We start from the raw sequence: 143,294 nt of genomic DNA on the forward strand, positions 1-143,294 counted from the left end.
GACTGGAATTTGAATGTCAGCACCCAGGTAAGAAACTGGTTATCTAGCACACTTCTGTAAACTCAGCTCTGGGAGAGCGAAACAGCATTGCTGGGAGTTGCTGGATTTCACCCTAGCCAATAAAGCACGAGCATTCAGATGCTACCTAGCACCTTCCTTTAGGCATCTGTGCACAAATAAATATCTAAAGCCAAAAACACCAAGTTTTAACTATTCCCTATCTTTAAAACATGCTTCTTTGTGGGCATCTTAGTATTGGTTTTCCTGTCTGGCAATTAGTTTTTAAAGTCAGCTTACAAAGTAAGGTGTTTCCTTGTTTGTTTTTAAAGATTTATTTATTGTGTATACAGTATTCTGTCTGCACATATGCTTGCAGGCCTGAAGAGGGCGCCAGATCTCATTACAGATGGCTGTGAGCCACTGCGTGGTTGCTGGGAATTGAACTCAGGACCTCTGGAAGAGCAGCCAGTGAGTGCTCTTAGCCACTGAGCTATCTCCAGCCCCAAGGGGTTTCTTTATAGCATTTTCATACCTTCTTGTTGGTGCTCTCCCCACTTCTGCTGGTTCCCGGTATGACTTTTCTACATTAGAAATGAAGTGGCTACTCTTTAAACTCCTCCCTGTCTTAACTGCTTATTTCAGAAGGGAAACCAGAAACTAGGTACACCCTAAAACCTCAATGTTTAGCATCAAACATTAACTGAAGATGATAGTAGCATAAAATACAAGCAATGTTAACATATAACAAATATTATGAAAATACAATTTGAAGCTAGGATAGGGCACATGCCTATCATTCTAGCACTCAGGAAGCAGCACTAGAAATGTCATGAGTTGAAGCCAGCCTGAGCTATGTAGCAAAAGCTTGTCACAAAGTAAAAAACTTACACCATGTGCAATAAAAATGTACTTGTTAAGTATTTTCTGTAAGATTACCATGGTGCTGAAATACATCAAGAAGTTAAAGTGATGAGAAATTATTTAGTATTCATTTCTAATGAAGTAGAGTAAAATAAACTGCTTTATACAGAACCATGTAAGGGAAAGCCTGGTGTATAGAATGTACTTCAGTAAACAAGTGTTAACATCAAAAAACAGGTGTAAAGGGCTGGAGAGATGGCCCAGCAGTGATGAGCACATAGAGCTTACAAACCCCAGTTCAATTCCCAGCACCCATAAGCAGCTCATAACTGTTACTTCAGTTCCAGGGGATCTGGTCCATGGGCACCAGGTAGGCATGTAGTTCACACATCCATGCACGCCAACCACCCATTCAAAACAACATTTTTTAATTGACCTATGCTATATTTATTGATAGCATGGAGTATAAAATTAAATATCCTAAATTTTCTATAAGAAAAAAATACAAATAACATGGGCCTAACAATACTAGCCCATTGTGGAATAATCTTTTTGTACACTGAAGATGTGTCACTATGATGGGTTTAGTAAAGAGCTGAATGGCCAATAGCTAGACAGGAGAGGATAGGTGGGATCTCCAGGGAGAGACGAAGAGGAGGAATCTAGGTGGTGATTTTGCCAACAGACTGGAATGTGCCTTATTGAGAAAAGGTAAATCCATGTGGCAGAATGTAGATTAATAGAAGCAGGTTAACTGGAGTTCTAAGAGCTAGTTGGGGAAACGCCCAAGCTAAGATCAAGCTTTCATAATTAATATGTCTCCATATCATTATTTGCAGGCTGGCAATCTTAAGACTAAAAAGCAAAATGAATCTGATTCCAATAAAAAGAAACCTCTGGGTGGCAAGTGGATAGCCTGTCTGAGAATTAAACTGGTCCAAACTGGAATAGGAAACCAGAACTCCAGGGGAAGAGCACCAGAAAGCCAAAGTGCAAACACCATAAACTATAGTGTGGTTTTGAGCAGTAACTGAAAAACAGTTCTAAGGAGTTGAGGTGAATCAGACAGGACGGGAAACCATTGCTTTTCACCATAAGCCTTGAAAGACAATAGATCCAATGAAAAATATATCCTATATGCATGTTCCTTTGCTATTAGTAATCTGTCTTTCTTGGTTTTTTGGGGGGGGCAGGTCTCACTAGGTACCACTGGCTGTCCTTGAACTTGGTATGTAGATCAAACTTCACTGGAACTCACAAAGCTCAGCCTGCCTCTGCTACCTGAGTGCTTATTAAAGGTGTATACTACCACACATAAGATTTAGTTTATTACTATATTCTTCAGTAGCTGATCTCTATATAAGTACCAAAGGGGGGAAAATATAAGCCACAGAAAAATTCTAAAGCCAATGTGAGGGCACATGTCTTCCTTTAGATCTACCATTTGGGAGACAAGGGCAGACATATCTGAGTTTATGGCTGGCCAACTTGGTCTACATAATGAGTTCCAGGCAAGCCAGGGATACATAGACCCTGTCTCAACAACAACAGAATACTAACTCAAAACAACACTAGTAATGCTAATTTTCTTTGATTCTCAAAGGAATCAGTTTATTATGTACTTTATTGACAAACATTTTAATAGAAATTTTTTTCTACTAAAGAAAAATTATGGGTGGGTGAGGTGGCTCCATGGGTAACCCTGCTTGGCACAAAGCTTTACAAACTGAACTAACTCAGTACCAGGCACCCCACACAACGAGAGGAGAAAAATGACTCCACAAGTTTCTGTCCTTTGACCACAAACACACACACACCTAAATAAAGTGTTGGAGAGACAGCTCAGTAGTTAAGAGCACTGGATGCTCTTTCAGAGGACCCAAGTTCAATTCTCAACAAGAACAGGGTGGCTCACAACCATCTGGAGCTCTAGTTCTGGAAGCTCTGACGCCCTCTTCTGGCCTCCTCGGCACCAAGCCCACATGTGGAGCACAGACATACATGTAAGCAAACACCCATGCACACAAAAACTGAAAAATAAAAATGTGATTAAGAAATTTTTAAATTGTTTCCATCCTTGACACTCTGGTGCTATGAACAGTGGGCACTAGCAGTGCAGCTAAAGCTCTAAAAGTTAAACTTGATGGCTTTTCATGAACACTGGAGAGACAAAGCAACAGAAATGAAATGGAAGCCAGGCGTTGGTGGTGCATGCCTGTAAGCACTCTGGAGGGAGGTGGATCTCTGTGAGTTCAAGGACAGCCTGGTCTACAGAGAAAGTTCAAGGACAGCCTCCAAAGCCACGGAGAAACTCTGCCTCGAAAAAACAAAAGAAATGAAGTGGAATCATAAGAAACTACAAGGAGTGCCTTATAGACACAGTTAAACTATTTTCCAATTTCCAGTTCTGTTTACTGATACACCATTTACTATAGCTAAGATACAAAACCAGCCTGGGTGCCCCTTTTTTAGAAGAATGAATAATGATACATAGAAACACACGATCAAGTTTTATTCAGCCATAAAGAAAAATGAAATTGGTTCATTTGCAAAAAATGGAGAAAACTGAAGATCATGTTAGGTGAAATAATTCATGTTCAGGGCCAGGCAGTGGTGACTCACACCATTAATCCCAGCACCCAGGGGGCAGAGGTAGGTAGATCTCTTGAGTTCAAGGCCAGCCTGGTCTACAGAGCAAGTTCAAGGACAGCCAGGGCTACACAGAGAAACCCTGTCTTAAAATAAAATAAATGAAAGACAAATATTGCATGTTTTCTCCCATCTTCACAATCTAGATTACATATATTTATATGAATTATAATTTTACACTTACATGTGATGGGAGAGGTCTAAAGGAACAAAAAAGGTTAATGAGTGGAAAGAAAAACACATTCTTTCTCATATGTGGAACCTAGATTTAACAGTATACACATATGACAGCCTAGTCTATAGAGCGAGTTCCAGAACAGCCAGAGCTAGACAGAGAAACCCTGTCTCAAAAAAGAAACAAAAAGGTACTAATGCTTTTAAAAGGAAAAACACCTTCCAGTTATACAGACATCTCAGCATACACAGACTGGAAAAGGGCTGCCTCTTCCCTCCAGTCATCTTCTTAGCCCTTGCGGTCTCCTTGGAATCAGGTGGAGTTAGCGCTGCCGTCAGTGTCCTTTACTGCCATCTCCGGTTCTCTGTCTGCATTCTCTTATCCATCTTAATGAAACGTGCTCTGGTTAAATCCTCAGTTTCACCTGGGCAGTCCTTCAAATGTGCAATTAGCATTCGGGCAGGTGATTGCTGTAGTCCTCAGCTGCTCCGTCTGTCTGCAGGCCTCTGAATTGGCCTTTGTGAAGGCTGGGGTGCCAGCGAGGCTTGTTTTCTGTTTGCTCCTGTGGCAGCTGCCACTTGTCTGTCTTTATTATTTATCAAGAGAGAGCGAGTGTGAGTGCTTGTGCATCAGATGCGGAGAATGCACTCCAGGCAGGGGCCTTCTGAGGCCGAGCTGCTGGGGGCCATGAGGGCTTGCAGCGTATGCCTTCCACTCTGCATCCAGTCTCGGTGTTGAATATAGCATTGCTTAGTTTTGCAGCCAGTATGTGGGTGGCTGGAGCGGGTAAGGGGGAGGGGTGGACTAGTTTTCTAGTACCAAATCCTTATTTTGTAATTTCCACATTCCAGCTCCCAGGCCCTTTCCTTTTCTGAGACAGGGTCTGTTATATAACCCAGGCTGGCCTTGAACTGCTAATCCTCCTGCCTGGACAGACCAAGTGCTGCTTACCGAAGTTTTTTGATTAACCCATCAAGGACTACATTGTTTCACGCTTTAAGAAGGAAGTATTGAAAATTACATACAGCCGGTGGTGGTGGTGCACACACTTAATCCGAGCACTATGAAGCAGAGGCTGATAGGTCTCTGTGAGTTTGAGGCCAGCGTGGTCTACAAGAGCTAGTTACAGGACAGCCAGGGCTACACAAAGAAGCCCTGTCTCAAAAAACCAAGAAAAGAAAGAAAGAAAGAGAATCACAACACACATATTCAACTTCTGATATTAATGGTCAAATGAGCTGTCCCACACTGACATGTGGGACCATATATTTCAAATCAAACACACTAAATATTTAACCGCAAGCGCAACCATACATAAGCAGAGAGTAAGTCACGATGGAAATACAAGTGAATATGCAAAGAAAGGGCCCTGATGGGTAAACAACTCATTAACTGCCACTGCCTGCGAAGCACGTTGGGAGGCTTCTGCTGTGCATTCCTGTAATTTTGCAATTTTTTAAAAGATTTATTATGTGTACAGTGTTCAGCCTGCATGTATTTCTGCAGGCCAGAGGGCACCAGACTTCATTAAAATGGTTGTGAACCACCATGTGGTTGCTGGGAATTGAACTCAGAACGTCTGGGAAAGCGGGCAGTGCTCTTAACCCCTGAGCCATCTCTGCAGCCCTAATTTTACAATGTTTTTAAGAGCAAATATTATACATGTGAACAGAAAAATCTCCAATGACTTTTTACAAACTTCCAACAAGAGAACACTTCCACTCATCTGTCTGCTGCTATGGCCTAGGGACACAAAAGGAAGCATTCCTGTCCCCCTTCCTGTCCTTCTCTCCCATTCATCTTTGCAGGGAGTGAAGGAGGAGATCCGGCAGGTATAATTTTCTGTAACCTGCGCCTTTTAAGCTCCAATTTTTTCTCAGCTCTTGTCTGCCAGGGATGGCTACAATTGTAACATCCTTACATTTGACATTGCTCAATGGAGTTTATAACTTAGTCCTTTGCCATGGATGGTCTAGGGACCATGTGAGTCTCGGCTTTCCAGTGACATTAAGAAGAAACACATTATACCTCTGCATAGGGTGGGCACTTGTGTGTTTAGTGATCAATAACTAAATTTTCCTAGAAACTCTCCCCCTACTATAAATGGAAATTTTATTCCTCCAAAAATATATAAGCAAGTTCTACTTTCCCAGGAATTAGCAGTTGGGGAATATAGCAGATTTTAATTGTTCACACTTTTATTTAGAGCTCACTGGACAAATGCATAGGTTTTGTTTTTTTTTTTTTGCCTGTTTGTTTGAGACAGGATCTCAGGTAGCCCATGTTGCAGGAGATTTGTTGGTGTTGTTGCTCCAAGACTGCCAATGGAGTGGACCATGGAGTTTTCTGGCTGACCCAGAGGAAGACAGAGGGACACAGAGGAATACGGAAGAGCTTAAAAGATGAGCAGTCGCCGGGCATTGGTGGCGCACACCTTTAATCCCAGCACTCAGGAGGCAGAGGCAGATGGATCTCTGTGAGTTCGAGGCCAGCCTGGTCTACAAAGCGAGTTCCAGGACAGCCTCCAAGACAATGCAGAGAAACCCTGTCTCGAAAAACCAAAAAAAAAAAAAAAAAAAAAAAAAAAGATGAGCGGTCTTTTCCATCTGGGAAGGTGGAGAAGAGGGGCAGGTGATCATTTCTCTATCACTCCATGGATCTATCAGGGTTATTTCCTATTATTTGACTCCCGGGTTTAATTTTTTAATAAAACAATAAAAAAAAGCTGCAATAATCCCAGGCTGACCTGGAACTTGCTATGTAGCAGAGATGGCCTTGAATTTCAGAGCCTTCTGTCATGCTGAGATTACAGACCTGAACGAACCAAAATGACTGGTTTTATGAACCCAGAGCTTCTTGCTTGCCAGGCAAGCACTCCAGCATCCGAGCTACATCCCTAGCTCTAGCAAATGCACAGCTCTGTTTAAATCTAAACAGCCTCAAGAGATGGGGAGGGCTAAGAAAGCCTTGCCTCTTGTGTGCTGCTGTGGCTCCACAGGCCACTCTGCCAAGGCAGACGGTATTGTTAGAAAATGCTGATACACTCACCATTTGTAATTTCCCAGACGGTACTGTTAGAAAATGCTGATACACTCACCATTTGTAATTTCCCATATTTTCAGGCTGAAGTTTTAAACCACTATGAAGGGAACACTGTTCTTGGCATGCCTGGCAACAACTCCTTTGGGACAGTGTTTCAGTTAAATTACTGGTCCCCTTCCCCTAAAGAATGCTCAAGAAGTTGAGCGCTGGTGGTGCGTGCCTTGAATCCCAGCATTTGAGAGACAGAGGCAGGTGGATCTCTGGCAGTATGAGGCCAGCCTGGTCTACGGAACTACTTTCAGGACAGCCAGGGCTATACAGAGAAACCCTGACTCAAAAAAACAAAAACAAAAACAAAAAACAAAATAAATACGTAATTAAAAATAAAAAAAGAATGCTTAAGAGGAGGCAGCAAGATATCTGCTCACCTCCTGTCTATAAATGTCTAGATTCAGAAACTCTCTGAATTCCACAAGGTCGCTCAATAGGCTCAGGGGACTTCATTTGCATAGGAATTCTAGGACTGAGACTGTAGTGTAAAAGATGAGGAGGGCAATTATATCCCTACAACTCCTTTCCTCGCTCCTCCGGGCACCCCGTATTGGTCCTGCAGGACAAACACAAATAACAAAGAGAAACCCACTTCACAACTGACGGCCTCACACATGGCAGTGCTTTCTTTATGAGAATTTACCTAGTTTCTCTAAATGTACTTCTAGATGATTCAGTAACATATATATACATGATTATCTCAAATAGCCGGTGGAGGACGCATTACACTCTGCCAACAAGTTTGTTTAGAAGTGCGCCCCAGAGACCACCTGCCCAAACATATAATTGTTCAATGCTGAACAAGGGGTCCAGCCCGCACTAAGAGGTCCCCGTAATGCACACAGAGTATGTTTATACAGCACTCCCTGGCTGATGGAAAGAAATGCTCATTTGGCTTAAAACATGTAAATAAATACAGCATTTCTTCATCCTAAAATTGGACAAATTAAAGGGTAGGATTGGAAATGTTCTTCCCAAGCCACAGAGTGAAAGGTTAAGAAATTAACCTGAAATCAAATCATAAGTCAAGTTCAGGGGGAAATTCAGAGGGCAAAACTGTAAAACCGGGTCAGGAAGAGAGAATGAAGACCACTAGGTTTAGACAACAAGCCCCAGGAAGCTATGCGGGTCCCTAGCCACAGGTTTCCCCCAGTGGACCAGGGAACCAACTTTGAACCCAGTAGTAGTCCACACTGCATTAGTCCAGTTAGCTTCACAATGTGCCCATATGTGACAAATGTTTCTATAAATCTTATTCTAGCTGACTTTCTATCGCTGTTACAAGCATTAGGTCCAAAAGCAACTTGGATCAGAAAAGGTGGACTTCAGCTTACAGTTGTAGTCCATCATGAGGATAAGTCAGGTAAGGAACTCAGGGGCAGGAACCTGGAGGCAGGAACTGAAGCAGGGGTCATGGAGAAGTGCTGCTTACTGGCTTGCTCCCCCTGGCTTGCTCAACCTGCTTCCTTATAGCACCCAGGACCACCAGCCCAGGGGTATCAACCACCCTCCGTGAGCTGGGCCATCCCACATCAATCGCTAATCAAGAAAACGTCCCCACAGACTTGCCTACAGATAGTTTGAGGGAGGCGCTTTCTCAACTGAGAGTCCTCTTCCTAGGCAACTCCAGTTCGAGTCTAGTTAACAAAATTCCAAACAGGATTCATTCCTTTGCTCCTGTGCTGATTTGAATGAGTAATGTCCCTCATAGGCTTGAGTACCTGAACACTTGGTTCCCAGTTGGCAGTGTCGGGGAGGTTTAGGTGATACAGCCTTGCTGGAGGAAGTCCTAGGGCTTTGAGATTATATAGCCTGCTCCCAGCTCTCTCTCTCTCCACTAGGCTGAACATGTGAGCACTCATCTTCCTGCTCTCCACACCATGCCTGCTTGCTAGCTGGCTTCCCCATGATGACGGACTCTAAACCCAAATAAACTCTTCCTTCTGTAGGTTGCCTTGGTTGTGAGGTTTTATTTATTTATTTATTTAGTTAGTTAGTTTTTCTAGACAGGGTTTCTCTGTGGCTTTGGAGGCTGTCCTGGAACTCACTCTTGTAGACCAGGCTGCTCTGGAACTCACAGAGATATACCTGCCTCTGCTTCCCAAGTGCTGGGATCAAAGGCATGCGCCACCACCACATGGCAGTTGTGGGGTTTTATAACAGCAACAGAAACATTACTAATTACTAATACAGGCCCTTTTTATAGTCTAGCATCTAAAAAATATCTTCATTATGGGTGATTCTAGAAAATATGTAAAATTCTACTTTGTGCCTTTCAAAGATTTACTTTATGTCTCACAATCCCTAGTGTATTGAAAACTTAATATTACACAAACCAGTATAATTGAAATTTATCACAAATTACACACAACTTTAGAAAAAACTTGTGTGGCATAAATCTTTTTATGTATTATTTATAATTTTTTTTTCTTTCTTGGTTTTTCGAGACAGGGTTTCTCTGTGTGGCTTTGTGGACCAGGCTGGCCTCAAACTCAGAGATCTGCCTGCTTCTCCCTTCCCAGTGCTGGGATTAAAGATGTGTGCCCACAATGCCCAGCAAGTCTTTAGTGTGTGTTTGTGTGTGTATTTGTGCATGTGTGAATACATGCCAGAGATTGTCATATGTCTTCTTATGTCTGTTTCCGAGGGCCCTTATCCAACCTGGAGCTCATCACTTTGCTAGACTGGGTGCTCAGCAAATTCTAGGAATCTGCAACTACCTACCCCAGTTAAAGAGACTAATGAAAAAGCCCTTTTTCAAGATCATGGTAAAAGAGATATGCAGATGGCCCAGTAGTTAAGATTGCTGCTCTCCTAGAGGACCTAAGTTGGTCTCTAAGTACACACATCAGGTAGCTCCAGGGAATGCCATGCTCTCTTCTGATATCTTTGGGGGGGGGGAGGGACGGACACGACATGGAGGGGACGACGGATGGACACACACACACACACACACACACACACACACACACACACACACACGGAAAAACAAAACAAATCAATAAAATAATCATTTGAATACCAGAGAGTGGGCTAGGGAAATGGCTCAGTGGATAGAGAGCTTGCTGTAGAAGCATGAGGACCAGAGTTTGGTGAAACATAAAGGCTTGGTGTGGAGGTAGCAGGAAGCAGGGATGGAGATAGGCAGGTCCGGGGGCTTGCTGACCAGCCCATATAACCAAAACAGTAAGCTCTGAGTTCACAACCTCTAGCCTTTATACATGCATACACAGGTGCAGGCAGATGTTGTAAAAAAGGTTATCCTTTATTTCCTGAAATATGGTTTTGAAAGTATCTTCAACTTTGTATTTAAGAATCCCAAGCATGAACAATACAGAGAACCCCTGTCTCGTAAAACCAAAAAAAAAAAAAAAAGAAGAAGAATCCCAAGCATGGTGGCACAAGTCTGTGATCCCAGCACTCACTAGACTGAGTCAGCTGTCCCATCTGAAGCCAGCCTGAGCTACATGATCAGATCCTGTCTAAAATATCAATATCTGGGGATACGGCTCAATGATAAGAGCACTTGCCTAGCATATATAAAGCCAGGCACCATCAAAATATTTAAAATATATAAATAATGGGGGTGGGGGCTGGAGAGAAGGCTCAGCAGTGAAGAGCCCTGGTTATTTTTTCAGAGAACCTGGGTTTGATTCCCGGTACCAACACGGTGGCTCACAACCTCCACAGGCACCAGGCACAGCACCATTACACAAATATACATTCAGGAAAAAAACATTCTTATACATAAAACAAAAATATATGAACAGGCTGGTGTTGGTGGCGCATACCTTTAATCCCAGCACTCGGGAGGCAGAGGCAGGTGGATCTCTGTGAGTTCAAGGCCAGCCTGGTCTACAGAGCTAGTTCCAGGCCAGCCTCCAAAACAATACAGAGAGACTCTAACTCGAAAAAAGGCAAAAAAAAAAAAAAAAAAGAATAATGATCTAAATTAAAATCAAGGCTTGGAGACAAGTTGCCTACTTAAAGTGCCTGTGTTCAAGTGAAGACTTGAGTTTGGATCCAAGGCATCCATGCAAAAGAGCTGGGCAACATCATGATCATCTATGTATAACCTATCAGTGGTGGGGCAGCGGATGCCCAGAAGTCTCCAGGCAGCCAGTCTGGCTGAATAATGAGCTCCAGGTTTGATAAGAGACCTTGTCACAAAAGATAAGGTAGAGAGTGATAGAAAGCCATGCAACATTAACCTTTGTCCTATGTTCACACATGCACATATATGCACACACACCCATCCACACAATATTTGACTTGTTAGTACTTATTTAAATAAAAGCATTCTGATACTTTGAAAGCCACCACCATCAAATGTTAAAATGACAAGAGACCTTGGATGTCAGTGGTTTAGTTGGTCAGTAGGCAAACACCACATAAGCTGATGATTTGGGTCAGTTAGGAAAATGTGGGATGAGAGAGACCACACCAAAGCCCAATGAATGAACAAGTTTACCCAAATTCCCTTATATTTCATCTCTAGATACCCACTGTCCCTGACATATTTTTCCCCTCTGTGGCAAGATCTCATGTATCTGTCCTTGAACTTGACAAGTAGCTAAGAACGATCTTGAACTTTATAGGTTACTCTTTGACAATCTCATCCATCCTTCCACACAAACAACATACCTTGATCATATCTACTCCAACTTCCTGACCAGTGACTTCTGACCTTCCTGTCTCTACCTCCCTAGTGTTGGGACTGAGGCACGCACACTATGACCAGTTTATGTGGTGTTCTGGGGATCGAACCCCGTGCAGACTGAGCTATATCTCTACCCTCTATAGGACTTCCTCGGTAGGATTGTACCACAGATCATGCATTTGTTTTCCAAGGGCTGGCTGAGCTACACGGCATGACTACATCTTCTATTTCAGATGTTTGAAGCTGGGCTTTACATCTTCTGAAGCTTCCCTGGGATTCTGGGTTTCTTCTGCACACTTCCCAACTCAGTGCCCAGCTGTCAGGCTCCTGTGCTGCCCTCAGGTGGGGTTGCAGTTACACAGAGGACAGACACACCACATTCAGAAACCCTCTCCCTAGAAATAATCAGAGTTTGTAAGTAAAGAAGCTTGGAGGAACCTACAAGAATACATCTCCCTAATAATGGTGGAAGGTGTGATGTATGCTGTGGGGAGAAGAGTCATCAGCATCTTAGCTGTGAACGCTGTAGGCTATAATAATACCAGTGGTGCAATAATGTCATGAATGTTATGGGAGCAACCAGTCCTTTTCGAATTGGATTTAAGGCCCAATCCACACTCGTGTATGGTACTTTTTTTGGGGGGGGGGGGGTTGAGACAGGGTTTCTCTGTGGCTTTGGAGGCTGTCCTGGAACTCACTTTGTAGACCAGGCTGGCCTCGAACTCACAGAGATCCGCCTGCCTCTGCCTCCTGAGTGCTGGGATTAAAGGCGTGCGTCACCAATGCCCGGCTTCATGTATGGTACTTTTAACTAGGCCAAGCATCCACAGCTGTGTAGGTCATAGACTTTAGGGGAGAATACACTATTCTACTAAGTAGACATAGTATTAAACTGCATCCTAAGTTCTTATCTTTTTTTTTTCTCTCTCTCTCTCTGTGCAGCCTTGGTTGTCTTGGAACTCATGCTATAGACCAGGTTGACCTCAAACTCAGAGATCCGACTGCCTCTGCCTCCCAAGTGCTAGGATTAAAGGTGTGAGCCACCAATGCCCAGCTCAAAGTTCTTATCTTATACACATATTAGTGCATTTCTTTTTAAAGATTTATTTATTAAGTATACAGTGTTCTGTCTGCATGTATGCTGCACACCAGAAGAGGGCAGCAGATGTCATTATAGATGGTTGTGAGCTATCATGTGGTTGCTGGGAACTGAACTCAGGTCCTCTGGAAGAGCAGTATTCTTAACCTCTGAGCCATCTCTCCAGCCCATATTAGTGCATTTCTTAACCTTCATGAGAGAAGTCTTTTTTTTTCTTTCAGTAGATGGAGATTAATATAGACTTAACAACTGGTCAACATGAAACAGTAGACTGTGCTCATCCCTAAATGTGACACATATGTTAGATTCTCTTACTCCTAGATTTAGGGAATCGTCTCATAAGAGGGGAGCTATGGAAGGATTATAAGAGCCAGAGGTATCGGGTGACTGCTGTGAGGTGGCATTTTGTTTTTGACCTAGCAGGGCCAACGCACACATGAATTCATAGTGGCTATGACTACATAGGCAAGACCTAGCCAGTCAATATCACAAAGTGGATCCCTAGCTGAGGGTTGGCAATTGATGGCCACTGTGGGAGGGGCTGTTTTCTTCAGGGTTTCTGGCCCGATAGGAGACCTGTGCTCCAGTAGACGGCCCTACATTCCTGTGCTTGCCGGCAGGATTAAGTGGACTCAGTGGGTTAAAATAAAAAGTTGGGAGGGGAAGTATAGGGAGAGATGCGGCAGGCTTAGAAGAGATGGATGAGGCTTGTGGGAGGCGACGGGAGTGGATTCCACCAAACATACCACATGCTTGTAAGAGATCCTCAAATGAAAAGAACGAGCTTGGACTAAGCGTTCTCAGATTTGAGGTTTGTGATGAGTAGACAGGGGAAAACTAAGAGCAGGTGACTTCACTTAAAGGTAAGGTCTGGACTGAGGGACCTTGGTGTACTGCCTGGAGGAAGGCCTTGTGCTTTCCTCCATAGAATTGTCTAACTTTTCATTGAGTCTGTGAGCTCCTTTCTGTTTTTGTTTGTCTTGTTTTGTTTTGTTCTGTCTTCAGGCAGGGTCTCTCTTTTATGCAGCACCACATGTCCTGGAACTCACTATGTAGACTAGAGATCCTCTGGACTCTGCCTCCCGAATACTGGGATTAAATGCATACACCACCATGCCGGTTCAGCATAAGGAGTCTTAAAAATCAATGTGAAGACATCCACACATTCACAAACAATCCTTATAGATCGTGACTACATTCAAAGTTCAGAAACTGCTACACCCACAGTTTGGGCTCCTTCACCACACACACCTTGGGGCATCATGTTCGGTGCTGAGCACTGGAGCCTACCAAGATGAGTAACACCTGATCCATGACCGACTGGACTCCGCACCAGAACAACGGCAGATGGTAAAAATGGGCAACAGTATCATCGAAGGTACACCAGCTGTCTCGCTTGACTCATACTTGGCTTTCCATGGGGTTCATTTGTGAGCTGTGCATACTGACAGGGTCATCCTGTAAATGTCTAAAGGAACACCACCAGTTAATACTGCCAAGCAGGAAGTGTAATCTGGAAAGAGAAATCCCCTGAGTTTGCCCACTGGGGCACGCAAGGTGTCGTAGCTATTCTTTTCTGGAGGCTCTGCTGCGTAATTTAGGCTCTAACATAGCAAAGGGCAGCTGCTCAGTTTGAACCAAATTCTACCTTTCAACTAACTGCCGGGAAATAATTTGTAACAGAGTGCTATGTTGCATACCAAACTGTGTTCTTTTTCCTGCCCAACTTCATGTTTCCATGCACCAAAATGTTGGTGCTAAAAACTCTGGAGGCCACACTTACCTGACAGTTTTCTCCATCCCAGAGGGCGCAGAGCAAGAGCTACGGGGCCGTGACAAGCGGGAGCGAGCTGGCCGCAGGTGGAGCTGCTGTCCGGGCCACCAGGGCCACTCATTAAACCCCGGGCTCCCAGAGTCAACCTCACGCGCACGCGCACTCGCTGCCGGCTGCAGCGGCATCTCTGGCCTTGAGGAGCACCGCTACCCCAGTGGGCGGAGCTGCGGGGGGGGGTCTCCTGGACACGTGACCGGAGCCAACATGGCGGCGCCCATCGGCGTCCACCTGCTCGTCCGAAGAGGTAAGCGATCGGAAGCCGAGCGCTCCGGGGCCGCGCTCCCAGAGATGAGTCCGCGCGTGGACGCGGTACGCACGTGCGTACGTTCAGTCAGACCCACGCACACGACACACCTGGCACGCTGCAGAAACACAGTCACACGTTCGTCCACTCCTTTCCTGAGCCGAGTCGCTGTGTGGTTAGTCCTGGAGATTTGCGGGTCGTTGCCTACAGTTTTCTAACCCCATTTTACTAGTGTTAAAGACACCATATTCCGACGACGCCTGTGAAATGCGCCTGGTCCCTCGGTTTAGAGCTGTTACGTTGGCACGTCTTTTTGAGAAACTTGTACAATGTGGCTTAAGAGAGCTAACGATGCCTGAGTCATTCCAAACAGGTGCGTTTGCGGTGAATCATTGTTGAATTAGTATAGGTTCTGATTCTATGCTGGGAAGAACTCAGGAACTGGTTCAAGGACGAGGAAAAAGGAGCACCAACAACTTGAGGGACTATTTAAGTGCCAGGCACATAGGGATGGTTTTAGGAGGTAAATATTTTCGTAGTGATAACCCAGCACTTTTATTACATGCTTGCCAAAACATCTCACCAGTTCACACACCTCTTGTGTGAAATCAGGTACTGACACCTTGTGTATATAGGTGTATCTAAGGGTATGTTATAAAAAAGGGGGGATTGATGTTGGCATGGAATGGTATCCTCAAAATATATTATTTGGAAAAAGCAAGTTGCAGGACAATTTATTTTTAAAATTACATATATTTGCTTGTCTGTTTATTGTGTATGTGTGTGCTCAAGCAGGTGCCATGGTGTGCATGGAAGGTTGTAGGAGAACTTTGGGGCGTTCTCTTTCCATCATCTGGGTTCCAGAGAGTGAACTCAGGCTTGATGGAAAGAGCCTCTACCCATTGAGCCATCGCGCCAGTCCAGTTTAGCATAAAACAACCCGGTTTTGTGAAGCCAGTTACCCATATATTTGCGTGTACACGTGTATCTAAGCTCATAATGCATACAGAGAATGGCATATAGTCACAGTTTTGTGAAATAAAATATGAAATGCCATATTCTTAAGAGAATTCAAAATTTGTGAAAATGTACAGTGTCTAACATATCTTATGGCAAAGATGAGTCAATCATTATATGTACAGAGTGTGGCTTGAATGATCTTTTACATTTGTTTACAACTTGTTCTGGAGAAGAATAGATTTTCTTCCTTTTAGCCTTTGAATGCTCTTGATATGAGAAATTCCAAACACATGGGAGAAGAGACAGCTGAACAGTGAACTCTGCATATGCATCATCTACTCACAAACTGTAGTTACGTTTGCCTTCCCAAAACTGTGTTATTTTAAAGTTTGTCCTAGGTATGTATCAATTTATTTGCAGATTCTTGTCACTGTGTATCTCTGAAAGATGAGCCTAGGGGCTGGGAGTGTAGCTTAGTGGCTAAGCTCTTGAATAACACCCCTAAGGCCCTGGTTTGGGGTTCCAGCCCCAGCACCACAAGAGGGACAAAAAACACCGAAATCTCATTCAGCCTCATGTATATTGTCCTTATTTCTAGAATGCCAATTGTTTTAAGACAGTCTCTTGTAAGCTGTGCGTTGGTAGCGCACGCCTTTAATCCCAGCACTTGGGAGGCAGAGGCAGGTGGATCTCTGTGAGTTTGAGGCCAGCCTGGTCTACAAGAGCTAGTTCCAGGACAGCCTCCAAAGCCACAGAGAAACCCTGTCTCGAAAAACCAAAAAAAAAAAAAAAAAAACAGTCTCTTGTAGTCCAAGGTGTCCTTGAACTCCTGTGTAATAAGTTTTCTTTACCACAATAATAGGTTTCTCCACCGAAACGGTAAGCCAGATAAAGTTGAATTAAAAGGTAAAGGATCAGGCTTATTCGGAGCAAAGCAACTCCTGGGTGACTCCTCCAGACTCCAGAGATTGAGCCGGGGGAGGGGCAGAAAAAAAAATCACATGGCCCATCTAAAGGAGGGAGCTTAAATTGTTATGCCAAGTTTGCGAGACCCGAAATAGACCACCAGGGAGCCAACTCTCCGATGCAAAAGCAAAAGTTTTTTTAAAAAATAGTTTATGAGTTAACTTTATTAATGCAGGTCTTCCGTCCATCCATCTGACACAGGGGTAGAGCAAGAAGGACTGAGGGGCAGGGAATTTATTGGTGTGGGGCAAGGGGAATGTCTGGGGTCAGAAACAGTCTCAGGACTGGTGCACTTCTGGGCTTGGGCGACCTGTCCTGTGTTGATTGGTCAACTGGTTGCTCCTCCCAGAGTGGTTGCTATAGTCTGTATGCCATTGTTACCCAGAGCCCTTACAGCACATGCAGAGTCCTCCAGCTAACTTCTGATTGGTTCCTTGCCACACTGAGCGTATCTGACCTCCTAGTGACTAGGAGGTTGGGCAAGGTCAGGAAGCTGAGCACATGTTGCTGAGTCAGAGGCCTACATCTTGCTGGGTCTTTTCTGCCCCCCTGTCATGGCTACTAAAGCAGGGGCTGAGGTGAGGGTCTGGTCCCTTCAAAATATCCTGTAAGCATGGGTGATGATGATGTGTCCTCCACAAGCTGGGTTTCTGCTCACTTATAACACTTAGGCAGGGATTGGGCAGCTAGCAGCTTCAAGGGAGGAACCACCACAACCAGGAACACAGAACTAGAACTTTTTCTGAGAGGATGGGGTTTGGAGAGACAGAAGTGGGGCTTTCTCAGCTGGAAACTCAAGCTGAACGTCATGTACTGAGATTAGAGGTGTGAACCATAGTAGTGGGCATTTCCCCGTATTTCTCTGTTCAGATTTCCCAGCCATTCATTCAATTAACTCCATCCTTTAAGTACTTGAACATACTTTTGTAACAACTGTCCTAACAAGTGTCTTTTAGGTAGGATGGCCTTGAATTTCTGGTCTTCCTGCCTTCTCCAAAGAGTTGAGATTACAAACATGTACCACCACACCCAGTAAACATAACAACATATAAAAGAAGATTTAGTTTTTATTATTTATGTGCATGTGAGTTCCTGCATGAATTTATGTGTACCGCATATGTGCAGGTCCTTGAGGAGGCCAGAGAGTCAGATCCCGTGGAACTGGAGTTATAGGCAGTCATGAGCCACAGGATTATGGGAACCCAACTGGTGAGAGCAGTAAGTGCTCTTAATTACCAAGCCATCTCCCCAGCCCATAACAGCTATTTTAATCACAGTCTATTAGCAGCTACTGTTGCTTCTCCTCCTCCTCCTCCTCCTCCTCCTTCTTCTAAGATTTTATTTATTATGAATACAACATCAGAAGAGGGTACCAGATATCTTTACAGATGGTTGTGAGCCACCATGTGGTTGCTGGGAATTGAACTCAGGACCTCTGGAAGAGCAAGCAGTCAGTGCTCTTACCTCTGAGCCATCTTGCCAGCCCCTTCCCCTTCCCCTTCCCCTTCCCCTTCCCCTTCTTCTTCTTCCCCTTCCCCTTCTTCTTCTTCCCCTTCTTCTTCTTCCCCTTCTTCTTCTTCTTCTTCTTCTTCTTCTTCTTCTTCTTCTTCTTCTTCTTCTTCTTCTTCTTCTTCTTCTTCTTCTTCTTCTTCTCCTCCTCCTCCTCTTCTTCCTCCTTCTTCTCCTTTTCTTCTTTTTTTTTGGTTTTTCGAGACAGGGTTTCTCTGTGGCTTTGGAGGCTGTCCTGGAACTAGCTCTTGTAAACCCTTTTCTTCTTCTTTGTCATCATCATCACTTACATTTTCCTGATTTATATCTCATGTAATATTTATTTTTTAAATGTATTTATTTTTTATATTGGTGTTTTGCGATGGGTGTCCGGTCCCCTGAATCTGTAGTTACAGTTGTGAACTGGGAATTGAACCCAGGTCCTCTGGAAGATCAGTCACTGCTCTTAACCACTGAGCCATCTCTTCATTCCCCTCATGTAATATTTAATTGTATGTATCACACAATGGCTATATTTTTTTTTCTTCTTGATTTTTTGAGACAGGGTTTCTCTGTATAACAGCCCTAGCTATCCTAGAACTCACTATGTAGACCAGGCTGGCCTCGAGCTCACAGAGCTCAGACTGCCTCTACCTCCCAAGTGTTGGGATTAAAGGTGTGTGCCACCACACTGGGTCACAATGGATATCTTGTAGAGATTATATTTGTTTTCTTTAAAAAATGTTGAGTGTTAGACCATAATTTGGTTCTGCCAGGCTTGGTGTTTATTCTTTGTTAGAACAGATACTTTTGGGTTTTGCTCTTATTAGGGGAAATACAAGGAGCCTTACTCCAAAGTAGAATTCAGTAAAGGCCAGATAGGATCTTAGACTTTTGTGAGCAATACTATCTGTTATAATTTCTCAGCTCTGCCAGGTGCAAGTGAGCATAGTGATGTTTCAATAAAACTTTATTTACAAAGACAGGCAACCAGTTAGATGGAATTTGTCTACTCTTACTCTGGTAACAGGAGTAATTCTTAACTCCAAAGTCATAGACTTTCTGGGGTCTCAGTCGAATACTGTTGGTGTTGGGGAGGCTTTGTGAGGTTTGCCCAAGGAAGTGTGTTGGCTTTGGACTTAAACTGGGGCTCCTACTTTTACTAGCACTGCAAACTCTGAACTTGGTTCAATTCTCAGCTAGCAGCAGCTTAGTCTTAATAGCCTGTGGAATGCCCTGCCTCTTTTCCAGCTTCTTTTGAAGCAAAACCTCTATTCTCTGACTTAGCCAAGCATTCAGATGGTGCATTGATGGGGGAAGTCCTTCTGTGTATATGTTGTCTTATTGGTTGATAAATAAAGCACTGTTGGCCAATAGGGAAGCAAGATAGGTGGGACTATGAATCGAGGAGGATTCTGGGAAATGTAGTCAAGAATGGAGGGTAGCCATGTGATCCTGGGAAGAGAGAACGCATGAGACTGCATCCTTGGTAAGATAAGACCTTATAAAAATATATATTAATAATTGGGTTAATAATTAAGTCAGAGCTAGCTATTAAGAAACCATAGCAAACGGCCAACAGCTTCATAATTAATATAGTATCTCGTGTGTTATTTAGGGGCTCAGACAGCAGCGGGACCCAGGCAACTAGCGGGAAAGAATACACGTTACAGTGCATGGCCTCATTTCCCAATGCCACATTTGGGAAGGTTTTGCAGAGCAGAAATCTGGGGAGTGATTAATTTGTTTTCTCTTAAGGCTCACTGCCCTCTGCATTACTTTGCTATGTAATGCAAACAACTGGTTGGTCCACATGCTTTCCTGGTTGCTTAATACAGAAGGAATTCTTATAGAAGTTACTCTACCATAAATAGAAGAAGGTTTGTTTTGATTTTAGACAGGATCTCATGTATTCTAGACTAATGGAGAACTCAATATGGTTTATTTGGCTTATGCTTCCATATCACTGTTCATCATTAAAAGAAGTCAGGACAGGAATTCAAACAGGGCAGGAACCTGGAGGCAAGAGCTGATGTAGAGGCCGTGGAGGAGTGCTGCTTACTGGCTTGCTCCTCATGGCTTGCTCAGCCTGTTTCCTTATAGAACTCAGGACCACCAGCCCAGAGGTGTCCCCACCCACAATGAGCTGGGCCCTCTCCAATCAATCACTAAGAATATGCCCACCAGGCATTGGTGGTACACACCTTCATTCCCAGCACTCGGGAGGCAGAGGCAAGCGGATCTCTGTGAGTTTGAGACCAAGCCTGGTCTACAAGAGCTAGTTTCAGGACAGCCTCCAAAGCCACAGAGAAACCCGGTCTCGAAAATAAAAACAAAACAAAACAAGAATATGCCCAACATTCTTGCTGTAATAAGCCTGACCTTATGGGGGCATTTTCTCAGCTGGGGCCCCCACCTGTCAGATGAGGTAGCATGTGTCAAGTTGACACAGAACTAACCAGCACAACCACTTGCATCACAAATCGTGTCACTTTGTATCACAGCTGACACCCCACCTTTACCAGATTCCCAGAACTGAGCTAGAACGTAAAATTTATTCACGAGAACAATCCATTGTGAAAAGCAAGGCAGCAGTATTAACACTGAGCACATCCTAAGTAGTTTGCGGATTGATGATGTCATTAAGCCATGGTGCTAAACAATATCCATTAAGCTGCAGGATTCCAGGGCTTACTAACACCAGTAAGGGGTTGGGTCTACTGCTTACTGAACATTTTCACTTAATATACATGTCAAAAATCAATATGTCAATAAAATGATATATTTTCATATATATGTGTATATATATTTATATATATATAATTTTTTTAAAAACTCAACATGCTTACATCTCCAAAATTGGATTTGTAGTAAGGACTCTTCCCTTCCCCCCCATTCTTACCTTAGTTATTGGTCACTTTTGTTTTTATTGTTTGGTTTCTCAAGCGGGGTCTTGCTTTATAAAGTAGGCTAGGCTGGCTTCCTGAGTGCTGAGATTATTATACCCATGTGCTACCATGCCCAGCCTAGTTGATGGCAATTTTTTAAAAAGCAGCACATTTGACATACAGTTCGCATAACCATTCAGGTCATTTATTTAAAGTATACAGTGGGACTTTTTACAAATGCTGTTTATGTGAGATTTACATGTACATGGATATGTGCGTGGGGGTGTGCTTACCTGTGTGAACCTGTGGAGGCCAGAGGTTGACACTGGGAGTCTTCCTTTATTATTCCCCCACTTTTTTTTTTTTTAAAGACAGGGTCTCACTGTATAGCTCTGACTGGCCTGGGCCTTTCTATATAGACCAGGCTAGCCTAGAACTCAGAGAGATGTCTGCTTCAGCTTCCCAAGTGCTGAGACTAAAGGTGTGGGCCACCACACCTGGTTCCACCTTATTTTTTGGAGACAGAGTCTCTCACTGATCATGGAGCTCTCTTTGAAAATCCTCCTGTTTCTGCCTGCCCACTCTACTTCCTACCCCTCCCCTGAGATTCCAGGCATATACTGTAGAGCTCAACTTTTTTACATGGTTACTAGGATCAAGTTCATACACTCATATTTGGACAACAAGCACAACCTTTAATCACCCTTCCTTCCTTCCTTCCTTCCTTCCTTCCTTCCTTCCTTCCTTTCTTTCTTTGTTCCTTCTTCAGTGTTTAGTCCGTTAAGAAATCCATTTAAGAAATCTTGTTCGGCCAAGGGTTTGGTGGTACATGCCTTTAATCTCAGCACTGGGAAGCACTGGGAAGGCAGAGGCAGGTGGATCTCTGAGTTTGAGGCCAGCCTGGTCTACAGAGTGAGGTCCAGGACAGCCAGGGCTACACAGAGAAACCCTGTCTCAAAAAAACAGGAGGGAGGGAGGGAGGGAGGGAGGGAGGGAGGGAGGGAGGGACCTGGCATTAAGATATACCCAGACTAGCACTAGGGAGACAGAGGCAGGTGAATTTCTGTGTGTTTGAGGCCAGCCTGGTCTAGAAAGTGAATTCCAGGATCTCCAGGGCTGTTACACAGAGAAACCCTGTCTAATTAACAATAACAACAAAAAGAAACAAATGATAAATAAATAAAAAGACACACGCAGAAACCAAGCATTTTCTTTCTCTCTCCCACTGTTACCACCTGATATAACCAATGCCATTTCTTCCTTGGACTAAGGCAGTTGTACTGGTCTCTCTGCCTCTTTTCTTACCCTCAATATTCCATTGTGAACATTAGCAGACTGACTGATCTTATAAAAATGTAAATGAGATCATGCTGTTCTTTTGCTTAAAATTCTCAGAGTAAAAGTGAAATCCTTGCAGTGCCCTAGAAAGCCCGGCACAGTACCGCGCATGGCGTATCCTAGTTCCTTGTCATGCCGATTGCCTGGGGCCCATCTCCAGCAGAATGTAAGAGCTACAAGGAGTTGTGTTTCTTTTGTTCTTTGACGTATGTCAAGCACCTAGAATGTCTGACATGTAAAATTCAGTGAAGATTTTTTTTGAATGAGTGAATGGAAAGTGACTAGTTAATTATGCTACAATAAAGTTATTAATAATGAATTAAATAATATGTTGAGATACAAGAAGCAAGAACTATTAGAAATAAAAGGAAAAATTGATAAAAACTGCAGTCACACTGGGGACTAAGAACTTGACAAGTAGATACAATAAGGGTTATTGAAGTTCAGAATGTATAATTAGTAAGTTTGACTTAATTAAATTTGATGCTTTAGATTTAATATTACCTTTATTTTTATTTTTATAAATATGTGTAAAGCAGCAACCAAAAAAAAATCCCAGATACATATGAAATAGGATAAAACTTGGTAACTCATGCCAATAGAAGCCTTAATAGTTCTAAAAACAACAAAAAAATATAAGCTATATTCTCTGGCCACAAAGTATTATTGCTCAAGTTAATGAGAAAAGGGAAAAGGTGTGGTCTAAAAGCTGTAGAAACACAAAAGGAACTGGGTAGTGGAGATGCCAGTAGCAGTGTCCTGAACTTGGAATGTATGCTTCCTATCCTCTCGAGTTCTCGGTCCTCGAGGGACTCAGACATGTCAATCAATTACTGCATGGGAGAAGACCGATGCACAGACCCAGGACTGGCACAGTGGACCGTTCGGTGGAGACTGGAGAGAGCGTCGCTATGCCGGCTGGCTGGGTCCGAGGCAGCTAGTACAAAGGAAGCTTTGTCAGGGAACGGGGAGAGAGCTTCTTGTCTAACACCCTGGAAGAGCTGCTGGATTAGCGTGGCAGGCAAGTTGAGGAAGCGCCAGGGAGAGAGAGACCAAAGTGGAGGCTGGGGTGGGGGGTTGAGGCCCACCAGGGTGGGGTATGAGCTGAGCTGAGGCATGCAAATGGCATGTAGGGAGACAGGCAGACTCCTGTTCTCCTGGGGCCCGTCTGTTGATACTGCGTGATTTTCTCCTGTGTGTCTCACCTGGTATGTGCAAGTACAGAGGTAGAAGGGCTGGGTGTGGTGTTGCACACCTTTAATCCCAGCACTCCAGAGGCAGGCAGATCTGTGTGAGTTCAAGGCCAGCCAAGCTAGGTGAGATGATGGGTGGGGATGAGGTAGAGACATAGATTGAGTGGGAATTTTCCAGATGGGTATTATAGAAAGAACAGAAGAGAAAGGCTTGAGTTTGGCAAGAGGAGGATGAATTATGGAGTCTGCCCAAGGCCAGCTGCTGTGTAAGAACAAAAACTCTGTTATGTTTAAAGCTGAGTCTTTTATTATTAGATTGAATAACATGGAAGCAGAAGAAACTGTTAGTTTGAAGAAGAAAAATTAAAGTATCCAAGTCAGGCATAGTTGTGTACACCTTTTACACCAGTCCTGGAAGGCAGAGGCAGGTGGAGCTTTGTGAGTTGGAGGCCAGCTGGTCGAGTGAGTTCCAGGATAGCTAGAGCCACATAGCTAGACCCTCTCTTGAGGAGGGAAAAAAGTGTTCAAAGATAAGAATTCCCAACAAGGCCAGAGAGCAGGGACATGAGGGGAAAACTGGGTGGTAGCAGGGAAGTCCTGGAGTGTCTTCACAAGAGTGGTTTTGGACTCTGCCAAGCAGTTGTAGTTTGATTGGAGGAGCAAGCCTCCTAGCATGTAGGATAGTACAGAGATGTCATGGTGCTCCTGGAGCAGGGGGAGGGAGTTGGGAACTGGAGTTGTTACTTCATGGACGTGAGAACTGAGCCAGGTCCTGAAGGATGACTAAGGCTGTCAGCAGTTTGGGGAGAAGGGCATTCCAAAGGCATTAAGGCAGGATGGTGGAGACACACCTCCAGGACACAAAAACATTCAGGTCGTGTTTAGGATAGAGAATTTGTGTAAGGATTCGTAGGAGATGAAGGCAGGTCAGGATCCGGTCTTGGGAAACGGGAAACTCTGATGGCCAACTCAGGTGTCATCAGCGAGGTGGCGGTGACCACTGAGACAGGGAAATGAGAGGGTGTCTCCGTTTTAATCTACTGCTCAAGGGCTGTAAATGTATCGGAAGGCCTTTGCAGTCTGTCAACAACAGTGCAGAGTCAAAGAGTAAATGGTGCACAGTCAGTGATGGGGGAGACGGATGCAAACGGAGCCATGAGAGCAGCATGGTCTGCGGCTTCCTGAAAAGGCCTAGGCATGAGAGGGGCCACCAGAGCAGCCAAGAAGGGGCTGGCAGATATGGAGAGACGTGTCTAGAAGGGATTCTCATGAGGAAGTCGGGTAACTAGTGAAAGTGAAGGAATTTGCCCACTAACAGGTAGACAGAGATGTAGTGCAGTTTCAGAAAGAAAACAAGTGTATGATTGATAGTCATTGTAGAGAACTGTAGGTTTTCTTTTCTTTTTTCTTTTTGGCAAGAGATGGAGGGAGACTTCCTTTTGTTAAAAACAGAGTTTTCTAGAGATGTAATTGACAACCATCACCATTCACATATTTAGGGAGTATAATGCAGTGGTTTTAAATATATTCACCAAACTGTATGACCGTCACCAGAATCGGTTGTATTTTCATCACCCCATGAAGAACCTTTTACCATAGCAGTCAGTCCTCGGTCTGCCTGTCCCCTATAGCACTCACAACCGCTAGCCTTCTTTCTGGCTTGTAGACTTTCATGTGGCTCTGGCTGGATATGTAGCTAAAGATGACCTAGAACTTGTAATCTTCCTGTGCCTGCCTCCCAAAGGCTGGGTTACGAGTGTGAGTCACTATGCTGCTTTATGTGATGCTGCAGGTCAAACCCGGGGCTTTGTGTTTGCTAGGAGAGCAGTTTACCAGCCGAGCACGTCCCTAGTCTTTGGACATTCACCCACATGGAATTATGGAATATGCAGTCCTGTGTGCTAGGCTTCCCGAGGACACACAATCCAGCCGGTAGCTGGGTGCTCCTGGCTCAGGGTCCGGGGATTGCAGGTGAGCTTTGGTCTAGAGGCTCTTACTTTTTGTTCCAGGCTGTTCTTGAACTCATGAGTCTCCTGCCTCAACCTCCCAAATGCTGGCACTACAGATGAGTTCCACCAAACTCAGCTAGTGTTTTGCTTTTCTAACTGAAACTCTAGCCGTGGTCATCACAACGTGGAACTAGTGATGAGTAGCCATAGAAAATACCACAGCCTTTGCTCACCAAACCTCAGAACTTACTTCCCATCACTTCTGTCATATGCTATGCATCCCATTATACACTGGGATAAGGAGCTAGACCAGGACATTCATACCAGAAGGCTGGCATTGGGGACAGTCTTGGAGACTGGCTACTATAGCATCCCTTGGCACAAGGCATGGAATAGAGTAAGCCCATGATAGCTATTCATTGATGGGGGAAGTCCTTCTGTGTATATGTCAATAAAACACTGTTGGCCAATAGGGAAACAAGATAGGTGGAACTAGGAATCGAGGAGGATTCTGGGAAATGTAGTGAAACGTTCATCGCGATGTGAGCTCCCGGGAGGAAAGGACGGGATGCCATCCTCAGAAAGCTAAGTCCATATATATATATATATATATATATGTATGTATATATATATATATATTAGTAATTATGGGTAAATAATTAAGTCAGAGCTAGCCAGTAAGAAATCAAGCTAATGGCCAACAGCTTTATAATTAATATAGCGTGTGTTATTAATTAATAAAGCGGCAACGGGACCCAGTTGGCAGGTGGGATACCGCAACAATTCATGGTGGTTGTAGTAAGATATTATAAAGTATGTTGCCATACACTAGTACCCACAGCACTTGGGAAGCTGAAGCAGGAGGATCAAAACCTTGAGGCTAGCTGGACTATGCTGCATAGTAAGATCCTGTTCACATACATTTAGAAATATATAAAGGTCTCACCATTTAGGGATTGGGAATGAAGTTCAGTTGTTAATTTACCTGACATGCACCAAGCCCTAGCTTTGATCCTCAATAAACCATAGACTGGTGAGGTGGCCTACAGATGTGATTCCAGCACTGGGAAGCTAGAAGCAAGAAGATCAGAAGTTCAAGGATATTCTCAGTTACATAGCTAATTTGGGACCACCCTGGGCTACATGAAACCCTGTCCCAAAACAACAACTGTCATGTCTTCTGCGCGGCCTGTGTCCGAGAACGTGTGGAGGGTGTCGGGTATTGAAAACACAGAGACTCGTTCAATGATATAAAGAGAACTTTAAACAGGCTCCAAAAAGGTTCAAGAAAAACTTCCTAAGAAAAGTTCCCACCAGAGAAGCTTCTGCTCTCTCCTCTCCCCTGGCTGGTTCTGCTCTGACACCAGAGGTGGATGTGTGTGGGTTTTTGAAGGTGCGGTTAGTCTTTGGACAAGGTCGAGGTCAGGGCGGTTTCTGTGGGAAGGCCTTTCCCAGGAACTTATTGTATCATTTTTAGTAAACATGTTTTTACTAAACATTGTCTTACAGCTGCCTACTCCCAGGCAGAAGGGGAAGTGGCCAGGAACTTATTGTATCGTTTTGAGTAAACATGTTTTTACTAAACATTGTCTTACAGCTGCCTACTCCCAGGCAGAAGGGGAAGTGGGTCTCTGCTCAAGGTCTGGTGTTCCCACAAACAACAACAACAAAAAAAAACAACCAAACAAAAACTCTTTCTTAGTTTTAATTCTCTGAACATTTTCTTATGTGTGTGTATGTATATGGGCATGTGTGCACCACAGAACACATGTAGAAGTCAGAGTTGTCACTTGCACAAGGCACTTCTTTTCATCTATCACATTGGTCCCAGGCATTGAATTGAGGCCAGCAGATTTGGTGGGGCACCTTTACTCATCTCAATGCGTAAGAGTAAACATTTCCAAAATGGTTTTTCCACACATTGTGTTGTGTGATTTTTTTTCTTCCCTCCTGGGGGAGATATGAACAAACTTCTATTCTCATCCCAGCCAAGTCCAGTTTGGTGAACCAGGGAGCTTTATTGGGGTTACCTACAGGAGCTGGTGACTCAGAAGCATCCCCAGTGGCCAACCCTCCATGGTAACAATCTCAGAAGCAGGAGCTTTTATCCTGACAGCCTCTGTTCCCCAGCAATTGCTCACTGCTCGTGGACTTTGGAGGGGCCTGGGGACCTGTAGCTTTGAGAGCTTCCCGAGTTGCCCCTCTCCTCCCTTAAGAGGGGTATTTCAGTTCAGATGGTATACTTTAGTAGTCATTTCTGAAACTGCTTTTTGTCCTTATGGAAGCTACTGATAGAGACTGCAGTCTGTAAAGGTTTCTCCTGTAGAGCTGGGAAAGGTGGTGTTGTCTAATCCCAGCATACCCGAGGCAAATCAGAGGCAGGCAAATCTCTGTGAGTTTGGAATTGAAGCCAGCCTAGTCTACATAGTGAGTTACAGGACAGCCAGGACTATGTAGAGAGACCCATCTCAAACAACAACAAAACAACAACTTTCTCCTACAGAAAAAGTGGTCAGTCATTGAAGTGTTACCTTAAGCTAGTTAATGTTATCTCTCACATGTAGAGCCTATAGAACAAACTCAGTTTTTCTCAGTTCAGCCTGTGATCTCTGCCTTTGAGGCCTCACGTATTCTCTCTGTATCACAGGTAAGGTTATGATTTTCCTGTAAGATCAAAAAGTGCTAAATGAGTGGTGAAGGGACACCTGGCCAGACACACTGCAGACCGGCTAACACTGTGCAGCGCTGACCTGTCCAAGAACTTCAATGTCAAGAAACAACTCCGTCATCCTCTGACATCTCCCCCTACTTCATGCTCTGTGCATAGCAGCTGTTGAAGGGATTACAGAGGGCAGTGCAGGCCACAGTAGGAGAAAGCCTCGTGGGCTAGCGAACACTAGGAGGCAGGGCAGACACCGAGGAGCAGTGGTGGGATGCTTCACTGTGGGGGATTGTTAACTAGAGTTAAAGGAGAGGAAGAGGAAGAGGAAGGGCCTCAAGTGCCTCCGTTGCTAGCTAGTTTTGGCCAAGCCTTCCAGCTAGGGAGAAGGAGACAAGTGTGTTAAAGAAGTGTCACAGCTGAGGAGAGCCTAGGAGTAAGGCTTAGTGGTTAGTGCTTGATGGTAGCTTCTTTTGTAAGGGCCAGATTAATTTTCTAATGCTGTTTTCTACTTTAATGTTATTGCTTTAATCATTAGAATACCACTCGGTTCCTTCAGGCAATAGGAAGCTATTGAAGATTTAATGAGATTCATATTGCTTCAACGTTGATGACTTCCTGTGTGTATATTAATCACTGCTGACCTTGATCTTAAATTCCTTCCCAGTGCCGAGTCTCATCAAGCATACCTACTAGATTCCCTCGTTCACCAAATACCTGGGTCGTTTCCAAAGGGCAGAAGAGAACTCTCATTCAACGTCTGTTGAATTTCAGTACCTGGTCGGATTTGCTCTTCAATTCCATCCATGTCTGCAAATCCAGAAAATGTAGGAGTAAAATCTGTAAAGGCGAGATGTAGCCTTCTCTGAAACTGTCTTTCTTGTTGCTCTGTGCAGCAGACCTTGAACGTGACCTAATTTTTGTCTAGGTCAGTATGTCCAACTGGCAACTCTCAGAGCCTATCCAGGCCACCCCTGTGTGGGCACTCCGGCTGTTGAGCAGCAGGACTGGGCTTCTGGCAGAGGCCTAGCAGACCCCATCCTTTAGTTCAGGCCCACCCCCTCCTGCCACAGAGGCCTGGGAACCCTGGGCTGGCCACCTGGTCTCCCCATGCCCTGCGTTTATGCATCTGCCCCAATTGTCTCCTCGGCCACCTTAACAGATTGCCTAAGCAACGGTTCCAATTAGGACCCAGGTCAGGAGTTAGAGAGTGTAAAAGGAGAGGAGAGAGGAGTCTGAGGAGAGAGGAGTCTGAGGAGAGAGGAGTCTGAGAAGGGGAAAGTGCAAGAGGCAGGCAGCAAGCGCCCGTTAGGCGGAGACAAAGAGTTCATGTGTTAGCACTGGAGGGCGAGGAGCAATTCTAAGGCAGGGTGGGAGCAGGAAGGGTGGTGAAGGAGCTGAGTGTGGCAGTCCCCTCCGGTATGAGCAAGAGGAGAGAGATTTGCCTGTGAAAGAGGCCGCATGCGTGAGAATGAAAACTGGAAGAGGGAGGGAGTGACCCCTCAGCCTCGGAGGCTGACCTCGGGAGGGAGACTTGGTGTGGCACTTGATTTTCTGACTTGTAAATATGTTCACAAGGATGCGAGTGTATCTGAGTAGTAAAGTGCTTATCTAGTGTAATTGATGCCGTAGGGTCAATCCTCAGCTCAACCAAAAGTAAAAATACAGACAAACCACAAATAGCTTCACACTTAACATATTACATTGAGACTATTTTAGGATGCCCCAAATGATTCATATTGGTTGGTTAGGTTCACTGTTGTGTTTTGTGTGATGGGGATATTGAGCCCAGGCCCTCATGTATGCCAAGCAAGCTACATCCTCAGTTCCATGTTGAAGTATTGCCTTTGGTGACTATAGATGCTTGCCATTTACTTTTAAAAATTAGGAGATTGTGGGCTGGAGACATGGCTCAACAGCCAAGAGCATATTCAATTCCCAGCACTCACATGGTGACTCCCAACAGTTTGCAACCTCAGTTCCAGGTGGTCTGATGCCCATCTCCACAGGCACTGCATGCGTGTGGTATACAAGAACATTCAGGCAAAACACCCAATGCATAACATTAGAATAAAACTGAAGTGCTGGGTAAGGAACTAAGCCTCGAATGTGGTAGACACACATTCTACCCATGGTGCAAACCCAGCCTTAGCTCAGTTATTTAATTCCATCTCTAGAAATGTATATTTTTAAAAAAAGTCCGAGAGGGGCTAGAGAGTACATCACCCAACCCCCCCCCCCCCCCTCATCACTGTGCCCCATGCCCAGCTGTCTTGCATCTTTTCCCAAAGGTCTTGGCATTTTAGTCAGACTTCTTGTCTTACCTCCTGAGATTAATTCCCTAGTCTTTAATCAGAATGGGCAAAGGGTCTGGACAGTGGCGATGCACACCTTTAATCCCAGCACTTGGGTGGCAGAGGTAAGTGATATCTGTGCGTTCCAGGCCAGCCTGGTCTACAGAGGGAGTTCCAGGACAGCCAGGGCTACACAGAGAAACCCAGTCTCAAACAACCAAAAGGAAAAAAAAAGGTCAAAGGGTAATGGCCCCACTTTGTATTGTATGAGATATGGGACTTGCGTGTTTTAGACACTTCCATCCACTTGTCATTTTTGCTGTGCTGTCGCCTCTGTCTGGAATTCTGGTGACTCCAGTTGATTCACGAGAGTGCCCACCTCGATGCACTGCATAGACCCTGTCCATTCCCTTGTTCCCCAGCCTCTTCCCACTCACTGTGAGCTTTTCAGCACCTGATCTTTTCTTTAACTCTTGTCCCCTCTGGTCTTCTGATCTTGTGGGTTTCTGCCTCAATCTGTAAGAGAGTCAGAGCTGGGGTGTGGCTCAGTGGTAGAGCATCCCCTTACCTCGTTTGTCTCTGGGTTCAGCCCCCAGCACTGCCAGGGTAAGTAAGTAAACTAATACAGCAGCAGTGACAGTGGATACGTGTTGGAGTCACCATCTTTTTGACCTCTGCAATGAGTTCTGCTACATTTGGGGCAGAAATATTGTTCTTAGGTATATTCTATCTTCTTTCATTTTACTCTGGTTTTATCATTCCTTTTATGGGGTAACCTTGATCTAGTTTGTAGTCTTTTTTCTGTACCCAGTGACAGATGTCCAACTGAATAGTTTGCAGGGTTTTAACCACTTCTAATCTGAGGGAACCAGCAAGTCCTCAATCCTTCCCACAAATCCCTTTTCTGTTCAATCATGGGCAAGATACTGTTGTTAGTCCCTGAGGACTGTTATCCATGGACCACATTTAGACCACCTTTACTCATTTTTTCCCTATATCTACTTTATATGTGCTCATTTTATTTGTAAGACATTTCTAATTTCTCAAACATGATACAGTGATAAAATAGTCACATTCCTTGTCTCCAGGGAGCTTGCAACCTAGTGGAAGGTTCAGAGTAAGAAGACAATGACGATGGTAAGCATATGTGTTAGGGGCATGGTCAGGCACTCACAGAGAATGTGGGTCCCGGAGATAGGCCACCTACTGAGGTTTTAAAGGGTCAGAGGAGGTAGTGAAGAACAAAATTGTTGAAGTTAGAGAGACAATATGCCAAAGCCCTAAAATGGTGAGAACATGTACATTGAAGGCCCTGGGGCAAAGGTCAGATTTAAGGTAGAAAGTACAAGGGGTCTTCAGGGTTAGTCCATGGTCATCATGGTGCCAAGCATGGCGGCAGACAGGCAGGCGTGGTAGCTGAGAGCCTACATGCTGAGAAAACAACCACTAGGCAGAGAAAGGGAGAGAGAGAAGGGGAAGGAGGAGGGGAAAAAAGGGAAATGCTAACTGGGAATGACATGGGCTTTTGAAACCTCAGAGCTCATTCCCAGTGACAAACCTCCAACAATGCCGTGTCTCCTAATCCTTCCCAAACAGTTCCATGAACTGCAGAGTAAACATTCAAATATATCAATAACCTATGGGAGCCATTCTCATTCAAACTATGGAAGGTCCTAATATCCCATTTAAGCACACACCATCAGTAACCAAACCTCTTTACACAAGGCCTCCATTTCTTATAAGGTCTGCTACTTCCCAGGAGCACCACAGGCATATGAGGGACACTTCCAAACCACAGTGTACCATTGAGAAAATAAACTAGCAAAGGAGGCTTTCTTTTAATTTGCCGGTATTTAGTACTGCATTACTAGAGAACTATGTGTCTTAGTTACTTTTCTATTGCTTTGATAAAACATCATGACCAAAAGCAAGTTAGGGGTTTATTTCATTTTACAGCTTATAGTGTATCATCCAAAGAGGTCAGAGTAGGAACCTAGAGGCAGAAACTGACACAGGTACCAAGGGTGAATACTGCTTACTGGCTTGCTCCTCATAACTCACTCAGCCTGATCTCTGTCTCCCCCAAGACAGGGTTTTACTGTGTAGCCCTGGCTGTCCTGGAACTCACTTTGCAGACCACACTGACCTTGAACTCACAGAGATCCACCTGCCTCTGCTCCTGAGTGCTGGGATTAAAGACGTGCACCATTATCTGGCTCAGCCTGCTTGCCTAAAGCACCCAGGACCACCTGCTCAGGGTTGGTACCACAGTGGGCTAGGCCTGCCCACGTCAATCACCAGCAACAGGCCAAAATTATAGACATTTTCTCAATGAAGATTCTCTCTTTCCAGATACATCTCTGGCTTGCGTCAACTTGACATAAAACTAGCCAGCACACTAGACTTTATGGTAGAGGTCTATAATTCCAGTTTCTTGAGAGGCTGAAGTGAGAGGATCACAAGTTCAAATCCTGCCTGGGTTACAGCTTGAGTTCAAGACTAGGATGAGCAACTCAGTGAGACCCTCTTCTCAAAAAGAAAAGAAAAGAAAAGAAAAGAAAGACAAAAAGGTAAAGGTAAAAGAGCGCTGGGGAATTGCCTGTGCTAGAGCGCTTGCCTGCAGCATGCACAGTCCCCAGTACCTCAGCAAGAACAACAAAAGTCACCAGAGAGAGAATTATTTAATTTAAGCTGTTTAAATAAATCATTTTAAATGGCAGAAATTAGCCTATACTCAATCAGAAGAGAACTTGAGATTTGCAAAATTGAGGTCTGGTTGCCTTTTATAAAATTGACAACAAATGGCTTTCCTGTTTTGTCAGTAGGAAAGTAATAATTTAGTGGTTCTGAGAATTGCTTCCAGGGAGTCAAAAAATTATGTTGATATAAATTTATACACACACACACACACACACACAAATCCATAAACTATGAAAATGTATTTTGTTTTTGTCTGCAAGACTGAATTGATCTGTTACTTAAAAACAACATGCTGGCAAGATGGCCCCGTGGGTAAAAGTGCTTGCCTCACAGGCCTCATAACCTGAGTTCAATCTCCGCAGCCCTTGGGGAAGGAGAGAACCGACCCCTGGAAGTTGTCCTCCGGCTTCCACATATGTACCGTGGAGCATGCTTGCCCGAATCCACACACATGTATCATGCATACACGTACACACAAATAATACCAAATCAAAATTTTATAAATTAACAGCAACAAGCTTGGAGATATAACCTTGTTAGTAAAACGTTTGCCTAACATTGCACTAAACTCTAGGTGCAATCCCCAATACCATGGAAACCAGGTGTGGTGGCACACACCTGTAATACAGGTATTCCGGAGGTAGAGGCATTCAAGGTCATTTTTAGCTACACGGCAGTCCTAAGTGCAGCCTGGGTTACATGAGACTCTCTCAAGCATCAACAACATAAACTTTAACTCCAGAACTCACCTCAGCTACGTATTTGAACTTTTTGTTTGTTTGCATTTTCATGTGTGGTAACAAGGACAATTCCCCGTTAAAATTTTTAGCGGGGCCTCATGTAGTGGAATGAGACATGAGACTTCGCGTCTGTGGGGCGCTTAGAAGAAAAGCAGTTTGGTTCTGGGGAGAAAATCACTTCTCCATCTTTACTCTCAAATAACTTAATCAAAAGATTTAACGTTTCATTGTAAACCATCTTAAAAGTCAAAATTGATGTCACCTGCAGAGAAAGCGAAAGAGCCATGAGTATTGTTTTGCACAGCAGTTGAAATCGTTTTTCAGAGTCCCACCATAATGAAAGACTTTTCTTGTACTTCTTAAAAACTAGAACTGAGTGCTAATTCTGATGACTGTCAGTTCCTGTGGGGTGTTTACACAAAGGTACTTTTAAATGAAGAGTCATTTTTAGAGCAATTATAGAAGAAGCTAGACAGGGAAGAGGCAGCTCGGGGCCAGAGGGTAGGGGTTAGGGTCTATTGACAGGACAGGGTCAGGCTGTCGCTCCCTCATCGTTGCCCCGTGTACCTGCCCTCCGGATACACCCGAGACCTCCCCGGCCTCCGAGTCCCCACAGGCCCAACTGTCCAGAATGTGGTGGGGAAAGGAGGAAGGGGTGGGGGTGGTGGCGGGCCTGCTGACACATCCCAGTTCCATATTGAAATGCAAGTTGGAAAATATTTGTGTATATTTTTCTGGCCCAGATGTTGTATTACATTAAGAAGAAACTTTTAAAAACACACAAAGCATTGTCTATTCTTTCCACTTTGTAGTTTGCAATTATTGCATCCCGAAGAAAGAAATTGCCTGCCTAAGTAGTCTTTTAATTTCATTTTTTAGTTTTGAGTTACAGGTTTCTGGCAAGCTCCGTGACCACTACTGTTACCTGGTGGCGCCTATATTTCATCAAATTTAGACATGCAGACTACCTGGACCGCGGCCCAGATGAACTGTTGTGACTGATAAACACGATCCCACCCTGCCCCCCATGCATACTCCTGCTTTTCCCTTTAAGGGAATCCAAGACTCAGAGTCACAGGATCCCCAAGGGAGCTAAAGAAAAATGTGTTCCGGCATTCACATTTGCTCTGTGGTTTTCTCCCGGCATCTCTGCTTGCCCAGAGGCTGCTGAACCATCCCAGCAGTGCCCCCGCTTTGCCAGGACGGGTAATTACTGGAGGGAACATTTTTATTTTGTTTTGTTTTTAATAAAAACAAGCAGAGGCATCTATCAGTAGGCACAGCAAAGGCAGAATTTGTTTGACATCTTCTGATTGCTGCTTACAAAAAGAATGACAGCAGTTATTAAACAGATAGGAGAAAAGATGGCGTTTGTTGGTAGTTTTCAGATAGCCTAAGAATATCCTTGATAATCTTCCTGCTTTGCTTGCATGCCTAAGAAATAATAGTCATTAATTTTCGAAACCTGGATTATGTTACATTTGAAGTCATGAAAATTCAGATATTAAGCAAATATATGCTTTTTAGCCGTGTAATCGACTGGAGCTTTTCCTTGCATAGGATATATTTCAACACTTGTATTTAAGATTGCAGGGTGAATATTCCCAGCCAATGTAATTAAACATAATTGCATTTCCTATGTGAATTATTTTTAGTCTCTTTTAAATGCGTTCATGATTATTTTCCTCTATACTAGCTATTCTTGTAGGTTTCGCCTTGATAAAAGGTTATGGGGAAAAAAATGTCTACTTGCTTGGAACGAGTCAAAAGCCCTGAGTTTCCTGCCTTTAACTTACAAGTTTGAAATGAAGATCTGGTGCACAGTCAAGTTGGGAAAGCATAAAGGAATCGCTCAGGGTCTGGAGTTTTTGTTCTTGTGTCATGTTAATGCGATCTCAGAAAAAGAACGAACCTCTCTCCACCTAAGTTATCCCTTTGGGGAAATGTTACAATCATCCCAGGCCCTGTCCTCACCCACTAATGTGGCAGCATCAGATCACCACTTCCACGGGTACCATGTGAGGTGGAGTTTGCTGGGATGCAGCTGAGCATCCTGCCACGTTGGGAGCAGCTTGTATCTTTGAAGGAGTTTGGATGCCTGTCAGAACTCCCCCAATGGTGCACTGAGGATTGTGCATGCATGTGCTGTGAGAAACGTACCTCCCACCTCCACGTCCTGATCTGTAAGTGCACAGTGAGGTCTTACAGTTCAAGGACATGGGTGCCCACACAGGGCGAGCTGCTCTTGATCTTTCATGTTACTTTCAAATGCATTTAGAAAGAAAGAAAAGAAAGGCTGGGTGTGGTTGTGTGGCTACACCTGCAATCCCAGCTCCTGGGAAGCAGGAGGGTCAGGAGGTGAAGGGCAGAACAACTGAAGAGATGGGTTGATGGGTGGATGGTGGCATGCTTAGCAATGCCCTAAAGGTCAAGTGGAATGAAATGTAACAGAGCCAGGAAGTGAGTGTGGGCGTTCACTGTAAAATTCTCCCAATCCGAGTACGTTTGACGTTTTCTATCATACGGGCTGAAGTTGTGGCAGAGTAGCTGCCTAGCATATATACAGCCCCACATTCCATCCATAGCACTTGGCTGTGCTCACTAAGAACCTGGGTATCTCTACTTTAATCACCCTTAATTCAAATTAAGAACACTTGGGTTAATACCAAAAAGGGAAGGAATATGAGTATAGCTAGAAAAGATATGCCCACCTCATACATTCTCCGGTTACAAATTGTGGATTCCAAGGACATCTTTACAAGTAAGAGGGGTTATGAGAAACCAAAGCCGTGAAGCCCAGCCAGTGGCCTCTCTGATCAGAAAAAAGTTGGTCCTCCAGACCTTCTGCAACAGCGAGCCGGTGACTCCCTGCTGTATTCCTATGCTAAGGTCCTATCAAATGAAAAGTGGCTCTCGGTTTTCAGCCAGACCCAGAGATTTGGCCATAAACACCTCCTCTTTTATCAGAGTGCCAAGCTATCTATTACACCCTGATACAGTTCATTTTAAGATACACTGGACCCACAAACACTTTGTGTGTGTGTGTGTGTGTGTGTGTGTGTGTGTGTGTGTGTGTGTGTGTGTGTGTGTGTTTTAATCTTGAAGTATTCAAAGGGTTAAGTTTGGTTCTGGTGGAAACTGAAGCAAACTTTTGAAAGCTAATGATCATGTATTTTAAGTGAGGCCATGCCACTGAGCTGGTACTTGAACAATACACTAAAGTCAAGTTCTGAGAGGCTGTGGGCACTTCTTTCTGGGTCTGAACTCTGACCAGCTAATTTGTCCCTGATATTTGATTTTTCTCACTTGGGAGGAGTTGGGTTTTTTTGTTCATTTTATTAAGTACATAATATTTATGTTTAAATAAATTAAGGTACAACATGGCATTCAATAAAGAATCTCCCAAGCACATCCATGGTCTTTCTGTATCCCATCTCTTTCCTGTCTCCTGGTTCCCTTCCTGCTACATTGTATGTACCATTCTGTAGACTATTGTCACATAGTCTGAGTATAAATTCATTTGTGCTCTCCATTCCCCAGTGGTTTTTTTTTTCTGACTGAATTTTCTTTTTATTTTTTAAATTTAATTTAAATTAGAAACAAGTTTGCTTCACATTTCAGTCCTAGCTCCCTATCCGTCCCCTCCTCTCCTGCCCCCCCCCAACTCTTCCCCAATCCCCACTCCACTCCCCAAGGAGGGTGAAGCCTTTCTTGGGGAATCTCGAAAGTCTGTCATATGATCTGGGGCAGGGCCTAGGCCCTCCCCCATGTGTCCAGGTGGAGACAGCATCCCTCCACGTGGAATGAGCTCCCAAAGTTCATCTGTATGACAGGGCTAAATGCTGATTTATTGCCTGAGGGCCCAAAGGATGTTGAGGACTCCTCACTGACACCCATGTTCAGGGGGTCTGGATTAGTCCCATGCTGGCCTCTCAGCTATCAGTCTGGGGTCTATGAGCTCCCCTTGTTCAGGTCAGCTGATTCTGTGGGTTTCACCTGCGGAGTCATAACCCCTTTGCTCATCACTCCTCCCTCTCTGCAACTGGGTTCCAGGGTTCAGTCCAGTGTTTCACTGTGGATGTCTGCCTCTGCTTCCTTCAGCCACTGGATGAAGGCTCTAGGATGGCACACAATGAATTCATCAATCATGTTATAGGGAAGGGAATTTAAGGTAGCCCCTCCACTATTGGTTAGATTGCCAGCTGGTGACATCCTTGTAGGTCTCTGGACATCTCAGTAGTACCAGATCTCTCTTCAAGCCTATAATGGCTCCTTCTATTATGGTATCTCTCATCCTTCTTTCCTCTATTCTTCCCCCTACTCAACCTTCCTGTTCCCCCATGTCCTCTTCTTCCCTCCTCTTTACCCCCTCTCTTTCTCCCAGCTTCCTCACTCCTTCCCTCATGCTCCCAATCCACTCAGAAGATTCTGTCCTTCTCTGGGTTACCATGCATATCTCTCTTAGGGTCCTCCCTGTTTCCCAGACTTTCTGGCTGGGGACTGTAGGCTGGCACTCCCCTGTTTCAGGCCTAAAATCCATATATGAGTGAATACATACCATGCTTGTCTTTTTCTGACAAGGTTACTCAGGATGGTTTCTTCTAGTGCCATCCATTTGCCAGCAAATTTCAAGATTCCATTTTTTTCCCGCTGAGTAGGGTTTTTTGTTTTGTTTTGTTTTGTTTTAATGGTGAAAAAGTATATATTCTTGACGTCCACAATGAACACAAGCGTGCTGTTGTCTTCTGTCTTCTTCATGGCTGACTCAGTGGTCAGGGGAATTTGATGATGGTAGAGTGGTCAAGCTTGTTTCTCGTGGGTGCGCTCTTTCCAGGGTGTTTGGGCTGTCTCCGGAGCGGCGGGGTCTTGGACCACCGGAAGGTGGGTGACGTGCGGATCTTCTTCTTTTTGTGGCTGTGGACACATTTCAGCACTGCCTTCTTGGCTTTCAAGGCCTTCGCTTTGGCTTCGGCTTTGGGGGGGGCAGGGGCTTCCTCCTTCGCTTTTGGCGCCATCTTGGCGAAAAGCCCCAGAGTTTAATTTATGTAAGAATTATTGTTTAAGAAGTTTTACATGTGAAAATAGTAATTTCCGGGTTCCAAACATCTGTATGTCTAGGGCAGGGCCTGCAAATCTGCATTTTATGAATATCCAGGGTAATACTTGTGAGGCTGTGGGACTATGGAACATGGCATAGATTTCAGAGGTATTGATCTTTGTTTTGTTTTCAACAGGGTCTTTCTCTGTTGCCTAACTGGCGTCAAACTCATGGCTCTTCCTGTCCTTACCTCCCATGTAGCTGTAACTACAAGTGGCCAATATGGATGTGCTTTGATGGATAATAGAGTAATTGATAGACCCCTTTAGCTTTTTGCTATGGAAAAATTTAAAGATATATTAGACAGTATTATATAATGAAATTCCACAAATGGTTGTAATCTCTGTCTCTACAGGCATCCGTTCCCTGTACCCCTTCTCCATAAGTGTTGTGTGCATGCTGTGTTATGTGTGTCATTATATCTAAATATTTTAGTAGGCATCTCAAAATATAAGTACTTTAAAATATGCACTATAGCCGGGTGTTGGTGGTGCATGTCTTTAATCCCAGCATTTGGGAGGCAGAAGTAGGCAAATCTCTGTGAGTTCGAGGTCAGCCTGGTCTACAGAGTGAGTGTCAGGATAGGTTCCAAAGCTACACAGAGAAACTCTGTCTTGAAACCCCTTCCAAAAAATACATACATACATACATACACACACACACACACACACACACACACACACACACACACACACCAGCCAAGCATGGTAGGGTGTGTGCCTTTACTTGGGAGGCAGAGGCAGGTGGATCTTTATGAGTTTGAGGACAGATCCTGGTCTACAGAGCAAGTTCCAGACAGCCAGGAATACACAGAGAAACCCTGTCTCAAAAAACCAAAACATATAGCCAGGCGGTGGTGGCGCACACCTTTAATCCCAGCACTCGGGAGGCAGAGGCAGGCAGATCTCTGTGAGTTCGAGGCTGGGCTGGACCAACAGCCTCCAAAACAATACAGAGAAACCTTGTCTTGTAAAACCAAAACCAAAACAAAACAAAACATGCACATGTGTGTGTATGCACACATATATATTTCTGTTGTAGTTGTAGGGGCTGGGAAAATGTCTCAGTGGATACTTGTGGCTCAAGGGTGAGGCCTGGAGTGTGGACCCCAGAGACCACACAAAAGTCAGAAGGACATTGTGGCCGTCTGTAATCTCTGGACTCAGGAAGCAGAGATTTGGGATCCCCACACAAAGCCAACTAGCTAGTCTAGTACAAATGGGCAAGCTCCAGGTTCAGTGAGAGGCACTGCCTCAATAAAGTAGGGGCTGGATTTACGGATCAGGAGTTAAGGGCACCTGTTGCTCTTGTAAAGATCCAGAGTTTAGCTCCCAGAACCCTCTTGAGGTGGCTCACAAACAGCTGTAATTGTAGCTCCAGAGAATCTGATGCCCTCTCCTGGCCTCCACAGGCACCTGCATGCATGTGCGCATATACACATAAACAAAAATAAAAGTAAATCTTTAAAAAAAAGTGGAGAGCAATTGAGGAAGATATCCAACATCAACCTTGAGTCTTTACATGCAAATATGTGCATGCACACACCCACTGAAATGTGAGCCCACATACACGTGAATATACAAGTTCATGCACTACGCTTAATATGTGTATTGTGTAATATATGCCACACAAATACCACTGTTAAACCTTACAGACTTTGAGAATATTTTTAGTGTCCATTATGCCACTGTCTAGATGTCCTCGATTGTCTTTTTTCTTTTCACAGAATAGTTGCTAGTCAAAAAGCAAATACAGTCACACTTTGAATTTGATTGGCTCTAGTCCTTGATGTTTAGGTTCTTTTTCCCTCCTCTGTATTTATTTATTTTGATTTGTTTATTGAAGAAACCGGACCATTTGTTGTATAGATGTTTCAGGGGTTCATTTTGCTGACTTTATTCCCTCCTGTGTTCCATGAGCTCTTAGTAATATCATTGCTTCCTGAAATGTCATATTGAAGCTCCAATTTCTGTTCAGAATACACCATATTATTGCCCTATATTTGGGGCATGCATTTTATTCTTCCCTGCTTACCCTGCTATTACCTCTAATGGTCATTGCTGAAATTTGTTCTGTTTTCTAGTTTTCTTTTGTGGCAGGGTCACTCTGTAGTCCAGCTAGCTGAGGCTGGATGTAACTTTGTAGCAATCCTCCTGCTATAGATGAGATTATAGGTGTGCACCACTGTGTCTGACAAACATTTTTTGTTTGTCTTGTTTTTGTTTTTAAGACAGGGCTTTATTGGGTAGCCTTGACTGTACTGGAACTTGATCTGTAGACTATGGTGGCCTTGAACTCACAGAGATCATCCTGCCTCTGACTCCTGAGTGCTAGCATTTAAGGCCTGCACCACCAACACCTGGCTAAAAGTTTTTAAGCAAGATTTTTTCCTTTCCTTTCTTTTTTTGTGGGGGGTTCTGGGAGTTGGGCCCACAGTTTTTTGTGTGCCAGGCAAGCACTCTGGTGCTGTTATTCTTTCATTAAGAATAGATGTCCTACTGACTCCTGGTAGTTCATGAACCAATCCCTCTCATCACAGATTTTTTATTTTCTACCTTAAGCTTTTAAAACACTTACAGTTATCTCTCTGGTGCCTTAGCTGCCTCCTTAGGTCTACTTTTTCTTACAGAAAGTAGAAGTATTTTTTGCTTTTGCATCATAGTTTCATTTGTGTATCTGTGGTGTTGTATGTGTATGTGTGTGTGTGGTATCTGTACATGCTCCTGTGTGTGTGTGTGGTGTCTGTACATGCTCCTGTGTGTGTGTGGTGTCTGTACATGCTCCTGTATGTGTGTGGTGTCTGTACATGCTCCTGTGGGTGTGTGTGTGTGGTATCTGTACATGCTCCTGTGAGGGTGTGTGTATGTGCATTTGAGTGCACATGCATGTATAGTCCAGAATTCAATGTCAGAAGTCTTCCTCAATCACTCTCCACCTTACTATTATAAGCCTATAATACAATATAATTATAATATTTATAGTATATATTACACACTTATAAACCTAGAGCTTATCAGTTCAGATAGATTGATGGGCCACCGAGCTCTAAGAATCCACTTGTCTCTGCCTCTTTGGTGCTGAGTGATGAAATCTGAATTCAGGTCCTCGTGAATGCATCACAAACAGTTTACCAACCCAGCCCCTATGGCTTCATTTTTTGTTTTATGCATGTTTAAAGGTTGATTTGTGTGTTTGAGCATTTTACCTATAGATATGTACGTGCTTTACAGTCATGTTTGGTGCTCCCAGAGGTCGGAAGAAGATGTCTGATCCCCTGGAACTAGAGTTACAGATGAGTCCTCTGTAAGAGCAGCAAGAGCTCTTAACCCCCAAGCCATCTCTCAAGCCCCTCATTTGAATAATATAATCATCTTTAAAATATGCTCATAAGGGTGATGCCACACGCCCTTAATCCCAGCACTTGAGAGGCAGAGGCAGGAGGATCTCTGTGAGTTCAAGACCAGCCTGTTATATAAAGGGAGTTCCAGGACAGCTAGGGCTGTTTCACAAAGAAACCCTGTCTTGAAAAAAAAAAGTGTTCACAGGGGTCAGGTGTGGCAGCTCACACCTTTACTCCCAGCACTGGAAATGCAGAGGCAGGTGGGTCTGGATGAGTCCCACTGCGTGTCTTTAAGTCTCCACTTATCTATACAGTGAGTTCCAGCAGGAACTGTAGTGAGACCCCGTCTCAGATAAAACAAAGCAGAAACCTACTGTTGCCTCTGGGCACATGGGTAGTTCTTTTAACAAGAAAGCCAAGCACAACATTCTAAAGGTAGATTCTAAAAGAAGAGAATCCAGGTGCACAGTACTGAAGACTTTACAAGACTAGAAAGCCTTAAAGAAAGAGAGTGACTGATCCCAGCAGCTGCACCCCAAGTTGATTTAAGTGCCTAGCGGGGTGAACATTGTGCCGGGCGCCGTAAGACACACTCGGACAGATAAACGTAACTACAAAATGGGAAAAGGCTTCAAGGGAAATAGAGTGGAGAGGATAAGAATAACTGGGAAGACCACTTTAGAGAGTGACCAGAGGCCTCGCTGATGCAGTGACATCCGAGCTGAGGCCTGAAAGATGTGAATGAGCCGGAGATGTGAGGAGCGGTGAGAGGGCAGACGCAGAGACAGAAGGGCTTAGTGTGTCTGAGGATCTGAAAGGGGCCCCATAGCTGGAGGGCACTGAGAGACTGCAGGACCGAGCCGTTGCAGGCGGCAGAGGTGGGGCCAGACCCGCAGCCCTTGTGGGCCATCGGGAAAATCTGGAGTTCTGGTCAAGAAGCTGTGGGAAAATGCTTGGAGCTCTAAGCAGAAAACCGTGATTATCCCCAAGTAGACTTTACCCTACAGACATACAAGCTCAATCTTGCTTTCTCTCCCCCACCCCTGCGTGCGCGTGAGTGCGTGCGTGTGTACTTGTGTGTGTGTTTTAATTTATCAGTAATATCATTAGAGATTTATACAGGAAAATAAGTTTGTTTTGTGGTGAACTGTCTGACAGATGGAGATATGTAAACACTAGAAGTTACAATGGGAAATTAATTTCTTAGGAATGAGAAGGGAAGGGCTACTTGTTTTTAAGCTCATTATAAATATGAATTCAGTTCAATAACTTAGGAACACTGCTGGGTATGGTGGCTGGTGTCTATAATCTCAGCGCTTGGGAAATGGAGGCAGGAGGAGTATTGTGAATATCCTGGGCTATGTAATGAGTCCTAGGCGAGCAGGTGTTACAAAAATCAGACATTGTCTCTTATATTTTGGGTTGTGAGCCTAGCCTTTAATGGCTGAGTCTTCTCTCCAGTGAGAGACATTGTCTCAAAAACAATTTTTTTTTTCGAGACAGGGTTTCTCTGTGGCTTTGGAGCCTGTCCTGGAACTGGCTCTCTAGACCAGGCTGGTTTCCAATTCACAGAGATCCACCTGCCTTTGCCTCTTAAGTGCTGGGATTAAAGGCATGAGCCATGCCGCCTGACTCAAAAACAAAATTTTAAGAGCATTAAAAATATATTTTGAAGGCTGGGAGGTGATGGTGAATGCCTTTAATTTCAGTACTTGGAAGAAGTAGGCAGTTCTCCATGTACAATATACATACATACATACATACAAACATACATACATACATACTACATACGTGTACACACACACACACACACACAAACACACACTGAGCCAGGTGTGGTGACAAAAGCCCTTAATCCCAGCACTGGGGGCCTCTGAGTTCAAAGCCAGCAGGTTACAGCCGGGGCTACACAGACAAGCCCTGTTTGAAACAACAACAACACACACACACACACACACACACACACACACACACACACACACACACGGAGAGAGAGAAAAAGTAATTTAGTGGTGAAGCACTTGCTTAACGTACGTGTGACCCAGGCTTTAGCTCCTCAGTACTGCAGAAAAAAAATTCTAATTTTCTAATTTAGTCATAATCAGTATGTGACTTTGATCATGTTTATTATTGAAACAACTTGTAGTCTATATTCAACATAGTCTGAATTCCAACAAAGTTGAAAACAAAGACAATAGGCTATGTGTGTCCTGACCTTACTAGACCAGGAGATGCTTGCCAGACTCCACAGTTTACAACTGATAAGAATTACAAATAGTTACCCTCTTTCTTTTAAAATAGGTTTATGTTGTGGGGAAATACATACCTACAAAAACCTGAACTGTAAAACTCCAGTGTCTTTTCATTCTTGCTTATTCATAAAACCTAGACAAGAGGGAAACTAGGAGAAACTGACTGTACCACAGTGAAGCCTGCTTGCTTATTTTTTAGTTTTTGGGTTTTGTTTTGTTTTTGAGACAGGGTCTCACTATGTAGCCTTGGTTAGCCTGGAACTCTCTCTGTAGACCAGTCTGAACTCCTAGAGATCCACCTGCTTCTGCCTCCTGAGTGCTGGGACCAAAGGCGTGTGCCACCACCATGCCTGGCTTGCTTTTTTTTTTTTTTAATTACAGAGTGAAAATGAACTAATGCAGATGTAAATAAGACGGCCCAAGGATGTGTGGGCACGCTATTCTTCCCCAACGCTCTAGTTGGGCCCTTAACCCACAAGCCCTAGCCTCAGGCTTCATTAATTGGAAGTTTTGTTTTTTTCTTTTGTGTGTGTATGTGCTCTGCTGTGCACACTAATATGTGGAGGCCAGAAGTCCATGTTGAGTGCCTTCCCCCATTGCTTCCCAGGTTATTTTGAGACAGGGGTCTCTCTCTGAACCTGGCTGGCAGAACCCTAGGATCTGCCTGTCTCCCCTCTTCCTTCCCTGGCACTTGGGCTGCAGATGTGGGCGACTGCACCTGGCTTTTCCAAGGGTCCTGGGAATCTGAATTCAGGCACTCATGTTTGAGCGGCAAGCACTTTACCCGCTGAGCCATCTCCTAGGCTGGAGGTGTCTGTCTAATTCAAATCCTGGCTCTACTTCAGATTTTGTAATAAAGTCGTGAGCAATAGTAATGAAGTCAGCAATTACCTTTCTGCCTTTTATCTTAATTTAGATGCAAGAGAGCAACATCAATTAACAGGAAGTAATTCTATTCCTTAAGCAAGTTTTCATTTCGTTTTCTTTTATGCTTAAAAGCGAAAATGTGTTTCGCTTTTCCAAATATTTAACTGTATGTGCTCCATTTGTTAAAGAATGTCTTAATTCTACAGTTAAACACACTCACCTGAGTGCATGCATGTATGTGTGCACTGGATATTAGTTTAAGACATTGTGCTGACGAGTAAAGGCTGAATGACAGTTTAGGAAAGTTTTGCCTTCAGTCGTCATTTTCAGTGCGTCATTATTCATAAGTATTCCACCAAAAGGCAAGGCTAGGACTATCCATAGCCGCTCCAGTCTTCTGTGTATAAAATAGGTTTGTTAACAATTGTCATGATTATGATTTAAAATAATCGAGAAGGCCCACTAGCTCCAAACTGTGCCCCCTCCGGCCTGCTTGAGTACTACCATGTCTAACCCTGCATTAACTCTTGGTGAGTCAGTACCCCGTGAAGCATCACTGTGTGTAAGAGTTATGATCATGCCTGTGCTGCAAAGGTTGCTTTAGGAGGAGTGAGTTGGATATATTTACAGTGGTCTTGGTGGGCAATAGGAACCATTGCCCACATTGCCCTGAAGAAGGCTTTAGGCTCTGGGAGAAGCAGGCAGGGTCTGTTTTCACAGTTATAATTATGAAATGGTCACTTAGGCAAGAGTCATATTTAAAACTGTAGTACTATGTTCATTTAAGTTGTAAAGTGATTATAAGTAGAAGATGCCATTACTGTGTGCTGTGTTTTTGTTTTGTTTTGTTTTAAATATAAATCTCAAATGTTTGCAGAATAATCTGGTACAATTACTTCCTCCAGTCTGGAAGCACAGTCCAGACAGCAATGCAGTTGAGTTTCTGGATGGGTTTCTGGCAAGAATACAAGGGAGCTTTATGTAGCTCCTCTCTGGTGCTTTTTGCTGAGCGTCTGAAAGAAAAGGGAGGATGTGTGGACCTGATAAAAACAAGGAAGTTACCCAGTGACTTAGACAGGCATGCTGCAGAATGTGAGTGCAGCAATAAAGCCCTCCGCCAAGGACTGCTCAGCCATGGGAATAAGCAGTTGGTTCCTGTGTGTGTCTTGTCAGACAGCCTGTGCCTTTCACAGGCCTGATGGTTACCTGCTGTCTCTTTTTGTAGCCTCTGTGTGCTTTGTTGTTCCCCGGCTGGTCAGACATGTGTAGCAGTGCCCTAGGGCACCAAGCATGCCCTGGAGGAGCTAAGTGCTGCCAGATGTAGGGGGCAAGGGTTGATTCACAGGGCCACCATTTCAATGGCTAATTTCACCTGTTTTCTTTTGGGTTTGGGTTTCATTCTTTAAGACAAATCCATTTGGAGTTGGGTTTTTACCCCCCTTTAAATTCAATCTTGTCTTGTTACCTCTAATCGCCCAGCCCCATCCTACCCCCAAAATGAAAGTGTGAGAATAAAAGAATGCAAAAGACAAGCGATTTATTAAGTCTATGCAATTAATGTTTTTACATGATAACAAAAGTTAAAGCTACAGGGCTGAGAGAGAGCTCAGCTGTTACAGGCGAAGGCTCACAACCAAAACATCAGAAGGTAAAGCTTCAGAGAATTCCAGAATGGAGGAAATATAAGGAACAAATAAATGAATTTCCTAAACAAATAAACTACTAGGAAGAAAAAAAAAGAGAATTTGTTTAAGACAGCATGCGAAACAAGTCAAGCAGATGCAGCAGACCTTCTCTGGATCTTATTTTACTATAAATTTTTTAGTTTTTAAAGAAACAAATGGATGGGGCTGGAGGTTAAGGGCACTGGGCTGCTTTTCCAGAGGACCTGGGTTCACTTCCCAGCACCCACAGCTCACAACTGTCTGTAACTCCAGTTCCAGGGGATCCAGCACCCTCACACATTCATGCAGGCAAAACGCCAGTGCCCATAAATAAATGTAGATAAATTATGAAAAATGTCTTAAAAAGGAGCAAATGAATAATATCTAAGAATCAGCCAATTATTTGATGAGTCTAAGCAATTATTATTCATTTTAGTATGTTAGTGTTATGTTATATAATATATATGTACATATTATATATATGTTGTATAAAGCATTAAAAATAACCTTTGCTGCTTAGAAATGTGTCCTAAAATAAATACTGATGAGTATTTGGGATTATCTTTAAAATAACTAAATGGTGTATATGTCTAGCTTACATTCTTACTTCTATGACAAGACTCATGGCCAAGGCAGCATATAAAAGAGAGTACATCCCAGCTCACAGTTCAGATGGTGAGTCCATGGCCGTCATGGCAGGGAGCATGGCAGCAGCCTGGTAGGCATAGCACTGGAGCAGTAGCTGAGAGCTCACACCCTTATCTGTGAAGAATTGTGTTGTAACTTTGATGCTTTTGATTGAATCTGTAAAATGCTTTTGGTCAATTTTACAATACTAATTGTACCAAACTATAAGCATAAAAGATCTTCCAATTAAAAAAAAACAAACAACTAAATGATTTTTAACTTAAAATTGGTCAGAGTAATTTGCTGAAACTTCCTGTTGGCTATATAGCATTTGTTGTACCAGTATGCCTCCTCTTTTGTGTGTGTGTGTGTGTGTGTGTGTGTGTAATTTCTGTAAGAAAGTATTTGAAAAATAGACTGAGGGCCCAGTGTGGTGGCTCACACCTGTAATGTCTGCTCTTATGAGGCTGAGGTAAGAGAGAATGCCAAAAGTTTGGGGCCTGCCTGGACAGCATATTGAGTTACAAGCCAGACTGGGCTACAGCGAGACTCTTGAGGGAGACAGACAGACAGACAGAGAGAGACAGAGACAGAGACAGAGACAGAGACAGAGAGACAGAGACAGAGAAAAGCTCCGTTATGTTTGCCATTTGTAATGTGAGATTTGGCAAATTCCTTCAATTCTGTGGCCTCCACTTTGGGCTTGGGGGGATCTTTTTTTGCCTGTAAAATAGGTACATCTCAATTCTCCTTGCACAAATTGTTAGACCCAATTAAAGACTGAGTGTGAGATTCCTTCATTACTAGCTACAGATATATCACCTGTATTATTATCTGTTACTCAGAAGGCTACAGTGGGTTGCTGTGTTTTTGGTGAGGGCCATAGGGAGGTGTTTAATATTATTTGGTCTTTGAAGTGGGTCTTCACAGTCCAGGCTGGCCTCGAACTCTCCGTCTTCCTGCCTTGCCCTTCCGAGTACTAGGATTGCAGACATTCATAAAAGGATAGTTTTCCTGTTAAGAAAATGTAGCAATGTTTTTTTTTTCCCTGTGGCCACAAGAAGCTGGATTGTCTGCAGTATCAATGAAATAAAATTAGAGGCTCTGGGATAAGGGTAGGTATGTAATCATTATGTCTGTGTATTAGCTGTTATGTAATAGTAGAACAATTCCAAAAACTCCATTCTTACTTTGCAAATAAACTTCCTCACTGTTAATGCTCTCACTGTGAGCAGGGCATAGTGTATACTGTATACACATAGATGCATACTGTAAATGCCGGCACCACAAGCTGAAGCAGGAGGATTGAGAATTTGAGGCTAGCCTGGGCTATTCAATGAAACTCCTGTGTATGTATGCTAACTCAGTTTATTGACTGTTCTGTGTTAGCCAGGTCTCTGCAAATGGGCATTAGAGTAAAAACGTATTTCATCCTATAACTTTTTTTTACAGGCTTTGGCTTCTATACCGCCCTGCCTCCTGGATGCTTGGGTTACAAGCATGTGCCTCTGACTCTTTTTTGGGGGTGTAGGGCAAGTAGTTAAGTGAAAAAGCCAGAAGTGCTTCAATCAGTTACCCACACTTAACTTCTATAGCAGCCATATGAGGGACTCATTCGTCAGAGACACCATGTTTCATCTGAGGTGACTGCACTGGGGTTTGCCATGTTCTTTGTGGTGTTAAGAGTTAGGTGAATAGGGCTGCCTGAACATACTTCCTCTCACTATGTAGAAGCTAGGGGGGAAAAAAGGCAACTTTGGCCAGGTATGGTGGTGCAGGGAGCATCATGCTTCTTACTTAGGAAGTGCAGTGTGTCAGGTAGGCTGACCATCAGGTCATGCCTGCATTTTCTCCTATGGAGGCCAGTCAAGTCTACAGAGTGAGGCCTTGTTTAAAACATACAAAAGCAGTATTAGGATCCTGGTTCTGAGGTCTGTTCCAGAAATACAGAAAGGAGCAAGACTTGGCCTTCTCTCTAGAGTTTCTAGGGACATTCAGTCATCCTCCTTTTCCCGTGAGTTCGGGAGGAAAAGGTGGAAACTCTCTCATTGGCCAACAAAGTGGAATGTGTTTCTCTTTAGAAACTATGTTGTAAAGGCAGTAAGTAGTATTGCCAATAAAAATCATAATCTCGATAAAACGTGAGTTTGCTGCTACTGAATGAAGTGTCTTCTACTTTTTTTTTGTCTCATTGCAAATGTGTAGAATTTCAGTAGTTTTATGGATTAACAGGCTAGCCTGAAAACTTAGCCACATTACTCATGTTTGGATAATCCCCTATGCACAGCTAAGACCACATGTTTATCTTAGTGTTGAACTGACTTTGTCCATCATGAATGCTATGCTCCAAGAGAATCGAGTAAATACTATTATTTTTCATGCTAAAGTGAAAAACAGCTCTAATGAGATACAGAATCGCTTTCTATGGACATGTTATAGTATTAAAGTTTAGTTAGCTAAGATAGTTTAAAAATTATAGCAGTACATGAACATGACTGTTTCACATTTGTTACAAACAGGCTTTTATTTATCAGTATTTCTAAAATATTGGTACCTATTAATGTAGCTACAAAGACTACAAGCCAGTCTTCAATTTTGTGTGGTAAAAGGGGTGACAACTGAGATCTGCTTTCAGCTAAAACTACAATAATTCCAAAGGAAGCATCTATTGCTGATATTCAGGGTTCATGAGCTCTCAGTGTCCATTTGCCAATTGTGCAACTCAGGCTGCTGTGTTAGAGGCAGGGAGACCAGGGTTACATAACCTTTATGCATCACTGTGGTAGTTTGAATGTTACTGGGCCCCATAATCTCATAGGAAGTGACACTATTAGGAGGTGTGGCTTTGTTGGAGTGGGTAAGGCCTTGTTGGAGGAAGTGTGTCATTGTGGGGTCAAGCTTTGAGGTTTTATATACTCAGGATACTGCTTGGTAAGTCAGTCAACTTCCTGTTGCCTGCAAGATGTAGGGTTCTCAGCTATTTCTTCAGCACCAGGTCTGCCTTACGTGCCATGCTCCCCATCGTGATGACAATGGACTGAACCTCAGAAACTGTAAACAAGCCCCCCCCCCCCCCGCAATTAAATGCTTTCTTTATAAGAGTTTCCATGGTCATAGTGTCTCTTTACAGCAATAGAAACCCAAACTAGGGCAGTCACCAAAGCCAACTGTCTGCCTTTTAGATTACTCTTGAAGGTGAGCAGCCTGTAGTGACCTCAGTGGAGCTGAGAGCAGGCTGGATGTGCTGATCACAGAATGTTAGTTGCAGGTCCATGTGTAAGGACTCAGGCGTTATGGTGTCCTGCCTCTGTCACCTGGCAGAATGCACTCAGGCAGTACCCTGGTCAGCCCAGGGCTCCTTGGCTACGTATGCTCTCTTGGCCCACTTATGCTCTCTCTTTCCTGCTGTTCCCCTGGGGTAGATAGGACTTTTCCTGGCTCCCTCTTCTTTTCTGTCCTCTCTCTGTCTCTGTGTCTCTTTACCTCCCTCCCCCCCCCCCCCGTGGACCCTTCCCTTTCTAATAAAACTTCTCACTTAAATTGTGTCTGCTTGGCATGTTTGTCCCAACCCCCAACGAGTATCATAACACCGTGTCGTCTCTGACCCTGACTACTCTCCTTCCTAGGATTTCTAGGTTTCCTGAGAGGCCAGCTGGTATCTATGGTTGTTGTTGTTGGTGGTGGGGTGTGTGTGTGTGTGTGTTGCCTCAAATGGATACTGGGAACTGAACTTGGATCCTCTTCCTCTGGAAGAACAGTATGAGCTCTCAACTGCTGAGCCTTCTGCAGTTGCCCAGTAGGGTGTGTAGCACAGAAGTGGAACTCGAGGCTTCAATTATTTTTAGCTGGACGGAGACTTCCTTTCTGTGTCATCACAGTGGCCAGGTCCCAAACACTTCCCTACCCCAGACAGTACCTTGGAGCACACTGCATTCAGAAATTCATGTATCCGGACCTCTCTTTAGGCTCTAGTGTATGTGAGAAGTTTGAGCTGAACATAATACCATGAGCCTCTAATCCCAGCACTCAGGAGGTAGAGGCAGGAGGAGAGAGTTCTGAGCTATGTAGTGTGACTCTTCATTTAAGAAAAAGAAATCCTGGGCAACCTATGGGGCCCTGGGCAATAGATCAGTGTTTATCCCTGGCATACAAACATACTTCGTGTGTCCATAACACCAAGAGGGATGCTCTCTCAGCCTGGACTCTTGGGGGAGTGCCTGGACCCTGCCCTGAGTGAAATGACAGACTCTAGATATCCCCTATGTGGAAGGAAGTGGGGATAGGGCGGGAGGCTGGGGGATGGTAGGGGACTGCGGGAGGAGGGGTGGGAAAGGAACTGGGATTGATATGTGAAGCAAGCTATTTAAAATTAAAGTAATAAAAAATGGAAAAAGAAAAAGAAATCCAACTAATGCACATGGGCCTCAGAATTGTTCCCAATGCATATGGCTGTGAAATGTAGGTTAGGAATGTGTGGACAACTGTGCAGTTTTCCACCGTCAAGAAGAGTTCTGGGGCTGTTCTAACAACCCAGGAGCCTCTGCAGACCAATGCCAAATTTAAATGCTTTGCATTCCCACATATAAAAAAATGCATCCCAGGTTGAAAATAACTCTTGCATTTCCTTTACTTCCTAGAAGCCTTTTTTTTTCTTTGTTTGTTTGTTTTTTTCGAGACAGGGTTTCTCTGTATTGTCTCAGAGGCTATCCTGGAACTCGCTTTGTAGACCAGGCTGGCCTCAAACTCACAGAGATCCACCTGCCTCTGCCTCCCGAGTGCTGGGATTAAAGGCATGTGCCACCAACGCCCGACCGCGCTTCCTAGAAGTCTTTAGGAAAGATTTGGGCTAGAGGCCTGCTGGGGCAAGTCTTTTAAACTTCATATTACTGAAAATTTCAAACAAAAAACAAACAAACAAAGAAAAAGGTATACCAACCTGGGCAGTGGTGGCGCACACCTTTGATCCCAGCACTTGGGAGGCAGAGGCAGGCAGACCTCTGTGAGTTCCAGGCCAGCCTGGTCTACAAGAGCGAGTTCCAGGGCAGCCTCCAAAGCCACAGAAAAAACTTGTCTCGAAAAACCAAAAAAAAAAAAAAAGTGTACCAAACTCCTCCATGCTATTATCATGGTGTGCATGTTATGTGAGTCAGGCTAACCTCAGACTAGCTATGTAGACAAGATTGATCTTGAACCTCTGGTCCTCTTTGCCTCCATTTTCTGACTTCTGAGATTACAGATGTGCAGCACCATGCCCAGTTTACTGTAGAAATATTGGGGGGGAGGGTATATCTGGTGTTTGCGTATTGAATGTGTGTGGCAGCACAGTAAATAAAGTGGGGAATGATCAAGGAAGACGGCTAGTATACTTTGACTTCCACACAGACCTGCAAGGTCTTTTGCTAAACCTGGCGTTTGCCAGTCTGGCTAGTCCAGCTAGCCAGCCAGTTTTTCCCAGGCATCGTCTCTGCCTGCCTTCCAGTCAGAGATTATGTACGTATACACTTTTGCTAAGGAGGGGGTATTTTACATACAAAACATTTCCAAAAAGAATCCTCTCTGTAAGGCAGTGCTGTGTCACACTTCTGTGAATGCAAACTATCTTGTGCCTGCTTCTGATAGTCAATGACCACGCTTTCTTTATTGGTGCTGTTTTTCATTACGTCGCTCTAGAATGGTTTCTTTTCAGATGGTGCCAGGTAGCACAATAGTAACAGAACTTAACTGTTTTTTAGTAGCCTTGACTAGACTGGAACTCCCAGTGTAGATCAGGATGGCCTCGAACTAACATATCTGCCTGCCTCTGCCTTCTAAATGCTGGGATTAAAGACAAGCACCATCATATCCAATTATTTTAATTTTTTTAATGGACCATGCTGGATATCTTACAGTTCTGTTCAGTTGACAGCAGAGCCTGGAAGAGCTGTTACTGTGTAACTATCATCATCACTGATAGACTTATATAGTTATAGACATAGATGGAACCTGAATTTTTAAAAAATTGTTTAACATTTACTGTTGTGTATGATGTGTGTGGTATGTGTGTAGTACATATATGTGTGTAATAGATGGTAGAGATAGATAGATGATAGATAGACAGACAGATAGATGCTATAGCACATATGTGGAGATCAGTTCCAAAGACCCAACTCAGGTCATCAGGCTTGGTGGCAAAAGCCTTTACCACTGAGCCATCTTGCTAGTCTTATAACTTGAACTTTTGCAAACTTTACTGTGCTTTCAACTGGGGGATGGGGAAATGACATAGTTTATCATATTGAATTGACACTAAGCATTTTTTTCATTTGTACAGTGTTAAAGCACGGTATTAAATATGTAAGGTCTTATATACATGGATTTGATTAAGAAACTAAGCCAGGTGTGGTGGTGTGTGCTTTAATACCTGCTCTGAGGAGGCAAAGGCAGGCAGATTTCTGTGAGTTCAAGGCTAATCTGGTCTACATAGTGAGTTCCAGGACAGCCAGAGCTACATAGTGAGGACCTTGTCTTGAAGAAAAAAGAAAAGGAAGAGAGGGACGGAGGACACTGAAAGTAATAAAGTATTCTCTAAATTTAAAAAAATCTATTTGTTTTAGTTAAAGTTACTTTTGCTATGATGAAACATCATGATGTAAAGCAAGTTGGGGAGAAAAGGGTTTATTGGCTTACACTTCCACATCATAGTCTATCATTGAAGGAAGTCAAGAACTCAAACAAGGCAGGAACCTGGAGGTAGGAGCTGATACGGAAGTCATGGGTGGGTTTTGCTTATTGGCTTGCTCTCCCTGGCTTGCTCAGCCTGGTTTCTGATAGAACCCAGGAGCACCAGCCCAGGAGTGGAAACACCCACAATGGGATGGGCCCTCCCACACTAATCACTAATTAAGAAAATGCTCTACAGGCTTGCTTGCAGCCCAGTCTTATGGAGACATTTTCTCAATTGAGGTTTCCTCCTCTTAGATGACTATACATTGTGCCAAGTTGACATAAGTCTAGCCAGCACACTCCCCTTTTCTTGGAACCTTATTTGAAGGCACTCATGTTATCCTCTGGCCTCCACAAGTGCACTTGTGGCAAACACACCCACACTTACACACAAAAAAAGCCTTTCAGGGTCTGTAGCATGAGTTCTAATAGGTCTCAATAATAAAAACCCATAGTCAGATATTGGGTGTGTGTGTGTGTGAAAGATCAGAGAAGCAGAGTGTCTAGCCACTAGAGAGTTCTTACCTCTACCAATGCTCAGACCAAAGGGATGATCCTGTCCTCAGACGACATCCTCAGACTGTTTCAGACTGACTGCTCAGATTGCATCTCACACTGCATCTCAGACTACATCCTCAGACTGCATCTCAGACTGCATCTCAGACTGCATCCTCAGACTGCATCCTCAGACTGCATCCTCAGACTGCATCTCAGACTGCATCTCAGACTGCATCCTCAGACTACATCCTCAGATGGCATCCTCAGACTACATCCTCAGACGGCATCCTCACACTGCATCTCAGACTACATCCTCAGACTGCATCTCAGACTGCATCCTCAGACTACATCCTCAGATGGCATCCTCAGACTGTTTCAGACTGCATCCATCTCTACAAATCCTCAGATTGCCTTCAGACTGACTGCTGCTCAGACTGCAATAGGCTCCTGTCTCTTCCCACCTTATATTCCTCTCTCTGCCCAGTCATATCACTCCTGTCTCCACCTCCCTAGTGCTGGGATTAAAAGTGTGATCCCAGGTGCTGGGATCACCTTTGTGTGAGCTGTTTCTCTTTTAAACTGGATCAATTTTGTATAGCCCACGGTGGCTTTGAACTAACAGAGATCCATCTGCCTGCCTCTGTCTCCCCAGTGCTGGGATTAAAGGTGTGAACCACCACTGCCTGGCCTCTATGGGTAACTAGTGTGGCTAGCTTTGCACTCTGATCTTCAGGCAAGCTTTATTGGTTAGATCATAAACAAAACATTACTACAAAGGTCATCTTCAGCCACAGAGCAAGTTTGAGGCCAGCATGGGATAAATGAGACCCTATCTCTAAAAACTCTAAGTAAATAAAATAGTAATAACAGTATTGATGAGGGTAAACTCAGAGTAGTGGAGTGTAGTAGGATTTTTCTTTGGGCCACCAACTTACAAATAATGACATGGAGACTTACTAATTATAAAAGCTTGGCCTTAGTTTAGGTTTGTTTTTAACTAGCTCTTATAACTTAAATTAACCTGTTTCTATTAATCTACGTTCTGTTACACACCGCCCATCCTGACTCCTCCATGTCTCCTTGCATCTCTCTCACCAGCCTAGATTCCTTCTCCTACTTCCTCTCTCTGCCAGGAAGTCCTGCCTATATCTCCTGCCTAGCTATTGGCTGTTCAGCTTTTTATTATACCAATCACATCAATACACCTTCACACAGTCTACAATTATCCCACAACAGTGGTGCATACTTCAGAGGCGGAGGCAGCAGGATCTATGTGAGTTCAAGACCAGCCTGACCCACATATGCAATTCCTGGTCAGCTAGGACTGACTACACAGAGAGACCGTGCTTCAAAAAAAGAAAAAACAATTTAATTGACTAGGCACAGAAAAATAAGCACCACTGAAAATACAAATTGCTACTTTTGTGGAGAACAATTTTTGGTTTGTTTTGTTTTTGAGACAGGGTTTCTCTGTGTAGGCCTGGCTGTCCTAGAACTTGGTCTGTAGACTGACCAGGCTGGCCTCGAACTCAGAGATCTGCCTGCCTCTGCCTCCCAAGTGTTGGGATGAAGGCATGCATCATCATCACCTGGCTAATTTTGCATATTTATTAACTCAAAAAGTTCTACAAATTAAACTAAAAAGACTAACCATATATGCTGTTGTGCTGGCATATTGTGCAAAATCAAACAAAGTACCCACTATAATTTCATCATTGACTGATGTGCATCAGGGGTCGTCTACATAAGGAAATGCTATGAAATCCCTGAAAAAAAAAGGATCATAAAGATCTGTTTTGTTAGACAGTTGTCTTCTACATATTAGAAGATAGTTCTGTACATTTTTTTTCTGGCTTTTTTTGGGGGTGAGGGGGCTGAGACAGGATAAGTTCTCTATCTGTCCTGGAACTTGCTCTGTAGATCAGGCTGGCCTCCAACTCAGAGACATACCTGCCTTTGCCTACTAAGTACTGGGATTAAAGAGATCCTCCTCCTCCTCCTCCTTCATGTGCATAGGTGTTTTGCCTGCATGTATCTCTCCAGCCCTGAGATATACTACTTTCAAAATAGCTGCTTTATAAGCACATAAGCTATAAAATATGAGAGGAAGAGAATGGCGAATTTAAACCCAACTTGGGCTACATAGGAAAGAAAAACAGACTGGAAAGACAGCTCTGCAGTTAAGAATACCATCTGCTCTTCCAGAGGATCCTGGTTCAATTCCCAGCACCCACATGGCAGTTCACAAGTGTCTGTATTTCTCTCCATTTCCGGGGGATCCAACAACCTCTCACGGGCACAAAATCAGTGCCCAGGGGAAAAAAACTAAAAAGAAAGAAAAGAAAACAAACACAAAGAATGAAATAATAGTAGACACTGTTTTCTTCAGAGCTGTCACAGCCCTACCAAAGGCTTTGCCGGGAGAAATGACTGTGGGATATACTTGCTGTTTAAAAGTACCTTCTTCCTATAGGACAATGTGGTAGTATGATTGTCTTCGAGAGTCACTAGCTTTGTGGGCCAGATCCACTCTTCACCAAGGTCAGCCATGAGGTGGGAGAAAAAGAGAACAGGACTGCTGTATGAAAATTCGTACCTCAGCCTTTCGTTACCTCTTCTCAGATACTTCTTTTTGACTCGGGGCTGGGCGAGACGAGCCTAGGACATCTTCATTTCCCTTCCCAGGACCCCTCAGCAGGTGAAGGTGAGATTATCACCCACAGCGAGAGCTCTGTGCCTGTGGGTCTCCATCTGGTCCCCTCTATAGATTCTGGGGGCCCACCCGGCCCTCAGGACTCAGTCTCACTTGGAACTTGGCTCTTAGAATGTATTTGTTCTTTTTGAATGGAAAAGGTTTGCACAGATTTTCATCAAGTGCTTTTTTAAAAAAATTACAATATGATGTCTCAGCAATCTGTCTCTGTGGGTGTTCACTTGAATTCTGGAAATAGAGCTAGAGTTTCTGAATAAATAATAAAACATGTGTTCAAAGTCTGTAACTCTTCCTTCTCCTTAACCACGTCCTAGATAACCTGCCAACAGCGAGTGTCATTTGTGTGAACGGATTCTCTAGTTTTCGTTTTCAAGCCCCCCCCTTAGCTGTCTGGATGATTAATGTGACTAGGATAATACTGCTGACCCGTTTAAATCATGTCAAACCACACCCATTGCTCATCTGCATAACGACACACACACTGGACATTGCATCTTCAGTGTGGGAGCTAGTGAACTACGAAGTAATGCTGTAGTCATTGAATTATGAAACAAAAATGTAAGACATCAGGAATGATTATAGCATCAGACGCTGTTATTCAAATGGTAATAGTTAGCGAGTAGCAATTACTAACCAAAACTAAAAGCGTTCCTTCTCTAGTCATTCCCAAGAGGGAGTGGAGAGGTGATGGCATGCAACAGTAGGAGTTTAAGAAAAGTCTGTCAAAGCGTGGTTTAATGTTACTTGACTAGTATGGGATTCATTGCAAATAGTTGAGGGTTTTCAATTGCTAATCAGTGATTATGGAAATAACACTTCTGAAGTTTTTGAAAAAATTGGCTGACATTTTTATCATAGTTTTATTAAACTGGTATTCAAATAATTTTAAAGGCAACTAATTTACTGCGGAAACTATTTTGATGAATGATCTGATAACAAAGATCAGCTTTGACAGTCTCTGAAGCAGTTACATTTTGTAAGGGCATCCTTTGCACAGTGTTTTAAGTAAATGCAAAATTTAAAGGCACCATATTTAGGCTATCAGGTTTCCATGGTTACACTTCCAAGTTATTTTGTGTGCGTGTAAATAGGTCTGTGAGTCACTGATAATTATTTGTTGTTTTGTTTGTTCTGTTGGTAATTCTGTGTTTAGCTGAATTTAATATAGTTCACACAGCGTGCTTTGGTTTATGTATATTTTAGTGTTCATGATTGACAGTGATTGAGCATTTCTTATGGAGTGCTTGCCTTTTTTGTCATAAATGATGTATGTTGCTAGTCCTTGAAATGTAAATAAGTTCTTCCTGTATCACTGTTTAATAAACAGGAATTTTTATGCAAAGAAGACTTCTTGGTACAGTTTAAACAATAGGGTTGGAGACATCGAGGTGTTTTTGTTAAGCAGATTGTACACCAATACAAATGTATTTGAATTCTAACAAACTAGTTACCAAGGACAACATGAAGGCTTATGGCTAAGCACTACCTTGACTGGATACAGTTTAGTAATGGGTTAAAAGTAGCGGTGTTTAGACTGGGGTGTTGCTCAGGATGGAGTGTTTACCTAACCTGCAGTGCACCAGGCTCTAGGTTCAATTCTCAGCATAAGAAATAAAAAAATTTTAATTAAACAAATACAAATTTGAAATAGCATTCTGATGTAAGTGTTAAAACTGATGGTGACCTTTCCAGGGAACTGTTCCCCGCAGATGGGAGATTTCCATAGCAGAAATTCTCTTCTCCCACCCTGTGCACCAGGTAAGGGTTTCTCTGTGTAGCTTTGGAGCCTATCCTGGCACTTGCTCTGTAGACCAGGCTGGCCTGGAACTCACAGAAATCCACCTGCCTCTACCTCTGGATTAAACCTCTCCAGTGCTGGGATTAAAGGTATGCACCACCACTGACTGGCTTGTAAGGGCATTTCTATATACTATGTTTAGAAGGATCTAAGACTTGAAAAGAGGGAGGGTCTTTTCCACCTATCCATAGAAGAGATCTCCCATTTACCTTGCCATCAACCACCAAGCTAGCAAGGATCCACCAGAAAAACATCAACAGTAAACTGCCCGACTCATCCTTCTGAGTTCAAGTCTTCTCCCAGTATACTCCAGTCATGCCGCCTGAGTGCAGTAAGGTTTGGTAGTCAAGGTGGCCCCTTGGTGACTTCGGGAGAGGCTGGGTGCTTTAGGCTCTTGCTTTAAGCAGCAGCACTGGGATCCCATATAGGATCTCAGAGTTCTTTGTGAATTACTTGCTCTTCCCAAAACTCATTTTCAAATTGAGGGTTCATCCTAGCCTCTTTCTGTCATCACAGTTACCATAGCAACCTATTGAGGAAGATCCATTCCGATTAAAGCAGGAAACTAAGGGGTCAGGAAATTCAGCCTGTCCAAGTAAACCAATGAGTACTCGGGGAAAAGGAGTCAGTTTTAAACAATAATCCAAACATAGTGCTCACTTCAGCTGCAAACATAGTAAAATTGGAGTGAGCAGAGGTTCATATGACCACTGCACAAGAGTGACACAAAACTTTGTGAGGTGTTCCATAAAAAGAGAGAAAGAACTCATTCATATAGAATTAAAAAACACTTCTTTTAGAAGACCATCCATGACACATTTACAATGAAACATAAACTATCTTAATTTCTACATTATTTCCTTTTGTTTTGTTTTGTTTTTTTGAGTCAGGGTTTCTCTGTATTGTTTTGGAGACTGCTCTATAGACCAGGCTAGCCTCAAACTCACAGAGATCCGCCTGCCTCTGCCTCCCAAGAGCTGGGATTAAAGGCGTGAGCCACCAAAGTCCAGCTATTTCCTCTTTTGAGCCTCAAATTGCATGTTATACTGGGTGTTGGGGAGCTGAGTTTCCTTTTGTAACATTCTGGTAGAATGAAACCCCAAAAAGTGTTCAATCCACAGAACATTAAGCGGTAAATATTTTTCACATATTTCATACATCAGATACTTCATGACTATGGGAATATTGAAAACATTAATCTAAAAAAAGACATGATGAATTTATCATTCCACTAAATGTAAGCAGCATTTCCAGTATCTCCAGCTGAGGTTCTGAGTTAATGTGTTTTCAGATGTGAGAAGCAGCCAGCCGTATACAGATAAGGAGTATACATTTAATCTTTAAAACAAAAATAGTATTGTTAAGCATCTTTTAAAAGAAGAAGGTCTGGGGCTGGAGAGATAGCTCAGAGTTTAAGAGCACTGGCTGGTCTCCAGAGGTCCTGAGTTCAATTCTGAGCACCCACATGGTGGTCACAACCATCTATAATGAGATCTGGTGCCCTCTTCTGACATGCAGGTAGAACAGTGTGTATATAATAAATAAATCTTTAGAAGGGAGCAAGCTTGGCGGTGGTAGTGCTTGCCTTTAATCCCAGAATTCAGGAGGCTAGCCTGGTCTACAGAGTAGGTTCCAGGACAGCCAGGGCTATACAGAGAAACCCTGTTTTGGGGAAAGAAGGAAGAGGAGGAGGATGAGGTAGAAGAGGAGAAGAAGATGAAAAGAAGTAGTAGTAGTAGAAGAAGAAGAAGAAGAAGAAGAAGAAGAAGAAGAAGAAGAAGAAGAAGAAGAAGAAGAAGAAGAAGAAGCAGAAGCAGCAGCAGCAACATTAGGTTGCAAGCAGACTACATTGAATTTTTTATATTAATGCCTAAAACTGTCAAGTGCTTCATTATTTATATGGTCAACTAAGTCTACCCAGTTGAATTAAAGAAAAAATTATCTGTGGTATTTTACTTAGGGTTTCAATTGCTGTGATGAGACACCATGACCACATCAACTTTTGTAAAGGAAAACATTTAATTGAGTGACTTGCAGTTTCAGAGGTTTAGTCCATTATTATCATGGTGGGACATGGCAGCATACTAGCAGACATGGTGTTAATACATCTTGATCAGCAGGAAATAGGAAGTGAACCTAACTAGGCGTACCGAGCATAGGAGACCTCAAAGCCCATCCCCACAATGACATACTTCCTCCAACAAGTATATACCTACTTTAACAAGAACACGCCTCCTAATAATGCCACTCCCTATGAGTTACGGGGGCCAACTACATTCAAACATGTGGCAACATAGCTATCCCAAATTCAAAGCCATCTTGAGAAAATTTGCACATTTTTTCTTGTACTAAAAAAACTTCTGCCGGGTGTTGGTGGCACATGCCTTTAGTCCCAACTCTCAGGAACAGAGGCAGGAGGATCTCTGTGAGTTCGAGGCCAGCCTGGTCTACAGAGCAGCCTCCAAAACAATACAGAGAAACCCTGTCTCAAAAAAACCAAACAAACAAAAAAAGACTTCTATATAGTTTCTCTTTATTTTTCTTGTTGAAAATAACTCCTTGATGAATGATCTTGGTTCCTGTTGTCTTGAGTCTGTGTAATCTCAGCCGTGGAGCCCTGGTGATGCATTGTTTGCCGTGGGCTTTGGCTTTTCCATTTTGGGTTGTAATTATTAACATCCCTTCCCTTCATTCCTACTGCCATGGGATGCTACAAAGTCAATTCTCCAGACTGTTAAAGATTTCCATTTCAATATTTTCCTTCATTTGGTGTTGTACAGTGAAGATATCATCAAGCATGAATTAAGATGGAGATTTTTTTGTATGTTGCTTAGATTGTGACTATAGTTTTAATCAAAGGTCCTAGCAGTTTTAGAACAATTATTTGATTGTGCAACAATAACTTTACATAATGTATCAAGAAAGGGGGAGGAAAGAAGAAAGGGACCCAAAGGTAGAATGCAGTTGACATTGTCATAATATGAAAATTAAATTATGCTTTCTTCAAATGCTTTAATACAATTTTAAAATATTCTTTTCAGAGCTGTACTTTTTATCATAGACTGTGTCCCCACATCTTCCATTATTAGGTATTTTAATCCAAAATGACTAGCACTTTAAATAGTATTTACATGGCAGCTATACTTATCAAGTCTTTTTTTTTTTAAAGGACTTTGTTACTATCTCATTTAAAAAAAAAAAAAAAACCCTGATGTTTTTCTATGGCCATTCTCTAAAATTGACTTCCATGTGTGATTCCTGTGAAATTACCCTTTCTGGTTCCTATTTGTGTGCTGTGCTATAAAGTTGTTCTAGCTAAACTAAAGCTCTGTCTTGTTTAGTTGAGTTGTGCTAGGTAACCAGAATGTTCCCTGGACACTGGAGAGTTGAAAGTTGCCAGATGTTCTCGCTAGCCCAGGCGTGTGTGTTCCCTGGGTCCCAGGCCTGGGCGAAATTCTTTCCTGCTGTTTTGACAGCATACTTGCTTTGGTTTCTTTTTCTCTTGTGCTTCTACTCTGGTCAGAGCTCTCTTTATTTATTTTTTTAATCTGTATTTAAATGATACTACGGCATCCAGAAAATTTGGCAAAGAAAATGATATTTTGATGACATTTTTCACAGGGCTCAAGTGGAATAAATTATTACATTTTAACAAGACTCTAATAAACAGCTCCTTTATTCCTCCCTAGAAGGGCACAGTATTTCTTTGTCCAACAAGTTGCCTGAGTGTATGTATTGTCAAACTTCGAAAAAGCTTCTTTTCTCTAAACGTCAGCTGAGAGACAATGGCTTTGCTCAGCGAATACTGTTTCCCTGTGACTCAGTATTTTCTGGTCTATCGTCTGTATAAGATGAGCTTAGATTTCAACTTGAAGTAAATATTTTTTGTCTTAAGTGAAGACATGTCATACAATAGTCGTATTTTCTCATAGAAATGAATCATTTCTATGTAACTTCCCTGCATCTGCCAAATGATGGACTTTTCATTCTTGCCAAAATCTTTGACATCCAACCCTCAACTGTGGTTGAGCTAGCCTAACCACCCACCACACACGCACACACACACACACACACACACACACACACAGAGGCAACACACCAACATGGGTATCCATTAGGAAAAGTGAGTTTATTGATCTGTATTTGTAGTATAGGTGTGTGTGGGGGGGGGTGTGTTTGCTTCCCAAGAGGAGAATCCTTCCTGTTGAATATAGATCCTTGGGTTCTGGTGGTAGCTACTAGTAAATAAACCCATTATCAAATTGATTTTTTAATGTTTCTGGTGTTTTGCTTGCTTGTATGTCTGTGTACCATGTAAGCACCTGATGCCCACAGAGGTTAGAAAAGGGTGTCAGATAGCCTGGGATTGGAGCTACAGATGGTTGCGAGTCACCTTGTGGGTGCTGAGAATTGAACCCAGGTCCTCAGGAAGAGCAGCCAGTACTCTCAACATCTCTCCATTCTCTTACATTTTTGGTTATGCGCCTACCCTTTAATGGCTGATCCATCTCTCCAGCCTGGTCTCTCCATCCTCAAACTTGATTTTTCTAAAGAAGCAAAATGAAGTCTTCCTAAACAGTTTCAGAGTTGGTCAGTGGTGTTGTTGCTGTTAATACATTTTTTAAAAAGGAAGCAGGATGTCTCATAGAACCATCTGGGGGTGCCCGGGGGAGGGTCCTGCTTTGCTTTGACCTGGGAACTGTTCTTGACTTGACTACTGAGCTAGGGTGCCCCAGGCTGCCACCTCCCTCCACCCCCAGAAGTGCTCTCTGTGTGACTGACTCTAGTTTGTCTTCTCCAGAATCAGGACTCCCAGGCTTCAAGTGATGGCTCCAACATCCACAGACTAGTGTCTGTCTCATCTTCGTCAGCCACTTATTTTATTAGTAGTACTAGCCAATCCTACTGTAATATTCCATCAATGCCTCCTCACAGAAGTGGTCAACTCAGAGTGTAAGCAACCAGGATGGACACACATTTCATGATAAAAGTGAGTTTCTGGGGCTGGGGAGATGGCTCAGCCATCTAAGGGTACTGGCTGCTCTTCCAGAGGACCAGGGTTCAATTCCCAGTACCCACACGGCAGCTCACAACTGCCTGTAGTGTCAGTTCCAGGAGATCTGATGCTCTCTTCTGTCTTCCATGAATGCGAGGTGTGCCTGTGGTGCACAGACATGCATGGCTGTTCAGGCAAAACACCCTGGCACATAAAAATTAAAAAATGTTTACAAGTGAGTTTCCACATTTTTGTCACTTAGGCGTGTTTTCTCTTCCTTCCGTGGGATCTTGATGACCGTAGTCATGGTGTTCCCTGTAAATAACCGCAAGGACAGCCCTGTTGGATGTCAGTTCAAATCTTTATTTCAGACAAGTACTTGTAGCAGTCTGTTGCACTCAACTATGTGCTTTCTTTTGGACACTGAAAAAAAAAGAGCTGTTTCCCAACACCTGCATACCAACTGGGCCTGTCTTTAGAAATGCTTAACAAACGCTGTAGCTTTACCATTTAGAGGCAGTTTCCAAATGCTGCTAATTAGCCCCCCCACCCCCATGATCCTTCTAGGCTTGTGAAACAGATCCACTCTTCTCTCTGCAAGGGCATCTTAGCTTGAAATGCAGGAAGCAGTGGTGGATGGTGTCCATATCCACGACTTCCTGAAATGGAGAAAAAGTGTGGACGGCATCTGGGGGAAAGGGGGCTCTTTACCAGCTTGTTTCCTGTAAGTTCAATTGGAAGACCTTGTCTGTGCAAATAGATTTCAAAATAGAGCCTGCCCTTTGACTGTCTCCATAATTACATGGCTCGCTCTGTATTTTATTTGGCAGCCAGAGCAGTTAACCCCTGGAAGGAAGGGGCTCATGGCATGCCCAGCTTGCCTTCCCAGACATGTCCATGGGAATGAATAAACCACTGTTTGGCAAGGCCCACAGCTAAAAACATACTAGAACAGTCTCTAACCGAACTGAAACTCTCTGGGAACAGATTTAATAATGTTTATTATGGCTGATTAAAAAAACTTAACTTTGTCCTCAATGTGTGGATTGTAGAAGGGTACTAATTGTTTTTAAAAATTGGGAGTCAGGGGAGTTCCTTATTGCTTTGATGTAAGCAACATCTGTCAACAGGATGAATTTGCTTTTGTTTAGTTTCAAGAGCCCTTGTCCTTCAGCTTTGCCCAATCAGTTTCTGCTTCAGCCTGGGGCAATCCCTCCCTGTGTGTATGTGTTTTTCCTTCAGCAAAAGCACAGGTTATTTCTTGTGAAACATGAGCTTCTCTGCTTTACAGTTGCCTTGAAATGGGAGGGAACCCACCATTTTCCTCACTTTTTTTTCAAACATGTACATCCTAGTACTAGATTGCAAAAGCATCATAGTGAGTGACTCAGACTGTTTAATTTTTCTTTTGCGACGGTTGTGCGAGTTATGAAACCTTTTAAGCAGACAGTCTACGAGTAGGTCATGGGATCGGAGACAGATGCATTTGCAGTGTTCTCTTGGACTCATGTGCATGATGATCTGTGAGAGCTGTGGCTCCCGCTCCAAGTAATTGGCGGGAGTTCATGAAAATGTGATCTTCCTGTGGTTCCAAGTCTGTGCTTCAAAAATGTGTTCCTGGGGTATGGTGTTTTCTAAGCCTCCTAGAGGAGCAGTAAAGCAAAACCAAACCCTGTCAGATTGCTGACACAAAGTAAGTTGCCTTTTTCTTTTAAAGTTGAAGTTAATGTATTATTTAAGCAAATCATTTGGTTAAAATTAAAATTATCAATGACTGGAAGAGCCACAGTTGAAAATGAATTAGTGAAACATTGTTGTTTTCTCTCTTGGTAATAATAAATCATTTAAATCTGGCAGACAGTCCTCCCTTCATCCAAAATAATTGCCTCCATTTGTAAAATCAATTAGATGTTAATATGCTATAAATAATAGTTTTGTTACTAGACTTTGGCATTTGCTGATCATTATGAAGAAATATATTCAGCAAGACATTTTACAGGGTGTCTTTTCAATCCCACATTATCTCTGGTTGACATTGTTAGCTAATATAAAGTCATACCAGGCTACTTATTGTGTTGTTTTCTCCCCAGATGTTTGATCCTTGTGAATGTAGCGTGAGTGAGTACCGGTGGCCTGCTGCCGGGTGAAAGTATATAATGAAAGATAGAGGTGTCGCTAGCCATGCTGGAGTACAAGTAGACTTTGTTCAGTTTTACGACTGCTTAAAATAATAAGCACTTTATAGGCCCCTTTGAAAGTTCATTCAGACTTCACCCTTAAAAATACTTGTTGACCAAAAGAAAAACTCACATTTTCAAGGGTAAAATTGACTTAATAAAGGGTCATTAGTAAAGGTACACATAAAATCCCAGGGCATGGTGGGTGAAATGGAAGCATTTCATTATGTGGTGTAGAATGCACGAGCAGATAACAATTAAAATGGACCCTGAGTTAAAAGGCCAATAAATACAGGGCAGGCTGTGTGCAGGGACGTTCGTGATGGAAGACACAGCCCTCCCTCCAGCCTGCAGGGTTCTACAGCCCTGCTTCCCTGATGAAGGGAAATAAAAGGCAGAGCTTAGAAATTGATGTTATTCCCAAATATGAAAACATCTAAGCCCATTCTCTAGACTTACCTCATTCCGTGTGTAAATTTAAAACACGGAGCATGTGCAGCAGGACCCCGCGGATAGAGAACAATTTTGAGAGACACTGAGCCTACACAGTGTGAAGGGAAAGAAGTGGGTGTCTGTGCTTTTCAGAGTTCAGCTCTAGACTCTGATAGGAATTCTGTGGCACTGCAAGTAATTTGTGTTATTGCCTTTGATACCAGTAAATATTCTGTCTACAACAACGTGTGGATTTACTGCCCATGGAAACCTTCTAGCTTTTCTGCTAGGGGGTCAGCAGTAATGACACTCTGATCAAATTAACAAGGGGCTCCTTGCTGCTCTGGGCTCCCTGTTCTGAGGTTTTTGATGCATCCTAAACATCACATAGGTCCACTTGCCCAGGCAGTAATTAGCATACTCCTGCATCTCCTTCCCCAAGCAGCTTTGCCGTAAGAGCATGGTTTGTGTGTCAGGTGGATGGCAATGTCTTTGTCTCTGAGGATGGCCACTCGGCACCACATTAGTAGCAAATTGGAAGATAGATGTACTCATAGGTGTCATACGACAGAGAATTTTATGGAAAACGCAACAGACTTCTGTATCAGATACTATAGTTGAGTATGTTTCTAGAATCCTGATTATATTAAAGGCTGAGATTTTAATTTTGACCAGTCTACTTTTGGATTTTTTTGTTTGTTTGGTTGATTGGTTCGGTTTTGTGAGACAGGGATTCTCTGGTGTAGCCTTGGCTGTCCTGGAACTCAGAGATTCTCCCGCCTCTGCCTCCCAAGAGCTGGGATTAAAGGTGTGTGCCACCACTGCCTGACTTTTTGCATTTGGAATTTTGATTATTACTGATCGATTAAAATATGATGGAGCTGGGGAGGTGGCTCCTTTGGTAAGAATGCTTGCTGGGGGGCAACCATGGGGACCTGGTTTCAAAACCTGAGCATCTGTGTTTAAAAGCTTTGTGAGGTCTGGCTTACAACTGTAACCCTGACCTGGGAGAGGGAGGACCAGAGGCAGCAGCGTTTCTGCGGATTGCCAATCTAGTCCAGAATTAGTAAGAGGTCTTGTTTCAAGGGAATAAGGCAGAGGTGGGTAAAGTAGGACTCCCAGTGTCTTCCCCAGACCTCCACACCACAGAGGGGAGGGAGAGAGGGAGAGAGACTGACAGAGAGAGAGGCATCTATAACATACACCAAAAAATAAATGTTTTGAAAAATTATAATAAGGATAGTTAATGACCCCCTCCCTGGCTACCATTTACAGGGTGCTCGGAAGACCAATTATCTTCCAAGGTACCAGGACTTAAGCCCATCTGTTCACTTCATCTGTGAAAACAGTATTTTTTTTCCTGGTCAGTAGTGAATAGTTAGTGGAAAAATATATAATGGTATGTGAGTATCTTGTTACTTTGTGATAACATGTATAAGGTACCTTTTATTAAATTGAAAGAGAATATTTTACTTCAAATATAAAGGTGAGTGGATTTGATTAGAGTCATCATTGCCAACAGGCTGTTTGTGTCCAGCTGAGTTTCCAGTGTTTAGTGTTGCCGGGAGGAGTCGGGGTATCTTTCTGGCAGTGGACTTGCCATTTGACAGGACCGATACATTGGTCTCATTGTTCATCCAGAAAGTGAAACCTCACAAGCCATACCCAGGCATCCCCGTGGAGACCTGATGGTTTCATAATTCAAGTTTAAATACGTAAGAAAGATTCCCCCATAGTGCCTATGTACTTGAACTCAATAATGCTGATAAAGATGGCCTCTCTTTCCTGTAATCAGCCACTGAAAATAATCCTGTGTGATAAAATCGATGTGAGTCTATGTCACCCCATGTCTGACTGTAGCAGGACAGTTAAATGTTGCTGAATGAAGGCCAGCGCTAAGCCTCCTGTCTCTGAAACACCGGGACGTGCTCAACAAGGTATTGGCACAAGGAAACCCTCTGTGGGTCAGAGTTCACTGCTACTGTGCTTGCTAGGCAACTGTCACACTACTCCCAGCAGGACCTCAAGTGGAACACCAAAGTAACCATCCATTGCTGTCTCTCCAGCCTGTTTTTCATCCCTCCTTCCATTTTGTTGATTTGCTTAATGTTTGCCCCCCCCCACAGGAACGTACTTTCCTGAAAGCTGGAACCATTGTATTTCCTGGATCTAGGATGTGGCACATAAGAGTGGAAATGGTAAACAGTGTTGAGCAAAAGAATAAAGTTGGATGTCCCGCAGAGAAAAACTGAAGTGTGGGCGTGGAGGAAGAGGGATCACGTAGAAAAACTGTTCCTTGGAGATAGTTTCCACTCCTATTGTCTTATCTCCTCACCTGATGGGAGCAAGAACACTCTTATTCCCATTAGTGCTTCAATGTGGGGTGCAGAAGTTTTGGTAACTCAGATCTGGCTTACTTCAAGGTATGCTATTTTCATAACTGTATGCCTCCCAATCAGAGGGAAAGTCCTCTAAGAATTTCCATTTAAAAAAATGTCTTCACTTGGGCTGGAGAGATGGCTCAGAGGTTAAGAGCACTGCCTGCTCTTCCAGAGGTCCTGAGTTCAATTCCCAGCAACCACATGGTGGCTCACAACCATCCACAATGAGATCTGGTGCCCTCTTCTGGTGTGTAGACGTACATGGAGGCAGGATGTTGTGTGCATAATAAATAAATAAATCTTTAAAAAAAAAAGAAAGACACCAATTAAAAAAATGTCTTCACTCTAAATGTTAATTGAGCACAGGATGTATTTTTCAAAGATTTAACAAACAAAGAAACAAACAAAACTTTCTTCAAAATCCAAACCCTGAAAACGTTGCAGTTTTTGGCCAGGCATATTTGGACTTCATACAGTGAGAGGGCAGTGTGCTGATCACAGCTTGAGAATGGAGACTGGAGGGGGCCTGGTGGTTGATCATGAGAGTATTTCCTCATCTTTAAACAGTGGCAGCAACAGCCGCTGCCTACCTAACAATTGCTAAGAGGCGACATGTGATACAGTGAGCATCTTAACAGTGTCATCAAAAAGTGGTTGTTCAGTCTGAGTCACTACACTCCTTTTATTTGTTTGTTTGTTTGTTTTTGAGGCACAGAAAATCACCTGTCTCTGTGTCCCAGTGCTGGGATCAACGGCGAGCAACACCACACCTGTCTGAACCTCTGCACTCTTGTTGGTATTGATGTTATTAGTTGTAATTGTAGTACGCACTTTCCTTGGGATGGAAACACAGCACCTTATGTGCAGGCCTGCCTAAGGATTCGACTAGGAGCCAGAGTCAGACTGGTTCCACCCAAGTCTCCAAAATTTCCATCCCATATTACTGCCTAATTGCCTCACTGAAGCATGTGTCGTCAGAGAAAGGGGTTTGGTCAGCCCAGTGACACATTTGGAAATATAATATCCATGAACAAAAATTCTGCAGTATCTATTTTCTATTTCCATGTATTATCTAAGTTTAGTGAAATGCCTCAGAGAGATGTAATGCCCTTTGGGGGAACTTCTCAGCTTTGGTCCTTACTGAATAGCCCTCTCTATACTTGGTGTCTTAGTAACAGAGAGTGGAAAGGTGGCTCAATAGTTAGAAGTACTGGCTGCTCTTCCAGAGGATCTGGGCTCACTTCCGAGCTCACAACCATCTGTAACTCCAATTTCTAGGGATCCAAAATCTCTTCTGGCTTCTGCAGGCACTGCACCATGTGGTGCAAGCAAACCATTCATATGCATTAAGTTGTAAAGGAAATTTTTTTAATTAAAAATGAATGTGGTACAGTTCTGAACTCGTGGGACTTTTATGAAGATCAATGAGCTAGCATATGTAAAGTGCCTAGTTCAGTAACTGACACAAATAGTATGCAGTATTAAAAGCTGGTTAGTGGAGTTTAAATTTTATTTCACATTTTAATTTCCAAATGTCCTTGAAGAAGCTGTTGTTTATTGGGCATCTGTTAAATGCAGCACACTTCACATTTCTTATTCCAGTTAATTCTCACTGAGACTCTAGAGAAGAAACAGGTTCAGGAACATAGAGCCAGCAAGTAGTAGAGTTGAGATAGATTTCCAGGCTTCTAAGTTCTAAGCTTCTACTTTCCCTAGGGCACTCCACCCCTCAGATATCAGTTGACAATCTTTGTTGTTGTTATTGTTGTTTGTTTGAGACAGTGTGGTGGTTTGAAAGAAAATGGTGCCCAAAGACAGAGACAGTATTAGGAGGTGTGGCCTTGTTGGAGGAAGTGTGCCACTGTGGGGGCGGGCTTTGAGGTATCTTTTGCTCAAGCATCTCTCAGTGTAACACTCAGACTACTTGTTGCCTGCAAGATATAGGACTCTCAGCTTCAGCTCCAGTACCATGTCTGCCTGCACTCTGTCCCACCATGATGATAATGGATTGAATCTCTGAATGTTTTCCTTTGTAAGAATCCCCATGCTCACTTTGCTGGCCCTGGGAAAGCTGGCCTTGCTTCTTGCTGGACACTTCAGCAAGAGAGCTGGCCCCTGCACTCTGGAGAAATGGTTCTACCCCTTACTACAGGCAAGGGTTAACCAACCCAGAGGGCATAGAATGTGTTGAGGTGGGTAGCCCCAGTGACCTGATCTGACCTAAGCCTACAGCCTGGCCTTGGGTTGGCCAATCCTAGCATCTACCCCATCTAGGACCTGCTGGAGCTTGTAAAGGGACTGGTCCTGATACCCAGAGGATCTCCAAGGCTTGGGGAGGTCACAGGATATCCCAGAGGAGTTCTGGTGAGGATACAGTAATGGTGGTGTACCAGAAACCACAGGCCTTGAACCTGACCAGTGACTCACTGCAATGAGCATGGGCTGGTAAAGCCCACAGGACAAAAGGGTGCACTGTGTGACACAGCAAGGCCCCCAGTGCCAGGCTGAACTCTAACTCAAGGATCTGTCTGCCTCTGCCTCCAGAGTACTGGGATTAAAGGTGAACACACCATGCCAAGCTTCAACTGACAATCTTAAGGCCTGGGCACTTAACTCAGTGGTAGAACACTGGCAGGTACGAGGCCCTGGGTTCAAACCCCAGGACTGCAAAACCAAAAATCCCATAACTCTCACCTAGCAATCCCAGGGCTGGAGTTATCATCATTATGGAAATACCTGTGTGTGGTTATATGTGTGGGGACGGTGAGTGGAGTCTAGAAGACAATGTTTATTATTGTTCCTCATTTACCATGTCCCCCATCCCTTTTTGAGACAGGGTCTCCTACTGGACTAAAGCTTACCACGTTGGCCAGGCTAGCTGACCAGAGAGCCCCAGAAGTTCACTAGTCTCCTCAGTTATGGGATAACATATGCTCAATACACACAGGACTTTTGAGGGTGGTGAAACAGGGTTTCTCTGTATAACCCTGCGCTCCTGGATTTCATTTTGTATACCAGGCTGGCTTTGAACTCACAAAGATTTGCCTGCCTCCAACTTCCAAGTGCTGGAGTTAAAGGCATGTGCCACCACTACCCGGCTTACACATGACTTTTTATGTTGTTTTTGGGGGTCAAACTCAATTTTCATGTTTACTTACTAGGCTATCACCCCATCTCCTCATTAGAAAAATATACTTTAAAAACTAGGAAAACTGTGCCTGGCTGAGTCAAGCCCTTTTAGAGCCAAGTGTGGTGGTTTGGGAATATACTCTCAACTTCTCAGAAGGCTGAGACAGAAACATTGAGCCCTGGAGTTCAGGACCATCCTGGTTAACAGACAAAAGTCCCATTTCAAAAAATTAAAACAAAATAAAAACAGCAAACCATTAAAGAAAGAAAGAAATGGTATTCTGGCCTCTTGTTTGGTATTTGGAAATTTCTAAAATAATACTAGGGCCCTGTGGGGCTGGGGATGTCATTCTGTGAGGGTGTAACCTGCCATGTACAAGGCCCTGGGTTAGGTTCCCAGCAGTGCAGAAAAGTATAAATGTAAATAACATTAATATGTGCTAGTCAACATTATATGTGTCATACACTAGTACACATACTACCCAAAATTCCTGATTTAACAGTACTGAGTTCAAACTGATAGAAAAACACAACTGAGTGAAACTTTGCCTGTTGAATCTCATGCCTTTTCCCAGTTCATGAGCAGCGCTGACCTTGGGGATCAGTCCTCCATCAGTTTTCACAGCCAAGAGTGACTCTAGGGCCAGCAGTTCTCCCACAGAGTGCTGGGAGACCACTGAGCTCCAGAAAGTCCAGCTCCCCTCATTCCCTGGAGGAGGGCCCCCAAGAATCTCTCTTTTCCCACATGGCTGATGCTCCTGGCCTGGGAGCCTCATGGTGAGAGCAGCTGTGAAGTCAGCAGCGGCTGAGACGAGCTGAGAGGTCGATGTTTTGGCCTTTCATCTGTGTGTGTTTCTCACAGCTGATCAGCCCTGCCGCCGCTTAGAAACAGTCATGACCAGTTGTAACAACTCAGGGTAGGTGTGAACAGCAACATCTGAATTTCACCTTACAAGATACCGTTCCTTCTGATTTTTTTCAACCACTTATAAATGTAGAAACCCACTGCTTGATGTTAAGCTGTATTAAGGACAGGCAGCAGGCCAGATTTGGCCTCTAGGCCGGAGTTTGCCAGCTTGTCGTATAGTTGTGGCTGTGGGAGATTTTTCTAAACGATTACTTTTATTGTAATAGTAATGGAAGTGGACTTTTTTTGTTGTTTTTTGAGAAGTGTGTGGTTCTTAAAGCTAACAGTGTATAAGAAAATAAAACGAATCAAAGTCTTCCCACCTCCTGCCCTAATCACACACTCTAGATTTTCCCACTATTGATGAATATTTATTTTGGCAATGTGTAGACATATACAAGCTTATATAAATAAATGTGTAAGCTTGTGTTACACTAATGGGTTTCTTTTTTAACGTGATTTTTTAATTTATTCTTTATTAGTTTCTTACATGTATACAATGTATTTTGACCATGTCCACCCCCTGCCCCTGCTTAACCGGCTTCGTATATATGTTGCTCAGTATGTGCTTTTTTCCATTACAGTGTCTTATGGTCTCTGCCCATCAACGCAGAGACCACTTAGCTTCTCTTCCTCCTTGTACTCTTCTGAGAAATAGTCCTGTGTAGCCCAGGATGACCTCAAACTCACTGTGCATGTGAGAATGACTTGGAGCTAAATCCTCCAGCCTCTGCTTCCCAAGTGCTAGGATTATGGATGTACACTACCATAGTTAGCTTCATTCTTCTTAATGGCTTCAGAATTTCCTGTTGTGTAGATAGACCGTATTATATGTTCAGCCCATCCTTTGTTGTTACTTTCCATTTGAAATCAGGCTGTTTCACAATTTTCTACCCAAACAATACCTAAGTAAGGGTGCGGCTCCATACATCCACCATCGCATATTATCTGTGAGATAAAGTCTGAAGAGATAAATTGCTGAGTCAAAGATGTGCTCTTAATATTTTAATAAGTATATCTAAATTCATATGTTTGTTTTCATTGGTTATACCTACATTTTTGCTATTTGGTCTAACTCAAGCATTCATCACAGTGAATTTTGGTATAATGCCTTCATGCACAAGAACTTAACACGCAGTCGCAATCCCATGGAGGCCAAAAGTGCAGCTGGCAATTTGTCTGTGGCTTTTGAAGGGAAAATAGTTTTAAAGAGTATAGAGCCACCAAAATAGTGCCCTGAATTCTAGGGTTATCTGGACATCGTCACGCAAGGTACCAAAGCAGAAATTGTTCTTTTCCACACCTGCTGTGGGGCAGATCTTTCCATATGTTTATTTCCTATTAGAGTAAAACTCTCCACTGTCAGAAATTTATGTAAACAGTGCTGGTTAGTCAAAACGGTGTGCTACTGTTGTACCAGAATACTACTGCTCCCTTTTCTCTGGGGCTTCCTTTTTTGAGTCAATAAAGAATGAGACTAATGATTTAATAGGTACAACACCTTCAAGGGCAACACTGTTAATGTCTTTTCTTTCCTCTTAATCCAAAATACATCTCTTTCTGCTCATAGGTTGTCAGAGAATTTTACCTTCACTCAATCATCTCTACTTACACAAGCGGTCAGGCAGTCAACAAAGAAGAAATTTCTTTTTCTGGAGACAAAGGGATGTCTCCCACAGTATAGTTTCGCCGGCTGCTGTTTCTCCTGCACATCCTGTCCCCAAGGTACTGTACTGCTCCCGGGCTGCTACTCTCTCTGGCGGGCAAAGGTGGACTGTACAAGTGCATTTGAAGCGTGAATTTAAAACTTGGTTTATGATTTCAGATTGTGATGGGAGCCATTTTATTTTAACATCCTGCAGTTCTAGAATATCTTTTAAAACAAAAGTAAAGGTCTGGTCAAACAACTGCTTAGCTTATTTGGAATTTCAACTTTTAATCATGAAATTTTGTGTGTGTGTGTGTGTGTTAGATTTCTAACACGAAGCTAAAACTGCTGTGTATACAGTTCATGACTTTATTTTTAGGGAAAATGACTATAAAATTGGATTGATTCAAGAGAGATTCATGAAAATTAACATACTGGATGTTTTCAAGTCCTTAAACTTTCTATGTTACTAATACTACTGTCTTTGAATAAAATTTTTAGAATAAATTAAATAAAAGCCAGAGCATTCTTGATTCCCCCACCAAAGATTTCATTATTGTGGAAAAAACATCTCTCTGCCTTTGAAAATGCAAAGACGGTGTAATGGGTCCCTTAAGACGAAGGAAAATAACTAAAAGAAAAACAGACTTGTCACAAAAACCACCTGCTCTTTTACACTTTTCTTTATTGTGAACCACATTGAGCACACCTCCCAAAGGTGAGCAGTCCATGTTTATAACAAAGGTTTGGAGACAAAAGAGCCAAAAGTCCCATCTTGGTTTAGATCTGGTTATCATAGAGAGAGCCAGAATGTGGTATTAGTCATAAAATTAGCGTTATTTTTCCTCGGTAAAAACAAAGAGAAATCTCTAGAGGCCGGGGAGATTGTTCAGTTAGTAAAGTACTTGCTCTGTAGATCTGAGGGCCTGCACTCATCTCCAGCACCCACATAAAACAAACCAGAGCTGGGGAGAGGAGGCAGAGACAGGTAGATCCCTAGGGTACCCTGGCCAGCCGGTCTAGTCAGGTCAGTGAGCTCCAGATTCAGTGAGAGGCCCTGCCTCAAAAACAAACAAACAAACAAACAAACAAACAAAAACAAGGTGGAGAACAGCTAAGGAAGACGCCAGGTACCATCCTGTGGTCTCCACACCTCTGCACACATGTGTGTCTGTATCCATATGACTGCATAGGCGTAACCATACATGCACAGATACAGCCATACACACACACACACACACACACACACACACACACACACACACGCCTCTAGGTAAAAGTAATGTGTTGTATTGTGCATTTTAGCAAGTTCTGGAGACAAATGGGCAGCCCACAGCCTACAGTTATAACCAAGGCAGATCACAGAGCAGAAATAAGAACGTAGGCTTGTTGGGGGGACACCTGGTAAGCTGTGGGAGTTGGTAAGGTGACTGGAGGAGAGGAGATGCTTCTTCAGGGCTCTATAACAGCCAGGTCATTCTATTACCCAACTAACAAAAGCCCTTTCGGGCTGGAGAGATGGTTTGGTCGTTTTTGCCACACAGTGTAACAACTTGTGCTCAGATCCCCAGGACCCACACAAGTGTAAGAACTTGAGTTCATATCCCCAGTACCCATAAAACCCTTGGTACTGGTGGTATATGCTTGTAATTCTAGTTCTGGGGAGTGGGAATGTGGACACAGGTGGGTCCCTGGAGCTTTTGGGGAACTATGAGCTCCAGGTTCTGTGAGAGACTCTGTCTCAATAGCAAACAGATAAGGGAAAGAGAAAAACCCTTCTGAACAGTGGAACAAGAGATCCTAAGGTTTGTCCTGGTCCTCTTCACAAACACAAGAGCCCCCCCTTCCCAAGGTCCCCCAAACCCTGGAGAGCTTGGAGGATGACCCCGGGCCCAAACTTCTGTGTAGCCTTACTGTGTTATGGTCAGCAGTCTTATGTAGCATTGCTGTAAAAGGCTCAGGAAGGGCCCTGCAGACCTTGGGGTGGACAGAAGCCCTGTGTATAATACAGTGTTACCTCCCAAGAACCATCAGTGGGTTTCAGTGCAGGAGAACCAGCCACAGGAGGCATCAAGGCTGGATGTTTGACTTTGGGTTAGGAGCAAGCTCTTTGTTTTTTTTGATAAATGATGGAAACATTCTAGGTAATTTTATTGTCCTTAGAGAAGACATGAAGAAAACGAGCTGTTTTGTTTTGTCTGGAGCTGTTGTCAGCTCACCTAGTATAGAATGTGTACGTGGCAGGTCCATGAACTTGATGCCCTTTCACATGGACTCATTGGGAGAGCATGTTGAGAGCTGTCCTTGGCATGCATTTTATCATTGATTGAAGAAGTTGAGATTGTTTCTTAATTAAGTATTGTGCTTTTTCATACGTGGGCTATGCTTCTTATGGGCTCGGGTGGAGTAAAGGACAGAAAACTGCTGTTTGTTTTGACCAGAAGTCTACTTCAGCAGAACCCGACTCAAAGCCTGGTGAGATTAACAGCCCTATCCAGAGCAGCACTTCCAGGCGATGTTAAGTTCAAAAGGGCAGGGGAAGGAACTGGGGGTAGCCTGGAGGTCTGTTGTGCTGGCTTTGGAGGTCGGTGCTTTGGCAGGAAGGGCAGAACTCCATGAAGCAGGAGGCTGTGTCCGAAAAAAATGATGCCATTGTCATGTGCTGGGTTCTGATCTTCGTTTTCAATCCTTTTTCCTCAAGCACATAAAGAAGCCAGACTATGTGACGACAGGCATTGTGCCCGACTGGGGAGACAGCATAGAAGTTAAGAATGAAGATCAGATCCAAGGGCTTCGGGAGGCTTGTCAGCTGGCCCGGCATATCCTTCTGCTGGCTGGGAAGAGCTTAAAGGTGGTATCTTACCCAAGCCTCAGCATGACCTACACAGGGCTTGTTCTCCCTTTCTCTTTAACTCCTTTGCACTCATCTATTAATAACTTGATTTTTAAAGTAAAGCCTTAAGATGGGAAAAGGGAATTTTACCATTTGGTGTGTTCAAGAAAGGATGTAAACTTCTAAATTCGATTGTAACTGGCAGAACTCTAGAGCTACTCGGCTGACTCAGCCTATCCTGGGTGCTCTGTGGCAGAGGACTTTGACTTGGCTGCCTTGCCTCTGGGCTCTACTTGTATTTCTCCCTTTGCCTCCATGTGTTGAGAGTGTTGGTCCTACCTGTTATCTTTTACTCTGCCTCCTCTTTTCTTCAATGTGCCCTGCAAAGAAAGGGTAGGCTCAATACACAAAGCCACAGTAACATGGTGATTGTGTGTGTGTGTGTGTGTGTGTGTGTGTGTGTGTGTGTTTCTCCTGCTGTGAGAGTCAGTTCTTTCAGAATCACCCAATCACCCAAAACATCCTGTCATCTATAGTTCATAAAAAAAATATAAATGCAGCCTCAAAGTGGGGACTCAATTGTGAATTTACTCACTATGTCACCTGTGTAACTACTCTGTTAATAGCAACATAACAAAGCATAAGGTGAATATAAAGTAACACAGGAAATTATTGAGGGAGTAGTTAGCATCCACTGAATAATTTTACTTTGCTATAGAATTTTATTTGTGGTATGGTTTCATGGAGATAGTCTTCATGTGCTTGTGAAACTCAGTTTCTGGGCTTGGGGTATAGCTAAACAGCAGAACTGCCTAGCATAGGTGAGGCCCCAGGTTCAATCCCCAGCAGTGCGAAGCAGAAACAAAACAAGATCCCTCAATTCCAGCTATCTTTGTTGGAAAATAATTGGGTATTTTCCTGTATGGGAAACATTAAAATATATTTACCTAGGCATGAAAGAAATTGAGCTTATTGAAAATAGAATTTCTATGAAGGGAGTCAGAGACGGGGTTTTAAATGATGGTTCATCACCTCCCTGCCGTTGCTGCCAAGCTCACCCATGCGTTGTGGCAACAAGATAAAAAGGTGTGGGCAGAGCTTCCTCTCCAGCCTCTCTAAGCCAGCGTTCCGATAGCACGCTTCCTTTATCCAGAGCTCTGACCCTTGAGGAAGAGGAAGGAATTGATGAAAGACGTATTGTTGAAATCATCGGGCTAACAGGAGTCGTCATTTAATGACACACTCTATGTCCTAGAAGTACATAACACCGTCACATACCCTCAGAAGAGCATGGTTGAGGATGGTGGCGAGAGCCACGAATAATTACTGTTACACCATGAATTCATCCAGGTGAATTCATACAGCCTTACCTTGGCGGTGCTGTTGCTGTAGACACAGTCAATAAGTACAGGAAATGTCTTCAACTGTCGCTGCACACTTCATTAATATTTCAGGTTGACATGACAACAGAAGAGATAGACGTACTAGTTCATCGGGAAATCATCAGTCATGGTGCATATCCCTCACCTCTGGGCTATGGACGCTTTCCAAAATCTGTTTGTACCTCTGTTAACAACGTGCTCTGTCATGGCATTCCTGACAGGTATTCATTTTTCAATAATGTATTGTTCCTTTGAAACTAAGATCCATAGCACATATTGAAAAATACTGTAGTTCAATTGAAACCTGCCTGCATGTATGCTTCTGAAATTGATTAAGATAAAACAAAAATTTTGAGGCATTTTACTTCTACATGAATATAACACGAAAAATGTTTATATGTTATCTATTTCTTTTAACTTATTCAATTTTTACCATATGGTAATGGAGGCAAATTTTATTGACTGCTATTGTTTTGGCTGTTTACAAACTTTAGGTAATTAGGAAGTATATCTCTTTAAAGAATCATGAAATCTTAAGGCAGCAATATTTGTTTCCTGTGTTTCTTATAAAATGTGTGGTGTGATTAACATAAGACAAAGGTCATATCTGGTTACTCCATCCATTCCTGCTTCACTACAAATTATTGCGGCAGCTCATTGGGTTTCAATAGTAGTTGTTGGGCGTTTATTTTCACATTTCTTTTTATTGAGATCTGTCTATCACCTTTTTTCTCTGTTTATGTTTCAGCCGACCTCTTCAGGATGGAGACATTATCAACATTGATGTCACGGTGAGTAAATCATATAAAAAAATCATCTTTGATCAACTTGAGAATTACTAGTAGCAACAGGAAGGAGAGTGGCTTGAAAATGTGAACTGCGCTCGGGGAGTGCTGTTTACTTCCAGCCCCGGGCACAAGCAGCTGGTTTCCTTTTTTGTCTTTAACTCTGTGTTTATTCCAAGTAAACCCAGGCCTGACTTGAATTTCGGGCTGGAATCAGATGCACTGAGATCAATGTTGGCCTAAGTGAAATGTCAGCCCAATCCTGCTATGTGTCATGTTTTTGAGAAGGTGTAATTGTTATTGATCCACTGTGTAGTTAATGCAGAGCACACCATAGCACTAGACAGCTGCTGAAGCCAGATATGTATGAGATGGGCTAACACTAAGAAAGCCAGCATTTTCCTTCACTCTGCCAAGATTGATCTTCCTCTTCCTGCTGATTTTGAGTGGGGCCTGTCATTATCTTACTCTGTCATTAGGGGCTACATTGGCCTGCGTGTCAGTCTATTTGGACAGCAACTCTTTTGCTAGCAGTGTTCCCTAGATTTATTAAAATCCCTGAAGGTAACGTTGTGTTCCATCTCTGGTGTAGAGAGGCCTGAGCTCAAAGCACACAAGCAGAATGGTTCTTCTGTCTGAATTTAAGTTTTCACCAAACGGTTGATTGCCTTTCTTTTTAAATAACAAGCCTAAGTGATTTAACTTAGGAACTGCAAATTGTACACGCCGTAACCTTTTCTGATTTCCTTAGCCTCTCGCCTTCCTCAAACTTGGATTATTTGTGCTCATTTCATTTCAAATTATCTGTAATAGTGCCTTTTGACTTGTACAAAGGATAAATAAAATCTGTGCATCTATGACTAATTAATAACTTGTAGATAAATAAAATGTGAACATCTGGCAGGGACTCTTGGAGATGGTGCCATTCGAAAAACACATTCTCCATTAGAGAGTAAATACTTTTAATAATAGTTATTTTATATCCAGGCTGAAAGTCGGGTAGCAGTGGGAATACCATGGGAATAGGCACCAGTAGATTGTGTTAGATTTTCCGTTGCTTAAGTTAATTCAGCCTTGTTTCTTCAGAGTAGCCAGTGCAGAGGTACAGCCAAACAATTCCTGCTCATATCACATCCCATGTCATTGTGTCTCAGAATGCTTGAGTGTCACATCACATACCCTGGTAGGGTCTTTCCCACTCAGCCATGTGGGAGGCTTCGTGAAGTGCACCTGAAATAAAGTCTCTCTTGTGACGCATTTTAGGGTCTCACATTTACTACCTCACCTAATCACCCACTAATAAGATACTGCTGCTCGAATGAGATGGGATGTCTCCCATGCTGTTCCCAACATGCCCAGAGAGAGCGCATTTTTCCTTTTTGGGTTTCCTTAAGGCTTTTAATAAAGAATTTCATTTCTGGAGCTTAAATTATTCCAACAATCCTTAAACTCACTTGAAATACTTTCTAGTGCCTAGAAATACAAAGGAGTCTAAGAGACATATTGGTCAGTATCAAAAAATTGTATTTCTTATGAAATATTTTATTAACTGAAGAACTGTATTTCTAGCTCTTGTATTTTTGTTGGAAATAACCCACTGCATTTTATGTCTACTATGTGCCACAAGAAAATGAGTTGCTTTTTCTCTTGAAAGTTAATTTTTTATGACAATGTGGTGTTCATAGTAGTTGCTCACTTAATGCTCGTTAACGAAGGGTGAGAATGGTTTGTGGGGACAAGTTATAGTTATAGTCGATTGCCCCAGTCTTTCAAAAGTGTCTTCTTCCTGTGCAGAGTTCTGAGTTCAATCCCCAGTAACACATACACACATTGTATTCCATATGTATTGAATGCTATTGAAAAGGTAACCGTTTAGAACGTTGATGAAATGTATCAGCAAGTAAAGGCACTCACTCCCAAAACTGACAGCCTGAGTTCAATCCCTGGGACCCACATTATAGAAGGAGAGAATTGATTCCTACAAGTTGTCCTCTGGCCTCTATACACATACCATGGCGTGTATGTACACACACACACACACACACACACACACACACACACTAGATAATTTTAATATATTTTAATTTTAAAGTAATATGAAACAGCAAGTTAAATGATTTTAAGCAATGCATTTTACTTAAGAACACATAGTTACAATTTTTCTTGAGTAATTATGCTTATATTAGCAAATTTTATATTCTTGTATATGACAAGAGCTTACATGTTTCTGTAAAGGAATATAAGTAGGACTAAATTAGAAAACACTACAATCTACCAGATTGATTGGGGTATACTCTGCTAGTAACCCAAACAAGTTGTCTGTGCCTCAGTTTCATGACTTGAGAGCCAGAGGTCTCTATGATGACTTTTTGTCTCCTCATTGTCTAAGAGCTTCTGCAGTGTGTGCCAATGTATAGGAATGGCATTAATTCAAACAGAAAGCCTCAATAAATAGCTTTTGTCATAAGATTCTCTGTATCCTACCTTAGGACAAGGAGAACTAGGAAGATAATTATGATAAATTCATGCAAAATAGTAAATACCATGTTAAGTCCAAGGATCAAGAGTCAACTAGTCTCCTCTGCCTTCTACATGTATTCTAGTGTTTGCTAATCATTGATTTTTCATGATGAACCTGATGTCATTCAAGATCACATGGAGCTCCTGAGTCACTGAAGACTGATAAATTATCTTTCTGTGGTTTTACTGCTAAGCTTGCTTTGATATATTCTAATTCTTTAAAAATCCACACGAGTGTTTCCTGTTACCATCATACTTTCTGGAACATTTATTTCAGATGTTGTTTCTAGACGGAGAATTTTTCCACCATATTTCATTACTGTATCGAACCACTTCAATTCTTAGCATGAAATTCTCCTGCCCACCATTATAGTGCTGACATGTCTATCTTATTCCTCATTGTCATTATGTATCATTTCTAAGTATAGAGCTGGTAAATAAAAGAGCATGTAAATCCTCATGACACCAAGGACATGTTTTACTATGCTAAATACTTAATTTTCTAAACCTACTGTGGTAATTGCAGGTCAATGTATTTGGTAACTAATTTCTCCAAGCATAGTTTTGCCTTCTCAGAAATAAAATGAGGGATCAAAATGCTACAATAGTATTATTAATCACAAAGCTGAAGTAACCGAGCTGATCATTTGTTCGTTTTTTAGATTTTGCAGGCTCCTCACATGGTTTTAGCTTTTAAATTTGAAAATGGTTTTAGTCTATCTTTTTGTTCTTTAATATGTGAACTGGAGATTAACTCTGAGAAGGTAATGAATTTACTAAATACATAAACAGTATATATACTTTAGGAGAACAGGATTCCAGACAAGGACATGCCTTAAATGTTGTGCCTGTGTTTAGGTCTATTACAATGGCTACCATGGAGACACTTCTGAAACCTTTTTGGTGGGCAATGTGGATGAATGTGGTAAAAAGTTAGTAGATGTTGCCAGGAGGTGTAGAGATGAAGCGATTGCAGCTTGCAGAGCTGGGGCCCCCTTCTCTGTAATTGGAAACACAATCAGGTAAGCCTTGCACTGACAAGTAAAAGGAGGGTTGGTGAATGGTACAAAGGTTATTGGTGGCTTGGTATAAAGTTGATGACATGTTTTATGATTCACGGCCATCATGTCAGTCTGATATCAGTATATGAACTGCCGGGCTGCAATGTTGTTCCCTGGGCTGAAAAAAAAATGGTTTAAAAAAAGTGAATTTTATCAGGATCAGCAAGGAAACTTATTGAAGTAGTGAGCAATGTTAATATGGCTGCTTTTGTTTTAGCTTGACATGTTGGTCTGTGATGTCCCTTTACTCCAATGTGGAAGAAGACACCTAAGAAAGGGGCTGGTGGTCTCAGCCCTTGGATAGTGAGAAAGGAGAAAAACTCCATTTTATAAGGAGTGAGGGAAGCATTTCGGTGATGCCAAGACCAGAAGTGTGAGCTCAAAGCAGCCTGACTTTTTAAGTTAGCAGATTAAGAAGCAGCCTGCAAGGCCGCTTTGCATCCCTTTTTGTCTGGGTCATTTTCCCTATGAAACATTGTTTACTTTCCCCAGAGTTTTCCCTGTGCTTTTTGCTTTTTGAGTGTAAGTGTATTTTCTGAACTCAAGACTTTTCTTTGTAATCTGTTTCCCACTTTCAGATCTTTTTTTTTTTCCCTTGAATGTTTTGGAGTAGACAAGAAGACTATGTGTTTTCGTTTAAAAGTAACGCATTTTGTTACAGATGCTCGGCCAGTCCCCTTTAGAGCGCTATTCTCATTAATTGAGCCCCTGCCTCTGAGCACTCCCGTTTGCCCAAAGGCTGGGAAGCTCAGTCACCTTGAAAAGGCGCTGCCTTTCTCTCTGAGCACGCCTTCAAATACTTTAAGAAAAAAGGCAGTAAAATATCAGTTAAATGTATTTATGGCTTTAAAAATATTGTAACAGTGTCTGAATCAAACTTTAGTAAAATCTCTTTGGGTTATATCTGAGAAGCTTTTATTGAAGACTTTGAACAAAATTGTGTTTTTGACAGTTTTAAATTATAGGCTAACTAGCCTGGGAAAAAAGGATAGTGTCTCTCTGTTCTTTCATAGGAAATGTTGAATCAGACCCCTACTGGGAAAAGAAATTTAATGCATATCTCACTATCTTACTGTCCATGAATATAATAGAAATGAATTCAAAATGCAGTTTTATTTTTGCAAATGGGATGGGTCGATAGATGCACCTCATATTTCTGAACACCTAGGGTTCAACAAATTTACTGGTGGCGCTCTTGCATTTTAACAAAATTTATTCTTCAGTAGAAGGGGGCAGAGAACACTGGATTCTTATTCAGGCAATTCTGTGGAGCTCTGCATTCATGGCTGTGTCTAAAGGGCATGTCAGCCTTTGATTCTCTCTGAGAGGTAATTATCCTTTTCCTGTCACGGAACAACAAATGATAGCTAACTACAGAGGCACATTTGCAGTAGTCACATTCATCAACTGCAGAAAAAAATTCAATTTAATTGTGCAACACAGCTGCACATGGGCTTTTGAGCATTTCTGTTGTTCTCCTTGTCTCACTATTCCTCCCTCCAGATCTATTTTTTAAACTTTTTTTCTGGTTATTTTTTCCCCTTTTTGTCTCTTCTTCCATTTTTACTCTCTGTACTTTCTTGTTAAAGTAATTTTCCTTTGTGGCTCTCATTCTTTTTTCCCCATTGAAGGCTATGAATGTAGAAAATTATCACAATTACTCATATAATTGAGCCTCTTTGTAGCAAGTGCAACTCCAGTAGCCTTTCTCCATCATGAAAATGGTTTCATTATAGGGTTTTTCATATTCTCTGACACCATCTACACAGAGGGACAGGCGTGCAGATGAGATGTACTAGGAACAGGCTAGATCAGTAAGGTCACAGTAGGAATAATTAGCTCTGCTATGGAAAGAGCATCCAGGCCTTTTACTGCTACATAAATGTACTGTCCGTGGCTTTTAGTCACAAAAAAAACTTACTAACAAATGGAACTCCCGCCTACTACTTTGAAAAAAAGATTTGTATCAACACTACAATTTTCCATCATTAAGACTAATAACACAGAGCCTAGTATACATCAAGGGGAATAAAAAGAAAAATCTCACATTCAAGTGGTGGCTGGGCGCTGACCTTTGTTCCCTTTTTTTGTATACGACTTAACTCTTTACAAAAAAGAGCCACACGCCACACCAACATGCAGGTGAACTCCAGCTAGTCCTTGCAAAGCACAGCATTCAGTCGGAAAATCTGATAAATCTCCATGCAGGATAATGCATTTCATTACATATTCACTACATTAATTCCAGCTACATAAAAAAAGCAACAGCAGAAGAAGAGTGGAATTCAAAGTGACATTGGATTTTAGCTATCTGGATGCGAAGGTCAGTTTGGGCAGAGTATGAATTTGCATGAACAGGCTCCTTTGAAAACCAGATCAGCCCCAACAACTGCACACAGAAAACTATGTGGAAAATAACAGACAATGAACTTTTTACTCTTACCCTAATGCACTTCATTATTTAGATAGTTTATGTCTGCCATTGGCGAGGAAACTGGACCCGATTCTGACAAATGTTTGTCCTGATGTGTTAAAGCAGTATTTTCTGCACATCTATTGTTTGCCTTTTTTATTCAGGAAGGATATTTAGAGAGTCAATAAACAAATGAGATCCACCTTTGAGCCAAAAAGTACTTGAAATCTTTACAGACCAAAGGCTTATAAGTGTCTTTTTTTTTTTAACTTAGTCTCCTTTAAGATAGTCAGTCACCATCTGCCATAACCTCCCTCTGCTTTGAACACTGAGAACATCCAGGCAACCTGCACTCCTTATATGCTACCCCAAACCTTGAGGTCACTACAAGAAAACTTGAAATCATGCTCAGAAACCTAAAGAATAGGAGGGTGTCTCTAAGGAAATGTCAGTTAAAATGATTTCACAAAGACGATTTTCTCTGTGCCCTTTGGCTTCATGAGTGACTCCCAGTGATCTCCAGGCCACGGTGCTATTATACCCACTCTCTAACCACATTGGCTTTACAATAATCTCTGTATTACCCTTATGTGTGAGAAGAAAATGAATATGCTGCTACATGCATCACTAATCTATGACAGTTCACTCCAAAATAATTTAAACTTATAGTTGGAGATGTCATGATGAAACTATCAATAGATGGTTTTTAATGTTTAATTCATAAGTATATGTTTTAATATTAATTTAGAACAATACAAAGCAGATTTTTAAAAAATAATCTCTTTCTATTAGATTATGCACATTTAAACAATAAGTGGCTCAGGCAAAATAAGTCATTTTAATGTCATCTGTGATGGATTTTCCTTGACAGCTACTGTAAATTACAATTACACTGCGTCTCTCTGCACATGAAAGTAAGCATTGCAATAAATTATCTTTTATTTCAATCCATCATGTCTGCTTTTCAGAAACAGAGAACCTCAAATAAAAGTTCAGCTCTATTGTAAGAAAAATACAGTAATTTGTGATCCAGTTTGAAACAAAAAATAAAATGTCCCAATCTATTGGAAAACAGTTGTTGGCTTTCAAAAATATGACTAATTGTACTTAAACATTCCTGTCATTAGAGGGAATCCCTGGCTTTGTGCATTTCCTCCATTTAGAGGCTACTGTTTGGGCTGAAAACCTACAGAGATTAAAGTGAAATTCCGTAACTCATCAAATCAGTGGCCTTTTGAGAGCCTTCTCTGTTCAGAGATGTGGCCCTCTGGAGCCGTGTTCAAAGAAAATGGTGATGAAGCGTCCCCACGTGCAAACTTACTTCTTTCAGAGCCTGTACTTAAACACGGCACTCCTCTGCCCTCTTGGGGAATGCAGTTTTAGTCACATAAGTTACTTGAAATGTGTTAAGAAATTGTGTTTATTTAGACGAGACGTGGGTAGAGTCTAACTGCTTCATGAAAGGGAATTAAACTGAAGAGAAAGAAAGGTCAGAGGGACCCTCAAAGGACACCCCTCCTCCACCTATGGACTGTAACTGAAAAGTGGGAGAAATCTGCCTTTACTGCTCTCCCCAGGGCTCCCTCTGAAGTCCAGTCACAACGGTGCGGGCCTCTTGACCAGGCATTGTCCTGTCTTAAAGAGTTTTAGCTAGAGAAAATCAGAGCAAAGACCTAACACCGGACGAGTTGTTTTCAGTAGATTTCAACAAGAAGGAAAAAAAAAAAAGGTTTCATCTTGAACTGTTCAGAGCAAGAAACCCCTTGTGCTGAGAGACATCTGTGGGTCTGCAGCGGGCTGCCTGCCCCTCCAGACCCCCCTCCAGACTGCCCCCCAACATTGCTGTAAAGAGGTAGATACACACCCCACCATACACACCCCACCTTCCCATGCCGTGTCAGGGTGACTGGCATCTGCTTTCCCACTAAGGAGTGGAATTTGGTTTGCTTAGTGCTTTGGATTGTCTTTACAAAATCAGATTTAAGTCCCACAGCCAGAAGAGCCTGCTCTCACCACGTGTTCCGAAAAATAGTTGAAATCGCATGTTTTCAAACAGCAATTGGGAACATTAATGGAATTTTATCTCATGTAAGTGTATGTTGAAAACTACATGTTCAAAAGGGAAATACTCTGAACAGAAGTGCATTTTTAGCTTCTGGGAACCAAACGTGTCCATCCAGGGAACTGAGGGAAACTTGTCCAGTTCTTTCCATTCCCGCATCTGTGACATTCTCTAGCCTCTGCATAAGCGACGCAGATTCTGGGATACTCTAGCTGGAAGTTCCTTCAGGACCCAGAGAGCAAATCGTGGCAGGAGAAGGCACTAAAATATCTTTAGTTACCTCATAGTCAGACAGCCGCTTTTATGAAGAGGAATGAGAAGTGTGAAGGGGGAAACCCCTAGGGGTTTTTAGAGTGGCCTTTCTTCTCCTCTCATTGGAAATTAAAATGAAGATCACCATTGTAACACACATTTAAGATGGAACTGTGAAGCCTGCCTATCAGTAGGATCATTAAAGGAAAAAAAATAAAAACTAGTATTCTTTTAAAGACAATATTAGACTGCTGTATACTGAATGCTTTTCAAATTATTGATGGTGGTTGGGACTGAACTGACAACGTACAGGTGTTGGGAGAACTTATTTTTATATAAACAAACAAACTAATAACCTCAGCTATAACCCTCTATTACACTCCATCCTCCGTTTTATTCAGAAATTGCATGGAAGTAGGAGAAGCCCCTTCGGAAAGATGTTATACCTCTTGGCCAGAGCACAAGGATCTACAATACAGCCTGGATCCTATAGCACAACCTTGGAGATGAAGACTTTGGCTTATTCCTCTCCTTGGCACTTGCATAGCTTATCCATTTCTGCCCTACTGGTTATACCAAAATTAAATTCCCATGAGATGCTGCCTCCACTATGCTGGTTACAGGGACATCCTTGTCTAAGTGAAGATTCTTACAAATCTGGGGGTGCGTTTCAATGCTCTTAAAAATTAAACTAGGTGTGGCAGCACATGCCTGTAGTCCCAGTACTGGAGATACATAGGTAGGAGAGTGGCAAGTTCAAAAACTGGCAAACAAACTGAGACTGTTCAAAAAAGAAGGCGGGGAGGGTGGGTAGATATGATGGCTTATAAAGATGTTAGCCAGAAAGGTGTGTGAAGCTAAACTAGAATATTCTAGCAATGAGTTTGAAGCTGGGTGTGGTAGGGCACGCCCATAATCCAGCACTCAGGAGGCAGAGTCAGATCTCTGGGAGTTCCAGGTCAGCCTGGTTTACAGATGGAGTTCCAGGACAGCCAGGGCTACACAGAGAAAACCTGTCTCAAAAAAACCAACGCTTCCCACCGCCCCCCCCAAAAAAAAGAAAGAAAAGAAATGAGTTTGAGAGCTAAAAATTGTTTGACTTTCTTAGGAATTGTAGTCATGGTTACATAAATACCTGCCCATTTCTATGGGTAAGATTGTCAGCATTATGCCCTTTGCCCACATGAAAGTATATATCATTGGTGGTATACATGTTTTTTATTAGTCTGGCATCCTCAAAATAACCATATACACCTGGCCTCAATAACAAACCTTTCCATCCTTGCAGGTAAAGATTTCAGCTTTGGATTCTATGTGCTATATTCCATTGATAAGGGATAGATAGAACCCAAAATGTCTGCATCTGTTATTAGGATCAATATTAACTCTTTTTAAGTACCATTGTGATAAAAACATTTTATGAACTTTGTTAATGATGATTATTAAGGGGAATCTTAAAATGATCACCAATTTTGAAAGAAAATGGTCAAAACAGACAGTCTTTTGTATCTGTTTACAAATTAGATGAGAGTACAGGAAATCATAAAAGTAGTAAGTCATTCTTGGAGATTATAATTTTCTTTGTTTAATACCTGAGTTAGTAGTAACTGTTTATAACGCCATGAAAACCAGGTAAGATATTTGTGACCATGTTATAGGTGTGTGTGTGTGGTGTGTGTGTGTGTATAACTTCCTTATGTATATCAGTCTACATTTATGTGTATGCGTGTTTACTTGTTGCCTAAAAATAACCTTTGTTAAATGTACTCAAATGAGTCTCATATGTATACCTTCTTTCTTCGTATATTCAAAAGGAGTTATTGACAAGCATCAGTCAACTAAAATTGTTCCAGAATAAAGGAAACATTAATGCTATCATCAGACTTGAAATAGAACTATTTTTTATTAATTAAATCTTTCCATTTATTTTACATCCCGACCAGTTTCCCTTCCTCCTCTCTTCCCATCCCCCTACCTTCCCTCTGCCTCCCCCATCCACAGAACTGATTTTTTTCCTCAGAGACTAAGTGATTTTATTTTTAATCTTAATATGCATTAAAACATTTAATTAAATTAGATGTCTTTTGGTCTCTTTAAAGCCGCATAACTCAACAGAATGGTTTGCAAGTCTGTCCACATTTTGTGGGACATGGGATAGGATCATACTTTCATGGGCATCCAGAAATTTGGCATCATGGTAAGAGTTATTTTGGAAGCTACTTATTGAATGACATCAGTTTTTTTCTTTTGCTTTGAATTCACATTGTCACTCCTACCCCACCTCACTGATACGGGTTATCTACTTAATTTTAACCAGGATGTTACTGTGCTATTGGGTCACAGGTCAGCACGTTTGCCCAGTGAGGTTTATTTTGGTTTTGGCCTTCTCCTGAAGGATGCATGGCTGGCAGGCCTGGGGGATGTTTGTCTAGAAAAAGTCACTGCACTGCTGTCCCAGCAGCATGCACACAGGACTGTTTTCTGTTTTTCTTCTCTACCCCCTTCTAACCGCTGACTGTTGTGGTTAAACTTCATTACATCCTACACAGCGTTGACAGCTGATGTATTTAGCAGCATGTACTCTTTAGTGTTTTCTGGATTATGCCCACCCTTGTGTTCCTTCCCCAAAATCCAGTTTTTCCTTGTCTGGGTGTGCACCCTACAGAGAGAAGGCAGCAACCAGGAGGGGTGGGAGGACTTGGGTTAAGGTAGGAAGCAGCTGCATTGAGGAGCCCCAAGGGGGTGCACATTCGAATGAGGGCTAAGAGAAAGTTAGTCCTGCGTATGGCTCTGTGTGCTCGAGATAGGACAAGTCCCTGAAAGAAATAACTGTAAACCTCCCTAGAGCATCCATGGAGACCCAGCAGAACAGTGCCCCTTTAAGCCAAAGAGCCCCACCTGAGGCAGCTCAGAAGCGGCCCCTGTCAGTGTGGAAAGAGCCTGCGCTCAGTGCATGCAATTGTTCAAGAATGGAGCCCCTTCCTCCTGCTCCATCCTACATGACAGGTGCTGCCCTTTGGCATCTCGGGGAGACCAGGAGACCTAGCATCAGGTGGCACTGGGGAATAGCAGACACAAGGAAGAGAAGGAGCACCCTAGCTGCCCATTCCAGGCCTTGCCAAACTGCTAGAGTGGGTGGGGTCTGAGAACACAGATACCACATAGAGTGAGACTCCCCTACCTCCTGCAAGCCCTGTGTTTAACCTTGTGGGCTTAGCCAGGTATCCAGAACCCCCTACCCGTTCCAAAAGCACAATGGCCACATGTTGTAAAGCAGCCCAATTACCCACACACACACACACACACATACGCGCGCGCGCGAATCTCTCCTTGGTTCCTTTTCTCATACCTCCCTGTGTTTACTTTGCAGCAAATGACAATGACCTGCCCATGGAGGAAGGCATGGCTTTCACTATAGGTAAATGCTGGACTCCTCTTTGGAGAGCTGGGGCCCCTGGACAGAAACTGGCCTTTGCCTAGACTTGAAGTCCTGCAAAGGACTAATGAAGCTAATCAGCATAATGAAATAATTTGGATGCATAGTAAATGTGATTAAATAATATCCTCTAGCCCCGTCTTCCTAAATCAGATACTTACCGACACATTTAGGAGACTGCAGCCATCCAACCTCTAATTCTGTTATCGGCATAATGTGCTGTTTGTTTTTTTGTTTTGTTTTTTATTAACACCCAGTAACTAGAGCCGATTAAGTCCCTTGCTCTCTGTCAGCAAGTGGCATGTGCTCTGTGGTAGCCCATTCCTGGCTGATAGCATGATTGGTGTCACCACCAAATTCCAATCACCTAGGGCTACCAAGGCCTCCTAGTTCTGACCGTAGGGCTTAATGGAGAAGCAATTAGGGCAAAATAAGAAAATTGTTATTTGCTGATTAATGAACATTTTGAGCGTGTTTTAAAAATTCAAATATTTTTAAAAACTGACTGATATTTATAAGAGGGACTGGTGTTTGGGTGGTTATTATCCACAGGGTCCTAATTAAGGCTTGATTAAAATGCCCTTCTTTCTCTAAAAAATTATGAACCAGGCAACTTCATACATTTTTTAATGCTGCTGCATTTCCTCTTCCTACTGTTTAGTTTGTAGTATACTATGTAAGCAACATCAATTATCAGCCCTTGCAAGATGACAACAGGAACTGTGGGTGAAACACTCAGGGGGAGGGAGAGCCCCCTTATAATCTCTCAATCTCTCTCTCCCCTCTCATTATAAATTGAAACGATATCCACTATAGTAAATATTTCTCTCCTACAGAGCCAATCATCACTGAGGGATCCCCAGAATTTAGAGTCTTGGAGGACAAGTGGACGGTGGTCTCCCTAGACAACCAAAGGTGCTTGCCCTGTTATGTTTGAGTTGCTGGGGAAGGGAGGCGGCACACCAGAGCCTAGAGTCCCCATGCACACAGGTCCTGACCGCCCCCTGTGTGTTTCAGGTCTGCGCAGTTTGAGCACACAGTCCTCATCACTTCAAGAGGCGTGGAGATCCTAACCAGATTGCCTCAAGAAGCCTGAGAAGCAGCCAGCAAGGCCACCAAGACCCAGTGCCTGTTTTCTTAAGGAGCCCTTTGAGGACTGAGGAACCAACCACAGGCCACATAGGAGTCTTCAGTGTCTCAGAGAAAAATACATCGAGGACAGGGCTTTGGGGACCCTGGAGAACCATCTTCCTGGGCAGGTGGTTTGCCCTTTCTGTGATTCTCATTCTAATTTCCCTGAAATCCATTTCAGATTCTACCCAAGTTAAAAAATGAAACAAAAACCAAAAAAACTCTTAAACCCATTGTGTTCTCACTTTACATGTGACGGTTTCCAAGGGAAGGGGGCAGGTGATTAGTTTTGGAATCTTCAAACTTTTAACATGCACACAGAAAGAAAAACAGAACCTGTTCACTGAAAACGTTGCTTTAATCTGCTTTTTCCCCTTGGGGGTCTTAAATTGGCTGAGTCTGAGGGCCCCTCCAGAGGCAGTGCCTGCTTCACCCCCTGCCCGGTTTCCCCTTCATCAAGCTTTGGCCAGGAAGCATTGCCTACAAATGTTTTCTTGGCTGTGGACCATAGTTTAGCCTTTCTGAAGATCTTGGCAGTCCAGACAAGACCTTGCAGACCCCTGAGGCTCTTCATCAGCAACCACGCCATGCTCCGTCCCCTCCCAGCCTGAGACCACCCCACACTGCATCATTTGTTGTGCTGAAAATCTGAGCTGCAGTCCCATACTTCAGAGGTGTGGCTCTTGAGTTTAGAGCCCTGCTGGTCTTTAAACTGTCCTCCCCCTGCTGGCCTGGGACAGGCACTCCCCTGCTCCCTGGGCTATACAAACAGGTATTCCTGAGATGGCACAGGATCCCCCAAAGGGGAGACACCGGACACATTTGAGACAAGGCTTATCTGGCCTGATCTGGAACGATCAACTTTAATTACGGATCGGCTAGCCTGCAGCAGCAACCTGCCCAGAGCACTCTGCATTCCTTGTTCTCAGGGATCTGTTCACACCTCAGTCCAGAGCGGGCCAGGCTGAGCTTCACAGGAAGCCAGTTCCCTCTGGGCATGTTAGAAAAGGCACGTCTAGAGAGGTCCAGACCATCAGGGTTCTTGTGTTCTTGTGGATAGCATAGTGACCACAGTCTGAACAGAGCTTGGGTCGTCAGGGAGCCAGGGACATGTCTTATACTTGCCAGGATCGAGGGCACCAGAGGCATCCGCAAGGAGTTTGCTTGACTTTCAGACACCCAGAGCCATGGAAAAGGAGACGGGATACTGAAGGCAGGCACAAGTGACAGATACCAGCTCTTCTCTGAGCTCAGGAAGCTCCACGGTCCAGCCCTCCACATCAGTTCATCTACACCTAGAGATTGCAGCTGTTTATGGAGGTGATTCTAACCCTAGTCTGTGTGAGAGCAAGAAGGAATGGGGATATATAAGGTCAACTGACAAACTTTGGAGGTGCTCTGAAGGGTCGGAATCTGGAGTTGTGACAATGGAGCAATTCCTCTTCCCAGGAGAGGAACAGGGCCCAGCTGCCCTTAGGAGCTTTTTGCCAGACTTTCTCCTTCCCTAGAGCAATCAGATTAGCATGTCTTTATCTGCAGATCAGTTTACTCCAGGTCCCCCTAAGGATAGTTTTATTAGGACCACAGGATTTCACCAACCACCGGGACAATTATTGCAGGTGGAGGTATTTATGGGGAAAGTATATAATCTGATTTAGTAATCTAGCCTGCACTGCTAAACTCAGCAGCTCCATAGGAGACAAACTTGAATTAAAAGAATTTTGTGTAACATTCTCTGGAGTTGAGATTAGGAAGTAGGTTGGGTTTTGTTGTTGTTGTTGTTGTTGTTTTTTTCAAGAGCCTCATCTTGCCCGCTTCCTCGCCATTTGGCCAACTGAACTGACCTGACACCTAACCCTGGCTGAGCCTGGAGGGAACTCCAGTCAGGAGGAGTTGGCTGGCTACCACCTGAGCTGCTGGGTCCTGAGGTGACTCCATTGAGTTCAGTTCCCTATATGGAACTTTCAGGACCAGTGCAAGATTCTGATTTTCTTTCATGGGGCTGGAAATGGTCTGAGCATTTAGAACAGGTGCTGCCTTGGAGTTGGGACAGTCAGAGGAATGCATTCTGGGCTCACAAAGTAGAGATAAGATCTCACTTCATGAAGCTAGGTGAGGCATGTGTACTCTTCCAGCGGCCCTGCCCAGCTTCTCCTTAGACTCGCTTGCTTCCTTGGATTAGGAAATAATTCAGGAGTGTGCTCCCTCACAATTCAGTTCTAAATTATGCCAGTCTCTGAAACCCTATCGAGCCAGTCGGTTCCGTGAAGCCAGCCTGGTCTCTTCCGCTAAGTGAAAGGACAGAGCACCTAGTATACTGTGGAAGTTCTCTGGTTCCCCAACCCCGCAAGTTTCCGGGATAAACTCGCCCTAGGCAGTCCGACTGTCGGATGTTCTCGGGCCTTGTACAAAATTCCAAGAGTCACCAGAACAGTTTTCCCCAGTCCCAACATCGACCCCGGCACACACCGCAGCAATCACTTACGTGGGCAAGGCCCGCAAGGCGAAGAGACCTCCGGTTCTGACAGCATCCAAGCGGCTGCACTGGGCGCACCGGACCGCACTTCACACCCCAAAACAGGCGCTAAGAAGGAGCAATTAAAATCACGACAGGAAAATCAGGACCAGCCGAATGGCTCAGGAGTTGTGGTGGAGTCATTAGTTAGTTGTTGCTACAAAGCCTCACCGTGTGGTTCGGTGATTAAGGAAAAAAAAATCTTTTAGGCGTTGACAACCCTTTATTGGTTTACAGAATTTGAACTGTTAGCTCTCTCTCTCTCTCTCTCTCTCTCTCTCTCTCTCTCTCTCTCTCTCTCTCTCTCTCTCTCTCTCTCTCTCTCTCTCTCTCTCTCTCTCTCTCTCTCTCTCTCTCTCTCTCTCTCTCTCTCTCTCTCTCTCTCTCTCTCTCTCTCTCTCCAGCTCCATCACACGCATGAAATATTTCTGCCCCCAGCTTCATGCCCTTAAACCGAAGAGGAATTCCCGAAGGCAGGAGCCGCTGCTGAAGGAGAGAGAGAGAGAGAGAGAGAGAGAGAGAGAGAGAGAGAGAGAGAGAGAGAGAGAGAGAGAGAATTCCCTGTACTCATATTTGTAACGATATCACCGATGTAATTTGTTTTGAATGTTCATTTTTATTGGTGTTCCCTCTGCCAAAATGTGCTTGATTACAGAGGTCTGTCCTGTGATCACTGCGCACTCCAGATAGGGGAAGGTGCATCGGCGAAGGTTCAGCTCAGGCCAGATCAAATCCCGGGCTGTTTAACGCTGAAAGGCTGCATGTTGCTATTAGTGTTAAATATATGGCTAATTATGCGTATGAAAATTAAACATCAGTGTTATGCTAATGGGGCGCCTTCAGCTGCGGATCTGAGCACTTGAGACTACCATTTAATCAAATGAATCAGTAACTAATACGTGTGCACGTGTGAACTTTCACAAGATCATTTCCCCGTCGTCGTCCCCCCCCCTCCGTCACACCGCTAAATTATGAAAGAAATAATTATCAACACTTTCTAATTACCTAACAAAGTAATTTGGGATTCATCTGGGGCTGGAGGGATTGGGAACCAACAGTCCCTAGCAACCAGCGTAGTTTGCGCCACGCCGCGGCGCGCGGGGTGGCTGTGTGGTAGCGGTGGGTGGGGGCGAGGGGGCCTTTTGTACACTTTTCAAAACCGAGGTAGACCGCGCCTTGGCAGCTTTTGCTTCAACCAGCGCCCCTCGACGCAACCCCGGCCTGGAGGCGCCAGCTTTGGTCACTGGAGGTGAGGAAGAGACTTGGCGACAAAGAGGAGCATGTCTATACACAAATATTCGAGCCTACCACGGATTTAGAATTGCTGAGGGTTTCTCTCTCCGTCCCCCACCCCCTGCCAGGGTTCCCAAACCCCAAGTAGTCTGGCCAGACCCCAGGAGGTTGGAAAATGACCACCTGGAGAGTGTTCGACCCTCCAGCCGCCTGGCGCCCGCAGGTCCCAGGACTCCACGCTGCGCCGCGCCCTCGGGGCGAGTGAGCCCCGGGCGCATGGCTCAGGGGGAGTGAGGAGGGGAGGGGGAGGAAGAAAGGTTGGGAGGGAAAGGGGGGAGGCGGTGCGGCCGCCTTTCCTGGGAGGAGAAGCGCGGGTTCCTGGCTCTTCAAGCGCACTGCTTTGATCAGACCCGTGCAGCCTCGAGCTGGAGTGGCCAGCTGGGCCTGGAGAGATGCGAGCAAGCCCCTGGGAGCGGTGGCAGCGGCGGCGCGGCGGCCGAGTGAGTGAGTTGGACCAGAGGGTCCCCAAACCCAGATCCCCGGGATGTGGCTGAGAGGACCCCGGCCTGGGAAGTGCGGCCTGGAGCGCGCTGAGCTAGGCATAGGATGCTCGGGAGAACCGCTGGCTGCTGGCTACCTGGGTTGTCTCCCAGTGCGCGTCCTCACGACCCAGAGAGACCACGGCCAAACTGGAGCTGCGCTCTGCACCGGACTGGGTGACCGAGAGAAGTGGTCCAGGGTCCCAGGAGTTGGGGGCGGGCGAAGGGTGGGGACAGCAAGGGGGAGGGCGACGGCAGGGAGCCGCTGGTTGGTTTCTGGGGCGGGAAGCGCACGAGGGAGGCGGGAGGCTGGAGTCGCGGGCCTCCAAAGTCCCAGCCCGGACGCCGCAGCCCATTGTGCTTCACGCTCCGCGCGCTCTATTGCAGAGGAGCCCGGGCCGGGACTCGTGGACCCGACTCTCCCCAGGCCGGGCCGCGTCGCCCGCTCTAGTCCAGCCAAGCCGGAGCTTCTCGGACCAATCCCCGGTGATTATGCAAGAGAGCCGACCAATCAGCTCCACCAGCTCATGAATATTTATGACCTTGGCTGAGTCAAAGCTTTGAACCGAGTTTGGGGAGCTCGGCAGCATCATGCTTAGACTTTTCAAAGAGACAAACTCCATTTTCTTATGAATGGAAAGTGAAAACCCCTGTTCCGCTTAAATTGGGTTCCTTCCTGTCCTGAGAAACATAGAGACCCCCAAAAGGGAAGCAGAGGAGAGAAAGACCCACACCCAGACCCCGCGAGAAGAGATGACCATGACCACCATGCCAGAAAGTCTCAACAGCCCGGTGTCGGGCAAGGCGGTGTTTATGGAGTTTGGGCCGCCCAACCAGCAAATGTCTCCTTCTCCCATGTCCCACGGGCACTACTCCATGCACTGTTTACACTCGGCGGGCCATTCGCAGCCCGACAGTGCCTACAGTTCGGCCTCATCCTTCTCCCGACCGCTGGGCTACCCCTACGTCAACTCGGTCAGCAGCCACGCGTCCAGCCCCTACATCAGTTCCGTGCAGTCCTACCCCGGCAGCGCCAGCCTCGCCCAGAGCCGCCTGGAGGACCCAGGTACGTGCGCTTGCCAGGGACAAGGAGAGAAGGGTAGGAGAAAGGGGGAGAAGGGGAGGGAGAAAAAGAGAAGAGAAGAGAGAAGAGTGGTGTAGAGAGAGGTGGATGGGGGGGTGGGGAAGGCGCGGAAGTAGTAGAGGTTTCGGATATCAATCTATGGATCCTTGTCACTGTAAAGAAAAAAATTATAAGTCAATTCAATTTACAACTGTCCAGCAAAGGATAAATCCGAGCGCGTCTCCTGGCACTGGCTGGGCCTCCGGGCTGCTCGGTGCGCCGAGCACACAATGCCCTGCTGGAGAACAGAAACCCACATGTGCACGTATTAGTCTCGGTAATTATTTATTGCGTAGCGCTATAAACAATGTATGCAATTAAGGGTAATTAAACCTCAACTACCGCCTGCAAAAATAGCAAACTTTCCCTGCAAAGGCAATAGCTGCTCTCTTGGGATCGGCCCAATTCTATCTGCCGCAGCCAGGGACCTGCGCTCGGACCTTGAGGAAGCCTTTTCAGTCTTTCAGGGTTTCTTGAACATTCTTTGGCGGACCCTGCCTCTACCAGCCCATCCATAGACACTCACTCTCGTCCCTCCACATTAAAGGCAGTCCAGAATTAACATGGGTATCTGCTTCTGTCGTCCCTCCAGGGGCGGACTCCGAGAAGAGCACCGTGGTGGAAGGCGGTGAAGTGCGCTTTAATGGCAAAGGGAAAAAGATCCGTAAACCCAGGACCATTTATTCCAGTTTGCAGTTGCAGGCTTTGAATCGGAGATTCCAGCAAACTCAGTACCTAGCTCTCCCTGAGAGGGCGGAGCTCGCAGCCTCCTTGGGACTCACACAGACTCAGGTACCTGGTCGCTGCCTCTCTGCCAAACAGGCTCCCCAAGCTGGGCTTGAGCCCCAGGCTTCGAATTTCTTGTTCACTGGGCCTCTGACTCGTGGTGTCACTGAGTGTGTGTGTGCGCGCGCGTGTGTGCTTGAATGTGTGTGTGTGTGTGTGTGTGTGTGTGTGTGTGTGTGTGTGTCTACCTCTGACTTCCAGAGTCTCCTCTTCCTCCCACATGCTGTCTGCCCTAGCTCGGACCCTACTCTGACCTGCAGGCCGCCTGCTCTTCGGTCACTGGACTTCTGATCAGGGAGCAGGAAGGATTTCTCCACACGTTTTGTTTGGAGATTCTGAGGTCACACGTGCCTGAACAACTGGAACAATAGAAAGGGGATTTAATCCTCCTTTGCCTTTAAAGTGTGTGGCTAATCGCTTGGATCCTGAGCCTAAACCTAAATCTCCCTCCCTAAATCTCACGAGGTGGCAGAAGAGGGATCCTTCCCTCTGCTCTTTCCAAGTCCCAGATCCTGGAGAGAGAGAGAGAAGAAAAAAAATATGCACTTGAGATTTTTTTTCTTCCTGCATTTCTCTAAGACTGTGGTCAGCTCATAGACATTCAAACCGGAGCTGACATTGGTTTCCAAAGTCTGTCTCTAGATTTGGATTGGAGCTGGAGAAAACAAACACACCTAAGGGGGGGGGGGAGTTGGATTGAGTCCTAAGAAAAGTTTAACAAACCCGCTGTGGCTTCCTCCATCAGTTCTTAAACTCATCCAAAGGCAGAAAGTTGAGTGAAAAAGCAAGGTGGCCTAATTGTAAATAGATGCCCTACATTCCTATCTCGGTTTTAATTTTTTTATTGATATTGCATTGTTTTGCATGCAAGGGGTCTTCCGTAAACAGCAGCCCCAGTGGCACTGACCAACTTGCAAGCCAAGGCCCGGGTCTCCCCTTCTCTTACCCCACCCCACCCCCTATTTGAGAACTGAACTAAGGGCTATCAGCAATGGTGGACTTGGGGGCTCAGTTTTCTAGCCTTTGGCTCTCGCGGGGGTTAGGGGGGTGGCAGTGGTCTCTACCCCTCTAGGCAGGAGGGCAGGTATTCTCCTCCACCAGTCCCTTCCCTCCTCCCCAGGCCTTGGTAGACCCAGTGGTCATAGTCCAGTCACGTTGTCGCCCGATCTTGCAGGTCAAGATATGGTTCCAGAACAAACGCTCCAAGTTCAAGAAGTTGATGAAGCAAGGCGGGGCAGCTCTGGAGGGCAGCTCCCTGGCGAATGGCCGAGCCCTGTCTGCCGGCTCCCCACCAGTGCCACCCGGCTGGAATCCGAACTCCTCCTCTGGAAAGAGCTCCGGCAGCAGTGCAGGCTCCTATGTCCCCAGCTACACATCATGGTATCCTTCAGCGCACCAAGAAGCTATGCAGCAGCCTCAACTCATGTGAGGTTATCAGTTCGCACCCACACGCCTCCTTCCAGTCTCCCTTGGCCCGGCCCTTCCCGCTTCCGGGTCCGTCCACCCTTTCAAGTACCCTGGGCTGGGAGGAGAAGGACCCCCGAGGTGAGGAAGGGAAAAAAGGAAAGAAAAAAGGAAAGGTGACGAGGGTTTGCCGCCTCCTGGGAGCCCCTAAAGGTCTGGTGGCCGAGCGAGTTTCCAGCTCTCGGCCTGAACCTGATTTGGGTCATGCGGTGGCAGCAGAGTGGCCTCGAAGCAGGCATGGCCACTGGAGAACGAGCAACAAGACAACCTGCTGGACCCGACCAGACTCTCAGCCTTGTGAGACTATCAGGAAAAAAATATGTAGGAGGGGGAAAATGCTCTTTTTTCGGTTCTGTCTGTCTTTGTCTCCTTTTTGCACTGTCTGTGCGCTGAGTCAAGGTCCTCGTGTCTGCTGTCCTCATTCTGCGGCCTCTCCAAAAAGTCACCAGGTCTGAGCCACACCGGTCTGCCGGCAGCCCATCACCGCATCCTGGAACGCCTTTTCCTTTCTTCCGGGGGCCCTGCTTGACCACCTGTGTAGCTTGTTTGGGAAATGGGAAAATCAGAGGGAGGGGGGTTAATTTATTGAAAAACAGACTTTATCTGATGCTGAGTGTTGGCCAATTCCAGGTTCTCTAGGGCATGGAGTAGGCACTGTGCAAACGTACTATTTACCTTTAGTACACCAGAAAAGAGAACAAGGAGGGGATAGTGGTTTTTAAGGTACACCGTAACTTTTGTGCTTTGCTGGAATGGAGCGGTGGAAACAGAATGATTTGCATTTTACATGCCCCAAATTATTAACTAATAACAAACAGCAAAAGAAAGAGCGAAGTAACAAAAGAAAGATAAGTGAAGCCATCAGGATTTTGTCAGGAACGCATGGACAAGAGGGAAAGCATGCTTTGGGCAGCTAGAGAGAGGACCACCGGTCCCTGGAGAGAAAAATCAGTCCGGTGAAAGCGCCCCAATTCCAGGTCTCCTTGAAGTAAGACACAAGCAGCTTCAAACAATCCCCAGCGGCTCGACCACAGAACCCAAGTCATCACCCCGAACGCACAGTCTCTGGTGCAGAATCTAATTGCTGTACATATTATTATTATTATTAATTATTAATTATTATTGTTCTGTAAACATGTTGCACAAACTTAGCCTCGTTCTGTTCTGTCGTGTGTGGCTGTAAACCCGATGCTTTGTGAAATGAGAATCTTGACATTTTACTTGTGAAATTTGGAAAATGTGACCAACTGAAATCAACCGTGTTTTGTGTTCTCTATGTCAAAGTTTAGTTTTATATTGAGAATGTTAACTTATTGCTTTGTATCTTGGGGGGAGGGAAACTTTGTAAATAAGTTATAAAGTTTCTTTGAGACAGTAAAATTATGATTTCACGAAATTAGAGCCGTCGAGTCCCGTGCTGTGCGCTCCCCTTTGGTACATTACCATAGGCATATCTACTTACTGGGGACAGATTGGAGACCCTGACCATGCCACCAAGATGCCATCCTAAGGTCTGTGAGGGTGCCCCAAAAGCCTGTTCCCCTTACCTCTGGTCTCTCAGCCTCGCCTGGGATCCTCGCCTAGGCGGGAGAGAAGGCATGCCTAGAGAGAGTTGGTGACTTCGGCTCAGGGCTCAGGAGCAGGTGTTTTAGGACAGAGCCCTACCTCAGGGGATGGAAAATGGAAACACTGCCGAGAGAAAAACAGAACCCAAACCGCGAGCTTGGGAGACAGGAGTTCTCTCCTGGTGCCCGGTCACTTCTCAAGAACCCTGGAAAACAGAGCCACCCTGCTTTGCCCCAGCCTCTACCGGCCTGGATCTGATCTGCCAGATTTCACTTGACCGCAGGCATGGGATAGCATCTTGGCAGGGGCAGGAAGCGCGCGTCTTCCAAGCCACTGCCCCAATCAATCACTGAGGTCCTAGGGGATAGGACTTAGTCCCAGGGAGCCACCAGGTCCTTCCATGGGGCGGGGGTGTCCCATTCCTGCTTAACACCTGGGGGGGGGCTTCTCTCTACATACTCACGAATTGGAAATGTCAAAGCACAGTGAGTTTTGGTGACTTTTGAGACCCAGAGTGACCTTAGTCATATCGCTCCCACCACAGCCCTGCGTTTCAGATGCCAGTCCATTCTCAGAACACCGCCCTGGGGTAGAACGCTGGGGCTGTTTGCTTCAAAAGAGCCGTGACCCCAAGAGGGTAGAACCAGGCTGACTCCCTTACTTGTCTTATGGTCTGAGCTCCCAAGCCAGCCCCAGCCCAGCCCCAGCCCAGCCCCAGCCCCTCTGGGCCCCGACGACGGCCAGTTTTGCGCGATTCCTGCTTCCCTGGCACCCGCCTGCCGCTCGAGGGGGCTGGACCTCTGCCTTTGGGGGGCCCTTTCCGGCGCGCGGTGGGGAGCAGAGCCTGGAAGGCAGTGATCTGTGTTGTGACAAGCACCCATTTTTCAATTGGTGCTGGTGAAAGATCAGATGCGCGGAGCTCTTCCGACGCCCTTTGGGAAGGGGAGGAGTAAGTGGCGGGACTGGAGGGGGAGCCGTTTAATGGGAGAAGACCAGGAAGTAGGGCTGAATGAAACTGGGGACTTCGATGCCCATTCTGGGACTGAAACTGGGGCTTTTCCTCCAGCGGCGGCCAAGTCAGAACCAAGTGGCACTCAGGGGTGAGATCAGCCCAAGATGGTATTGGATGGACCCGGATTGAAACTGAGGAAGGCAACTTCTCAGGCTAGGTCCCAGAGGATAGGCTGTAGCTTGAATCCAGCCAGGCCTGGATTGGATTCAGTTTCCCCGGGAAAGGTGACTTCTCTAGATTTTCCTCACTCATGTCACTCAGTCCACCAGAGAACAGCTAGTCCCCAAACGCTCAAGCCACAAACAAAATCTGCTTGGTCAAGCCGATTTTAATACTTTGAGATATTAGCTTATACTAATTTAATAATCTCTTGCTAACAGTTCAAATAGAGAAATTATTAGTTTTAGCTCAAGGAAGGCGGTGTTTAGTTAGGCCTCTATTATAATTATAAGCGGTTGTACTTTTTAAAAATGTTAATCTCAATATAGGCCTAATTAATGCTGCCTTGTTACTGACAAGTAGTTCATCAAATATCTGATTCAAAGATTTTCATAATGAGTATATTAATTAAACTATGAATAATCTAAAGGTGGTTATATTTAAACAATACCTCATTATAATGATTAAATACTGATTTCGAATATTATGTCTTAACAATTGTCACATAGAAAACACAACCTTTCCTTATGCATGAGTCTGTAATGGCAAAATGCAATTTTGGGATTTTTTTTCCCTTGTTCAAAAAATGTGAACCTCATTTTAAAACACTTCTGAAATAGGTTACACACAGCTTAATGATTATCAAAATGACTCTTTTCTGCAAAAAAAGACCCCAAAGTGCGCGTACAGCTGCAAACCCAAGAGGGTCAGCATCATTTCACTGTATTCTCTTCTTGATTACAAGCCGGGCCCATCAAACACAACATAATTACAGTAATTTCAGGTTTATTTATTCTAATGCAGTTTCCCCATCTCTCTGGTAATTATGAGCAATTTTTTCGCCCAGGGAATCTTTTTGCATTAACAAAAGAGATAACGCACTGAAAGCCAAATTTGCTGTGCATTGAGAAAAGGAAAAAAAAAAAAATCAAATAGGTGCGAGCTGCCATCTCTGCAATTCTCCGGTACCGAAGCCGGCAAATTGCTTGCAGGTGTATGGAGCAAGCTTGTCAATGGCCGGGCCTCCAAATTAGCAAATGCACAGCGGCAAAGTAATGAAGACAGACTTAGCAAAATTGCTAAACAACAGATACCTCTTTAATATCTTCTCTCTCACAGACACTAGCTCTAAAAGGGGGGTGGGGGTGGGGGTGGGGGTGGGGCGGAAGCACAGTCTCAACCCAACTGGTCTTGGCTTTCAATAGTTTGGATGGGTTTGAGTGGCCCTGTGAGTGGTGAAATCTGTTGGTGACAGAACCCAGAACCCACATTTTTAAAAGACAAAACTGGAAATATTTAAGAGTCCACAGCTTGCTCTCACTGATCACTAGATTGCATTCTTATTTCTTTTTCCCCGGGAATCTGCACCTCGTCTAGGTTAGATGGTTCATCAGACTTCCTGATTCTATACTACATATGATCACCAAAAAAAGTTCTCAAAATCCCTTCTACCTCTATGCCCCAAAGTGTGAATTTGTAGTGTCATTTGATGAAGATATTAACTGAATCTCTCCCCCTTGAAGGTATTGTTATCTGCTTTGCCCAAAAAATGATAGGTCTGAGTACTGGATATTATTAGGTCAAGAAAAATTGGACAGAAAGTAGCAACCATCGACCGCCCCCCCCAATAAATCTGCATCTAGTAAACCTCTTTCTCCCTCTCTCTTCAGACAGTCTGGCTGCAGAGTTATCTGTGTTCTGCCATTCCCCCACCTGGGTTAAAGACGTCTGAAATCATAGCGGGAGAGCAAACTTTTCTGTTACCTAGCTCATGGAGACCCCATCTAATGCAGTGCAGAGTGTGAGGGTCTCCTTCTCTCCGGCCCACAGAAACCTTCTTCCTGCCCCCAACTTCACAGCAAACCCCCAGATCAAAAGTCTCCAAAGGGTGCTTCTCCAGGCTTAAGAAACATTAGCACCCCCACCCATTGCTTTCCTACGCTCTCCCTACCCCCCCCACAATCTTCAGGGATTAACACTTCCTGAAACATCAAGTGTTTTTTATAAAAAGGGAAAAAATACTCCTGACATCGCTGACAAGAAGTTTTGATGGAAGAATTAGCTGGTGCATACATAATCACTCCCCCACCCTCCTACTCCCGGAGCGGGAGCCCCGCGGCAGGCAGCGCAGAGCAGCCTTCCAACCCTCTGAAAAACGAAACCGGTTTCCACCCTTACCTTCTTCAGTGTCAATTTCAGATAATCTGGACACACACTCTTGGCTACATCAAATCAAAAGGGTCGAAGGCAGCTTTTGGCTGGGAGAATGACAGGAAAGAAAAGACAAAAAAAAAAAAAAGAAAGAAAGAAAAAAAAAAAAGGAAAATAGGAAAATGCAAAAACCGACCAAAACCAGAGTAAAACAAAACCAGAAAACCAAAAAGAATCCCCTGGCCCCATCTTCCTGTCCTGAGAGTAAGTGCGGAGGAAAGAGGTCCCCAGGACCAGGCGCCTCCGAGCGCCGTAGGCTTTTTGCATCTCTGAGCTTGCAGAATAGAACTGAAATTTTCGGCTATATAGCCTCTGTCTTTATAGCTGATGAAAAAAATTGCAGATTATTAGCATAAATGTTTACTCTTCATTACGCTGATGACATTGTGCACTCGAGATCTTGGTAATCTTTGGGAAAATTATGAGTAATTTTTAAAAATTTTAAAGCAGCAGCAGTTACCATGCAATTCAGGCTAATTCTGCGTAGGCTCCGAACGGATATAATTATCGAGGAGTCAAGATGTTATGCTAAAAACTATGCATTGATATTCCCATTTATTATGTACATACAACTTTGACAATGTTGATGCTTGAAATAGCAGGAAATTGTCTTGCGCAAAAATTACAGTCCATATTAGGACATCTGAAATTGCGAAGAATTATATAGTAATTGCAGGCTTTCAGATGGGAGAGCCAGAATGCTCAAACTAGTGCAAATGTGGATAAAATTACAGATCAGAGCAAAAATTAGGGGAAAAGGGGGTCTGGGATTTTTCAGGTTGGCTATAGGATTCCGGAAGTGTCTAATGCCACATGATTGCTGCAGCTTTAGGGGAGATATTCAAGCCTCAAATAGCGCCTTGGCCAGGGTGGCTTTAATTGAATTTCTTGGGCTTTTTGTTTTAATAGGGGCAAATGAGGAAACTGACCACCCAAGACAAATTTTCACTGTTCTACCCCCTGAGAATGTGGGGAGAAGCGAATCCCTTTCCTGGCTACGTGTTCTCTGGGGCTGGGACTCCAGGAGGTCTCAGTCCCTCCACCCTACAGGCAGCAACTGAGAAAAGTGACTGGACCAACACCCCACCCCGCCCCCGCCGCCAACACTTCCTTCTTCTTTTTCTTTCTTTTCCTCCTCCCTCTTCCACCGGCCCCTTTTCCGGATTCTCCTTCACCTCCTCCACAGTGCAACTTTGCAGGCCCTTGGGTGGGATGGCCTGCGCCTTAGGGGCCTGGGTGGGGGGTGGTGGTGCAGGCTGAGAGGTCACCTCCGGAAACAGGCCTGTGACCTCCCAGTGCTTACGTCCCCGGAGTCAGAGTCTGCAGTTTGGGGACTTTACAACGGGAGGGGCAGGGAAGGTATGTGCTAGCGGGTCCTCCAAGCCCATCCTTCGCCCACCTGGGCTCTAGTTTTGTCTTCTGAGCCCGGAGACTGCATCCTGCAGCATTTCCCCTCACCCCGCCCCCCCCACTTACTCCCCACTTGGGCGGTGCTTCTGTAGGGCACTGAGACACCCTGTGACTTTAAGAAGCCGAGGCCAGGCCTGCAGAGGGAGGAGGCTGGGAGGGGAGTGTCCCCCAGGAGGAGGAACAACTAGGCGCCCGGCGAAAGGATCCAACTTTAGCTTGTCTAGGGTTCTGAGCCGCAGCATCCCCCATTGTTTGGGGAAGCAACGGTTTCACCTTCATGGTGTCCGAGACTGTTGGACCTAAATCCGGAGGCAAGTAGTTGGAGTGTGAAAGCCCGGCTGCTTGGTCTGAGCCGACCCAAGTCGACCCCTTAGGATCACCCTGTGCGCTCTGCCCCTTCCACTCCTCGCCTCTGCTTCTGTGGAAGTTGTAAGCCTTCTGTCACTGCTCCGGTCTCGCTGGGGGACACTTTCTCCACCTCCCTTGTTTCCTGGAGTGAGGGTCGGACATAATGACATACCCGGTGACCCCGGGACTCCAGGACTCTGGAGGACACTAGGACGGCTGTGAGGCTGCAGCGTTAGTGCTCTGGCCAGGGAGGACAAGTGGGAAGCCACCCCAGAGAGAAGTCTGTCTGGAGACTCTCTCCGTTCTCACGTGGAGGCGCCAAGCGGCTGCTCCTAAGACCTGCCTGCTTCCTCCGGCTCCAACCTACTGAAATGCAGTCTCTCTTAACAGGAGGCCCCAGGGCGGAATGTAACATCTTGTAATGTGGCAATCACTGCCAAACCCGTCCCCGTTAGGGGATCTCTTGCTGGGGCGCGGGGGGGGGGCCGGGGGGCTTCGGAGGGGTGTGGGCCTCCACATCCCGTCTGCACTAGGGTGTGTTTGTGTGATGTGGGCTGGAGATTGCTCTCCAGGCAGATATCCCAGGAGGGGACGGAAGACTCGCTGCGAGGAGGTCTTCTTAGGACTGATTTGGGTGTCTTGGCACTGAGAGACAGCTAGTCTCGGGAGAGCCTCGTCCCTTAGCTAGGACCTCGCTGTAGATGGTCCCGAGTCGACAGCCACATTCAACTGCTACGGAGACCCCCGACTCCAACGAGGAATAAGAAGGGAATGTCTGTGTTTATCTCAGGAAAAGATCGATAGTTTGAATCTCAAAAATCTGACCCTAAATAGGCTAAAGCCACTGGCGGTCGCTGTTTCCCCCGGAGGCAAAGGGGCGGGCTGGAGGCTTTTGAGCAAGTGCCGGTGGCATCTGGAGCTGAGCAATTGCTCTCGGTTATGCACGTACTGTCCTGCCTTTTGAAAGGCAAGGGAGTTTCTTGCTGTCCCTGGAGCTGGAAAGAAGATTCCCAGGAGGGGAGATCAAACGCTGCTTAACTTTAGCTCTTCCTTTTCTATACCCCCTTTCTTTCTTTCTGCCTCTAGTGCCTCAGAACTGTTTGTAAACAAAGCTCCTACTTTCTCCGGCTCTTCCCCCCCCCCCCCCAGTAAACCTGATACTTCCCCACCAGTCTCGGAAATCCTTACTAGGCACGGGTATTCACAATTCTCACAAGTGTTCCTGAAAGCAGGCCGAAGGGGAAGCCTTGTAAACGCTCCCATATTGTAACCCAGCACATGGGATGCTTAGGCTCTCCTTTTTGCCTTTCCCCAACCCTGGAGCAGGGAATTTGGGGCGGCCGGAGCGGTTTCTACGCAAAGAGCAGTTGTCCCGCCTTGCCCCAGAGCTGGACGCTCCTGGAGCGCCTGCTTGGGAGTGGAGCTGGAGGGCGCCGAATCTCCAGGCCGTGGCTGGCTCTAAAGAATCCAGTACCTTCACTTTTGCCCGAGTATGGGCATGCGGGGAGCCCCTCGGGAGTGTGGAGGGGGGAAGCCGAGCACCCCTTAGGTCCCACCCCGACCCCGCTTCTCATCTCATGTCATATCCTGTGTCTGGCCTGATATTTTTCACGAGTAAATGGAAGTGGATTACAATGAAGATTTATGTGTGCTCCGCGAGCGGCTGGTTTCCCAGTGCAGGGAACCGAAATCTCTGCTTCCCATTTCCATTTTTCATTCCCGCTTTTAGGGAGCGCAACTTAGCGCACGAGGGGGGGGTGTCTGCGCTTCGGCGGGCTGATCACAGGGCTTGGCGTCTCCGGGCGGGCCCCTAGACTGTGAGAAAGGTTTGCCAGCGCGTCGCCCCCGGCGGGGCTGGAGCCGGCCCCCACCTCCTGTAGCCCGTCTTTGTTTCTCCCCTAGACCACCCCCCCGCTCCCCGCCCCCTCACTTCTAGAACACGGGTGCATCCTTGCGACCTCTTTGGCCCTTCTTCTTGTTCACGGGAACGCCCCCTTCCCCCTGGTCCCTGCACCCTCCTTTGGCATCTGCCGGGCGAAAGGCGCGTCTTGGCCCTGTACGACCTCGCCGCCGCCGAGTGCCAGGTTCGGTGACTCCGGCGAGTCTGTGGGGCCTCGGCCCACCCCGGAGAGGGGCCGCCCGCCCTCCCGGCTCCCAGGCTCGGCTCATGCCAAGGCCTGTTGCGTGATTCCAACTTGGGCTGACATTCCCTGCCCGGGGCGCTCCGGCGTAGGCCTCTTAATCATCTTGTCTGCTGCAGATCCTCGACACCAGCCAATTTACTGCCCCGTCTTTCCCGGCTGGTTTGGAGCCGGGGAGGAGAGTGAGCGCAAAGGAGGGGAGGGCATAACCCCAGGAGAAAGGCTGGTACCGGTTATTGGCGCGCATAGGGATGGACACACACACACACACACACACACACACACACACACAGAGAGAGAGTAGGATTTGGAAGTCGGGGAGGGCAGGATGGTTAAGAGATGGGGAGTTGATAGGCAGTAGTTATGTAGGGCAGCTCAAAACCCCAGACCATTCTCAATTGTTCAGCCTCCTCATTTTCAGTGCCCATCCAGGGTCACTCTGAGCTGGCCCCAAACCAATTTGGTGAGAAAAGTCAGTATTCCCTCCAGGATGGTGCTACCAAGTAGTCCAGAAAGTCACCTCCATTTCACGACTCCCCCCCCCCAAACATGAGTTGAAGATACACGGATGGCCCACCTAAACTGGAGAAGAGGAGGCCCGGATTTGGCAAGCAGGATTCACTGCTATGGGACCTACTTCCTCTGCAGTAGAGGCTGATCTCTTGGAGGGAATGGCAGAAGTTCAAGCCTCTGGTAGAAAGGAATCAGAGCCTCCATAGCCCCAAGCCTTCTACTCAAAGCGAAATTGAAAAGGTATGTTTAGTAACACCGTACTTCATAAATAAAGTCCCTCCGATTTGGAACATTGTGATAAAAGCAGTAATGGTAACTACGAAATAGCCAGGCGTTGTTACACCATTGCCTCATCAAGGGTTCATTAAGTTGCTCACTATTCTGAGACGTGGCTGTTATTATTTCTCCTATCTTGGAGATCTGCAAACGGCATCCCAGAGAGGCTAAGAGGGTTGCCCAAGGTCACATAGTCAGTGGTTAACGCCGAGGGAGCTTCCAACTACAGATTCCAGAGCTTTGAGTGACACAGGCTTGTAGTTTAGACCTGCATTACGCATTTACCCTCGATTCTTGCAGAGAATGCCGGAAAGCAGGGTCGTTTCCAAAGCTGGGAGCTGGTCCTGAGGCCGGTGGTGTGAAGCAGAGTGGAGTATTGTGTGGAACTTTACCTTTCAAAAGTGTGAGGTGCAAGAAAGCCACTCCGCAGCAAAATGCATCCACTCTGCCGCTGTGAATGCGTTTGCGTGTTTGTGAATTTGTGTCAGCACGTGTAACAAGTGTGTGTTTGAGAGCATGAGCATGTGTGTACCAGCGCAGCACTGTACCCAGAGGTTGCCCAGCATTCCAAAGCAGCCAACCGTGCTTCACGAGGGTGACTCACAGAGTTCTGGGATCAGCCAGCTCCCAAAGGGCCTCGGGCGCAAACGGAGGGAGGGACCATTGCAGGAGTCTGATCCCAGACTGTTGCCGAGCTTAGGTCCGGGACAGCCGGTCGCCCGCGGCAGCTCGGGTGCACTGCCTGCCCAGCACCGAGGACGCGGGGCGGTGGCGCCGGCGCCAGAGGGGCCAGGCGGGTGGAGGCAGGAGCCGCCCGGCGCTGAGTGAGTCATGGCGCCGTAGGCTGGAGAACCGCGCGCAGACTCGGGCGGGGGAGGAGCTGAACCCTTCACCGAGGTCTAAACGCCTTGTTTCGAACTTGTGTGCGTCTGGTGGCCAAGGCAGCCTGGGAAAGGCGTAAGTGTGAGGCTCTGTTCATCCGACTCTGAGCCGGGTAATCGGTCAAGGACCGAGCGTAGGGAACCCTGGCACCAAGGAAAAGGTACACACTCCAATGAAAACAATAATTTATTTAAATAATCTCTTCATATTGTAAAATCAACATTGAGAGTATGTTGCTTTCATAATAAATAACCCCCAAATACCTTGCATTTCAAGAACAAAGACTTTAGGACAAGATAAAAACAAATTCAAATCAGTAGCTTAATTTAACTGAGAAAAATTTTCAAAGGGAAGAAAATAAAACGAAGGGGTTGCTTAGGTTACTGCTAAGTTGCAGTTTTCACAACTGGGGGGTTTACAAAAAAAGTCTGAAAAGATGAGGAATTTTATACAAATAAACGTGGGGAAATCTGCACAGACACCCTTATTTACAAACTCTGTGTCGAAGTCCGGGATAATAGTCCTTAATTCATCTTAAAAAAGATAATTTAAACACATTTTTTGCAGCGTCCACATATTAAAAAAATCAGTTTTTTTTAAACATCAAAATGAGGTCATCCGCAAAGGCACCTAAACTTTTAAAAAAATAAAAATAAAAAAACTCCACTGGTGATGGATGAGGAGCTAGGGAAGTGTTCCTGGGGAAGGCAGGAAGAGATCTGAGTTTCTAGGGCTGGGAACCATCCCCCTCCGCCCCCAGCAAGGAAGAAAAAGAAAAAAAAAAGGTTGGATCCTGGGGGTCATGGGGGTACGTTGGGGGGGGCAGGACCCGGGAGGTCAATAACCGAAGCTGACAGGAGCCGAGCCCTGGGGCAGGCGGGGAGAAAGGAACCTCTGAGTGCCGGGAAGCCTCGAGGGCGGGCGAGGCGTCCCTATGCCTGACCCAGTTCGGGACCGGAGAGACCAAGGACCCTGAGGATCACGCTAAGAGGGCTGGGAAGGGGCGGCAAGTCCGAGGTGGGCCTAAAAGTGGCCGGGGCTCATGTCGAAATTGCGGCCAGGAGCGCCGGGCTTGGCACTAGAGGATCCCACGAGGCCTGCTTGTTCCCTGTGGCTCCGTGGCGGAGCGAGGAGCGGCCCCGCGACCCCCCAGTCGCCACTTCCAGTATGGCTGGGTGGCCGTGGCAGGCTGGCAGGATCGAGCCTCTAGCTGTGGGGCGCGTACTGAAGAACAGCGTGTCTCAGTTTTCAAGTCTCTGGCGCCGATTCCTCAGGGTTAGAAAATCGTCCCCGCGCTCACCGGGGCGCCCCCGCCTGCGTGGTGGTGGTGGTGGTGGTGCGCCTGCGGAGTCTGCGAGGGGTGCAGAAGGGGCGCGGTGGCCTGCAGGTGTGAAGCGGACCCCGAAGCCTGGTGATACCACGGGTAGTTTCCCAGAAACGCCGAGGCGGCGCTGCTCGGGCTGGAGCCGGAGCTGCCCGGGCCGCTGCCTCCGCTGCCCGGGCCGCCGCCCCCCATCCGTGGCGGCACGAAGTCCCAGGAGGCTGGCGCCGAGACCGGCGGGGAGGCACACGGCGGGGAAGCGCTGGCTCCTGGGTGCTGCTCCGTGGGGATCTCACCGCTTTTCCACATCTTCTTGAACTTGGATCGGCGGTTTTGGAACCAGATTTTGACCTTTGTAGAAAAATGGAAAAGCGCCTGAGTTTTAGTGCAGGAAGTTGGCAGAGGAGGGACGGGCCGCCGCCGGTTAGAGGTGGCCGTTGAGCCACCCGGGCACTTGCCGGGGCTCTGGGCCCTGCTCCTCTGGTTGCATTAGGACATCTCAAAAAGTCGATGTCTGAGCTCTAACTATGCGACCAGGGGCCTATATGTACGGTGGTGTCAGGAGGTCAGTTATGTCACCCGCTTTATCAGCAGCGAGTGGAAAGGTGAGGTAGTATCGGATTTCTGTCCACCCGGGTTCTTCCCTCCCTCGAGGAGGTCCCTTTTGAGTTATTTATTATTTATGTATTTAATTGTTTAGCTTTGGGCCTAGAAGCTAAAAGTTGCCACAACGCACAGGTGAAAATACAGTTTTGAAAAGTTGTCCCGAACGCGCCTGCTTCCCAGCTAAACCAGGCCAGCGCCCACCTCGCCCACCTGAGTCTGCGTGAGGCCCAGAGACGCCGCCAGCTCGGCTCGCTCTGGCAGTGCCAGATACTGGGTCTTCTGGAAGCGCCGCTGAAGGGCCGCCAGCTGGAAACTGGAGTAGATGGTGCGTGGTTTCCGAACTTTCTTTGGCTTCCCGTTCACTATTCGGATTTCCGGCTCCAGGTCTTCCTTGTCTGCAACGAAAAGGAAGCGTGAGCACCCACCGTCCAACCCCCGGGGGTCCTAAAGTTCGCAGCCGGGCCTGTGCGAACTTGGCGGGAGCCTGGAGGCGGCCTCCGCAGCTTCAGCACGCGCGCAGACTGGCCCGGCCACGGAGCCCTGCAGACACAGGGAGACGTCTGCGGGAGAGAGCCGGGAGGCGGGCCACAAGGGAACGCGCTGCCCCAGAGGCATGCACAGAAGGCCACTCAACCCGACAGCCCGCCGGGTCTGTCCAGAGGAGCGTGGGAGGCATAGAAACAGTGATTCGCGAACTGTTCGAGATTGGGCTGAATTAAGGGCAGGAGCAGGAGGTGGACAAGGCTACAGCCCCGGACTGTCCTCCTCCTCCTCCTCCTCCATGCTTACCCCGTCCCTCCCTGCGGCCTGACCGACTTTGACACCCTAGATGCCAGCGTTATGCGTACCAGGCTCATTGTTGACCGGGGACGAACTGGTTCCGTAGGGCGCATAGGAGGTGTACGCGGCGGTGTAGCCCAGGTCGTAGCCGCTTTTGGCGGCGTAGGAGACGTTGCTGAGGCCGGTGGCGTGGTACTGGTAGGAGCCCATGTGCGCGTAGGGCGAGGCCCCCCCGCCGCCGCCGCCGCCGCCCGCCGGGTGCTGCTGGTTGGTGTAGTAGCTGCTGTCGGTAGCTGTGGACACCGGCAGGGTCGGCGACTCCTGGGGCTTGTGCAGGCTGCCGTTGCTGCTGCTGCTGTTGCTGCTGCCGCCAGGGCCGGCGCCGGCACCGCTCGGGGGCTGCTGGTGCTGGTGGTACGTGCTGGAGGCGGTGATCTGGGTCGAGTGCATATCAGCCACCAGACTGTCAAAGACTCCAGTCATCCTGACCCGGGACAGGAAAGAGCACGGGTGGCGGGTGAGAGGGGGATGCGAGGCGCCTCCTCTGTCTGTCTCTCCAGGTCCCCTCCAGCAGCCAATGTAATTACGGGGAGGGGGGAGGGAGAGGAAAACAAGGAATGAGGCAACGGTCTAGGCGCCTCCTCCCCTGGAGGAGGCGATCACCGTGCGTGGCTCGGGACCGCAGCTGCTGGCCGCATCCTTCCCCGGCCTCTCGGACCTCTCGGCTCCTGGCTCGGCTCGGGCAGGGGGCGGGCGGGCAGTGGAGGGGGCAGGAGTTGGCCAGGGCCTGGTAGGGGCTCCAGGAGGCGGGAGCAGGTGAGCGACCCCCGAGCAGCTTTACGATTGTCTGCCGGGCGGGCTCCTGCAGGGTGGGCATTTAACACTCGTCACGTGACCGCGGGCGACGTCACCTAGCAACAGCCAATCAGAAGGGGTGGGCCGCGGGGCGCCGGGAGTCCGCGACCCGGCGGCCGGGGGACCCAGTGTCACGTGGCGGGCAAGGCGGCGGCGGCGGCGGGTGAGTGCGGGACCCACGGTAGGAAGTGGGCACGGGACTGGAACTGGCTGGGGTGCAGGATGGCCCGCTGCAGGACGGAACTCGTCTGGTCTCAGCGGAAGAAGTGGGGTCTCCCACGCTACTCTGCCTGCGGGAGCCAAGCCTAACGTTTTACATCTTGTCCGAGGTCACGTTAATCAAATAAAGCCAGGCAGAGGGCCGAGCCGGCTCCGTCTCCTATTCCTCCAGACACTTTTCCTCGAAGTGTCTGGCACTTACTCTCATCAGCCGCTCGGCACCTGACGGTCAATTGGTTTAAATTATCCATAAACCGCGTATAATAACACACGCTTCCCAAGCAACCCACAGAGATATTAGGCAATTAATTGGATAATATTTAACGTTTTTCCTTGTTGCTTGAGAGAAGAGCTCTATAAGCCCAAAGGTATTATTACTAATAATGTATTTGAAATCACTTTTCCTTGCACACATAAAGCCCTCGAGGTAATGAAGCAGAGCTAAGCCACTGGCTGGGAAGCGATCCTGAAGCTTCCTCTTTGGGAAAGGTGGCCGGAGTAGACAGCCCTCAAAGTCGTCGTTAACGAAAAAGGAAAAAATGCTGAAGTAATGCTTTTAAGACATTTATCAAGATTCAAGCACACTTAGCCTGTTTTCTTGAGATAAACAATAAACATAAAAAGTTTTATTTCGTGTGCTGAATTCTATTTTACATTTTTCGTGTTTGAGGACCTTACTCCTCCGCCTGTTGCAATTTCTCCTTCTCTGAGGTTTTGTTTTTGATTAAGTCAAAGTGATGATCTCTCTCTCTCTCTCTCTCTCTCTCTCTCTCTCTCTCTCTCTCTCTCTCTCTCTCTCTCTCTCTCTCTCTCTCTCTCTCCCTCCTTCTCTCTCTCTCCTTCGTCCTCTCCTTTCGCCCCCTTTCCCTTTCTCCTTCTCTCCCTGTCTCCTCTCTCTCGGTTGGGATTTTCAGTAGGAAGGTGATGGCCGCTCACGGTGGTGGACTGCCAAGTCCGAAGTCTGCGATAGCGCCTGCTTCGTGGTGCCACCTGGTGGACAGTGTACGAGGTTGCCACAGGCCTGGTAGACAGTCTAATCACGCCCAGGCGCCAGCCTCTGAAACCCCCCAAAAGAACAAAATAGTAATTAAAAGCCACAAAATTGTGCTAGTGCGCGCCATCTGAAGCATCCCTTCCTAAAGACATAACATGTCGCTGAAAGAACTTGTTACAACAACTGCCTAATGGAAAACAAGTTGATACTTTAAAAAATACGATCTTTGGTCTTCCCCAGAAAAAGCAAGTGTGTAATTAAAACTCCAGCGTTCACACAGCGGAATAATGAGGCAGGTAATGCGCCTTCCAGTCTGCCTGGATTTAGTTCTCAGCCACTTGGTTAAGGAAGGCCTGGAGATGGGGAAGAGCGAGTTTAATAGAAACGTTCCGCGTTCCCCTGTGGGGCTCGCCTACACCAGACCAGCCCGCGCTGACTTTAAATTGCTCCCTGCAGCTTTTGTATGCGTCAGTGGTACCTCATGGGTTTTAATCCAGATTGCCTTTTAGTGACTTTATTGCAAGTCCCAGTGCTCTCTGTCACAACGGTGGTAGCTGTTTTGCCCTAATAACGGAAAACAACTCATTGAAAAAAATCAAAATTAACAATGCAGTAGTTCTTTCTCTGCCTCTTTGTTGCCACCGGAAGAATGTCCTGCAGACTTACTGGTGTTAGCGAGTTTTCTGCATTCTATTTCTTCTCCAGGCCCCAGTAAGTCAGGTGCATCTTTCTGGAATATACAGGACTCGAGCCCCCTTTATCTTGCAATCAAGATGAGTGAGCACAAGTGAGCTTGGGGAGTGAAGCTCTGACCCAGAGAAAAGGGGGAGGGAGAAAGAGAGCCATCCGTAGCTGTATTTCCAGAATGCAAAACAAAAACTGAAAACCCACAGGCTTGAACTTTTCTGATAGACGAGACACAAATCTAGGTCTTGTTTCATTTCCTTGTTTTGTTTTCTTGAGACGAAATCTCAGGAGGTTTGGCTGGCAAGCCCAGAACTTGCTAACCTGGCTTCAAATTCACAACCATCTTTCTGAGTGCTGTAAAGGCATGACCCCCCCCCCAATCTGGGTTTCCCCAAGTTATCTGATTGCTACATCACAATATCTAACAGATTTCCCTACTTTGGTATAAAGTCAAGTACCCTAAAGTATTGATTGATACTGCTACTTTATACTTTGGTCTCAGTTCTGAGGAGAGGCACTCTGCTCAGGGCAGACATAGGAGGACTTGGGAGGGAGTTGGGAGGAATCTGGAGGGAAGTAGGCTGCCTGAATGAGGCTAGCTTGCTCCTCTGCCTTGGCGAGCCCTCCTTCCCTTCATTTGTTACTCTTAGTCCCAGAGTTCTTTTATTCTGCCTGGGCCTAGTAGAGGGAGTTAAGTGTCTCAATTCAGAGTTTGTATGCTTCAACACATCTCATTTTGGAGCCTGTTTCGAAGGCTGTAGCGTGCCGGGCCTGGCTTGATCCACCCATTCCCTTTGTATCGATGAATACGAGGCTCTTGCATCGAAGAAAACGCCTTCTTTTGCATTCAGTACTTCCCCCAACTCCAGCTGCCAGCCAGCTGCCTTCTCTGTTGTTTAGGGTTAGCTCAAACACCCAGGGTCTCCAGAGATGCCAAGCAGGAGAGGTAGATTCTCTTAGGGCCCCCAGTCCCGTGCCTTCCTGCTGGCCCAGATCTCCTGAACTTCTCTTGGCCCGGGACTTTGTCTCTGCTTGTGCACTGGGTGTCCTGCACTGAGCAGGGAGGTGTAGTCAAGGAAAAGAGTCCCCAGAGTTTCCTCTGGACTGACCTGCACAGTCCGTGGCCAGTCTGACACCCCCCCCCCCCCACCTGGTCACCCCTGCCAGGGTCTGAAGGAGAAGTGTTGCATGCCTGCTGGTCCCAGAGGTGCTGTGTGTGTGTGTGTGTGTGTGTGTGTGTGTGTGTGTGTGTGTAACTATCCTTACAGAAGTAGCTCTGGAGACCTGCCATTTCCAATTCTCTTGAGCTTTGTCCTAGAACTCAAAACTGTGAGGGAAAGGGCAGGGATTTGTCTTCTGAGAACCGCCCAGCACTGCCTTTCTCATCCTGGTTTCTCTAACACACACACACACACACACACACACACACACACACACACACACGCACACGCACACGCACGCAACACTCCAAACAGCTTTTATTTTCTTGATACTAGTTTTCCCACAGAGCCCCTCAGGCAGCCTTGAGGAACCCAGGGAGCCAAGGGTGTCCCATCCCTTAAGCCCTCAGGTGGACTGACTTCAGAGTCTGTGTTCTTGAGACTCACATGTGTGTTTTTACTTTTTCTGTATATTCCCAGCAAGAGGTCACAAATGTATATTCTTTCAGGGGTTGGACTTGTTTAGTCCAGCTAAGAGGACTGGTGCCTCTGGTCTGTGCTTCTCTGAGAGCTCCTCTCCTTTCCAACCCAAGGATGATCCGGAATTTCCTCACCTTTAGTGGCCCCGAGTCCAAGGCTCTATAGCACCCCCAACAGGAGAGTCATCGTCAGGTTCTGGGGGCCACTAACAGTCTAGTGGAAAAGGCAATTGTATCTGTTGCTCACACCCGGGCCCTAGCTTCTGCCAAGCCCTTTACCATCCATCTTGGCTCTCTGACTGTGAGGAGCCCTCCCATAGAGTGGGTATAGAACCTGCAAAGAAGGAAACACAGGCACAGCCCCAGATCTCTTGCTTATGACAAGGACAAACGGCAGAGCTGCGACGCTGATTCCCATCCATGCAAGGGTACTTTAGCTTAAGGGCTGGATTTGTAGCCCGAGGAAAGAGGGCTGCACCTTGTAGGGTACAGTGGAAGGGACACTGATGCCCCCAAGGCCAAACACACCTCTGTAGCCCCAAGGAGCAGAGATTTGAGAGTCCAATGGAGATACCTCGGGCCGGGTGGGAAGGTTCCAAATAGAAGAGAGAATTCTAGTTCTTGACCAGGAAGAGGAAGGAGGCAGCAGCTGTGGTTAGGTGGGAGCTGGGCTTCAATGACACAGGCATTGTCCCTGCAAATGCTCTGTTAACAGGGCACTTCAAGGAGAAAGCAACACTCTATGTCCCCAGCCCTGGCCCTTACACAGTGCTGGTGAGCTGGCTCAGCACACTTCTAGAACTTTCAAACCCAATCACCATCCGTTTTCCCAGCCTTACCCAGGGGTAGGGTTCCTGACCAGCTGGTTAGTACCACATGGAGCCAGGGTCCCTTAGATTCTGCACACTGAGTGCCACTGTCAGTGAGCAGGAGAAACTCCAAGTCTCCGTGGGTAACAGCGGCCCCATCCTGCCCAGGTCAGGAAGGTTAGCGCTGATGGAGTTTCTCTTACTGAGGGCTCTAGGTGCTCTGTGGGAAGTTCCTGCTGCACTTTCAGCAGCAACCACAGGGGGAAGAGAGCTGTGCAAATGGGCCTCCAGGGGGGCTGGAAAGAAAACAACCCCTTCGCCCCCCCCCGCCGTCTCCTAGGTGTCTTGCACTCACCCCTGCTCTGGATACGCACAGCTGTAGCGTCACTTTTGGCCCAGGGTGGTCAAGCCGATGGCAGGGTCGGGGTTCGCTCCGAGGACAGGCTGTAACCTGTAAGGCAATCTTGACAGCGGAGGAGAGAGTCCCTGTGTGGAGCACACCTCCAGTTGTCAGTCAGTACACCATGCTTCCCTAACTTGAAGTCCGTCCTCTAGGTATTAGAATCCAGCCAGGCTCACTGCATGTTACACGTGTTTAGTGTTTGATGCGCACACACACACACGTGGACACATAGACACAGACATCCCTGCCCCCTCACACCACCTGCACCACACTGGGAAAACTTGGAGGAAATGGAGGAACTCAGAGCATCCTTGGGTACCTGGATTTGTCTTTTCAATCTCATCCTGTACCCATCCCATTCCTCAATTAGAGAGTAGTGTCGCTGACCTTTAATGCAAGGGGGGATGCTGACTCATAGGATCTGGAAAAAGGGACTTTGTTGGCTTGAGCTACCAAGGTGACTTTGTGGGTGCTTCCCAGTTCATGACTGTGGAATGAAGTGGCTGGGATTGCCTGCAATACACCACTGCAAGTCCTCAGTCTGCTGCCAGCGTTGCCTGTGAACCCTCTGAGGCCTTCTCTGGTCTAGGCTCCTTGGAGCTCCCTTTGCAGTGGCTGTGGAGCAAGGGCATTGCCCCATCTTTCTCATCCAGGTATAAGCAGGGCTTCTGGTGGAAGTGAGAGAAGGGAGGACAGAGGCAGTGCACCAGAGGCCACCTTGGACTTGGTTCGGGTTGTTCTGGGGATAAGCTCAATGGTCCGTTCTGGGGATGCAGCAGTGCAGGGCTGCCTGGGGCCCTCAACTGCCTTCTGCCAGTCAGTCCAGGTACTAAGCCAGGAGCCTGTTTCCCTGCTGGTCCCCTTGGGTTGCTTCTGCCTCCTCCCCTTTGAAAGTGGAGAGGGGTGCAGGCAACTGACTGCATAGAGCTCTGATAACTCATTTAATTTGGAGACAGAGTCTCACCATGTTGTTTAAGCTGGTCTGGAGCTTGTGGGCTCAAAGCCATCCCAGCTGAGATTATTTGAGGAAGATGGGTGGCTTACAATTCCACATTGCTGTTCATCATTGAAGGAAGTCAGGACAGGAACTCAGGTAGGGCAGGATCCTGGAGACAGGAGCTGATGCAGAGGCCATGGAGGGGTGCTGCTTACTGGCTTACTTCTTATGGCTTGCTCAGTCTGGGGTGAGCCTCAGGGTGGCCTTGAACTCACAGAGAACCATCTGCCTCTGTCTCCCCGAGTTCTGGTATTAAAGATGTGCACCGCCATTGCCTGGCTAGCTAGCGTGGCTAGGTTTGCACTCTGATCTTCAGGCAGCTTTATTTGTTAGGTCATAAACAAAATATCACCACAGCCCCCTTTACCATCTCTCTAACTGCCCCCCTACTGTTTTCACCTCCAGTTCAGAAAGTTTAAGTTTGTATTTTTGTTTTCATACTGGGACTTGAGTCCATGGCCCCCATGAATGCTGAACACGAGAGCTTTAGCATTGAGCTGCATGCCTACTGCAGAATGTTTTAAATTTTGTGTGGTCTCTCGCTCCCTTTAGTACCCCAAGACAATAAAAGTGGTTTTCTTTTATTTTGACACTTTTAGAGTTATTAAGCATGAGCTCTGGGCTCAGTTCTTACACACTTATTAGCTGTGTGATTTTGAGGAAACTAATGTCATTTCTCTGTTCTTCAGTCTGGTGTTTAATCGGCTAAAAATGAGACCTTTGAACAAGGATGTGAACCTCTAGGACAGGCAAATACTGTCTCCTGAGATCTGATTTTGTGGATTCTGATCACAATTCCCGGTCTCCCATGAATTCATACATAACCACACAAGTCACTGGATTCCAAGGGAACCCATGGGAAGAGTGTCCCACCCAGCTGAGACTCCTCTCCACTGTCTCAGGCTGAGCTGAGGCATTTTCCAACTCCATTTCTCTTTCAGTTCTGCAGACAACTTGGCCCTAGCAGAATTACCTGGAAGAATCTTCTTGTGTAAACATATACTTGTATGGAAGGTTGTGTGATCCAAACCCACACTTGACACATTGTGAGTTACTTCTTTCCCTAGTGAAGGGGTTATCTAGTTATTCTTTATCAATAAAAAACTCGGTACTAAGATTTCAGGTCAAGAACCTGAAGGATCAGAGAAGCAGCAGAGAAGTGACCAGTGACCTCCAATCTCTCTCTTTCCTTTGCCCGCCCCTCCCTACCACTACTTCCTGTGTCCCTCTATAAATGCTCAGTCCTCCAAAACCTCTAATGCTAATTATGGTCAGCTAGCTCCACCCCCTGATTCAGAGCAAACTTTATTACCAGTCTCAGCAGTGTCAGAGTGTTGTCAGAATATCCCACAACACCCCAGTGATGGGGATGGAATCAGGCCGTTGCATAAACAGAAAGCTCTTTACCACCCAGTCTCTGTCAAACAATGACCTTGGAGTCAAGGTGAAATCACTTCTTCAGCAAACCATGGTGGTGGGATCTGTGCCAGCCAGAGTTAGAGCCAGGAGCCAGGCACAGGATTCAAACCTGCGTCTTTGAAACATTTGTCCATGAGTCTAATGAGGTTAGCATTCTAGCCAGTGGTTATCACCTGAAGCATGTTTGAAAATGATCATTAGTGGGGTCTGGCTGGTCTAAATGGAGTATGCACTTCTTTTTAAAAGTAATGCATAATAGAGGTTTTGTCACCCTACCACATGGGGCCTTCCTCTCTCAGTGTCATTTTCCCTTTGGGCACATTATGATTGGGAGTTGTTGGGCTATAACAAGCCCACTTCTTTCTATAGTCTTTTTGGAATTGCAGTCCCCAGACTAATGGGCAGAACTAAGGCAAAGGCTTGGGAAGGCAAGAAGTGCTAACACAATGATTTCAATGTAGCATGAATTCTATTTGTTCTTAATAATAAAAACTCAGAGTCACATACTGTGGTTAATGCTGAAGGTCAGAGAAACAAAGTGGCCAGTCACTAGAGAGTTCTCACCTCTACCAATGCTCAGACCAGAGGGGTGGTTTTGTCCTCAGACTGCATCTCAGACTGCATCCTCAGACTGCATCTCAGACTGCATCCTCAGACTGCATCTCAGACTGCATCCTCAGATTGCATCTCAGACAGCATCCTCAGACTGCATCCTCAGACTGCATAGATTGCATCCTCAGACTGCTTAGACTGCATTGCCCCTCAGACTGCACCTCCCCTCAGACTGAATCTCTCTTTTGTCTCCTCCCACCTTATATTCCTCTCCCCGCTCAGATATATCACTCCTGTCTCTACCTCCTCAGTGCTGTGATTAAAGGTGTGTCACTCCAAGCGCTGGGATCACCTTTGTGTGAGCTCTGTTTCTCTTTTAGACTGGATCAATTTCATGTAGCCCCAGGTGGCCTTGAACTAACAGAGATCTGTCTGTCTTTGTCTCATGAATGCTGGGATTAAAGATGTGTACCACCACTATCTGGTCTCTATGGCTGATTAGTGTGGCTACCTTTGCACTCTGATCTTCAGGCAAGCTTTATTTGTTAGATCATAAACAAAGTATCACCACACTTCAAAGAAAGAAAGTAAAACAAACTAGAACCTGGGTTTTATGGTGCATGCCGTGATCCTGACTGGTTCAGAGGTTGAAGCAGGACAGTCTCAAGTTCAAGACTTTCCTGGTTACAGAGTCACTTCAAAATCAGCCCGGGCTATAAACAAATGCATTTTAATTAATTAATTCTGCCTGAAGTTGACTAAGTAGACCAGCCTGGCATTGAACACATGAGATCTTCCTGTCCCTCCTTTCCAAGTGCTGGGATTAAAGGCTTGTACCACTATGCCCCATTAAATCTTTTCCCCCCAGGGGGCTGAAGACACAGCTCAACACTAAGAGCAAGTACTGCTCTTGCAGAGCTCTGGGGTTTGATTTCCATCACTCCTGTCCAGGTCCAGGGGACCCAACACCTCCTTCTGGCCTCCATGGGCTCTGGCATACATGTGGTGCACTTAAACTCATGCAGGCACAGACATGTACACATGAATTAAACACACACACACATCTTTAAAGATCAGCCCAGGCAACCTGGCAGGAATCTGTCTCAGAACAGAAAAGAGAATGTGTCAGATGGCTCAGCAGGTAAAGGCACTTGCTGTCAAGAAACTGAGTTGGATTCCCCAGGATCCACATAGTGAAAGGACAGAACCTGTCTCACAAGTTGACCTCTGATCTCCATATGAAAGCTTCCACATACACATGATAAGGGATGACGAGACACATCAAGTATTCAGGGAAGGGTACTCATATGATACTTTATTAGAGAAAAGTCACTTATATGAGAAGCTGAGAACTGAGGTCAGCATTCTGCTGGTCTCCGACCTCGACCGCAGCCCCAAGAGAGCGTGACCCCTCCTTCCTTGACCTTTATCTCTGCCTCTCCCCACACACCTGTGACCACGCCCAAATGGGCGTTGTCAGTGCTTCGGGTATGAGATCTCTACCTACAATTCCCCTTTTAGCCTAAAGAAAAGATTTAGACTTGAAACAAACTAAATTGTCTCAAATATATATAAAGCATATATACAAAGAAGGTGATAAACAAATTATAATCTACCTATATCCTATCCTAAGCATATCTATCCCATCTAAACCCTAAACTTATTTGAAAGAGATGACCAAGTCTGTACACCTCTTTCCAGTCTCTACCCTAAATAATTGAAAACTAACCCTAACTGGTATAAATTAGTAGGGAAAGGGGGCGAAGTATTCTCAAAATTACTTCCTGCTGAAATGGGATGATACAACCTCATGGGATCCTGTAGGAAGAAAATGTTAGTGTAGTCAAAGTCTCAAGTGGACTGGTTACGACATGTGTACCCAGTCTCTGTTTGATGGGAGATGCTTGATTGAAGCTCTTGACTGAAGTTCTAATGTTGATTGAAGCTCTTGTCTGAGGCTCTGGCCAGAGTGTAGAAGGTGCACCGTATCAGTTAATTAGTCTGGACTTGTGTAGAATGATATAGTCCCAAACCAGTTTCAGGATGGTAATTGTCAGTTCAGGTGCATCAAGTCGGATCAGGTGGAGTCGATGAAGTGGGACCCCATTTTCTTTTCGAAGCTTTTGAAGATTGCTGTTAGGAAATTCCTTGTTCTCTGTGGAAAACTCAAACATGAATGTCAACAAAGAAATTTCAACTTTTATATGTATGCATACCAGGAAAGGCAACAATGAGGAAGATAGTAAACTGAGGGAATTAGACTTTCAGAGAAAGAACCGAGTATAAACAGATGACAGTCCCTGAATTGACTCCTTGATATAATACAGAAACTATGAATTTTATTTTAACAACATGCTTGCATTTAGAGGAGGAGAGCCAAATCCAACTCCAAAGCCAGCGTTGGTTTAAGTGAATTGGGACCAAAAGAGTATTAGGAAGTAAAGAGAAATAGATTTTATAGGGACGTAAGTTGAGAGAATTAGACATTGATATCAAATATCAGACTCTTTTCTGTTTGATGGTTCTTTTGGCTGGCCATCCTCTCTTCTTGAAGTATCCACACGTTCAGTATCTTTTTGCTGTTTGGAGATGGGTTTTCCTGTGAAGACAAGAACAAAACACTTCCCTTTCTTTTTGTGAGGTCTTCATATACCTTGTGGAGTATGACTTTTGTGCATGAGCTGTCATCTTTTCTCCTCCCGAGGTTTCTCCTGTTCGGATCGAATCTTAATCCATTTTGATGGAATCCAAAGCTTTTCTTCTCCTGTGGAAACAAAGGCGAAATGCCTTCCCCAACGTAACACATATTCTGGTTTCCACAATGAGGTCGTTACATCCTTGAAATACACCAGCTGATTTAGTCTAGAAGTTTTTTCTGTAGTCCAGTGGTTTTTTTTTTTTTGTAGCTGTTTGTCCTTTCTCATTACAATTAAGAAAGTTTAATAATGTTAATAAAACATTATGCAATCTGTGTTTGGGGGGTCTTTGTTCCCCCTGGCTGTTTATAGAGCATTTCTTTTAAAGTGTGGTTAGGTCTCTCAACCACTGCTTGTCCTGTGGGATTGCATGGTATACCAGTTGTATGCTTTGTGTTATAATATTTGAAAAATTGTTCCAATTTGCTGGAGACATATGTTGGAGCATTGTCAGTTTTTATTTGTGTAGGTATACCCACAATGGCCATCACCTCTAAGAGGTGTGCGTTAACAGAATCAGCCTTTTCAGAGCTAAGAACAGTAGCCCATTGGAACCCTGAAAATGAGTCTTTGGTATGGTGCACATATTTTAAACTTCCAAATTCTGGAAAGTGAAACACATCTATTTGCCAAATTTCATTTCTGCGAATACTTTTGGGATTTCTGCCTATTGGTAATGGAGTTTGATTACAGAATGAACAGGTGGGGCAGTTTCTTATTATTTCCTTGGCTTGTGATAGAAAAATCTTTCTTTAAGTCTTTGTTATTAACAGTGTTTTTAAAATAAAACTTAGAAGCTTCTAGCACATTTTCTATTAATAAATGGTCAGTCTCATCTTTATCTTGTGCTAGAGGGCCTGGCAGACCCGTATGAGATCTGATGTGTGTTATATAATTAGGATGAGTTCTATTTCTGATAGTTCCCTGCAATTGTATAAAAAATGAAGTTAATTCTGTATCATCAGGAATAAATTTAGCAGTCTCAATGTGTAAGATGACTCTCTTTGCATATTGAGAGTCAATAACTATATTGAGAGGCTCTGTAAAATCCATAAGTACCATGAGAATCACATACAACTCTCCCTTTTGCACAGAGTTGTAAGGACTTTGAACTACTTTCCTTATATATCCTAATTTATAACCTGCTTTTCCTGACTTGTTTGCATCAGGGTAGAATGTAGGGATTCCAGAGATTGGCCTTTTTCTTACAATACGTGGAAGGATCCAAATTGTTTTCTTTATGAATTGGATTCTCTCTGTTTTGGGATAATTATTACTAATCATTCACAAAAAGTTACTGCAAGCCCTTTGCCAAATTCGTTATCCTTCTACACGGAGGCAATTTCTTCATTGGTTAAAGGTACAGTAATTTCTGTTGGGTCCCTTCCAATAGGATGGCTTTGAGCTCCTGATTTTCCTGCCTCCTCCCCATTTCCCAAATGCTAGACTTAGAGTAGTGCACTAACACATTTTGTTGCCCCAATTCCAGTACCCTGATAGCTTTACTTTGCTTCCTGACGTCAAATGACTCCATCCCACTACGACATGGTCTATACTCTTGTAATCTTAGTTACAGTTCAGAAAGTGGCTGGTGGAGGGAGTCCTGAGATTCTTAAACAGACTTTTTTCTAAAGTCTTGGGATAACAAGATGGAGATAAACATGACCTGGAATCCAAACAGCGTAGATTCTGTTGATTTGAATGACAAATCTTATATGTGATAACCCTATCCCTGAGTGAGGGATCAAAAGAAAAACACCATTTAAAAGACTAAGAGCACATATGAGAGTCAGCTGGGCAGGGATGAGAAGAGGGTGTCTGTAGCCAGACCTTCTTTGGATCTCTAGTTCCCAAATAATGACACAAAGACTTATTAAGAACGAAGGCTTAGCCTTAGCTTAGACTTGTTCTCAACTAGCTCTTAAGGAGAAAGACTTTTTAGAAATTTATTCATTTTTATTTCATGTGTATGGGTATTTTGCCTGAGTGTATGAATGTATGTGGACCATGGGCACATAGTACCCAAGGAGGACAGGAGCGAGGGTTGGTGTCCCTGGAACTGGAGTTACGGATGGTTATGAACTGCCCTTTGGATACTAGGAACTGCTGAGCCATCAGGTGAAGATTTCAACTGAACCTTTTATTTTTACATAACTGTAGAGTTCTAGTCAGCTGTAAGAGACAATAAAGGGTAAAATTCCGTACCCTTTGTGGGGCACAACGTGTACAGGACACATGTGACATGACAGTATCAATGATCAAGATACTGAGACTGACATAGATCATTTCTGTGGAATATCTCTATCTTTCCAAGGATCCTTCATGCCGCTCTTCATGGCTCACTCCAGAAACCCACCTCCTCCACCGTCTCCTCAGCCCCCGGAGCCGTTAACCACTTCTCTACTGCTGTAATTTATCTCTTCAATAAAGGCATATAAATACAATCATATGATGTGAAACCTTTGGGGAATCCTTTCTTTCTCTGGTTTATTGAGACAGGGTTTCTCTGGGTAACAGCTCTGACTGTCTTGGAACTCGATTTAAGGGTCATGCTGGCCTGGAACTCACAGAGATTTACCTGCCTCTGGCCCCTGAGTTCTGGGATTAAAGGTATGCGCCACCATGCCCAGCTAGGGGATTTCCTTTTTATACTTAGCTTAAGTCTCTGGAAGTTCATCCAAGTTATTGTATGCATGAATAGTTGATGGTATTTGTGTGCTTTTTTTGAAATAGATTTTTTCATACATATATACTGATTGCAGTTTCTCCTCCCCCACTGCATTCCAGATCCTCCCCGCCTCCCCACCCACCCGAACCCATACCCTCTTTTTCTATCTCATTAGAAAACAAACAGGCATCTAAAAAATGGGGGGAAAAAAAGAGCCAAAGAAAAATCACAAGAAAGAAACATACAAGATGCCAAGACATGCGTATCTGCACACACAGAAAACAAAACAAAACAAAAAATCAGAAGCTGAATGTGTAAGCAAAAGCTCTGTAAAATCTAACAAAACAAAAACAACCCAGAAAAAATGTTCAAAAAATATCTGGAGTTTGTTTTGTATTGGCCATCTACTGCTGGGCTCGGGTCCAGCCTTTAGGTGTGGTTTATATGCCCAGTGAGAGACTGTTGGAGAGAACTAATTACTCCTGTGCAAGTGGTTGTCAACTGGAGACAACTTCTCCGTCAGATTGTGTCTATTTCCCCTCTCAGCACTGGGTCCCCATCTAGCTTAGACCTGTGCAGGCAGGCCCTCCCCGTGCTCCACAGCCTCTGTGAGTTCATCGTGCAGCAGTTCTGTTGTGTCTGGAAGGCCTTGTTTCCTTGGTGTCTTCCCTACTGGCTCTTGCAATCTCTCTGCCTCCTCTTGCATAGAGTTCCCTAAACCCTGAGGGGAGGATAGATGTTTTTGATCAATTATCTATTAAAGGGTTCTGGGTTATTGTCAGATATGGGTTATTATGAATAAAGCTGGTATAAACTTATTCATTTTAGACACAGGAGCTTGCTGTGTAGTCCAGGAAGGCCTTGAACTCAACATCATTCTTTGTGAGCTGCCTTAAGTGCTGGGATTACAAGTGTGTTCCAAGATGCCAGATGTGTGCATATAGTTCTGTATTAACATGAATTTTCACTTTTCTGGGATATATAGGTTATCCACATATTTCTCTTTCTCTTTTCCTTTCTTAAAAAATATTTATTTTTATTTTATGTGCATTGGTGTTTTGCCTGTGTGAGGGTTTCAGATCTTTGAGTTACAGACAGTTGTGAGCTGCCATGAGGCTGCTGGGAATTGAACCAGAGACCTTTGGAAGAGCAGTCAGTACTCTTAACTGCTGAGCCATCTCTCCAGCCCCCCTTTCTTTTTTCTTTTTTAGAAAAACTTCTTTATTGAATTTTTAGGAGTTTCAAATAGTGTACCCCAATTCTATTCACCTCTTGGTCTCCCCATGTCCCCCCATCCCTGTTGCATCCTCCACCAGAAAGCAAAAAATAAGCAAAAAAAAGGAGCAAAAAACCAATAAACCAAAACAGAACAAAAACCATACCTGAAACCAAAAAATCTCTACTTCTCCTTCTCTCCCGCCTTTTCATCACTTCTTCGTCTTTACTGATGTCTTTGGAGGCTTTGGTGTGTCATATAGTCTACTCCTTTGTCCCATCAGCTTGATGGCAACTGTTCATTGCAGTGAGTCATTGGTCTGGTTCCAGGCCTCTGGTTTTTGGTACACCATTATCACTGGATCCTTCCCAGAGCCTTTCTGGGGTGTCCAGTGTCTTGGAGATCTTGTGGGTAGATCTTGGATATATTTGGTTTTTTGAGACAGGGTTTTCCTGTATTGTTTTGGAGGCTGTCCTGGAACTCACTCTGTAAACCAGGCTGGCCTCAAACTCAGAGATCCGCCTGCCTCTGCCTCCTGAGTGCTGGGATTAAAGGCGTGCGCCACCAACGGCTGGCAGATCTTGGAGATTTTGAGACAGATTTTTACTATGTATCAGGAGCTGGCCTAGATCTCGATATGTAGGCTTAGATGGCTTTGATATTACAGAGCTATCTGGCCTCTGCCTCTAAAGTACTGATATTAAAGGTGTGCAGAACTATGCCTGGCCATGCATATTTTATTTTATATATAAAGGGTCTTACTATATAGCTCTGGCTGTCCTGGGATGATGTCTGAGGGCTTCCCTGAGCTGGCTCTTCCCCCACCCCCACCCCTAGTCACCACAGGGAGGTACTAGCGGTGATATGGGCATGGGTGCAGGAGAGTTGGTCCTGCCCCTCACCTGCTCAGTGCTGGAGGGCTGGCTCCAGAGGAGTGGACATGGTCAGCCGGAGAGGTGGCCCTGTCCCTCGCCTGGCCAGAGGGAGAGCTGGCTCTGGTGTTGTGGGTATGGGAAATTGGCAAGTTGACCAACTCAACTACCACCCAGGCCCATCCAGGGCTTTTGGGTTGGCTCACCCCAACATCTTCCCTATCTAGGAGCTGCTGGGATGCGTGAAGGCGCCCATCCTTCAGACACATAGCTGCAGGATCTTAATGACTGAGGCAACATCAGGATAGCTGAGAGTTTCTATGAGTGTCCAGTATTGATGCTGTAGCAGAATCCAGATATATGTCTAAGATTACTTGCAATGAACATTCGCAAGTAAAACTGTTTGGGCAAAGGGTATACTGTGTGACACACCACAACTCCCAATGCCACTATGAAGAGCATGTGATGGAAATTCGGGAAAGATGGAGGCTCAGAATGGTCGTGTTTTCCCCACTTTATTTTCTTTTCTAATTTTTATTTATTTTCTTTTATTTGGTTTTGTGGGGGAGGCTACAAGGGTGGAGGGCAGATATGGAAGGAGTGGGAAATGAGTGGGATTGGGTGCATGATGTGAAATACACAGATTCAATAAAAATGATGTATACCATTGTACCCAGCTGTTTGCATCTTATTTTTAAAGTAAATCCTGTTGTAGACTTTGATTGTGTCCCACCTCTCATTTGATATGTCAAAATCCTAACCATTATTTCCTCAAAACATGACCATACTTGGGAATCAGGAATTAGGAATGTGACGTTCAGAGATGGGAGACCACAGAGAGGAGACTCTGTCGACTACAAAGCCCAGTAAGAAACTAGTCCCGCCCAAACCTGGATCTGAGACATCTAGGCTCCAGGACTGCAGGTTGTTTCGGACGCTTTCTGAGTGAAACCTGGTTGTGGAGGCGCCAGCACGCCCGCGCATTTCTGGGCTCTTTCCTGGGTTGTGCGCTGTTTTATGTTCTCACTGGCAGTGTATGCACCATCGGTCTTCTCTGGATGTAGTGGTCCCGCTGATCGTTATTTTAGCCATTCTGATGGTTAGGAGGTGGAAAGCCGCTGTGGAGTTAGCGTGCGTTTTCCACAGGAGTTGTGCTGTCCTAAGTCTTTTCGTGTATGCATCTCTCTATGGGGGTCTCTTTACCTCACTGCTCACTACTATTATTGTTGTGAAATATCTCTTTATGCCTTTTGCTCATATTCAAATTTGATTGCTTGCATTTTTACTGTTGAAGATTTTTTTTTACAACAGGCTCTTATGTAACTAGGGCTGACCTCTAACTCACTTTGTAGTTGAGATGGGCCTTGAACTCCTGATTTTCCTGCTTTTACATCCCGAATTCTGGGACTACAGGTAGGAATTGCCATGTCTGGTTAGAGAGTTTATGTCTTTGTTTAGATATTTCTGCTTATGATATTTAGATATTTCTTACATATTATGGTCATGATAATATGTAAACATCTTTGGATGTAGTTGCAGTAGTTCCTTTAAAATTCTTGCCCCCTAATCCAACATCTGGGTCATTTTAATGTTTATTTTTATTGTTTACATCTTATTTGTATAAGATAATTACTGGGTTGTGAAATGAAATCAAAGGTTATGCTCAGCATAAAAACAAAAAGGAATGAAGAGACCGGAGAGATGTCTCAGTTGTTAAGAACACTGGATACTCTTGCAGAATTTAACCAGGGTTAAATTCCCCTGCACCCACATGGTGGCTCACAAACATCTGTAGCTCCAGTTACTTAGAACCCTCTTCTGACTTCTGAGGGCACGAGGCAGACAAGTGGTACACAGATATACATGCAGGCAAAACACTCATGCACATAAAATAAAAGAAGTAAACTTACTATTATTATTGTTTTGAGACAGGATTTCTCTGTGCAGCTATGACTGTCCTAGAGCATAGTAGGATAGTCTGGAGCTCACAGAGATCCACCTGCTCCTGTCCCCAAGTGCTGGCATTAAGGGCATGGGCCACCACTGCTCACACCGAAAGAAGTAAACATTTTTTAAAAAGAGTAATTAGCCGGGCGTTGGTGGCGCACACCTTAAATCCCAGCACTCGGGAGGCAGAGGCAGGCGGATCTCTGTGAGTTCGAGGCCAGCCTGGTCTATAAGAGCGAGTTCCAGGACAGCCTCCAAAGCCACAGAGAAACCTTGTCTCAAAAAAACAAAAAATAAATAAAAATAAATAAATAAATAAAAAGAGTAATTAAAATCTTAAAGGAATGAAAAATAGCAATGAGCACAATGAAGACCTTATTTTGTAAAAAAAAAAAGTACATGCACACATGCTTGCTCTTAGTTGCTAAAGAAAGTGTGTTTTTACTGCAGCTACCAACAGGAACATTTCAAAGCCACTAGCTAGAACACGGATGTGCAGTGGGATCCATTTCAGGAAAAAAAAAAAGCTCAGGCTGTTAGAGGCAGTTCTTTTGAAAGACACAAACGTGCTAACAGGTCGGGTGAGCTCTTTAATTGTGAAGGATAAAAGCACTGGATTGCTGTTTGCCACAGGTTGGCTCTGCATTAGAATCTCTAAGACTGTTATTAAAACATTTAAATAGTGGGGGGTAGAGGGATGGCCTGGCGGGTAAAAGGCACTTGCCTTGCAAGTCTGACCCGAGTTTGATCCCTGGAATTCACTTAAAGGTGGAAGGAGAGAACCGACTCCACAAAGTGGTCCTCTGATCTCCATGTGCACACCACGGCCTACACAAGTCTCCCCCACACTAGTAATCGCACTCAGAGGAGGGAGAAGCAGGAGACACTTCCGTGGAGCCTGTCCGCACGGGTGCACCTGAGACAGAGGAATGAGAGGATGGGCAGTAGCTTGGACAGTAACAGTTGGAAGAAGCATTAACAAAGCCATTCGAGCCAATTAAGATACTAAAGCCAGGGCAAATAGAACAGACATCACTGGCAGATGGGGTGGGGGCTGGAGGGCAAGGGAGCAGCAAAGAGCACAGGAAGGGTCAGGCGGGAGCAGGGAGAGTGACAACTGGAATCAGAGGCATCTAGGAGCATGACCCTAGCTAAGACTCCTAGCATTGGGAGACACGGAGCCTGAACCAGCCGTCTCCTGTAAGCAGACTTCCAGCGGAGGGATTGGGACCCCAACCCAGACACATAGCCTTTGGTCTACAATTTGCCCTTCCTTTAAGATGTACTGGGGTAAGAGTGGCACAGAAATTGAGAGAGAGAGGCCAGATAATGACTGGTCCAGCTTGAGACCCATACCATGAGAGGGAGCCCACCCCTGTCACTGCTTGGAGGGCCAGGACCCAGAGGCGGGATAGCCTAGAGACCTAGGATAGAATCAACCACCACAGGCAAAACAAAACAAAACAAGTCAATGAAATGATTCCTAATGCTATTCTGCTATGCTCATAGATCATTGCCTAGCCCAATTGTCATCAGAGAGGCCTCACCCAGCAACTGACGGAAACATGCAGAGATCCACAGTCAAACATTAAGAGGATTCCAGGGAATCCTGCAGAAGAGGGGGAGGAAGGATTGTAGGAGCCAGAGTGGTAAAGGACACTACAAGATAATCTACAGAATCAGCTAACCTGGGCTCACAGGGGCTCACAGAGGCTGAACCGCCTACCAGAGAGTTGCATGTAGACCCTCTGCATATATGTTACACTTGTGTGGATTGTTCTTCTTGTGGGAATCCTAACAGAGGGAGCAGGACTGTCTCTGTCTCTGTCATCTCCTTTTGGAACTCTTTCCTCCTGCTGGGTTGCCTTGTCCAGCCTTAAAAGGAGAGGGGGTGCCTAGTCTCACTGCAGCTGGATGTACCGTGGCTGGCTGATGTATGCAGGAGGCCTGCCCTTTTCTGAAGAGAAACAGAGGAGGGATGGATGGGGTGGGGGAGGGAGGAACTGGGAGGAGAGAAGGGAGGGGCAACTGCAGTCAGAATATAAAAATAATAAATAAAATAAAAATAAATATAACAACAATAAAAAAGACGATAAAGCCAGAAAGGTTATGAACCTTCTGAGGTCACACCGCCTGAAGCTGATGGGCCTGAGACCAACAAGGACCTTGACCCAAAAGCCTTAACCCTGAATCACTGAGGGGGATAGAGGACAAGTGTTGTGGGATGTTTGTCTACTGAATGACAATGTATTGCTGTGACTGGTGTAATAAAGAGCTGACCAGTCAATAGCTAGGCAGAAGAGAACAGGCAGGACTTCTTCAGAGAGAGAGAAAGAGGAGGAGGAATCTAGGCTCTCAGATTTTAACAGCAGACTCTGAGCAAGTCAGACACGCCGTACTGAGGAGAGGTAACTGAGCCACGTGGCAGAACACAGATTTAAAAATGTGGTTAATTAAGTTGTAAGAGCTAGTTGGAAACAAGCCAAGCTAAAGGCCAAGCTTTCATAATTAATAATACGTTTCTGTGTCATTACGTTTGGGCTTGTGGTTCTGACGAGAAAGCTTGTTACAGGCAAGGCTCCAGGCAGTTCACAAGTTCTTTGGTTTGATGCCTTTCTCTAAATGAAAATCCCTCTTGTGGGAAACAGGTGTTCTATCCAGCAAGTGCTTTATTGGATAAGTCCATCCCCAGGACTGGGAAGGGTAAGTGCCTGTGTTCTACTGGGTGAGGGTAAGTGTTACTGCTTCTGCATTCTGCCATTTGATACCACTAGACCCCTCTCTAAAACTGGAGCCGTTGCACCAGAATAGAAAGATAAATTTATCAGGCACACTGGAACAAGGCATTTACTGAAGGTGATTGACATGCACTAAATTTCCCATCCTTAATTTCACACATGGAAATAAAGGCAGTTCAAAAAAGCAAGGCTCTGGGCAGAGTTTACCCTGAGGCAGTTCTGGGGTTCCCACCCATCCAGGGACATTTTCATTACCAGAACTTTCTGCCATTTGCAGGGACCCTTTCTGGCCTAGGCTTGCACAGTGGAAATTCCTACTAGGGCCCCTGTTCTCTTTCTGTGTCTCTGTCATGGCCTTCTGGCCATAGAAGTGGGTGTTGAGAAGACCCTAGGCCTGTGTGAAACCAGACCTGGAAGAGAACCTGGAGGAACAGAATGAGTGGGGGTTCTGAGCGGTTACAGGACAAGCACTTGGGGTGAGGGCATCAATAGAGCAGGCTGGAGGGCCTCTTCGAGATTTTCGTGGGCCTTGAACGTCCAAGGCCGCTTTTTATAAAAAAGCTGAGGGGACCCTTACCCTTATGGGGTGACTTTAGGATTTGTGTTTTGAAGTCTGTTGATAGTTTCAAGTGAAAAGTGTTGGAGAAGGAGGGCAAAGAATCATTTGATTACTTAATTTCCATGTTTACATAGCATTTGTTTGAAAGTAGTAAGAATCTAAATTCCAAATGTGGCTAGGAAATCAGCCTCCACTTAAACCGGTAAGTGCATTTTAATGAGGCCTAATTTTAAAGCATACATTTGCATATTGAAATTTGCTTCAAGGAACTTTTAGGATAGGCTCTCTGAGCCTGGGCTTGCTAGTATTCTGAGATTGTAGCCGTCCCTTCAAATTGCTTTCCATGGCCTAGAAATACTAGCTTAATTGGGAGAAGGCTTAGCAAAATGGAGGAGAATGAAATTAGTTGCACTCCAGTGCTGTTCCCTGCATTCTGAGGACATATGTGGGCCTCTTTTGGAGTTCCAAAGTAACCGCTATGGAGCAAGGTAATAACAGTTATCCAAAGCAAGTGCAGTCTGTAATCCCAGCACTCAGGAAGTAGAGGCAGGAAGATCAGGAGTTCAAGGTCATCTTCAGCTACATAGGGAGTTAGAGACCTGTTTGGGATACAGGAGACCCCATGTCAAAACAAAACATATTGTTCAAAGACTGGGAGTCTTGAATTAACATACGAAAATTTGTCATGTTGGGAACAGTTTCCATTGCCTGTCCACACTTTCACACCAAAGGCAAGCTGAATGAACATGCAGAGCCTGAGACACAGAGGAAGCTCAATAAATATATCTTTAATGAACAAATACATGAATATTGAGCACAATTATGCAGCACATACTTATATACATGATTTTTGTTTTCCAAGACAGGGTTTCTCCGTCTAACCCTAGCTGTCCTGGAACTCATTCTGTGTAGACCATGCTGGTCTTGAACTCACAGAGATCTGCCTGTCTCTACTTCCTGAGTGCTGGGATTAAAGGTGTGTCTGGCCTGGCAGTCCTGGGTTCTATAAGAAAGCAAATTGTGCTGGGCATTGGTGGCGCAAGCCTTTAATCCCAGCACTCAGGAGGCAGATCTCCGTGAGTTTGAGACCAGCCTGGTTTACAAGAGTTAGTATCAGGACAGCCTCCAAAGCCACAGAGAAACCCTGTCTTGAAAAACCAAAAAAAAAAAAAAAAAAAAAAAAAAAAGCAAATTGAGCCATGAGGAGCCAGCCAGTAAGCAGCACTCCTCCATGGCCTCTGCATTGGTTCCTGCCTCCAGGTTCCTGCCCCATTAGAGTTCCTGCCCTCACTTCCTTTGATGATGATCTGTGCTGGGAAATATAAGAGAGATAAACACTTTCCTCCCCAAATTGCTTTTGGTCATGGTGCTTCATCGAAGCAATAGAGACCCTAAGGAAGACACAGGCCACAGCCACATAGAAGAGAGGATCTGTTTCCTTTGACTCAAGTCTCCCATGTTTACGCAACCTGCATTCCTCACATCCCTCACATGCCCCACTCACCAGCTACGCACCTTTCAAATAAATACCTGACACTCCATATGCTGGCTAGTTTCTCCTTTCTGCAACTACATCTTTTCTTCTTTTCCTACTCATGTCATTTTTTTTATGCTGTTTAGAGCTTAGTCACACAGCCTCTTTCCCTTTGAAATCTGCTCCATCCTCTGACATCTCTTACACAAAAGTTCAATCCTCATCTCCCACTGATGCTCAAAGATACAGCCTTCATCTTGCCTTTCATTTCCTCCCTGGACCAGTCCATCTGTTCCTTCCCAGCATCTCTGCCTCTTTAATCTGTTGCTCTGCCTCTGATCTGTGCTTGTTACACTGAAAATCCTGCCCATGCAATAGTCTCTTCCTCGCTAATCTTCAGAAACCCCTTTGCTCCCCTGACTGATTCCAGTCTGAACAGTGAAGTGTCCCAGGATGCTGGCACTGGCTTGTGGACTGGGTGATCATTCTTCCTGTGATATCTCTTTCAGCTTTGTTGGGTATTTATTTCAGTTTGGCTTATTTAGGATGCGATGGGATCACACTTGGCTGTCCCTGACTTTAGAAAGTGCCAGTGTTTCTGGCTGTGCACAGGAAGGGACAGCTTTACCAGGTGAGTTACCAAGTGCCACTTGCTCTCCTAGCTCCTCTGGGAAGTTGGTAGAGAGAATGTTTTCTGAATAGAAGGACTGTTTGTTGTAAGGATTGTAGACAGTATTTATTTCTACCAAAACTTCTTGAATTCTAATGTTTTTATTTTTTTCCTTTCTAGGTAGTATTTGGATAATAACTATGGAGTCTTTAAAAAAATGTATATCCACACAAAACTTGAATGAACCAGTGTGTGGACACTCTCAAACCCACTAAGAATACCATGCTCCATACGTATCCCTTCCCCTTCTCTGTGCGATGGCTGCTGGAAAGCAAGACCTTAGTGGCACAGGTGTGAAGTGCTTCTCATGGCAGTTTTTGCTTTTCATATGTCATGTGTACATTGTGGTGTCTGTGCATGCGTGTGTGCATGCTAGAGGGAGATGTAGGGTGTGCTGTCTTGTTTTAGCACTGTTTTGTCCCCTTGAAATAGGGTCTCTCACTGAACTTAGAGCTAGGATGGCTGTCAGCAAGTCCCAGCAATCCTCTTGATTCCACTTGCCCAGCCCCCAGTGCTGGTTACCTGCATGTGTGGGATTTGAACTCAGGACTTGGTGTTTGTGCAATAAACAGTCTTACCTGATGAGCCTTTCCCTAGCCCCTTTATTTGTAGGCACATTTTTGCTTCTCTTTGGAAACGTTCTTAGTAAATAATTAGGGAAGGTTCTTCCCCCCCACACTGCATATCAATTTAAGACTCTGAAGTTCCTTTCTTGAATCAGAGTTATATGCTGTGGTGGAGATGGGTGTAGATTTGTTGTTTCTTACTGGGGATTCCTCAGTACTAATCTTTTGTCTTCTTCATCGCACATGTGTGTGTGTGTGTGAGGTCTGACTAGGTCAAAGGGAAGGGTAGAGAAAGAGAACAGCCTCATGTGGTAATCTGAATGGGAATAGTTCCCATAGGCTCATGTGTCTGAATGCTGGGTTCCCTAGTTGGTTGAATTGTTTAGAGAGATTTAGGAGGTGTGGCTTTGTTGGAAGAGGTGTGTCACTGGGGGTGAGCTCGGAGGCTTCAAGAACCCATGCCAGGCTCAGCTAGCCACCCCCACCCTACCCCTACCTCATGCCATGCCCCCTGCCATGGTGGTCATGGACTCTGACCCTCTGGAACTGTGAGCCCTAAAAAAAACTTTTTATAAGTTGCCTTGGTCATGATATCTCTCCACTGCAATAGAAAAATAAGACACTAGTGTTAGAGCATGAGCACCATGGCCAACTGGATCTAAGTCATATGGTAGAAATCTCAACCTAGTGGCTCAAAGGCCAGAGAAGCCAGGATGTTTTGTTTGTCTAGCATTTTCAGTAGTGACTCAATGAAATGTAGTTCCATCTCAATAACTGCTGTCTTTTTTATTTATTTTTGATATAGGGTCTTACTATGTATCTTTGGTTGTTCTGGAACTCATTATGTATATGTAGACCAGGCTGGCCTTGAACTCACAGAGATCTGTCTAACTCTGTCTCTTGAGTGCTGGGATTAGAAGCATGTGCCACCATGCCTAATACAATTATTGTCTTCTTCTGCTAATTAATTCATGCTGATTTCTTGTTCTTCTCCCTCTGTAAAGTGGTCATGCTACTTAAAGGCCAGGCATGGTGACATATGCCTTTCACCCCAGAAATTGAGAGGCTGAGGCAGTCAGATCTTTATGAGTTCCGGACCAGTATGGTCTACATAGTGAAACCCTGTCTAAAGAACAAAACAAGGGGCTTGAGAGATAACATAGCAGTTGAAAGCACATACTGCTTTTAGAGGACCCAAGTTTGGTCTTCAGCACCCATGTTGGGCAGCTAACAACCACCTGTAACTCTCACTCCAGGAGATCTGATGCCCTCTTCTGGCCTTTTTGGGAACCTGCACCCATGTGCACATACATGGCACACTAAAAGAAGTAATAAAAATAATTCTTTTTAAAAAGGGAAGGAGGCAGGCAGTGGTGGTGCACCCCTTTAATCCCAGCACTTGGGAGGCAGAGACAGGCAGATATCTGTGAGTTTGAGACCAGTCTGGTCTACAAGAACTAGTTCCAGGACAACCTCCAAAGCCATAGAGAAACCCTGTCTCGAAAAACCATAAATAAATAAATAAATGGGAAGGAGGGAGAGAGAAAGGGAGGAAGAGGTCTAGATCTTGGGTTTGGATCTCAGCTCTGTTGACAAACAGTGTGTGACCATGGCAAGACATTTAATCACATGGAGCTTCCATGTTCTCATCTGTGACATGGAAATAATACTTTATAAGGTTGCAGTAAAGATTAAATCAATCACTAAGATTAGGGTTATTTCTAATTATTAATCTAAGGCCAAGGTTCAGATTGCTGAGATGGATGGGCATTAAAGTTAGGTATCAGTTAGGTAGGGCTGGGGGCTGCAGTAAGCTAACCAGGGAATTAATGGAGTCTAGGGCGGGTCAGCCACGAGAACAGCTGATGGACTGGTGCTGGAACGTGACTTAGCCGACTTTGGTTGAGAGTGAGAGGAGAAGAGAGGAAATTGGGTGAGCAAAGCCGCCTCCGCTCACCACAGTCCTTTAACACCAGTAAGGGCACTTGTGCGCATGCTCCAGGGTGCCTGAAGCCGCCAAGGGCTAAGGGTTCTGAACTGAGTCTTCAGTCACAGCATGAAGGCCACAGGCTGGTGGACAGGGAGAATTCACTGCTGTTGCTGTTGCCTCTGTGGCCACTTTCTGTCTTGCCGCTTTTGTTGGGAAAACCCATCAGAAACTTTGAGAACGGCCTTGAGTCTGCAGGGTCCGGGAGTTGACAGCCATCTTTTCCTCTTCTTCAGTTGCTCTTACAGCTTCCAAGCTTAGCTGGGGGTTGGAGGGGGGCAAGGGAGAACGACTGCCTAGAGAGGAACTTTGCTGCTCAGTGGTACATTAGGTCCTGGTGTTACTATGTCTGATGATGATGCCCCCTGAGTTTGTGACAGCGGTCTTTAACATGGAGGCAGCTAGCGGAAGTGCTTGGTTCTGAAAAGTGGGAGGTATTTGAGGTTGACCGAGAAAGTTGGCCTCAGGCTGTGAGGATGCAGACTTGGCTTGCTTTGCTTATTTTTATTTCATGAGCATTAGTGTTTTGCCTGCATGTACGTCTGTGTGAGGGTGACAGGGCATTGGAACTGGAGCTACAGATAGTTGTGAGCTGCCATGTGGGTGCTGGGAATTGAAATCCGGGTCTTCTGGAAGAGCAGCCACTGCTCTTAAACCAGTAAGCCATCTCTCCAGCCCCCTCTGCCTGCTTTGAATGGAGGAAACTTTGCTCAGGTAGAGGTGGGTGAGTGGGCTAAGGAGAAGGTCACAGCTGCCCGGTCTCTAGGACAGGAGTAGCAGTCATTATTCATTAATTTCTGTCATTTCTACACCCTGTCCTCTTATGCAGGTTAGGACAAACACAGCTATTAAGTGTTTACCAGCCAGCACTGGTAAGGCTTGCCTGTAAGAGTATGCACTCTAGGCCCAGGATACTTTTGTTTTCAGGGCTGAAGGCACTGCCTCTGTGTGTGTGTGTGTGTGTGTGTGTGTGTGTGTGTGTGTGTGTGTGTGTGTGTGTGTGCGTGCATGTGTGTGTGTGTGCTCAACAGAGACAGAGGAATGCTCCACATTGTGGTTTAGGGACGGACAGAAAGGAAACTGCACTGAGAGTTAACCACCGCAGTGCTAGTCAGACTTTCATTATTATATTAAGATTGTTTTAGGTGGTCTGTAATACCAGTAAAGTGAAGGGAAATGAGCACACGGGAGCCTGCTGGGCGCTGGTTTGGAGAGCCAGGATAAGGAAGCGCCAGGGGCCTTGTCCTCAGGACCAGGAAGTGGTGGGACCCCCACCACACCATTATCATTTGATGTCATCTCAGTACAGCTGAGGATGAAAGAATATGACTTGTAACACTGGAAAGGGGAAGACAAGATTTCATTATTTCCAGATGACATTGTCTTAGGCCTAGCTTACTAAGAAAATCAAATGAATGGAACCCTAGCTATTGAATATAAAGAGAAGGTAGTATGTTTGCTACAAGCAAAATAATTTTTTCAAATCAAGAATTTTCCCACATAAATATATGTATGTGTGTGTGTGTATATACGCACATATACATGTGTATTATATATATGCCAAGTTTATAAGATATCCTGGAGCTGGGCATGGTAGTATATTTCTGCAATCCCAGCATTTGGTAAGCTGAGACAGGAGGATTGCCATGAGTTTGAGGCCAGCCTGGCCTTTGGAGTCAGTAGCAGACCAACAAGAGTTACATAGCAAGACCAACCATATATGCTGAGAATTATAAAGAAGGATGTGAGTGAATGAATAAATAGCCATGCTGTGCCTCTTTAAAAATCATATTATAAATGTGTAGCAATTGCTAACTTCCTTTATTAAATACTTATTATATGAGTACTATAAGCTATTGTAAGTCTTGAGACATTAGCACAGCTGACTCCATGATGGAAGTGTCATTTAGGCTGTAAAATTCAGTACATAGACAACACCACCTGCCAAAAACAAAACAAAGACCTGATCCATCAAACTCCACAGTTCTGGGAAAGACAGTAAATGTAGTAAATGTACTAACACTGATTTTAAAATTCTGTATTTCTGCTTCTGGGAAACTGTTCTTGTTAAATAAAGTATGTCAACCCAGGGCATGGTTTTTGTGTAAAAGCTCATCCTAAAAAAAAAAAAAAGGCTCCAGGCTACACTAGGATCCCAAAGGCCCAATAGCCACTGGACAGCTAATAAAGACTTTCTATTGGCTTAGACCCATGTCCAAACAGTTGTGAATACCCCACAACACTAAGAACTGGAAAGTCAGTAGTGAAAAATAAAGATATGTAATTCACAGGGAAGAAAAAAAGAATAAACACATCAGTTAAGTAAATATAGCTCCTAGTGAGCATCTGGAGGACCAGGCTTTCCTTTTGGTTTCTCTCAAGCACCACCCCACCCCCCGTTTTTCCACTAACATACTGGCTGCAGTACATGTGTGGAATAAGCCATGAGTACCAATTGGGTTTACTTCTAAATGTGCAAACAGGGCTCTTAGGTCTCACCTTAGGTCTCCGTTCTGAAGATCGGAATTGCCTCAAGTTCTATTCTTTAAGGCTGCATTTTGTACCGTTCCCTTTTCCCTTGTTTAGATGTGTGCGTGCAGAGGTTGTGAAGGGCAGGGAGGCGGGGGCTTGCTTTGGCCTGAGTCTCTCCTCACAGTTTGTGTATCTCCGCTTTGCTTCACTGGCTAACCAGGAAAGGATGTAACCTAGAAATTTTTGCGCTGTTATGTATTATAAAAGTGAACAGGACAGAAGGCGTTGATAGCTAAGGGGGCGGAACCTTAGCGATGCTATGATCTAGGCACACGCTCCTCCACCGAGCTCCATCCTAGCCCTGGGACCAGTGTCTCTCGGTTGTTCTTTCTTCTCTATTCGTTATGAAGCTCTTACACCTTCTCTCTTCTTTTCCACCCTGGCCATACCCTGGATAGGTTTGTTGGTTTCCTCCACCGTGTCTGTCCCTCTCCTTTTGCTCTGGCAGAATCTCCTGAGGGGTCCTGCAGTCCACAGAACCACTAGGAAGGGTGCAGGAAGTGGCTGAGCAAATCCCCCAGCGCCCTCCTTTGATGCCGTCCCAACACAGTCTGCCAAGGACACATGGAATTAATTTTGCTTCCAAATTACCAACCAACACATTTTTTTCCCTCCCAGAAGGAAGGTGAGCCTGGGCCAGATGTGATGGTGGGCTGTTCTGTTTTGCTGTGGGAGGCAGAGCTGAGAAGTCTACCTCATTGTTTAGGCATCTGAGAATTAGAGGGCTGGTTTTAGAAAGGACTTACTCCTACTTTGGGCTACTATGATAAGTCCCGGGAAACAGGGGCTCAAATGAAAATGATTAGAGCTTAAAGCAAACTTCAAACAAACAGAAACCTCCGATCATTTCCATTAACAAATGAGGAAAATGAAGCCCCGAGGTGGAACGACTCCCTAAGAGGAACCCCAATTTCCTAATCTTAATTTTCCCAAAATGGGCTTCCTAGCGCCTTCCTGTACTGGGATCCCAGTCATGCACAACTATGCTTGACTTGAGGTTGGCAGGGTTTGCTGCG

The 143,294-nt window shown here is 45.0% G+C and overlaps 3 protein-coding genes, 1 long non-coding RNA gene and 1 pseudogene across 6 annotated transcripts; 2 read left to right on the forward strand and 3 right to left on the reverse strand.

Moving 5' to 3' along the window:
* The first annotated feature begins 14,513 nt into the window (after positions 1–14,513).
* Positions 14,514–93,123, forward strand: Metap1d (methionyl aminopeptidase type 1D, mitochondrial). Of its 2 annotated transcripts, none has more exons than XM_040745564.1 (10): positions 14,514–14,615; positions 74,942–75,096; positions 77,721–77,870; positions 79,307–79,455; positions 79,983–80,025; positions 83,398–83,561; positions 90,427–90,524; positions 91,698–91,745; positions 92,600–92,678; positions 92,781–93,123. In XM_040745564.1, the coding sequence occupies exons 1-10, from the start codon at positions 14,576–14,578 to the stop codon at positions 92,857–92,859; spliced, it is 1,005 nt and encodes a 334-aa protein (XP_040601498.1). In that variant the 5' UTR covers positions 14,514–14,575; the 3' UTR covers positions 92,860–93,123. The 2 variants fall into 2 exon arrangements, with proteins under 2 accessions (XP_040601498.1, XP_040601497.1); XM_040745563.1 differs by lacking the exon at positions 14,514–14,615 and adding an exon at positions 14,669–14,988.
* On the reverse strand, positions 28,763–38,837 carry LOC121140144 (annotated as a pseudogene).
* A 4,811-nt stretch (positions 93,124–97,934) lies between the features above and the next one.
* Dlx1 (distal-less homeobox 1) lies at positions 97,935–101,950 on the forward strand. Of its 2 annotated transcripts, XM_005065162.4 has the most exons (3): positions 97,935–98,247; positions 98,897–99,096; positions 100,265–101,950. In XM_005065162.4, exons 1-3 carry the CDS (start codon positions 97,935–97,937, stop codon positions 100,517–100,519), a joined length of 768 nt encoding a protein of 255 aa, XP_005065219.1. In that variant the 3' UTR covers positions 100,520–101,950. The 2 variants fall into 2 exon arrangements, with proteins under 2 accessions (XP_005065219.1, XP_040601499.1); XM_040745565.1 differs by lacking the exon at positions 100,265–101,950 and having other exon boundaries at positions 98,897–99,620.
* Positions 98,573–105,907, reverse strand: LOC121140379. The gene is made up of 2 exons (XR_005877187.1): positions 105,470–105,907; positions 98,573–101,095 (listed from the first exon to the last, which is right to left on the reverse strand). It is a non-coding gene; the product is annotated as an uncharacterized LOC121140379 (long non-coding RNA).
* Positions 105,908–111,240: 5,333 nt separating this feature from the next.
* On the reverse strand, positions 111,241–114,620 carry Dlx2 (distal-less homeobox 2). The gene is made up of 3 exons (XM_005065161.4): positions 113,848–114,620; positions 113,210–113,394; positions 111,241–112,744 (listed from the first exon to the last, which is right to left on the reverse strand). Exons 1-3 carry the CDS (start codon positions 114,260–114,262, stop codon positions 112,349–112,351), a joined length of 996 nt encoding a protein of 331 aa, XP_005065218.2. The 5' UTR covers positions 114,263–114,620; the 3' UTR covers positions 111,241–112,348.
* Positions 114,621–143,294: the final 28,674 nt, after the last annotated feature.

The sequence above is a fragment of the Mesocricetus auratus genome, unplaced genomic scaffold, assembly GCF_017639785.1.
Source record: "Mesocricetus auratus isolate SY011 unplaced genomic scaffold, BCM_Maur_2.0 Super-Scaffold_100004, whole genome shotgun sequence".
Lineage (NCBI taxonomy): Eukaryota > Metazoa > Chordata > Mammalia > Rodentia > Cricetidae > Mesocricetus > Mesocricetus auratus.

What these genes read in the sequence shown, in the direction of transcription:
- Metap1d (XM_040745563.1), top strand. Translation starts at nt 14,883, where the DNA reads ATGCGCCTGGTCCCTCGGTTTAGAGCTGTTACGTTGGCACGTCTTTTT. An exon ending in TGGCTGGGAAGAGCTTAAAG is followed by an intron (nt 77,871 to 79,306) that starts GTGGTATCTTAC and finishes TTAATATTTCAG; the next exon opens with GTTGACATGACAACAGAAGA. An exon ending in GTAATTGGAAACACAATCAG is followed by an intron (nt 83,562 to 90,426) that starts GTAAGCCTTGCA and finishes GTCTCTTTAAAG; the next exon opens with CCGCATAACTCAACAGAATG.
- Dlx1 (XM_040745565.1), top strand. Translation starts at nt 97,935, where the DNA reads ATGACCATGACCACCATGCCAGAAAGTCTCAACAGCCCGGTGTCGGGC. An exon ending in GAGCCGCCTGGAGGACCCAG is followed by an intron (nt 98,248 to 98,896) that starts GTACGTGCGCTT and finishes TCGTCCCTCCAG; the next exon opens with GGGCGGACTCCGAGAAGAGC.
- Dlx2 (XM_005065161.4), bottom strand. Translation starts at nt 114,262, where the DNA reads ATGACTGGAGTCTTTGACAGTCTGGTGGCTGATATGCACTCGACCCAG. An exon ending in CCCGGTCAACAATGAGCCTG is followed by an intron (nt 113,395 to 113,847) that starts GTACGCATAACG and finishes TTTTCGTTGCAG; the next exon opens with ACAAGGAAGACCTGGAGCCG. An exon ending in TGGGCCTCACGCAGACTCAG is followed by an intron (nt 112,745 to 113,209) that starts GTGGGCGAGGTG and finishes TTTTCTACAAAG; the next exon opens with GTCAAAATCTGGTTCCAAAA.